At 34.4% G+C, this 121,896-nt stretch overlaps 2 protein-coding genes across 2 annotated transcripts; one reads left to right on the top strand and one right to left on the bottom strand.

Annotated features, from left to right (window-relative positions):
- Positions 1-391: 391 nt before the first annotated feature.
- On the bottom strand, positions 392-69,966 carry LOC145295896 (uncharacterized). The gene is made up of 2 exons (XM_080141658.1): positions 69,760-69,966; positions 392-3,246 (listed from the first exon to the last, which is right to left on the bottom strand). The coding sequence occupies exon 2, from the start codon at positions 3,117-3,119 to the stop codon at positions 588-590; it is 2,532 nt and encodes an 843-aa protein (XP_079997784.1). The 5' UTR covers positions 3,120-3,246; positions 69,760-69,966; the 3' UTR covers positions 392-587.
- Positions 49,386-49,775, top strand: LOC145296317 (protein CFDP2-like). Its single transcript, XM_080142518.1, has one exon. It carries the CDS (start codon positions 49,386-49,388, stop codon positions 49,773-49,775), a length of 390 nt encoding a protein of 129 aa, XP_079998644.1.
- Positions 69,967-121,896: the final 51,930 nt, after the last annotated feature.

The raw sequence follows: 121,896 nt of genomic DNA, 5'->3' as shown, positions 1-121,896 counted from the left end.
TCCTTCATAATTGTCTTTAGAAACGATATGAAAACATATTCAAGTAGAATGACAATAAATTTTAAACATTAAATAATAATAAATAGATTAGAATACCTTACTCGAAATGTTATACAAGGATTTATATATATAATACAGCCTTTTTATTTATTCTCATATTCAATTAAACTTCAAACCTAAAATAGTCTTAAAATTTGAAATTGTTCGACTGGATATGGAACCAATTGTAACGTAAAATAAAATACATTTTTTGTTGCCATCAACACACTTTTTGATGTCTTGATTTTGCTTTCACAGTATGCATATATATATATATATATATATATATATATATATATATATATATATATATATATATATATTGCGTTTTTTTATAACATTTTTCGCATGGTTTTTTTTGAAGTTGTAATAGAGATCCACCATTTTAATTTACAATTTATAAATTAGAATTAATGTCTGGTTTTAAAGTTTGAAAGCAACAGTCAAGTATGATGGTTCATTTATGCTGCTTAACCAAATAAAAATATTTGTTACTGGCCCCGATCTTATATGAGAAGAGAATACTATTATGACATAAAATCAATATATTATTCGATATTCAAAACTTTTACAATTCCTGAATCGATTTCACTAAGATATAGCGTAGTTCCGTCTGCATTCACAGCAAGGCCTCGAGGCTTGAGAATGCCATCTTCACTTGTAAATAGCAACTTTTCAAATTGTCCGTCGGCCTTCAATCGGTATATACAGTTATTGTGGTTGTCAGCCATGTAGAGGGAACCCTTTTTATCCATACTTAGGCCACTTGGTTTTGAAAGGTCTTGCCCATTGTATGCTGAATAACAATATCTCACATTTCCACTGATGTTGCAACAGATCAACGATGCCCTTTCCGCATCAGATATCCAAAAGTATTCTGTACCCGGCAAGACGAGGATATACCTGGGAGACAGAAGGGGTCCGTATTCGCCTGACAGAACTGTAAGTGTTTGCAGAACCGTGCCATCGAAAGAGATTAAATCGACGCTGTTGTTGTAAGAACAGAGCAGCGTCTGCGGCGACATCAGAGCAATGCCACAGTATTGTTTAGCCACTGTCACTGTGCTGGAGGCAGCCAAAAAGTTACCACGGACGTCTCTCATGATAAAGCAGAGTTTTTTGTTCCAGGTAAGTGTGCATATCAGCTGATGGTCAGAGATGACACACACGCCGGTCGGCGAGCCTTCGACAGCACAGCAGGCCAACAAATGGCCGCTTTCGTCGAACTCTTTGATATTTTGATTGTGAAAATCGGATATGACGATACGCTTTTGATCCAAAATAACCAAATCAAAGATCAGCACTTCTTTGTTGGAATCCCATAATTCATTAATGGAACCTAAAAAAGCGTGTTTCAGATCACCTTCCGGTTTTTGTAGTGACGATAATGGCTGACTCATTTCCGGTGAAATAAACTTGCCGGAAGCAAGAGAATTTAACATTTTATCACCTGACGTATTAGTAGGTTCTACATTAGTATCTAACTTAGATTCATTCGATTGCCCATTATTAGGGCTTCCTTTAAGCGCAGTTATTTTATTGGATTTAAAATCTATTTGATTTTTTTGTAAAGTAGTAGCAAGACAGCTTTCCATTAAAGAAGTCAATATGTCGCCGTAGTTGAAATACTCGATGCTGGTATCGTAATTTTGGTGCCCATTTCTTTGCGTGATGGCAAAAGCTTTGTTAACGGCTGGAACAAGAGTAAGGATATGCTGATCAAGGGCTTGGCTTAATGCAACCTCTAGATAAGTTGACAGATCTTTTAGTGAGTCGCTTTCGATTCTACACTCTTCGACCATTTTTTGAAACACCGCTTTCTTTGATTTCACCATGTTTTCAGAGTCTTCACAAAATGTTTGCAAGCTCAAAGTAATTGCTTCTTTCATCTGAGTTGTCATTGCGTTCATTTTCGTTTCGAAAGCTGTTTTCCTTTCCCCGGATTTCTCAATGAGGTCGTTAAGTTTATCGATTAAGTTCAGTTTCGGTTGCATATACTCAGAAAGTTTGGAGAGCAATATTTTACCATTTTGGCGTTCTATTTCTGCTGCCGCAATGATTGAGATTGGCGCCGGACAGGATTTATTGTTGCTTGTTTTATTGCTATAATGTGATCTCATACATTGTGAACAAAGTGTAATCCGACACTCTGTGCACATCATAATGAGTTCTTCTTGATGAGTGGGACATTCGTATTTAGTTTCGATTTGAATGACTGGCACTTGGACATCTGTGCTCGTTGGCTGCTGCAGCTGTTGACGCCGAAACGGGAGTGAAAACAAACCTTTACTCTCATCTGGAACGATGTCGAACATGGTGTGTGATTGAAAAGGTTTGAAGCCATCGTGAGCGACACGACATTGGCGACACATAAGTTGGTCACATTTGACGCACATCGAATCGGCAACAACGAGCTTCTCCTTTTTCTTTCCGTCTTTGATTAAATTCTGTCTCATTTTGCAGACTTCGCAGTCTTTTTTACCGATCGATCGCATGCGGATCGATAACAAGTGAGACAGAAATCGATTGTGCGGGAAACTTGCTTTTACTACACGGTGAACGGCGTCGCGTTGGTTTTCCGCGACGACGCTTCGATCTAACGGTGTTAATTTTACTCTTAGCTTACAAGTTGGACACGCAATAAAACAGGATATTTTGACATTTCTGAAAGAGTCTCCAGGCGCTACAGAAACATTTATTTTTTCATCGGCGATTTCTTTTTTATCTTCGATGTTATTAGAAACAGCAGACAACTTTATATTATCAGTCGTTTCCTTTGGTTTCGAGTCAACATCCAGTTTGTTAGTTTGAGTGTCTTTTTTATTTTCCTCATCAGTAATCACACTTTGTTTGACTTGAACAAAGAATGTTGCATTTGCCTTTTCCTCGTGAGGCTCCCCTTTAGTATTATCATCTAGTGGAACCGACGATCTTGACGCGAGATCATTTGCGTTTGTATCCAATTGTTGTACAAGACATTGTTCACAAAAGGAATGCAAACACGGCAACTGGCACGGGATATCTTGAAATCTATTACTGCAAAGTATACATTGAAGTAATTTTTCATGGGTGGCTTCCATTGTTTCACTCCAAAATGTTGAAAAGTAAAATAACTTTTTTTTTTTTTTAACTTTTTCAAAAAATCCGAAATTTGTATCGTTTTATGCCAATCACGCACAACAAAACTCTGTTTTGGTTCAAATTTATCTGAAATGATAAAAAGATATAATATATTAAATAACTCATTATTATGAAAGTTATTTTAATCAAAATTATATAAAATAGTAAATAAATCATAATTCTATAATGTAAAAGAACATTCGAAAGTATATAATGCATTACAAAAATTATTATGTAACGCGTTACAGAAATCATAATTATGAAATGTATGTAAAAACAACTATGCAATGCATTAAATAAATTACCATTACGTAATGTGTAAATTATATTGTTATTATGTCATTTATCAAGATCCTTTTTAGACTTATTCTCTTGAAAAATCTCATTATATACAATTTAATTCTTCATATTAATCATATATCATAACATATGTTCATAGTATTTTAACATATGAGTTAACAGTATTTTAACAGGTCCTGGATATGACCTTAAACTATATCCAGTGGTGAGGCCCCAGCTTGTGGGCTTTGGGGAGTGTGGAGCCACCCTTTAATTACAATTGCTCCCAGGTCCACTCTGACCCGGAGTGGTAGTACCTGTTAGGGTCCCAACTATGGGTTAAATAGAAACCAACATGAAAACAACAGATATATTCTATTAAAAATTTTTTTCTTCAAAATCTTTGGATTCTGCATTAAATAACCCGAAAAGGGTTGATATGCCGTAAAACAAAACCAACTAAAGTATTTTAACATATGAGTTAACAGTATTTTAATTATATATATATATATAGTTACACTTTTGTCACATGTGATGATCGCCCTCGTTATAACTACTTCCAGGACAAATAATAACACTAACTGTACTTTCCCAAATGTAACATCGATGCCCCCGTTTAGTCTTGAAAGACAGAGGATAAACCTGTAAGATCAACTGCGCGTGTAATTGTGAGGAAAAAGTTGCGCATTCACCAACCACACCTCTCCTCAATCGGCAATGTTCGAGTCCAGTAGCAAAGAGAAGCTCAGGACAACTGGAAACGATGTTGAGATAAGTGGAGAGAACATACAGAACATGAAAGTCCCAAATGGTTACCCATTTCATCTATCTATTAACAAGCAGTCCAGCCTGGATTTACTCGGGCTCTATGTACTGTTCCTAACTTTATGTGCATATATATATATATATATATATATATATATATATATATATATATATATATATATATATATATATATTAAGTAATGTGATTCATAATTTAAAATTTGAAAAATCAATTTTCAACTAAATTAAAAATCCGTTTCATAAGAAGGAACATCAACAAAATCAATTATCTGTACGATCGTTTCGGAAAACAATGCTTTTTATTGTGGTAAACATCCAGTTACGAACAATAATTACATATAGTTTTTTAATAAGTAAGGTCTCCTCGTCAGCAAATTTTGAAGGGTTTTTATTAAATTTAAAAGACACCATAAATAACCTAGCATTAAAAGTAAAGCAGATGTATCTGAAAAAAATTAAAATAAAAGGTCTGGATTTAAAGTTGATAAGAAGTTTAATATAGGTTATAGATAGAAAAGAAAAAGAGTAAATTTAGATTTGAATTTGTATTATAAATTTGCTTTGAGTACAATATTAAAAATATATATATGCATATATATGAAAAAATAGACACACATATACATAGATATACAGGTATATACATAAAAAATATAGGTATAAAAATTTACCTTTTAATTTTTCGCCTTTTGAAATCAGGAACTATGGTTAAAATATTCATATGTATGTTTGCTATAGTTTTTCACCTCTTTGAATGATGAATTTTAAAAGGGGGGACGTCCGTGTAGTAAGTTGTTTCCGTTAGCGTACTTTTGATTTAAAGACGCCACGGTTTATATCCGTTAAGGGCGCAAGGGGTATAATTAGTCTAACTTAATTTATTAATCTGGCCTAATAAAACATAGAATTTCAACGCACAAACATTCTTTTAAAAATAACTCTCTGTCAAATCAAACTACTCTATCCAACTATATTTGGCAACTAAAAAAATAGCAATATTTCTTTCAACTTAAAATGGCGAGTAATTGAGTCTTGCAAACCATATAAACCAGGAGATAAATTCTGTGCACTATGTACGAAAGAGACCCTAAAAAATTTAAAATACGAAGCTATAAAAAATGCAACCACACTTTTAAATTCAAGACAGGAGCTTCTGACATGTAGTCATAAACGTTGGTTTAAATTTAATAAATATAAACCACCTTAAATCATGATAAATTACTTATTAGTAAAAATAGATTACAATCTTTTTTTTTTTTAATAAATTAAGTTAGACTAATTATCCCCCTTGCGCCCTTAACAAAAGAAAATATGACTAATTATCCCCCCTTACATTATGAAATTATATAAACAACATTCGGATATAAACCGTGGCGTCTTTAAATCAAAAGTACGCTAACGGAAACAACTTACTACACGGACGTCCCCCCTTTTAAAATTCATCATTCAAAGAGGTGAAAAACTATAGCAAACATACATATGAGTATTTTAACCATAGTTCCTGATTTCAAAAGGCGAAAAATTAAAAGGTAAATTTTCATACCTATATTTTTTATGTATATACCTGTATATCTATGTATATGTGTGTCTATTTTTTCATATATATGCATATATATATTTTTAATACTTTACTCAAAGCAAATTTATAATTCAAATTCAAATCTAAATTTACTCTTTTTCTTTTCTATCTATAACCTATATTAAACTTCTTATCAACTTTAAATCCAGACCTTTTATTTTAATTTTTTTCAGATACATCTGCCTTACTTTTAATGCTAGGTTATTTATGGTGTCTTTTAAATTTAATAAAAACCCTTCAAAATTTGCTGACGAGGAGACCTTGCTTATTAAAAAACTATATGTAATTATTGTTCCTAACTGGATGTTTACCACAATAAAAAGCATTGTTTTCCGAAACGATCGTACAGATAATTGATTTTGTTGTTGTTCCTTCTTATGAAACGGATTTTTAATTTAGTTGAAAATTGATTTTTCAAATTTTAAATTATCAATCACATTACTTAATATTGAATCAGCTCTAGGGTATCTACCTATCGAGCTTATTATATATCTAAATTACAACGAACACTTTTTCTTTTTCTCTTTCCCGTATTTCAATTAAACTAGTAATTTCACTGTTACATTGAAATACACTCAGCTCTTTAGACTATTGCTCTAATCTCCTTTATATATATATATATATATATATATATATATATATATATATATATATATATATATATATATATATATATTGCCATTTCAAATGGAAGGAAAATTCTTATCTTTGAGTCGCCAAATATGTTGGATAGAGTGGTTTGGTTCAACAGGGAGTGGGTTTTAAAATAATGCTTATGGGTTGAAATCCTATGCTTAATAAGTCCAGATGTGGAACCAAAGTAGATTGCGTCTTGTTTAATGTATTTATTTTCAGGTAGATTAGGGGTGGCATTGGTATGTGAAGGGTTGTTTTGTATTTGATTGGTAGATTGGTTAAAGTTGGTGCAGTTATTTAATCGGGTGGTCGAGTTATGGTTGCTGTTAACCTCATTTAAATTTGGGGTTTGCGATACTGTGCAGCTACAAACTACATTTTTTATTTTGCATGAACCTTGTAGGGGGCATCTAATTTTTCCTTCTACAGTTACAGCCTGCTATATTTTCTGTGTTTGTATTTTGTATATTATTTTCTTATTGTTAGAACTAATTATTTTTTGATGAAGGTTTGGTATAGTTGAGTTAGACACTTTGATTGTGTTCTTATTAAAGATATTACTGCATCTATGAGGGGCTTTAACATTTTTTTCTAATATTTAAACTATATATATATATATATATATATATATATATATATATATATATATATATATATTAAAAAGGTTTACTCATGTCCAGGTAAACTACATCTAAAATTTCAAGTGTTTAGAACCAACATTGGCGGAGGGGTCTGCAAAGGTCATCTCTTTCAACTTCGACGTCTTGGCAGCCAAATTTTCGCCTAAAAACGGATTCAAAAGCTTGCTGCGTGTATGAATACTCTTTATGTAAAATATCAAATGTTTAGACCAAAAATTGACTGAGTAATTTGGTAGAGACCGCAGAGGTCAAATTCTTTTTAACTTCGATTCCAATTTTGACCCCTTAACATTTATTGTTTTCGGCTCAAATCAAATTAAAAATGTTTGATCCATGTCCAAGTAACCTACATCTAAAATTTCAAGTGTTTAGACCTAAAAATTGACGGAGGAGTTTTGTAGAGTTTTCAAAGGTCAAATCGTTGAACTTTGACCCCTTAACTGCCAAATTTCTGAATTATATGAATAGAGGTTACAGAAGTATAAAAGCTTCTTTAAGATTAGATCTATCAAGAGGTATAAAGCTCAACAGGTATGGTGGAGATTAAATACAATAATAGCAGTTATACATATAGTTATAGAGAGGGGCTATTGGGCTATGTTGCAAACTAGACCCTTTCTGATGAGAATCATTAGGCTTCGAAATACTTTGGTATAAGGAGCATATAATCAATTAATTACGGTGTCTCCGCATCGACAAATAAATCTATGTATACTAACAAATGATTTGATTTGATATACATGTATATATGTTGCTTGTATATATATTAGTGTTGGGACGCTTAATCGGAATGGAAATCGGGAATCGGAAAAATCGGTACTTTTTGGGGTACCGGAATCGGAAAAATTTGTGACTACTTTCCGAGGGCAAAAACGGTTCTTTTCATTACCATTTTTTTTCTATTTGATTTTGTGTAAAACAAAACCTTCAACTACCGATAATGATATTATACTGATAAACTAATACATATTTATTTATTTTAAACTACCAGTAAAACTAAAATATATAGATCATCCCCCAGAAGTCTGTTTTTATATTTGTAAAACATTTGTAAAACATATATGCACATTTAACACGTATTTACGGTAAAGATTAACAATTTTTTATAGTTAAAAATTTTAACTAACCGGAATCAGAATCGGTAATAGTATCGGAATCGGGGAAAATATTAGAATCACTGATATATATATATATATATATATATATATATATATATATATATATATATATATATATATAATATTATGGACTGTCCCGTCGATTTCGACGTATGAGCTTCCACCATAAAAAACTAAGTTGGTGGAAAATCCACACAAATGATTTGTTTTTATCGTCGTGAAGACCAACCACAATTTTTGATATTACTGCTAAGCTTTGTCGGTGCAGATGGCTGCCACAGGACAGAGTATACATTAGAGTGCAGATTTTTACATAAGACTTTCCTTCTCATAGATGCATATCTTAATGAAGACGGGGTGCATCTCTCCCAGTGAATTGATGCACCCACGGATACCAACCTGGAAATTTCTACGACTTGGCGTGGTACATACAGTGCCAAGCTCTCCTAAATAGTTAACTATCTGGTGCTGGCTAGGCTCAATATTGCTTAACTTCGGTGATATGGCGAGAACCGATGTGTCAACGTGATTGTGTTTTATAATATATATATATATATATATATATATATATATATATATATATAATTTTTATATATAAATGGTATATTTATCTGTACATGTAATTTGCATATACATATATATATATATGACTACTTTATTTAATCACATAAATTAATATAGGAGAGTATAATTTTATGCGCAAACTTTAAGTATTTACTTCAACAGTGCTCAATACATAGGAAGAACTAGGTAGTAAGTTATAAAATATGTATGGCAATTAAGCTACACAGAATATTCCGCGTTTCATCCGCGCTAGGATTCGTCAGGCTTATGCGAAGAGTTGTGGTTGTCTCGTGTTTTTATATACGCACATTCTATTGAGTTTTTAGTTAGCCAAACAGCTTTCTAGTTTCCACCGTTCCTAATAAGCCAATGGACAGGAACTTACAGGAGAAAGGTCCAGTTGACCTTTGGTTAAACCTCTCCTTTGTGCGTGCTTTTTTAGCGAGAAGCGTAGATATCTTATGATCTGACCTATTTTAAACATAGATGTAGTTAAATGTGTTTATTTATTTATTTTTTATTTTTTTATATTATGTTAGTTTATATATATATATATATATATATATATATATATATATATATATATATATATTTGTATCCTAGAGTATAATTTATCCTGTGTACACAGTTGTTCGCTATTTCTCTCCTACAGTTTAATAGATGTTGGGGTTCTTAAAGATATAAAATAGCAAATTTTTCATTAAAGCATAATCTACATAGATCGTATAGGTTACTACATGTGTTTGCTAGTCTTACTATTTTCCATTCGTCCGCTTTCTTTGAGTTCCCAGTATTTGTTTGCTTTTCAGTCGGTGTTTTTTTTTATTTTTGAACGTACTTTTGTCGTCATAATATCGGGTTTTGGAATCTAAGGAAGTTATAACTATGTATCATTTTTTGTTATTCGGGTTTCTTCCGCAAATATTGTGGCCTGGTAAACTATGCTTTTGGTTAGAAATTTATTTTGAAGTCGGCAAAGTGTGCGGGATCTACAGTTGCATTTATCTTGTTAATTATTAGTGTTTTTATTTTTATTTCTACTATGGTTATCGTTGCCCGAAGCTGATTTATTATTATTATTATTATTATTATTATTATTATTATTATTATTATTATTATTATTTCTACTAGTTACATATGTGTATTTTGTGTTAGTTTTATTTTTGTTATAAAGTCCACTTTTTTATTGTTTATTTTCTCCTTGTTTTCATTGCTTTTATTTAATATTATGTTATTATGTGCTTTAATTATCATCTTTAAATTTTCCAAGCAACTGTATGATAACTTTATGTTATTTTTATAAAAAATGTTGTGTAAGGGATTGGTTACGGGAAAATGCTTTTCAATGAGATCTAGAAATTTCTTGGCATGTTTTGTTTTTAACATTTGATTGTATGGCGCCGTATACCAGATTATATTTCTTTATCTTCTATTTTAAATTTTATTATAGTTATTGGTGTTTTGTTACTTATATTTGATTTCAATATTTTTGTATCCATTATTTTTAGAGCTGTTTCGTAGATATAGATGGATCTGTTAAATACATTTTCATAGCTTGAGTTATTGCTGAGTCTACTTAGGATCGAGTTAGGAATCTGTTTTATAATTCATAGTGTGTGATTGGACTTAGGGTTTACATATATTGGATTAGCGTTATCTTTTAAGCAGCGTTCATATGTGTTTTTATCTAAATTTAACGTGACGTCCAGGAAGTTCGTTATTTTTATGCTAGCTAGCAATTTTACTTTTAGGCCTAATGTTCTCATTTCCTTGTGTATGATTTTCTTAAAGTTATCCCCCTTGACTTTGTTGGAGTCTTTTATTATAGCTAGTCTAGTCCATCATCTCTATATAGGCCAATATCCGTAGTATCAAATATGTTTGTGAGGGTATATAGAATGAATGATTCCACAAGATATGATGCCTCTGCAGAATCCAGAGAGCCCATCGCCAAATCAAAAGAATTTGTCGTTTTAGTTTTTATCCATTGGTTATTGTTATTTACTATAACTGATTTTCTACATTTTTTAATACTGTGGATTTCTTCCGATGATAAATCAGTGTATACCTCGGCTAACTCCAGGGCGATGTTGAAAAGTTCTTCGGATATCGAGGGATAGAAGTCTACGATGTCTGTACAAACGGACATTTATTTTTGTTTCTATATTTTAAAACCAAGTGATTGATTCGGCAGTATTTGCCCACTGGTTTAATTCTAGGTTTAGTTTGATATGTTTGTTTACTCTAGAGAGTATTGCTTTACTAATTCTACCTATTTCTGGTTTAGTTGGGTTTAGCGAGTGCTGGGGTTATTATTGAAGTCACATTTGTGGTCTTTGAGCAAAATGTATGCTTCTCTGTGTTTCAATTTGCCAACTTTATCACTAATTTTTAATTTATCGGTGGTTTGTTTACTTTCAGTATTTATTATATCTATGTAGTCGCATTCATTTGTATCCAGTTTTTTGTTTTTTTCGTAATGCTTTCTGTGATTAGTTTGTTATATTCTTGTTTATCTATTTTATAAAAATTTCTACTTTTGTCTGCTTTTACTAAAGATTTTATTAGAGTTGTTTATATTTCTAACGAATTATTTCTTCGCATAAGCCTGACAAATCTTAGCGTGGATGAAACACGGAATATTCTGTGTAGCCTAATTGCCATATATATTTTTATAACTACCTATATATATATATAAATATATATATATATGTATATTGCGTGTATATATAATTTACATATATATGATATATACGTAGCTCTTTCTATCCAAAGAAAACCTCTTATATACATTCATATATATATATATATATATATATATATATATATATATATATATATATATATATATATATATATTATCTTTATAAATGATTTTGAACCTTCACCACCGGCTGCGTAATTAAGTATAATGATATTTGGAATAGGAAAGAAAATTAAAAGTAAGTCGATATTCGTGTTGTCCCTCACATCATTCAGCAAATCATCAACATATTTAAGAGACAAAAACTGAGACACAAACCAGTCTATAATGCCAATCATTCGAGAATTGATCCATCGAAATCGATTATTTAATTACACAAGAGCGTATTTGCTGATTCAGTTCACCATAACTGATACGCAAATTATTTCGAAACTCTTTACACAATCAAGAGAATTAATATTTATAACATGAATGTAGAAAAGTAAAAAAAAAAAAAAACGCATCTTTTTTCTCTTGCTTGGAATTACTGCCATTTATCGTTGCACTCCAAAGACAGTAATTTCACTCCTGAAACATCGATAAGAATTAATAATTTTAAAAAAGATTTATTTTTTAAATTGTCGTCATTATCTCTCGCCCTGGTCTAATCTTATATTTTGTAAGGCAAATATAAATTCGAGCAAGATTTTCTCTTCTTACTTAACTACGAGTACTCAACCGGAAGTAAAGACTCCTATTTTTTTTTTAACTCCAAAAGTTGTTGAGCTACGAAGACTATATTCATGCCACTAAATCGAGGGACATTTTATACTCCAGAATTTATCTTTCTACATAGTTACCATTATTCTCGATGCACTTTTGACAGCGATGAACGATGGATGTGCGTGGGCGTCCGGAGCGCTCTTTGTCATATGAAGGTTGTTACAAAAGTAAATCCTCATATTTTAAGAAATTGAAGAGCTACGAAGACGGGAGTAGTACAATTAAAAGGAGCGAATTGTTTTTGCTTCAGAAGTTATTTTTCTACATTATCACCACCATTGTCAATGGACTTTTGCCAGGAATTCAATGACGTATTTCATATTCTGACGCATTAATCTATAACAGGGGTTGCTCTCTTAGAGTTTCAAACCGTCAATCTCTGCATTCTGATCCATTAGGGTGAAATAAAAAGGAGGCATTATTATTGGAACATCTCTCGTATATTCAAATCTTACTTATAAACCAGTAATTATTTTAAAATCCATATTCTATAGATGTATATAATTACATATAAGGTGGAGAAGGTGTTCCATTTGTAAAAGCCAGTGTTGGCTAGCCATAATGAGATCTTACTTGGGCTGCGTATATTATGTGATGTTGAATGTTAGGTCAAGGCTTACTTGTAGGGAAAAGTATTCTCATGCCAGGTTGCCCTAGCAAACCCATGTATAGAGAAACCTTAGATACTCAAGGATAGTGTTTGGGAGGCATTCAAGTTCTTTCTCTGTCTCTGTCTCACACACACACACACACACACACACACACACACACACACACACACACACACACACACACACACACACACATATATGTCCACTTGCAATTCACAAACAGTTAACATTCTGCAATGAAAATACACAGAATGGAACAATAAAATTGTCGCCCTAGAAAAAACAGCATGATTCCATTATCGTTTGATGAAAAGCGGTTTCCTTTTTTTCCTTTCTTTTTTTTGTTGCAGGCCATCTACTAGTTGGTTAGTTCTGTACAAATCTCAAGAACGATGGGAGTTTTCTGACATATCTGAAAGTGACACAATGTTCAACGAGCGAGATCGGAGATATACAGCTATAAGACTCATACTCTCCATCGATCCAAGTTATGACAACAGGACCATTGCCAACACCATCAAAATGCAAATCCGAACGGTTCAACGCTTGAGGGCACAGCTCAACGAAGTTTCGAGCCACGGTCATGGTCTTTGATGTGGTTACAAGCTAGGGCCAAATTATGCCATCTCACATCTTTGAAGTCGGCTTGAAAGTCAACACCAAAATGTACCTGGGCATGCTGAAGAGTGTGGTGATCACCTGGCGCAATCAGGTTTCCACTGCAGACCCTGGGTGTGGTACCAAGACTCCGCGCCGGTTCACAAGTGCAAAGAGGCCCAAACTTGGCTTTAAAAAGAGTGCTACGACTTTGTACCTTTCTGCCTCCTACTCTACTGACCTGAACAACTGGACTACTTCGTTTGTGTCATACGCTAGGAACATCACTAACATGACCTCTCACAATACCAAAGTCAGCCTAATTGCAGCCATCCGCCGAATATTAATCAAGTTGCCACTGGTACTTGTGGAAAAGACATGCTCCCAGTTCCGGAAACGTATCGAGGCGGTGCTTGAGGCTGAAGGCGGCTACATTGAATATATGCCAGCTCTAGTATATAATCAAGTTACTTGAATTGATATTTTCAATAAAAGTTTTAAAATAAAGCTGTAGTGTTTTTTAGATCGACATATTAATCATTTCACGTGTATATAATAAAATAAGCCCATTAACACTTTTTGATTTTGTGCAGTTTTGTTTTTGAGAGCATCTTTTGTTTATTTTTGAAGACTTCCACTCGGAATAGAGGGAGATAACTCTGGAAGTTTTTGAAAATTTTTCTTGATAATAATAAATAAAAATAAGCAGTCTTCTCCTTTTCTAAGTGGAAATCTCCTAAAATGAAAACAATAAAATTGACTTCAAATACGAAAATGTTCAAGTGTCATATTTTTTAAAGTTATACTTTAGTTTATTAAAATAAAATAAATAATACATAATGATTTTGAATAGCCATAAACGTTTAAACTAATGAATAAACATAAATTCTTAAAATTAAGTTAGAATGTGTGTGAGGACGATTCTCAACCTATATACTCAACGAATTTTTTTATCTACAGACTTGAAATTTGGTATATAAGATATTTAGACACGTGGAAAATTGTTAATCGGTTTTCATTCCGAAAAAGGGCTGCTAAGATGCATAATCGAAAAATTGGTTCGTGTGGGTCATCGGATTTTTATGTGTCTGTTAACTGTTTCACGATTAAATCGTTCACATTACAGATTCCTTGTGTTAAGAATAAGTCGGTCTGAAAGCACTGTTTAAAGACGTGTCAAGCTGGCCTAATGGTTATTCTACTTGAATGACTGCCGTTAGGGTTTGGTTCCATTCTCAGCTGGAGTAATATTTTTTACTTACAAGAAGTGAACTTTTTAGAAAAAACATAATACTCGCGTACACATGTTTCAGTTTCTGTCTGAAGTAAGATATATTAATGCGTATTTTACGACCAGACAACGCCGGGCAATGCCGAGCGACCTGCTAGTATTAATAATGTCGAATACATATTTTAAAATCTATATTTTAGTTTAATAATAAAAAAAAGTCTCAAATTTAAAATGCCACGTATTATCGGCCAAGTTCCAACCTTTATCTCCTCGCTGCAATGTTGCATCAATTTACTTGTTTTACAAGTACTTTAATGGAATGTACTCTGATGAACTTGTTGCACTTGTACCCCCCACCCTCGAGGTACATACTTCTGACTAATCCATCAAACAGCAAAATTTCACCCCATCACTGTAGATGTACCTAAATACCTAATAGTTTAGGTCCTGATATGACCTTAAACTATATCCAGTGGTGAGGCCCCAGCTTGTGGGCTTTGGGGAGTGTGGAGCCACCCTTTAATTACAATTGCTCCCAGGTCCACTCTGACCCGGAGTGGTAGTACCTGTTAGGGTCCGAACTATGGGTTAAATAGAAACCGACTTGAAAACAACAAGTATATTCTATTAAAAAAATTTTCTTAAAAATCTTTGGATTCGGAATTAAATAACCCGAAAAGGGTTGATGTGCCGTAAAACAAAAAGAACCAAGCCAAACAACCCATCAAGCAGCAAAATCTCACCCCATCACTGTAGATGTACCTAAATACTGGAAAGTCTATTCTAATAGTTTATTACCTCGAATAGCTAGACTTTCGAATTCATTTTCTATTTCCATGACTGTGCTGACCAACAAAAGTTTAAATGTCATCTGAACAGACATCTCGTTGCTGAACTCATCACGGCCCTCTGTCAGACACGATCCAAAATAATACCATCTCATGCTCCAAATAGCAATATAACTTGTTTGGGCTGAAAATGAGTAATCTAATATATAAAAGGCTATATGTTTGCCTGTTTGTCTGTCTGTCTGTTTCTCTTTCGAAACTAAAAGTCGCAGTTCATACGGGTATCACGTTGGTACACTGGCAAAGCGACCAGCTTTAAATGCAGCCGCTTCGATTTCGATTCTAGCTGATGGCAGCCAAACAATTTCTTTTTTTTTTTTAAATCACGACTCTATAATAATATATTCGAAATCTGGACAAATTAAAAAAAAATATCATATTTAAACATATTTTACGGCCGGGCAAAGCCAGGCGTCCCACCCCTCGCTAGTCTAATATATAAAAGGCTATAAGTCGGTCTATCTGTCGTTTATCTGTCTGTCTGTCTCCATATTTTTAAAACTCTATCTCTTCCGAAACTAAAAGTCGAAGAGAGGCGCTAGGGTTCTCAAATCATTGGATTTTTGTAAAGGACCGTTCTTTTACGGGTCTTTAGTCGGTTAAAATAGTTTTTAAAGGGTCAAAAATGGGTCGAAATTGAAAAAAATCGTTATACATTTTGTACATTCATCTTAGTTTATTTTTAATTTTTAATTTTTAATCAGTCCGTATGCGTGTCACGTTCGTACAGTGGTAACGTCACCAACTTTGAACGCTAGTTTTATTTTTGCTTTCTATTCTAGCTGATAGTCCCCAAATACTTTATTTTTACTTTTGAAATCACGACTCTTATAATAATATATACGGAATCTGGACATATTAAAATGTCATATTTAAATGTATGTTACCACCATGCAAAGCCGGACGCCCACCACTAGTATATATATATATATATATATATATATATATATATATATATATATATATATATATATATATATATATATATTATTTGTACAGAAATTATTTTGCTGCATATGTACATATATGTTTCAGTTGCGTCTTTATTCAAATTTTAACATTTTCAGTCCATATTACTTATACAGAAAAAATAGATGAATTACATTCTCCCATATCGTTTTGGTTAGAGGAAAGATGGATGGATATATATACTTATTAAAACAAAGGTATACGCCTAATAACATATTTTTGAGTCCTGATAATTGGATGGTGAAGCAGTGCAGACCTATCCGGCAACTTCTGCAGCTGCGCTGGCTCCGATCGTATTAGCTTGTCCTTCCGTCGGACTTTGCCTACTACGCTGAGAGGAGGGTCCTGGTAACGGTAAACCTAGGTCTCCTTATCACCCGCTCAGGCCTGCATTCAAAGAGCCAACCCCAGCTTCAAAATGTGCAGCCACAACAGATGCTGCAGTGCACCAGACTAGATGCAGAATGCTGTTGTTTTGTTAGGCGGAAGGTTGCCATCAAAATACATCTGTAGAAACACAGTTACGTATCTATATATCGTCACACAACTTTATATTTACATATCTATACATATATTCGTATACACGTGTATATACTAGGGATGGGACAATTCCAGTATTTTTACCGATTCCGATACAATTACCGATTCCGTATTAAATTTATGATTCCGATACAATTACCGATTTTGATTCCGATTCTTTCTAAATCTCTACATATTTAACTATAAACTTGTTATTTTTCACGATTACCGTAAAAACACGTTAAATGTGCAGATATGTTCTTAAACGTAAGGATACACTTGTGAGGGATGATCTCTCGATTTTAGTTTTACTAATATGCTATTTTTGGATTACCGATTCCGATTCCGATTAATCGACCCAACACTAGATACATATACAGATACATATACATACACTCATACCAACACACACAGGTATAACTTTCCACGATAAAAAAATGTTCTCTTTACAGCCATTTTGCAAGTGTTTATTTTTAATCTGGCGGATTTATCATATAATCGTTGAGGTTCATACGTAATGGTCATAGTTTTTGTTAAACAGTCTTCACTTCGTCCATATGGTGGTATATCAACTTCTTTTGAAGGAGTAACAAAAGTACTTACACAACGTTGGGATTCTACATATTGTAAACCCTTTCATACATTCAATTAAGCAAGTGTATATATTTTCATCTCACAAAATGCACATTATAAATACGCGTGGTATTTTCACATCTAGTAATGCTCATTATAAATATGCGCGGGTGTGACGGACCTTTGTAGCTTTGCCCTTCGAGTTCACTTGCAGCTGCATTACTGTTCTTCTACCGATTCTCTCTCTATAAAGGGGTCTCTTCGTAACACGCAGTAAAGGTAACGTTAAGTCTGTGTTGTGTTTGTGCAGTTGAATTTATTGGACTTCACACGTAAGTTCGGAGACGCTCACCAAGTCTTCGCTAGCCCTTCATCTTAGTGAAGAGTCTTGAAATGTTATAGCTATATCTTAAATCACGTGTGAGGTTCGCCACAAAGAACAACTGAGTACTGAGAAGCCTGTTTCAAATCTCTCAAAACGTGATCTCTTCAAACTCTCGCCATTTCTAGTTCTCACGAAATCGGTAATGTGATGTAACAATCTGGTTATAAATCATGCCATGTATCAAATAAATACAAAGTACTCATTCGACCCACTTCTAATGTGACCCTTTGTCAAAACAATCTGCAGCTGTGACTGCGACAGATTTTGCACACAATAACTTTTCAACTAAAATGGAGCCCGTTTCTAAATCTATATACTAGCTAAAACTGCTACTCTGATAACGTAGGCCCCTATTATGTAACAGATTTTCAGAACATTTTGTTAATTTTAGTACTTTAGCCGCTTGGAAGAACATGCACAATACTTTGCATATGAATAGAAGTAGCATTACGCATCCATGTATAGATAAATACGCACACCAGTGTGTATATATATATATATATATATATATATATATATATATATATATATATATATATATATATATATATATATATTCTTTAATACATGTCATTTGGATTGTTGTTTACGTTTGATTCGGACGTTGATTTATTTGTGAAATAATGTGTGAATTTGTTATCATCATCATCATCATCATCATCATCATCATCATTATCAACTGCAGAAGTGTGAGTCTCAAACAAACTTTTTTATTAAGAAAAAAAAGAACAAGAAGGAAAAGGGGCAAAAACAGTCCATCCGCTTTAATCGTTGATCGTTTGGGTTTTATTTTCGTTTAATTGCGATGTCTATTCATTTGCAAAGTTGCAGTTGCACAAGCACTTCAACGTTTGTATTGGATTGTTTTTCTTTTCATGTCAAACTCATTTAATCGTGCCCATCACCATCATCGTCATGCTGATCATTGAATATTTATGACTTTTGGAATGTACCTTCATGTGTATTTTACATGCATATGTATGTGTACGTATGTATATGCAAGTGTATGTATATGCGTATATGTGTGCTTCTACGTGTGTATGTTTACATGTGTGTGCGCATGCATATGTATGTTGGCGTACATCTGTATGTATGCATGTGTTTTTTCCATGTGTATGTGGGATGGTGGTGAAGGCAACCCCTCTAGGAAAAGCAAATATCTGATTAAAAAAAAAACATAAAGCGGGAGACCAGTACTCGCATTAAGTTGGTCTGCAGTTTGACTTGTTGCTGGCTATCTTGCTCTTGCTTGTTGCTGGATGTCAACATTTTGAACCGAGAGAGAGATTTAGCTGTCGTACAAAACTAAAACTCTGTAACATCATCTTTGTATAGATACTCCCTCAGGCATTTGTCTATAAAAAATAGTCCTGTGGCGATGAAAAAGTTGTGATGTGTGTAAGCCTGGAATGCTGGAGGCGTGTGATAATTGATTTGCCATCATTATATATATCTATGCATATATGTATGTATATGTGTATGTATGTTTATATATGTACATGTGTATGAATATGTATGTATATATGTATGTGTGTATATATGTTTGTGTGTATGTATATACGTATATATATGAGTGTATGTATGTGTATATATGCATATATGTGCGTATGTGTATGCACGCATGTGTATATGTATGTGTATATATACATATATGTATGTGTATGTATGCATATATGTATATGTATGTGTATATGTGCATGTATATGTGTATGTGTAGATGTGCATGTATGTGTGTACGTGTATGTATACATATTTATGTATAGTTATGTATATGTAGGTAAGAGTACGTATATATATGTGCATATGTGTACGTATATGTATTATATATGTATGTATATATTTGTATGTGTGTGTATATGCGTATGTATATGTATGTATATGTGTATGTATGCATGTGTGTATGTATATGTATGTATGTGTATTATGCATTGTGTATGTATATAGGTATATATGTGCGTATGTTTATAGATATGCATGTGTGTATGTGTATATATGTATGTATGCGTGTATATATTTATATGTATGTATGTATGCCAAAGACCGTCTTGTGTATGTTTGCCGCGTGTATGTATATGTATGTGTATGTGTGTGTATTATGTATTGTGTATGTATGTATATATGTGTGTGATATGTATGTGTGTATGTGTATGTATGTGTACAAATGTATGTATGCGTACGTGTATATATATGTATGTATACCAATGGCTGTCTTCAGTACCATGTCTGCTTGAGCGTGTGAATTCGCCGGCAGAACTAAATAAGTCATTTTCGGGCTCATAGATCGTCAGTGTCTGAGGGAGTGGCACTCGTCTGACAAGAAATTGCAATCTTCATCATATATATATATATATATATATATATATATATATATATATATATATATATTATTGTTTTGTGCATCTACCTAAAATTTTATATATCTATTTCTAGTATTTACATAAAGAGTATTCAATACGTGAGAAGAGCTAAGTAGTAAATTTTGAAAATATGATATTAGCTTTTAATTGCCTGATGAAGATGAAACACGAAACATTCTGTATAGCTTAGTTGTCATGTATATTTTTAATACTTACTACGACACACACATACACACATACACACACATACACACATACACACACACACACACACGAGGGAAAATTCCTCTGCAGTTTGATCTACGTTTCGGCGACGTTAATCCTTTCATTTAATAATAGCTAAATGGCAAATATATTATTAAAGAAAGGTTAATGCAATAAAAAAATAATTTAAAAAAATAAAATGTAAAGATAAAAAACTTGAAATTCGGTAAACTGACACCAATTAAAACTTAGCATTTATTGTTTAAACAAGGTCACCAATTTTCCATTAATCTATTTATCAAGTGCACACATAGCACCTTTCCCCTTTCTTATTTCTATCGTGAATGATTCAAACTAGTAACAGGCAGTTACCAATTTAATAGGCGAAGGATAATAAGCGACTCCACCTGTTTTCCTTGTATTAATGAAAAATTAGCTATAATTACATTTCCATTTAAAGATAACTTATTTAATACTGGATAATTATAGTAATAACCTAATGAATTCATTATAATACTCGAGGTAAGAAGCTTTCTGTGGAATTAAATAACCTCAATTTAGTATATATTTTGTCAGTTTCTTCAATAGGGGTAATTAAATTAAGTTACACACCTCTTAATTGGAAGTTGAGATAAGAAACCTAGTAATTTATTAAGATTAAACTGTGTCAATTGCTTTATTGCAGATTAGTAAAATGTCAATATTTCCCTAAATATACGTCACCATGTATAGTTATGAGGGAAGGGCTTCACTCATAAAGGTAAGACAACAAGACACGGTAGTTAATCTCGATAAGCGACGTACGTGTATACCTTTATTGGGTCCGCCATTACAGTGCTTTTCTCTCTCCTTCCTGGAGAGCTCGAGTCAAGGATAGATAATTCAGTATTATGTTTACATGTTATTTTTTTAAATTTATTTTTATTTATTAATTTATTTATTATTTATTTTTATCCAAGCTGGAAGTCCTTAAATCTAGACGGTAATCGTCTGTTACGGATAGATCTTTCATTCTGTATTATATCTGTCATTTTCAGAGGTTCGTTCTTTATTTGAGTACCTGGTGTGGAAGGTGGGGTTGGTGTTATTTGTATTTGAGGGCGTTGTTAGCTGTCTGGGTGTATTGTGTTTGGTATTATAGGTGATTCTGAGGAATGCATCCTGATTCTGTTGTTTGGCAGGTCATCTGGTAGGGTGTCATCATGAGCCAGGTTGCGGCTATCTGTGCTTATTTTACGAAGATAAGGGCGGTTTCGGAGTGTGGTTCTCCTGCTACCATCAACTAATATGCGGTATTGTCTGTGGGGGAGATTTTCAACAATCGTGCCAGTGTTGTCCCAGCGCAGGAGTTTGTGTCCATATTGGTTTTAAATTGACACATGTTCCTCAATTCTTAGTGGGTTTAGTTGTTGCCTATTTTCAGAGTGTTTTGTGTTGTTGAGGAACCGCTGGTTAATGGCCCTCTCGCGCATGTCGGCGAGTTCCAACCATTCACAGCGAAATTTTGTAGCGTTTGGTAAGTGATCATTCAGGGGGCGAGCGAATAGAAGTTCTGATGGTGACACATCTATGTCAGGTGGTGGTATGTTACGATGTAGTAGCTGTGCTTTTGCCACTTCGTCCGTATCCAGTGAACCATTGGGCTAATATTTGTTGTTAATATCCTCTTCATGTGCTTGGCAGCTGTCTCGGCTCTACCATTGCTTTGTGGATAATATGCCAACGAGACTCGATGGGATACGCCCCATCTTTTGAAAAATGTCCTCCACTCATCAGAGTTGTATGGGGGTCCACCGTCACAAGCAATTTCCTCCCGCACACCATAATTCAGGAAATATCTGCTTAAGATGTTGCATACTGTGGAGATCCTGGCGTCTTGTTGCATTGAGGATACCTCTGTCCAACCTGAATATCTGTTAGCATATATCATATATTTCCATCCAGTCATGTTCAAAATATCTGTTACTGTCGACTGGAAAGTGTAGTCTGGGTGGACAGGCTCTATTGCGGGTTCTTTATGGTTTGATGGGGAAATTTCGTTACAGCGCTTGCACTGATTGCGCTTTTCCTGCAATTGTGCTCACATACCAGGCAAAAAAAAAAAACGTTGCTTGGCATTGCTTCTCATACTGTTGACCTCCTGGTGGCCAACATGGAGTTGGTCGATGAGTTCGCGACGTAGGCTTTTTGGAATTAATATGCGGCCTTCCTTGAATACTAGAGACTGAACCGTGTATAGGTCGCTTCCCATATACCAGAATTCTCTAACATTTGGCTGTAGAAGATCCTTGTGTTCAGGGAATCCCTTTTCTATTGTTTCTACAAGGTTCAGGTATTCGTGATCCATCGTGGCTTCCTGCTGTATGCGTGCCATCTTGATAGGAGATTTTCTTGGTTGTATCGGGATTCTATTCCAGCTTGCAATGCTTCGTCCATGCTCTCTGATTCAGCTGCTGCGACTTTGGTGGTAGGTGTAGCAATACGGGACATGGCATTTACTCCACCATTGGTGTTGCCTGGTATTGGTATGGCCCTGAACTGGTACATAAGGGTCTGCTCCCTGATATCTAAAATCCTGGGATTTTTTATTTCATCCAAGTTACGATCATTGAATATCGGCACAAAAGGTTTGTGGTCAATAGCAAGTACCAGGTGGAGGCAGCCTAAAACAAACATTTTGCAGCTTTCCAATCTAAGCTTCCCCTTCAATTGGTACATACCGGTTTTCAGCAGGTCTAGTGAATCGGGAGCCAGCATATACAACTTTCCAATATCCTGGCTCACAACGCTGGTCCATTGTGGACAGGCATGCACAATGTTTTTGGAGTAGGGTAAATCCTATTCCTTCTCGACTCCAGTCTGTAGTCAGACATGTTGGGCGATTTATTTCAAATGTTCGAACGCCATCCCGGATGCTTTCTAGGATTGTTTCTTTGGATTGCTGGAAGAGTTGTTCCAGTGTATCGTCCCAGTAAAACCTGCTGTTATGTTTCAGTAGTTCTCTGAAGGGCGACATGATGGGTGCTCGGACAAACGCATATGAAACTTTGTTAATCAGACCAAAGAAAGATCTAACTCCTGTAATGTTTGTCGGTGATGGGAAGTTTCTGATGCCCTCAAGTAATTTTTGAGATGGTTTGTACCCTGTTAGGCTGATGTCGAAGCCAGCAAACTCTACATTGTCTTTTGCAAATTGGAATTTTTCTGAGTTAAATACTAGACCATTTTCAGCACATAGTATGATGTATCTAATGGTGTGCCAAAAGGGCAGTGCCATATCATCATCCTACAAGATACAGTCGTCCACACAGCGAGCCAATAAATAATAGTGTCGAATCTCTTTGTGTAACCATCATTGGATGCCTGGAAACCTGGAGGGGGGGGGGGCTCGCAAATACCTGTATTTTCCCCATTCTGTTATGAAAGTGTGGCATCCCGCGCTTTCACAGACAGAGGAACAGTGATTTCCGTTCCAGGCATCCAGAATAGTTTTCTTTTTTCCTGGGGGCATCGTGTTGACAAGATTGAATGGAGAGGGTGTGTGGAGTGTTTCTCGTCTTGTCGCTGCATTTAAATTTTGGAGGTCGACCGTTCTACGTGGGCTGCCGTCTTTTTTGGGCACTGTGATCATTCTCGAACACTACGTTGTTGGTGTCCCGATGATGTTCAGTGCTACATCTGCATCAAGCTGGGATTTGACAGCCTTTTGTCCAGTGGTGGGGGACAGGGATTGGTTTGTGAACAGCTTTAGGTTAGTGGTTGTCGAGGAATGTGACAGTAAGCGGTTCTCCGGTCATGGTCTGCACTTTCTGGTGCGTACATGTATTAAACACTGCTGGCAAAGTGGCATTTGATCCAGCTTTCTATCTCTCCTCGATAATCAAGTGTGGCAGGAAATGGCAGCTTGTCTGGTAGTGGTGGGCATGGTGATCTGTATGGGCGTCCGCAAGGGGCTAAGATTTGGTCAGTTGGTTTGGGGTTGATCTTCGTTGTGGCTACCAGACTACTAAGCTGTGCTGGAAAGTCGTCGTTGATAATTTTTAGTTTTTTTCAGGGCCGTCTGTGATATATATATATATATATATATATATATATAGGCCCTTAACCTCTGGGCTGATGTATATCAGCTCTAAACATGCTGCCTTACCGAATGACATTGTGGCAATTAAGGCCCCCATGATGGGCAGGTTGTCATCATTAATGGCACGTAACTGGTGCCTAGTGTGCAGCAGATGTTCAGAAGTGCACCCAAGATTGTTTAAGAAATCTACACCAGCTGTACTTGTCTGAGCTCCCGTGTCAGCAATTGGACGGATTGGTGTTCCATATTTGTATGTCTGAATCGTCCGAGGTGTTGGTGGGCTTTTGTATCTAATGTGATGGTAATATTGAAAAATGGTAGTGGTTCTGGTTGGCCTGATGTGAACTTGTTTTTGGCCCATGCCCCATGCGGGATTCCCTCTTCTTCCTCTAGTCATTCAGGTTGCATGTCATTGTCGATATGAATGAAGAAACTTCATCCTGGTTGTCATTTGGGTAGTCTCCCATTATGGCATTTGACGATGCTGTGACGTGGCATGTAGTTGAGAAGTGGTTCTCTTTGCCACATTTGTGGCATGATTTGCCCCAAGCGAGGCATTGTCTTCGTTCTTTTGGGTGTGTCTTGTTTTCACAACCTTTGCATCTTTTAATTTTTTTTTAAATTACATTTTCACCCCAAACCAGGCACATTGCCACTTTGGTGTAGGGGGCTACTATCAGGGGCAACAACTACTGGGGTAATATGTAGGGATTTGAGCAGCAAGATGTTGGTTCACGTTGCACTTGAACTTCTGCATGTCAGTAAAGTTAGGGAAGCAGGGACCTGGAATGGAATTCGAAAGTCTAGTGGTTCTGGGGAAGAAACTACTGGAAGAGAAAGATCTTTTACATCCAGGGATCTCTACAGTGTGGGGGTAGGATTTTGCAGTCTGTCGGGTCTGCCGAGGGTATTCACGTCGTTTCCATCGTTATGTCTTGTCTTATTTGGTGATAGAAACCTTTTTGATGCCGCAGATTTAAATTGGGCCACTTGTGTGATCTCTGCTGGTCGGAAGTGATTTGATGCTCTGGCGGTAGATTCCAAAGTCAAGAGGCGTCTAGTTAAATCATTCAGAGTTGGCAGGGACGTAATCTCTGCGAAAATTTTACTCTGGTGGGAGGTGTCCCGTAATCCGGCAATGATTTGAGATTTGATCATGTCCTCAGAAAATGACATTGCACATTTCTGGTTGCCACAAGTGAAAGCGCAGAGCATCACTTGTGATTTCAACCGGGGAAATAAAGGGTGTGGTAGTCTCCCCATCACTTTGCTTCATTATAAAGAATTGCTGACGATATATCTCAGGATGGACAGTTTTCACTGCTACGGATTTAATATATTCTAGCAGTTGTTCCTCTGTGGTATTATTCAGGGTATCCGGCCCAACGAAGTTGAACAACATTTCGTTTACAGATGAACTGTATGCATCTCGTAGCTTATTTTGAATTTCTGTGAGGTTGGTAAGTTGCATCATCTCTTTATAACGAAGCCATGTATCCTTAAAAAATGACCCATTTGTTGTCTGACGAGTCAGGTTCTATCAAGGTCGCTCGGGTTTCACCCGTGAATGGCGCGACAATGGGGTGGGGCGTGTTGCTTGATGGGCAGAAGGCGTGCCATGAGGTTCGTCATCTGTTCTTGCATGGCAAGTTGTTGTTGTTGTTGTTGCATTTGTAACATGAAAGAAATTGGGTCGATTTCTGTGTGTTTTGATGAAGCTTCGTTTGGGTTAGATATATTTGTGTTTAACTAGAATGTTAACGTGTATAGAATATGTATAGTGACTGGATATTAAATAAGTGGATATTAATAAAAAAAACAAAAACAAAGAAAGAAACGAATAAAGTTTACCACGTGGTGAGGGTGCGTCCTTTATCGTTCGTACGTATTTTCAGTTTTCTTATTTAGGATGGGTCGTTGTATTTTTTCTTTGTTTTGTTATTTTTTGTTTTTATCCAACTTCTGACACCATGTATAGTTATGAGGGAAGTGCTTCACTCATAAGGGAAAGACAACAAGACACAGTAGTTAATCTTGATAAGCAACGTACGTGTGTACCTTTATTGGGTCCGCCATGACAGTGCTTTTCTCTCTCCTTCCTGGAAAGCTCGGGTCAAGGGTACATAATTCGGTATTATGTTTACACACACAAAAAAATGAAAATTTTACCATCAAAGGGTTGCTTTAAGTTTAGTTATTTCCCAAAATTTTATTCATGCCATATTCACTAAAATATGACATTTTATTTATTATCAAAGAAATTTTACTGTCCATCGCTTTACTGCAGATCTTACACTGCCAAAAAATCAGGCGAATAAAGGTTATCGCAAAGCAAAAGATAGTTGCTGGACTCGCAGAAGGATTGTCAATCAAAAATCGAAAAATCTAGCTACGGAGCTGGAATGGGATCTAAAAACCTTGACTGCATTCTTGAACAACCCGAACACCAAATCCAGAGAAATAAAGGCATCAGGAGAAATCTTTTAGATCGTGATATTCGGAAAATTTGTAGTAAAGTCAATCGAAACACAAACAGTACCAGTGCTTTCGTTTTTGCAAAAGCTGGAATCGCTCCAAGATCCAGGCATGCCCGATACAATGAGTTGAATGAGATTGCAAATAACATCAAACCTCTTCCAATGCCTCCATTGAGCAAATAACATAGGAAAAGCCAAGTACGTCCAAGGATGGAATACTGTTACCATATCTGGGCAGGAGCTGCTAAAAAAAGCCTATCCTGCCTTGACAGAGTACAAAATAGACTTCGTGGCTTAGTGGGGGATGCCCTTTTCTCTACCCTGCAACCTCTCTCCCACAGAAGAGACGTTGCGAGCCTATCCTTGTTTTATCATTATTTCCATGGCAGGTGCTCGTCTGAACTCCAATCTCTGGTCCCCCCTCGCAAATCTTTTACGAAAAACACCCGTCTAGCTGAATCCACTGTGAAAAATTTCCCCCACTCTATATCTGTGCCTAAATCAAAACGCAGATTCTATGAACACGCCTGTGGAACTCTATTCCGTCTGCCTGCTTCCCTCCGGACTACAACTTGGATGTCTTCAAGTCCAATGTTAACAAATTCCTAATGAACCGCCCCCTTAAGTAAACACTTCATCAAATCTCCACAGTAACGTAATGTACTTGCAATAACCCTTGTCCCTGAGTGGCTTCCGGGCCTCGATAAGTGATGATCACTTTGTAAAAAAAAAAAAAAACACGGAATTACATGAAAATGGATTTCCAACAGGTCTTATTTAGGGATGAGACTCATGCTAATCTTGACGATCCGGATAGATGGACAAAAGTTTGAAACCCGAACGGAACTCCGACCCGTTACAGAGTTCATCGCCAACAAGGAAGTGGCGGCATCATGTTTTGGCCGGGAATCATTGGGGACCATTCCAAACGTCAGAAGGTGTAAAACTTACCAGCAATGCGTACACGGGTTTTTTGAATAATCATTTATCGACATGGGTAGATGATCTACCATTGTCACGTCGCTTTCAGATAATTTTTGTACATGGCAATGTACCATCCTATTCTGCTTGGGGTGACTGCATCCTTCCTTGAATCTATGGAATTCGTTGGGGAAAACTTTCATGACCTAACCACCGTGTTCTCCAGACTTTAACCCCATTAACTACCTCTGGTAAATATTAAAAAGAGGAGTTTATAAGGGAGAAGAGCAATTTACTTCAAAGGATGCCTTGCGGATGAACATAGTTGATGTTGCTAGAGCCATAACTCCTTTTAAGATCAAACAATTGACTTCCTCGGGGGACAAAAGGTTGTTTTAAGTTATTTAAAAAAATTGGTGGATATTTCGATAAATAATTAATTTATATGAAACCCATACCTAGAATATGTTTGTGTTTATTATTCTTTGACGGAAGAATATAATAAAAAGTAAAGTTCGCAAGATAAGACATTGCATTTTTGCCCTAAAACAATATTTTAAGAATCTGCAATAAAGCGATTGACAGTGGAGATTAAAATATCATGACTTCGTGAATATCGCATGAATTTGAATAAATATTTTGGAAATAATTAACCTTAAAGGAGTCGCTTAGTGACATAATTTTCATTTTGTTGTGACGTATATTTAGTGAAATATTGATATTTTACTAATTTGCAATATTGCGATTCACGATATAGTAGGTATAAATGATTAATAATACATAATTTTGGGGTTATACTCTTAGTCTCTAACTAGTCATATATATATATATATATATATATATATGTATATATATATATATATATGTAGAAATAGCAACAAATTATGTCAAATCACACTTCATTTCCTTTTGACGGATCATTTGTTGCTATTTCTTCTGATGATTTAAGGGCATAATAGTTTCACTGGTTGATATAATAATTAAGTGTTGGATTTTGCGCTACGAAACAGATACTGTAAAGAATTGTATAAGTAAACTGAATTAAAGGAATAAATTATAAGATGGTCAACATCACGAATTTTGGAATATAACATTTTGTCATTTATTCTCTCTCTCTCTCTTTCTCTCTCTCCCTCCCTCTCTCTCTCTCTCTCTCTCTCTCTCTCTCTCTCTCTCTATATATATATATATATATATATATATATATATATATATATATATATATATAGACTTATATGCCTAAATATATGAACTGGACATGGAAACAATTGTAACGTAAATTGTAATACACTTTTTGTTGTCACCAACACCTTGTTTTGAAGTCTTGTTTTTGCTTACACAGTATATATATATATATATATATATATATATATATATATATATATATATATATATATATATATATATATATAAATATATATATATATATACGCCTTTGTAAGGTTAGTAAGAGAAAACTCGAGCAGCGTGCTCGATTGTCAAGATAATATCAAAATAAGGCCATAATATATATCAATATATGTAGCACAGCAGATGAGAACTGCATCGATACCGTCGGTTTCAAATCCAACAAAGGGGCCTTATATCTGGTCATCTATCTCGGATTGTCTTTAACCTCTGTTTATATATGTTTCAGCGGAAATGGCGTCTCGCACGCTGTATCTGGATACATAGGTTTTCTGAGCTTGTATAACATTATATATATATATATATATATATATATATATATATATATATATATATATATATATATATATATATATATATATATATCCGATTGATAGCGTTCAAATTGTTTTAGTAGTGAAAATATAGCTTTCTATGAGTTCAATGATCTGTTAGTTCATTAGGATTCAACCTAGCAACCCATTACATGAAATTGCTAAAAAAAAAAAAAAAATCTTTAAATTCTGCAAGTATTTTTCTCCAACCGTATCTATTTTACCTCAAACTGCAGAAAGCATGAGACAGCAGCTGTGATGTGGAATAAATTCACAATGATTATCTAGTAATAAAATTGCTCTTTGTCTGATCGATAGTGTTTTATCTTTAAATTGTTTAATGCAGAAAATAGTGCCCCCCACAACAACACCGTACACAAAATCATTAATAAAATTGCTTTAAATATAAACGATTATAGTAATAGTAAAGGTTTCGAAAAGAGTATACAGAACATCGAAATACTGATGATTGCCAAATTGTTTAAACAGATTTCAATGCCAAGGTTTAGACCCGCAAACAGTATCAAAGAAATAAAAAAAATACTCTCATTATTCTTTGATTAGAATCGGACTAATGGCGTTTAATCGATTTCATATCTAAAATGGAGTAAATGTTAATAAACTTGATCCAAACTGCAAACAAGACGAAAACTTAATCGATGTTTGAGGATCGTTATCTTCGCTTCCACGCCCGAAATTATCTAACCTGCAAAATTTGGTTACTCCATTTCTGACGTTCATACCTCACGTTTTGTAATGCTAAACTGCTTCAGTCACAGCTGGAAGTGTACATCGCCTCCAAACGTAACATAATGTCTGACAATAGTAAAAAAAAAATTAATCGATTTTTTTTTTGGTGATTGTAAACAAGTTAAGAAAATCGGAAATTATGATCGTGGTGGTGTTTTTAAAAAAAACATGTTGAGATAAGAAAGAAGAGGAACAGATGTTCAATGGGAAACAACGTTATGGGTTGGATGAGTCGACAAAACGAATAAAAATACGCAGTTTCTATTTCCAATATTTGTTTTATGGAATCAATGGGCAACACGTGGAATAATTAGTGACATACTCTTGATATATACCCCCTTTGTACGGAAGGCAGGGAGAATAAACTAGTGTCCAAAGTGGTACACTCTGGCATGCTAATATGCCTTAACAGTCCCACCGGCATAACGCCGAAAGCCCCTCGGGCAGTTTGATATAAATTAACTCCTTCTCAAAGCCAGAAGGCAATTCGTGGGAAATTATAGGGGGACAATAAAACGATCGCTTTGTAGAAGACAACATGATTCCATTTCTGTTTGATTAAATCGGCTTTCCATTTTTTTTTTTTTTACGGACCATCTACTAGTTTGCCAGTTGTGTACATGTCTGAAAGTGATACAATTTTCAACGAGGGAGATCGAACATGCACAGCTGTACAACTCATGCTTTCTACCGATCCAAGTTATAATAACAGGACCATTGCCAACATTCTCAAAAGGCATCGCTGGATTGCCACGAATAACAAGGACGTGCCCAGGGTAATGAAAACAAAGTTTGCGGTCACGGTTAAAGTCTTTGGTGTGATTTCATGTGAGGGCCACATCATACCAGCTCACACATTCGAATCAAGTGGCCCCTACCGGCTCTGGGTGTTGCAGAAGAACACGGCACCGACCCACAAGTCCAAAGAAATCCAGGCTTGAAGAAGTGCTACAACTTTGTACCCTTCTCTCACTGGACCCCCCTTCTTCCTCGACCTGAACCCGCTGGACTACTTCGTTTGATCATACGTCGAGAACATCACAAACATGACCTCCCACACACCACAGCCAACCTGATCGCCGCTATCCGCCGCGTATTCGCCGAGCTCCCGCCGGTGCATGTAGAAAAGACATGCTCCCAGTTTCGGACCCGTATCGAAGCGATGATTGAGTCTGAAGGCGGCTACATTGAATATATGTCAGCTCTACTACATAATCAAGTTACCTGAATTTATTTTTTTTTTCAAATAAAGCTGTACTATTCTTTTGTTATAACTCCATGCTGTAGACATTGCAAAGCTGAACGGAACGAATACCACCGATAATGAGAAAAAAAGACATTGTCATCACAATGGCATACTCCTTGTCAGACTAATTGCCGACTCGACTGGTATGCTTTGTGTAACAAATCCAGACAGCTTTATTTTCCTATATTTTTATCTTGTTATATTTGCAGTATATAATAATATATTTCGACCGATGAAATCTCCTTTTTTGGGTATTTTTTTGAACGTGGAAAATATATGAATGAAATATAAATGAATGAAAAATATAGATTTTTTTTAGTTTAAACATCATTCGTTCTCTTAACCCTCAATATTGAGTGTCATCCTCCCTTATTTTTTTTTATTTATACTCCAGCAGTACTCTACCAACATGTCAGGGTTCCATTCTCCTTTAAAACGTTTCTCCATCACTGACATAGCCCGTTGAAATCTCTCGCCATATTCGTCACTCACATCACTAAGATTCTCCGCAAAGTTCTCGAACGTGACAATTTTGCAAAACAAAAACAAAAGCAAAAACAAGAACAAAAGTAAAAAAATATACCTAATTCGACAAAAAAGGTCATAAAAGGATTTTCTATGCCATTGTGCATAAAACATGGCCTCAGATGTCCTGTACATTTTTAGTGTTTCACAGTGTTATTTCTCCATTTTTTCCCACTTAAGTGTAATAAAATCAATTTTTAATTCCTCTAGAGAGAGCCTAACCTATTTCACAAAAAATTCAAATTTGCTAGAATTTACAGCTGCATTTCTAGTTGACATTTTGTGTATTTTGAATTTTGATAAAAGTCATGAATCTTTCTATTTGTATTGCTTCGATTCTAGACTTATTTGATAGCCCGAGTAAACAAGCCTAACATGAAAAATGAAATAAACTCATGTTAATACGATGCATTTATGTTTTAAAATTTTATGGAAATGAATTAACAAGTCGTATTATTTGGATTATTCAGACTATTATTTTCATCTACGCATTTCCCTTCATCTCACCGTATGAAGATGTGACACGTCCAAAAAATTACAAATGCATAAAAGCTTGTGCACGCTGACCTCGTGAAAATTGCAGCACCAACCTCGTCGGCATTTCCCAGTAAATACACATAAGACAATAGCTGTAAACTAATTTCTTCACAAAGCGAGAAAACGAGGTCGAGTAAAGTAGATCAGCTAGACTAGAACAGAATAAATACCACAGATAGATAGATAGATAGATAGATAAATAGATAGATAGATAGAGAGAGTGAGAGAGAGAGAGTGAAAGTGAGAGAGTGAGAGAGAGAGAGGACGATATATATATATATATATATAAATATATATATATATATATATATATATATATATATAGAGAGAGAGAGAGAGAGAGAGACAGACAGACAGACAGACAGACAGACAGGCAGACAGTGAGAGAAAGAGAGAGAAGGAGATCCTCAATTGTTATAGGGCTATCAAGGTATTTTTTATCGTAACGCCATCATTAGATGGGGTGCCTACCACGGCTTAAGAAAGTCCCATCTACCCTCGAGAGAAGGAGAGACCACGCCAGTTTCTCAACTTGGTATTTTACCTCGCGGTACATGCAGCGCCTCACTTTTCCAAATGATCACCCATCTAGTACCGGCCAGTTTAACGTTGATTAACTCCGGTGATCTGACGAGAACCAAAGTGTCAACGTGATTATGCCGTATAAAACAGAAAACGCGGGTTTGTATTACTGTACACATAGATTCGAAAAAGTTGTCAAAAAACAAATATATAACAAATAAATGTTATCAAAAGCAAGATAAGTTACTTTTCTACCAAACTGGATATATTTTTCGTGTTTTTATTCAATGTAACATGTTTATTCAGCTCGAAAAACACACAGTGTTTACCGATGTATTGGAAAATTCAAGATAGCGTCTGATTCTCTCTTTAACGCGGTAAGTGTGGGAAAGGATGTTATAAATAAAAAACCGGATAAAATACTGTTAAAAACTCGTTCAATATATGTTACCGTGACATAGGTTGACATATATTCGGCGGGTTTTTAATAGTATTTTGTATAGTTTTTTATTTATAACACCTTTTTCCATACTTACGGTGTTAAAGAGGGTGTGAGACGCCATCTTGAATTTTCCAATACATCGGTAAACACTGTATGTTTTTCGAGCTGAATAAATATGTTACATTGAATAAAAACACAAAAAAATATCCAGTTTGGCAGAAAAGTAATTTATCTTACCTTTGATAACATTTATTTGTTATATATTTGTTTTTTGACAACTTTTTCGAATCTATGTGTACAGTAATACAAACCCGAAAACGCTAATAACAATTAAAGTGTGAGTACATTTTTTAACCTGTTTTGAGAAACTCTATAGTTTAGTTATTTGAAGAACCTGACTGATAATTGCCCCTAGTGATCCTAGATGCAACTGAAAGGAAATTTTCGATGGTGTCTTTGGATTCATTAAAACAAAAATAACACTTTATTGAAACGCATTTGAATTTTTTGTTAACGCATCAATTTACATAACATGCCTAAAACATTGTCTTCATTTGTAATGCAATCCGTTGTAAAAAAAAAGATATAATATACCAAAAACGTCATTTTTTTAAAATGTACTAACAAACTACTGTTACGTCAGTAAAGAAATTAGTAAATAATTACAAAGCATACTATATCATGCATAACGTTAATAGTAATAAAAGCTTGATAAACTGTATATCCCTTAGGGATGGATACAATGATGCTAATCGAAACAGGATATAATAAATAGGAATGCACAGAAAATGTACTAATAATGTGCTATAATGCAATATGATATAAGATAATGCAATATGGTATAAGATAATGCAATATGATATAAGATAATGCAATATGATATAAGATAATGCAATATGATATAAGATAATGCAACATGATATAAGATAATGCAATATGATATAAGATAATGCAATATGTAACATAGCGAATGAACGAAACTAACGATATAAATAACTATATTTGACAAAAAATGAAACAATTAATCACCAAACAAGCGACTACTTAACTACATTGATATGAAGAAAATAACATAGAATATAAATTACAGTGGATAAATAAAATCAGCATTATGTATAAAATCATTATGTATAAAATTATGTGTAAAATTTTTATGTATAAAATTATTATGTGTTAAATTTTTATGCATACAATTATAATGTATAAAATAATTATGTATAAAATTATTATCTGTAAAATGATTATGTATGAAATTATTATGCATAAAATTATTATGTATAAAATTATTGTGCATAAATTTGTTATGTGTAAAATTATTATGTATAAAATTATTATGTGTAAAATTATGATGCATGAAATTATTATGTGTAAAATTATTATGTATAAAATTATTATGTGTAAAATTTTTATGCATACAATTATAATGTATAAAATAATTATGTATAAAATTGTTATCTGTAAAATGATCATGTATGAAATTATTATGTATAAAATTATTATGTATAAAATTATTATGTATAAAATCAGTATGCATAAATTTGTTATGTATAAAATTATTATGCATAAAATTATTATGTGTTAAATTATTATGTACAAAAGTATTATGTATTAAATTATTATGTACAAAATTATTATGTGTTAAATTATTATGTATAAAATTATTATGTGCTAAATTATTACGTACAAAATTATTATGTGTTAAATTATTATGTATAAAATTATTATGTGCTAAATTATTATGTATAAAATTATTATGTGTTAAATTATTATGTATAAAATTATTATGTGTTAAATTATTATGTACAAAATTATTATGTGTAAAATTATTATGTACAAAATTATTATGTGTTAAATTATTATGTATAAAATTATTATGTGTAAAATTTTTATGTATAAAATTATTATGTGTTAAATTATTATGTACAAAATTATTATGTGTTAAATTATCATGTACAAAATTATTATGTGTTAAATTATCATGTATAAAATTATTATGTATAAAATTATTATGTACAAAATTATTATGTGTTAAATTATTATGTACAAAATTATTATGTGTTAAATTTTAGTGTTGCACAGTGTTAATTCTCCATTTTTTTCCACTTAAGTGTAATAAAATCAATTTTTAATTCCTCTAGAGAGAGCCTAACCTATTTCACAAAAAATTCAAATTTGCTAGAATTTACAGCTGCATTTCTAGTTGACATTTTGTGTATTTTGAATTTTGATAAAAGTCATGCTGATAATCTATTTGTATTGCTTCGATTCTAGACTTATTTGATAGCCCGAGTAAACAAGCCTAACATGAAAAATGAAATAAACTCATGTTAATACGATGCATTTATGTTTTAAAATTTTATGGAAATGAATTAACAAGTCGTATTATTTGGATTATTCAGACTATTATTTTCATCTACGCATTTCCCTTCATCTCACCGTATGAAGATGTGACACGTCCAAAAAATTATCATGTACAAAATTATTATCTGTAAAATTATTATGTATAAAATTATTATCTGTAAAATTATTATGTATAAAATTATTATGTGTTAAATTATTATGTACAAAATTATTATGTGTTAAATTATTATGTATAAAATTATTATGTGTTAAATTATCATGTATAAAATTATTATGTGTTAAATTATCATGTATAAAATTATTATGTGTGAAATTATTATGTATAAAATTATTATGTGTTAAATTATTATGTATAAAATTATTATGTGTTAAATTATTATGTACAAAAGTATTATGTGTTAAATTATTATGTACAAAATTATTATGTGTTAAATTATTATGTATAAAATTATTCTGTATTAAATTATTATGTATAAAATTATTATGTGTTAAATTATTATGTACAAAATTATTATGTGTTAAATTATTATGTACAAAATTATTATGTGTTAAATTATTATGTGTAAAATTATTATGTTATAAATTATTATGTACAAAATTATTATGTGTTAAATTATTATGTACAAAATTATTATGTGTTAAATTATTATGTATAAAATTATTATGTGTTAAATTATTATGTACAAAATTATTATGTGTTAAATTATTATGTACAAAATTATTGTGTTAAATTATCATGTACAAAATTATTATGTGTTAAATTATTATGTACAAAATTATTGTGTTAAATTATCATGTACAAAATTATTATGTGTTAAATTATTATGTACAAAATTATTGTGTTAAATTATTATGTACAAAATTATTATGTGTTAAATTATCATGTATAAAATTATTATGTATAAAATTATTATGTACAAAATTATTATGTGTTAAATTATCATGTACAAAATTATTATGTGTTAAATTATCATGTATAAAATTCTTATGTGCAAAAGCAAAGCTAGAAGCAAAAGGACATAATATAATTGTGGTTAAATCAATCATATGTTAAATTCGACACACTTCTATCAAAACTCAACTCCCAATCTCGAAACATTAATACTTTAATTCTTTTTCTCTCTCCCATTGCAAAACTCATTCATGTTCTGCAAGGGAAGAAAAACGATAACATCCACTATAAAGCAACAAAAGCAAAAAACCTTCTACAAAATAACTGGATACAACATGAATACTATTTCCAAAATAACTGGATTCGGAATCAAAATTACCTGAAAAAGGTTGATATGCCGTAAGACAAAACAACCAAACCAAACCAACTCTCGTCGTTCTACTGTCAAAAACTTAACTCCAAATCTCAACACTCTACTGTCAAAATTCAACTCTTTTATATCCAACTGGAAGCATCTCATATACATGTTAGGTGACAATATTTCAAGCAAATATTTTAATCGAATGTGTTCTTAAACTTATTGCACTTGTTGTGCATATCCCTGAAAAAGCCACTTAGCAACAAAATCTCACCTCTCCACTTTTGAGCTTCCCAGATTCCAGAAAGCGTTTTACTCAAATAGTTTCTTCCCTCGAGCAGCTAGAATTCGGAATTCCCTTTCTGCTACCTGCTTTCCTGACTGTACTGATACGCAGCAGTTTAAATGTAGCGTAAACCAACATTTTGCTAATTTTCCCTAGGCATGGTCCCAAATAGTAGCCCATTTGCGTCCATATGGTGATAAGCCTTGTTAGTGGTGAACGTGTCTAACAAAAAAGCATATACAAAGAAAAGACGGCCATTTTCTTTTTTAGTTTTTTGTCTACACAGAACTCTAAAGACTTCACGCAAACAGATTTTGTACGAATTTTTTAAGTGCTTAATTACAAATGAGCAACTTATTTTGCCTTTGGTAGCATTTTAGACCAGACTACAATACTGAAAACATGAGCAAAAAATATGCAAACGTTGGATAATAAGTGGGTTTTAAAGATATATATATATATATATATATATATATATATATATATATATATATATATATATATATATATATATATATATAGAGAGAGAGAGAGAGAGAGAGAGATCTTAAAAGATGTCAAAAAGTGTATAACTTTTAGTTTTGGTATTAAATAAAAACTGGATTACGATATTGTAAAATATATTAGGTTATAAAACAAATAAAAAAGTTGTTAATATCATGCTAGTTTCGAAATTGATCTCCGCTTAGATCAGTGACGGACGTTATAGCTTTTTGATCCGGTGTTACCATTAAATAAAATTAAGATGAAAAATAACGCAGTTTTCTACATTTAAAATATTTAGAATGAATGCTTAGCAATAATAATCGAAATAAAAATCAAAATACTTTTTTGAACATAGAAATATTACATATTCGAATTTACTTGAACGTAATTGATGATGGGTTCGGCACCAGAAAAAAAGTACGGCAGATATTAACAGGGGAGAAAATGTGGTAAGCAATAGTGTTTAATATACCTTAATAAGAACGAAGCATAAAAAGTGGATATGCATTAATTTTAATTGACGATTTAAAAATACACACGATTTTAATTTAATATAGACAAAATTTCTAAAGAATATGATAACTGTTGCCCGCTCTAGTGCTATTTATTAACTGCCGAATAGAAACAACAAAGCGGAAGTTTGTAATATTAATAATAGAGTTCGGTCGAATAATAAGACATGAAGCAAATAATGTTACGCATGTGCAAAAGAAAAATACACCGGAAATATGAACATTTAAGATTAGTACATTTATTTGAAATAATTGCACTTTACAGATTATAACTTATTTGTACCGAGGATACAGAATTATTAATTTTGGATGCGTCACCAAAATCCGCTTTTCAAGGTAACAAAAAGTAAAGAAAAAAAAAAGGAGAAAAAGCATTTATGGCAAATTTCTCGGAAAGAGTAACTAGTGGAAATGAGCAAAAGAAATACAGACCCGAATAAGTTTAAAATGATTCAAGTTTATTAAAACAAAAAGTTATCGATTGCCTTTATTTCCCAAGGCTGGTGTAAAAAAAAAACCCTTAAGAAACATTTAAAATACATATAAAAATACAAAAAAAAAAAAGACGGCAAATGCTTACTTGCAAGAAAGGCTGAAAGAAAAGAACATATAAAAAACGGAAAACAGTCCTTGTTTTGAATTCAGTCCTTTTAACAAAATGTTCAGTCTTTCTTTGACAAAATGTTCTTTTTTTTTCTTTTCCGAAAGGAATCACAAACAAAAAGTTTCTTTGACCTAAAATGGGAGAAAGAAGTAATTTCCTTTGTGAAGGCTTTTGTGTCTTTTAATTCAAAGAGGAGAAAACACCATAAAGCTGCTTTGGTAGGCGTTATGAAGGGTAAATTCTTGAATTATGGAAGATTTGAAGGTTGAAAATCTTTCAAAAGGGGGAATTTCCTTTCTAGGAGCGATATTCTGCTCGTCTCGTCGGCAAAATTAAATGTTGTTCTTCTTAGAAAAAAACTCCTCTTCTTTTGCTCAGGTAGTTTCCTTCGTTAGTCCTTTGAGAATAATAATTTACCAGTTGTAAGACTCGATTGTCTTTTAATAACCGGTATTAATCTTCCCGTAGTAAGACCATGTTGTCTTATAATGACTGAGAATAAAATAACGTCAATAGTTTAGTTCTAAACAAACGTCTTTCTCCAAAGGAGGAGAGAAAAAAACCGTGGAATTTAACGTCAAGAATCCTTTCTGATCTGACGGAGCCGAATAGCGTCCTTCTTCTAGGCCGGTTAGATTCGAACTGACGAAAAAGGGCAAAAGGCCCATTGTCGTCGTCCTCCTCCCCCTTCCAGAGGGTAGGAGAGGGGCTGGCTGCTAGAAAGCGAACTATACCTAATCTGTAACACTAAAGAGAGGCCACATCAGACCTGTAGGGTTGATGTGACGTTTCTTTTGGTTAAAAGTAATTTTTTGTTCCCGGACGATGATCGGGTGTTGAAGGAATAAAAATTATTATTAATTTTTTTTATCAATAAATTCTGAGCTAAGTCTGTTGTTGAGATGGCGGCGGCAAAAGTGCCTTTGTAGCGAGAGGTTAAATCACATTCTAGACTTCAAAAGCGAAAAAGAATGCATAAAATATTTTAGCCAAAATGCACAGGCGTTTGATCTGAAATGGCCGAAATCATAGCTGTGCAGGAGCCGGAGGGTTGGGGATTGCACACCCGCAATTGGCAAAACTATGAGCCAAGTTTGATCTGTGAGTTTGACAGTTGAAAAAAGTCGGGTTGTTTTTGATCTGAGAGAAACACACGCAGTGACTCGGCATTATGTTTTAGAACAAAGAATAGGAAAAAAATGAATTGTCCGAAATTTCAAAACAATAATATGACGTATCGAGAATTGTCATTTGGTGAATCAGGTCGAACGAAAATTGAAGTTATGAAATATTTTTGCTCGAATTGGAAAATGTGTTGTCCGATAAGTTCAAAGCGACAAATGCATTCTTGGTCTTTTGACGTAATCAAAATGTCTGATATAATGGAATGGCCGACAACCAGAACTTAATTCAAAGATAAACTAAAATTCCTTTGAATTATCAAAGCGAAAAATGAGATCAATAGATAATTTTAAAACAAATAAAATCGCGTGATTTACTTTAAGTCTAAGGAAAAATAATTTTCCTGGATATGGAAAAATTCCATTAGTAAGCCAGGGAGGAGTTAAATAATACAACGTGTAAGTTGGGCGTTAATTAAAGGAGGAGTCAATCCAATTTTGGAAATGGACCAATGAAAAAGGGTCCTGTCGAAGTATAATCAACCAATGAGAAAAGGCCCCGTCGAATTATAATCAAGCAATTTGATTGGTCGATGACGAACATGGGTGTCGTCATTATTCCATAATTGTATTATAAAAGAAATGAAAAATCAGAGATTAAGTCAGAGAGTCCGGGTCAGAGTCAAAGAGAGCTAAGTCAGGTTGTTCCGTCTCGGCAGAATCACCTCTCCTCTCTCTCCCCCTCGCTTATTGCCTGATAACTCAACGCTTATAACGTGTCGATCACTTAACGAGAATTACGCAAAGTCCGCGATACCGACCAGGTATTTCAACAACAGAAGCTCAGTTGTAGAACTAACTGCTTGCTTGAATTAATTGTCAACTATATGTATATGCTGTAAATACTTCTTTTATGAATTTCCGAAATATATATTATATTAACCAACCTCCGGAGTTTTGTTGCTGATGTGCGTTGATCCCTATATGTGTATATTTCTTTATTTGCCATTTGTGACACCGTATCCGTCAACGAACACCCAGAATAACTAGACTATCCACGGAGAACAGACCTTGAGGACCGAGCATCCGAGAAGAATCCCCAACGCCTTAACGAAGAACTCACTGGGTGACGCGACGTACTAACGGTTGGCAGACCTGGTTGCCCAGTCGACATATCGTAACTGTACCGACCAGGGTGCAGATCATAACTGGGCCGCGATCAGAGGTTCAAGGTCGTGTAAGGTCACGTTGCAAGGTCACAAGCTGCTGCTGATGATAATAGAAGTGACCTGCCGGTCAAGGAATGCGTTCCTTGACCAAAATGCGGAGATGTTGAATGGGTATAAATAAAAAAATAAATAAAAATTATTTCTCTCTTAAAAATTTCAACATTATGAAGCCGGTGCGTAGCATATGGTGCGATGCCACAAAAGACCCATAAAAAAAACTACCAAGTTATAAATGTACTTTTGTTGCTTGTTTTTTTTTATGCATATTCTTAGCGCTGATGAGCTGCCTGTACTAGGATAAAAATGAAAACATGTATCCAGAGAATTATATATAAAATACCAGTATGGACAAAAAGAGAGAGAAAAAATACTTATATTCTAAATAAACTGAACAATTTTTTGGACGAGCATAAATGGGTGTCTGTTCCCAGTGAAAGCGATATGATACTAAAAACTATTTATGGCTCTAGTATTGAACTATCGAGCTATATAAACAAACGTTGTGTTATTGATATTTATATGTGAATACAAAATTGTAAAATTTCATTATATATATATATTTAATGAGTAAAAAGTAAATGAAAAAGTACTCAATATTACTGTAGAACAAAATATATATTTTATTACCGTTTTTTAATCTGATTATATATATATATATATATATATATATATATATATATATATATATATATATATATATATATAAGAAAATTAAAACTGTAAGTTAAAATTTACAATAAAAATTTATTGTTCGACTGAATACTCAAAAAAAAAAAAAAGAACAAACAAATTTTTTTACATTGTAATCTGTTTTTTGGAGAATTCAGTCGAACAATAAATTTTGATTGTAAAGTTTAAATTACAGTTTTAATTTTCTTTCTCTTATAATAAGCTTTACTTTCTATTGCGTATTGAACTTTTTATTCGGTTGGGATTAAATTATCTATATATAAATACTGGTATGTATATTAGTTTGAAGTTTACCATTGCGCATATCAGGTAAACACTACATTCTTTTGATTTCATTTCTTTTATATATATATATATTTTATATATATATATATATATATATATATATATATATATATATATATATATATATCAATATATATATATATATACATCAATATATATATGTATATATATATGCGCAGATAGTCATATAATGATTAGAACACTCTGACTGACGTTGAAAACATTTAATAAGAATTAATGTTTAAATTTCAACTGTATCTCTCGCGGTTGACGGTAGCTCAGTGGTTCGGGTTCTTGCTAATGAAGCCTGACATGACTTCACTTGCCGGGGTTCGAATCTTTCGACTGGTGTTAATCGTGACACCCTGCACTGATGATTTCCGAAAGAATGAAACACTAGTGTCTGTAGGTATTTAATAATTCTTATAGTAAATAATAATGTCAACCCCTTTTAGAAACTTGTTTCTTATCGTTGAGCACTTTCAGGTGTAATAAAGTCGATCAACTTAACTTATGCGCAGATTGTCATACAATGATTAGATCACTCTGACTAACGTTAAAAACATTTAATAAGAATTAATGTTAAAATTTCAACTGTATATCTCTCATGGTTAACATGAGCCGAGTGGTTCGGTTCCTCGCTAATGAAGCCAGACATGACTTCTGTTGCCGGTGTTCGAATCTCTTGACTGGCGTTAATTGTAATACACTGCGTTAATGATTCCTGAAAGGATGAAACACTAGAGTCTGTAGGTATTTAATAATTATTATAGTAAGCAGCAACAACAACAACAACAACAACAATAATAATAATAATATATATATATATATATATATATATATTCTAAAGTCATGTTTACAAATTTATAATTGAGAGAAAGATTTGCAACATCAGATTAACTAATAAAAATTGTTAGCGCGGTGGTGTTTTTCTAAACAAACACCTACTTGTAGACGCTGTGTTTCTTACAGACAGCTGTTAACGAATTGATTTCTATAATACACAAGTCAATATTGACTTTTATATATAAGAGAATAGATTATCACACAAACGATCTTAATTACAAAGTTGTTGCCCATGGTCTAACCAATTGAGACCCGCGAGTATATATTACCTCTATTTACTTCAAATTGATGACATGGCATAGTATTTAAACTTATTTACATCAGAAATCTAAGTTACAAATAACAGTTTAATGATGCATAGTCGATATAATTATGATATAGAAAATCTCCATACTGTGCCATCAAGTACTTCTTTATATTCCATCGACTATCTCAAAAGTTATGCCAGAAAATGCTCAATATCTTACATGGAGCAGGTGCGTGTAATAATACAATATTAAAATTAGTGTTATATGCTGAATCTAAAGATGTGGCATCATGGCTATTATGCTTAGTAATAATGATAACGAGTCTCCTCGGAAGATGCCTCTCTGTATTCTTACGTCAGTCGGGTGTTGCCCACCAGCTGTCAGCTCCAGTTTCCAGGTTTCTATTGTTTTCTTAATAATATTAACAATCTTGTCGCTATCTTGTACATTTTTAGGCATTTAATTATCTTTGCTTAAGGGATAAGTCGTTTTATGTAATAAATCCATGCCATGGCTATGTTCTTTTTCCTGCTTTTTGACTTCTTTAATCTATCTAAAACAAGTTGCGTGCCTCTCTTTGTCCTTTTTCGGAATCATTTCAGTTCCACGATGGTTAAGAGGGGCGAGGTAAATCTGTTCACTCAGTTGTGCTCTTAAAATTTTCCAAATATTATTATTATTATTATTATTATTATTATTATTATTTTACTCATGAGGAGTAGTCACACGGGTCATCATCAAAGATTTCTCTTTGAGAATAACTTGTGGTGTTCTCTGGTGTCTGAGTGACAATAAGCCTCTTCAGATTTCCAGTACTCTCCACCTCTTTTGATAACCTTTGCAGATAAATATGCTTTATCGCAACAGCCACTTACCATTAATCGCTCGTTGTCAGCGACCATTGGTTTTCATTGGAATTTGGGTGACAATAAGCCTCCCCAAGGTCCCAGTCCTCTTTGCACTTATTCAGCCGAGGTCTGGCTAAAGCTTTCTCTTCTCGGTTTTTCCATCCTGCTTGACCCTCCTCGATTGTCTGGTGTAGTCCCGGTTTATTGTCACACACACACACACACACACACACACACACACACACACACACACACACACACAAGGAAAAAGAGGTAAGGGGAAGGTAGGGGCACAGCGGGGTTAACTTACAATTATTCAGTTTCAGATTTCATGATTCCATGTAATGTTCTTTTGTGTTTTAAATTTGTAGCAATTTCTTTATGTCCGGCTTGTGCCTGTAGGTCATGTGTGTTGACCTCCGCATTTAAGGGTTTTCCTTAATATTTTAACCATTTTCATTATTGTTATCCGTTATAGGTCCTCAGCCATCCCTTTCTAATTCTAATCTCTCCAATTCTTTTTTTTAAAGATTTTCGGTATTGTTCCTAGTGCTCCTACTATTAGTGATGTTATCCTTACTTTCTTCATCTTCCATATCCCTTTAAGCCCTCTAGTCATTTTCGTGAATTTGCTACGCTTCTCTATCTCCTTGCTCTTTCGTCTGTGGACTGATGGTATGACAAAGTCTACAATTTGATAGGACTTTTCTTCTTAACTATTATGATATCTGGTCTTCTTGCTTGAATGGGGGGTTCCGTTTGTATATTCATGTCCCATAGAATTTTGTGACTTTGATTTTCAAGTACCGCTGCTGGTTTGTGTTTGTACCATTTATTAGAGTGTTCAAGATGCAATTTTCTGCATAATTGCCAATGTATTGCCTTGCCCACTTCACCGTGTCTATTTTTATTCTTTTGAAGCTAGTTTGCTGCATTCACTTATTATGTGGTTTACCTTTCCTTTCTTTGTCCACAGTCTGCATTTTCTGTTTTCTTGTGCATTGTCGATCCTTGCTATGATGTGGTCCTAATTACGTCATCTTGTGTGGATCTGGATTAGAGATCCAGTTTTTCTGTTTAGATTTCCTTTTTTAGGGAATTTGGGTGGCAACAAGCCCCGAGATCACAGCCCTCTTTGCACCTAACTAGTGGACGTCTGCTTAGTTCTTTCTCTTCCTGGTCTTTCTATCCACCTTGACCCTTCTCGACTATTTGGTAGGGTACTAGTCGACACTATGCATTTTTTTAAAGGAGTACTAAAGTTAATATTTTTTGGTTTTAATTTTCTTGGCTCCAATTACAGGGTGAAACCATAAAACTTTTAATTGAAAAAAAATCAATTCAGGTAACTTGATTATGTAGTAGAGCTGATATCTATTCTATGTAGCCACCTTTAGCCTCAATCACCGCCTCGATACGGGTCTAAAATTGGGAGCATGCCTTTTCCACAAGCGCCAACGGGAGCTCGGTGAATACTCGGTGGATAGCGGCGATCAGGTTGACTTTGGTGTTGTGGAAGGTCCTATTGGTGATGTTCTCGGTGTATGACCAAACAAAGTAGTCCAGCGGGTTCAGGTCAGTAGAAGAGGGGCCAGTGAGAGAAGGGTACAAAGTCGTAGCACTCCTTCTGAAGCGAAGTCTGGGCCTATTTGGACTAGCAGGTCTTGCAGGACTAAAGAAATAGAAGGTTACTGGACTAGGCCGGCGTCTAGTGCTTCTGCCAAACACAGGGTCTGCCAGCGACCACCTAATTGTACCAGGGGATCATCACACTCTTCAGTACATTCAGGTACACTTTGGTGTTAACTTTCAAGCTGACTTCGAAGATGTGAGGTGGTATGATGGTGCCCTCACTTGAAATCACGCCAAAGATCATAACTATGGCCGGAAACTGTATTCATCACCATTGACACGTCCCTGTTATTCATGGTAATCCAGCGATGCATTTTGAGGGTGCTGGCAATAGTCTTGTTGCCATAACTAAAGATCGTTAAAGAGCATGTGTTGTGCAGCGGCACATCTCTGATCTCGCTCGTTGTACATTGTGCTACTTTCAGACATGATAGAAGGCGCCTATCGCTTTTGGGATTTGTACACAACTGGCCAACTAGTAGATGGTCTGCAATAACAACAGCATAGAAAGGAAAACCGGTTTCATCAAACGGAAATTGAATCATACCCCCATGATTCATGTAAGGTTCCATCCGGTATTATTATTATTATTATTATTATTATTATTATTATTATTATTATTATTGGCTCACATAGAGCTTTCACACAAGTCATCAAAGACCTGTGGTGTTCTCTGAAAAAGACGTCCAGCTCTCTCCACTTCCTTCAATAGCATTTGCAGATAAATTTGCGTCATCGCAACAGCCTCTTACCATTGATTTCTCGCTGGTAGTGGCCAATGATTTATACTGGAATTTGAGTTGCACTAAGCCTCCGCAAGGTTCAAGTTCTCTTTGTGCTTGTCCAGTAGAGGTCTGGTCAGCGCTCTCTTATCGATCTTTTCATCCTCTTTGACCCTTCTTGATACTTTGGTATCACTTCTTTTTTTTTGGCGGGTGGGGACGGTGATGATACAATGGGAGAGGATGCGTGATGGGGGTGTAGAACTTGTAGATATGCATCTTCAGTATTCTTCATTCCCTGTCACCCTTCTTCATTATATTGCATACTTGTATTATTCTCCGCATTCAAAGGTTTTCCTTAATATTTCAGCCGTTTTCATTATCAGAACTGTTCCTAGTGCTCCTACTATTATCGGTACTATTTTGATTTTCTTCATCAATCCCTTTTTACTCCCTGGCTAGCTCTGTGTATTTGCTCCGTTTCTCCTTTTCTTTCATACTCACTCTGTGGTCAGCTGGGACAGCAAAGTCTACGATTTGACAGGATTTTTCTTTCTTGTTAATTATTACGACATCTGATCTTCTTACTTGGACGGGATTGTCTGTCTGTATGTCCATGTCCCATAGGATTTTGTGGTTCTCGTTTTCGAGTACTGTTGCGAGTTTATGCTTGTACGATTTGTCTGTACGTTCAAATTGTTATTATTATTATTATTATTATTATTATTGTTATTGTTACTATTATTATTGTTGTTATTGTTGCTATTATTATTGTTATTATTGTTATTGTTATTATTATTTTTATTATTGTTATTATTATTATTGTTATTATTATTGTTGTTATTATCATTATTATTGTTATTGTTATTATTATTGTTATTGTTATTATCATTATTGTTATCATTATTATTGTTATTATTATTGTTGTTATTATTATCATTATTATTATTAATGTTATTGTTATTATTATTGTTATTGTTATTATTATTATTATAATTGTTATTATTATTAATGTTATTGTTATTATTATTGATATTATTATTCTTATTGTTATTGTTATTATTGGTATTATATTTTTATTATTATTGTTATTATTATTATTGTTATTATTATTATTATTAGTGTTATTAAATATACATGTATATATTTATATAGGAAAATAATAAGAATGGAAAATGAAGTCACAAAAACTATATATTGGTAAATATAGAATGGTTCATTTATTCAATAAAGGTATACACATTTAGTTGGCGGATAGAGGGGTTCTTTATGCCAAGTCATTTCAAAGCCTAATGCTTCTCATCAGAAGAGTAGAGAAGATGCTATGTTACATAATGGGGATGCGACATCTACCGTGGTATTCATCAGGAACGAAATAAATCAATAAAATTATGAATGAATGATGTTGGGGAGTTATATCGTTTTGTGACATCATTTTCCATTCTTATTGTTTATCTATATAAGCTCCAATGAAACTTGTTGAGCTTTATATTATCCCGATAAGTCTCCTCTTATAGAATTGAACTTGCTTTCTTCTTCTCAATAAGCAATATTATTATTTTCCTATACTTAGGACTAAATGGTAGAAACCCTTTCTTTGTATAATAGTATTAGTGTTTAATATCAGTGCTGACTCTAAAAGTCCTCTTATTTATATATATATATAAAAGATCTATTGGGTTTTTATTTATTTTATTATCGATTCTATTGTATTTAATTGGTTCGCTAACCTAAGCGGTGATGGAGCAACCTGCCCTTTGTTTATTTGCGTTACACCTTTTGTGGAGGCGTAATTTGTTGTCGTTATTATTATTATTATTATTATTATTATTATTATTATTATTATTATTATTATTAATTTTATAAATTTTGTTTATTAAATATTTAAATATTTTACATGCACAAAATCTATATAAATAAAAATATAAATGTATGTTTGTTCGTAACCAATAATCTAAACAACCACTGGACCGATTGCTTTGGCATTTTGGTATAGTATTTTCATCGTACCCATACATGTTTTTATATCTCTTTTTAATTATAACATTATACTTACTATTTCTTTAATAAATTAGGTGGTTTTCTTTGTAACAATGTTGCCATTTTTTTATTTGGGAAATATCACTGCCTGCCGGTTGTTCACCAGTCACGTGACATTGCTTAAATTAGCTTTCGGTGAACATCATATCTCGCTTAATGTAAACAAAATTTTAAATAGGTAAACTTTAATTATGTGATTAAAATTTAATTTAAATTAACCATGTGTGATCGCTTTGGAACAAGAACAGCATCTCTCTTCGGTCCTACCAGGGTGACTGAGCAGTCCTATTTAGGAGCCACACTGCTCACCTCAACACTTTCTGTCCAACATTTCGTGGGTGGATAACCGCATCGACCAGGACATCACACTTGAGATCAAAATATAAAGAATAACAAACCTCTAAAAGTCGCTTTCTGGGATGTTAGAACCTTTCTAGACTCCGTTACAGAAAATCGCCCCGGGAATTGCACTGCCCTAGTTGCCATGGAGCTAGCCCACTACAGCATTGATATCGTTGCTCTTAATGAGATGAGGTTCGCTGGTGAAGGGTCACTTGAGGAGGTTGGCAAAGGCTACACTTTTTTCTGGAAAGGTCTCCCGGAGGATGCCCGTCGCATTCACGGTATTGGCTTTGCCATCCGGTCATCTCTACTTTGCCATCTACCCGACATACCAACTGCCATCGATGAACGTCTCATGACCAGGAGTCGTTATGCCAACTTGATCAGTGCCTATGCTCCCACGATTGACCCGGAGAAGGACGTGAAATACCGTTTCTATGACAACCTCACAGTTACCATCAGGAGCACCCCAGGCAGTGATAAGATCATTCTGCTGGGTGATTTTAATGCCAGAGTTGGCAAAAAACATTAGATATTGCAAGGAGTCATTGGACGACATGGAGTTGGAAACGGAAACAGAAATGGCTTCCAATTTCTCTCTGTGTGGAGCTAGGTCTTACCATTACCAACACCAGCTTTCAGCTATGTGACATGTAGAAGTCATGGATGCAGTCAAGGTCCGAACACTGGCACCTTATCGATTTCGTCATCGTCAGACACTGTGATCTGCGTGACCTGCTCTTGACCAGTGCCATGCATGGTGCTGAATGCTCCATTGACCACCGCTTGATTCGCTCATCGACTAAACGTATGCCCACTTGCCCGTTGGCAGAAGCCAAAATGGTGAATTGACCTGTCTTCTCTACAGAATCCGACAATCTCAGCCAAATTGTGTGATGCCATCATCGAGTCCCTGCCCCGCTGCTGTCAGAATAGCAAGAAATCTCAACCACTCTTCATAGTGCCTCAGAATCCATCCTTGGCTACTCTGAGAGGCGACACAAGGACTGCTTCGACGATTGTGCAGGGGACATCGAAACCCTCATACGGCAGAAAAATGCCCCTCATGATGCCCTTCTTAGACATCCAGCATCTTCCACATTCTATGAGTGTTTCTCCTCCCTCCGTGCCATGGTGCAGCAAGAATTGTGTCGGATGGAGAATGAATGGTGGCCGAAGAAGGCTAGGGAGATCCAAAGCCATGCGGACCTTGACATCCATGGTTTCTATGAGGCAGTAAAGATGATCCATAGCCTAAGGCAACAATCCATGCACCGTTGCATAGTAAGGATGGTGTTTTCATCAAAGAGAACAGCAGTATCATGTGGGAGCTAATTAATAAGATCAATGCCATCGATCCATCTATTATCGATGATCTCCCAACTCTGCCATCTATTCCCATGCAGGACAACCCACCATCTCCCAACAAAGTGAAGGAGGCCATTAACAGCCTAAAAAAACAACAAGGCAGCTGGTCCTTTAACTGTGGCGGAACTGACCTCCTCCTGCGTCACCAATGGTTCATCATGGGTTTACTGGTTAGCAAAGTATATCCCACAACAGTGGAAGGATGCTAATATCACCCTCGTCTACAAATGTAAGGCGACTGCACTGACTGACAGCAGACGAAGCATCTCTCTCCTCTCTGTGGCCGGCAAAGTATTGGCTAAGATCATGCTCACTTCTGGAGACTGTTGTCGATCTTGTCGTCCCAAAATCACAAAGTGGCTTCGCTGAGAGCATAGTACCACTAGTATGAGTTTCATAGCTCGTCTCTTCCAGGAGAAATGTCGTAAACAGCATCGTGAGCTCTATTTGACATTGGTAGATCTAACCAAGGCCTTTCTACACCGTGAACTGTGAGCTGTTATGTTTGGTTACCCTCCTTCTTTCTTGTCGGTCCTCCAGCAGTTTCACACTGGCATTCATGCTCGTGTTACCATGTCAAGTGTAGAATCGAACAGTTTCGCCGTGAATGTCAGTGCAAAGAAGGGATACTTCTTGAATTCGATGATTTTCAACCCGATCTTTGTAGCCGTCACTTCAACCTTCAACCTTCTGATGCAGTTGCTGTCTAGTACCGTCTTAATGACGGCTTCTTCAACCTGAAACGTCTTTAGGCCAAAACTAAAACCTTTGAAGAGCTCATCTTCGACTTACATTATGCCATACCTCCAGCGGACTTTAATGAAGTCTTGACGTAGTCTCCAACACCTACCACCGAATTGGCCTTCTTATCAATACCAAGAAGACGAAAATCCTGCCAAACATATCTCCAACTGATGCTCCCATCTTCATCGAGACGTCAGCTGCCTGAGGAAACGCTACATAGACTGCATCAAGCTCACCCTCAAGCGCTGCAATATCCCCTTCAATTCCTTTGGAGACTTTGGCAGCGGATAGAGACACTTGGAGCTCCGCATGTGGGATGGCCTTCTTCAACAACGAGCATGAGATACTGACAAGCGGCGGCCACTCACCATCAAAACCCAAATCCTAACCTCCATGTATTCTATCTGTGCAAAGCAGTGTAGATCAAGCATCTGGCTTCACAATCATCAACGGACTCACAGAGTCAATTGAAAAAAAAAGATGAAGTCGTCGTCATTCACATGGATGGACTATCATAACTAATTATTAAATAAACAAATGATGAAGGGTAATTAATTCATTATGGTAATTAACCTAATAGCAATTAGACCGGATTTGTACATCGTACTGTTATTTTCAATCAAATATTTTACCCTATTTCATTTTTTTTTATAAACTTTTAAAATGTCTATTGCGAATTGTATTTACTATATTTAGTTTCTTCAAAGCCCGACTTGAATTGTACCAACTTATATTTTGTGGGACACCAGCTTTATGATAGAATTTACAATTATTTTAATGAATAAATTCATTTTTCTGGAAGCATTACAAAGTTGTTGTGGAAGACCAAAAGACGATGTGAAGGTACCAATCGACCATAAAACTAATAAAGTAGACACAAGGCAAGAAAAGTGATGGTAGCAAAGATGGTCGATTAAAGACGATGTGTATCGTGTTTTATTTTTACCGAGAAAAAAGGTAAAATGTACGACAATGAATATAGAATCAGCTGGAGCGAGAACGAGCGTCTCGCGAGGTGTAGGTTCTTGGGTCTCTGAGGTAGGAACAGGTTGCTGGATGATCAGTTAGCACTAGTACGCGTAGCTGAACGTCGATGGGCACTGGTACGAATAGCCAGACGTCAGTAGGCACTGAAACAGGTAGCTATATGTCAGTGGACACTGGAACGGATAGCTGGGCGTCATTGGACACTGGAGCAGATAATCGAACGTCTGGGCATGGAATGAGTAGCTGGACGTCAGTGGCCGCTGGAGGAGGTAACCGGATGCATAGGGCCGTATGAACAGCAGGAGAGAGCTGGAGGTGCTGGGGTCCCTGCAAGAGTAAGCTGTAGAGTCGCTGGAGACGTAAGCTGGGGTCGCTGGAAGCTGCAAGAGTGAGCTGGAAGCCCCAGGAGTAAGCTGGAGTCGCTGGAAGTGAGCCAGAGTTGATGCCGGTTGAGGTATTCAAGAATTGGAGTGGCATGTTGTTAGTGGAAGACACATGAGGCATACAGTTGTAGAGAGTGGGGCATGCATCGCGTTCTGCCGCCTCTGGTCCTCATGGCGACAATGAGAGTCAAGTCAATATGGGAGTGCTGAACTGGCGATTTACTGTGAAAGTGATGGCGTCGCTAAACAACGAATGATTATAATTTATTTCATGCCGTATTACTTACAGTTAAAAGTATCTTCGATGTTTATTAACTGTATTTATTTTAGTCTGTGTTAGAAACAATAGTCCTTTGTTTTTTTTTTAGTTTATGAAAGATGAAATTTTGTGCTTTCGTTTTGTTATTTTTAGCACATGTGACGTAGCGTATTTCTGGGAATTTCAAGTTTCAGGCGACGACGTGTTTGCGTTTGCTTCGTCCTTATTGTAGATAAAATAGTGGTAACATGAGACTGCGACAACGTTTTGGAGAAAAATATTTCGTGTGGTAATTCTTTATGAAAATTTGCAACTTTTATTTATGAAAATATACATAAAAAAAGATATAATAAACACATGGGCACGTTTACACACACACACACACACACACACACACACACACACACACACACACACACACACACACACACACACCTGGATCTAACTTTAAATTCTGCTCGGTTGATATTAGTTTGCAAATTAAATATGCACAGAAATACACGTAATGCAGTGGATGTGATATCAGCAGCTCCAGTAACTCTCGCTTCTCCTTTTTTTGTCCCTCAGCCCTCATTTCTAATGGGCGATGTTTCTGACAAAGGGCGAAGAAAAAGCTGCTTCCCAGGTCGGTAGTACTTCGTGAACAGTAGCCTGAGATATCGGAAATATTCTGTCTCTATGTCTATCTTTGCGGCCATGTCACTAGTAAGGGTCCTGGAGGTAAACGTTTTCATCTGGGCTGACGTTAATCGCCTGATAGTCAGGGACCCGAACCTTGGAATAACCACTAAGGAGGCTGTTCTATCAGCAGGTGCAAAGAACTGGGGCTGCTGTATTGCCATTTGGTGAATGGATTCTGGACTGTGCAGTAGTCTCTGGTGGGGCCTCTCGATGCCATACTAGTGGGTAATTGTTACGAATTTACCTTATCATGTGCTACAAAAAAAAAAAAAAATTCCCGTCTTTCCTCTCTTACTTTCCCTCTCTGTTCTGCTCTAACCAAGTATGCTGACCTGTTCCACAAATCCCAAAATCCTCAACATGAAATATCTCAAAAACGAAAATACGAATAAACCTAGAACCCCATCCTCCAACGTAGCCCCCTACTACCATGTCTCCTTCTCCAACATCAGGGGTCTACGTTCCAACCTTCCAGAGGTTGAAACCCAATTACAGGAGACGAAACCTGACATATTCTTTCTAAACGAAACTAGAATAGGGCCGATCACCTCCCTAGATGAGTTCATAATTAAAGGATACTCTAACTTAACATCGAAATCTGACCCCCAAAATCGCCACAGGCATGGAATATGTGCCTACATTAAAGATGGCTTCCCTTGTGACAGGGATATCTCCAGAGAAGACCTTAATCTACCTTATATGTGCTCCCGGGTTTCACTTGCTTACACCACTGCATTTACATTTGGCCTCTATCGCCCCCACAACAGCGGAGTTACTGTCTTTAAGAGTATATCAGAGAAAATTGACCACATCCTGTCTGCTCATCCCTCGGCTAACATTCACATTTGCGGTGACTTCAATGTCCATAATGTGGAATGGCTGACCACTCCAATAAGACTGATGATGAGGGGAGGTTCTGTCATGATTTTGCCATTGCCTATGACCTCACCCAGATTGTTCGCGAGCCCACCCATGTGCCTGATACTACCGGTCAGTGCGCAAGCCTTCTAGACCTTTTTCTATCCACTTCCCCTGAGCTATGCTCATGTTCCGTTCTATCTCCTCTGGGATCCTTCAACCACTGTGTTGTATCAGTTAAGATAAAAATGAAATATAATAAATCTACAAACGTACCTCTCCACCATACTGTATACCGATACTCTATGGTGGACTGGGATAGCTTCCATACATTCATATCTGATCTACCTCTCGATTCCATGTTTAAAAAGGATGTGTCCTCTATAGTATCAGATCTGACCGAATGGTTAATTGTAGGCATAGACCAATTCATACCATCCAAAAAATTCCAACAAAAACCTAACAGCCAGCCATGGTTCTCCCCTGAATGTGCTGCTGCCATCGCACACAGAAATCACTTTTTCCGTAGCTACCAACGTAATAGATGCACTGAAACTAAAGCTAATTTCAGGACTGTCAGCAACCACTGTAAAAGAGTAATAAAAATGCGAGAGAACTATATGCTCAATCCGTTAAATCCAAAGTAGCTGAGCAGTGGCTTGGTTCCCACCAGTTCTGGCAAATAGGATCCTGAACAGAAACGTGCGTTCTATCACAACCATTATCAATGGACCAGAGGTCATCTCGACAGCATCAGACAAGGCCAAACTATTTGCCAAGAACTTTGCGGCAAATTCTACCCTGTGCGACGAAGGCCATCAACTCCCCGTATTCCCTCCTATAACAGACAACACGCTATGCAACATACAAATATCTGTGCGTGAGGTCGCCAAGCTAATCAAGAACCTTGACTCCAGTAAAGTAACTGGTCCTGACGGTATTCCAATTATAGTGTTAAAAAAATTACAACCAGAACTTGCCCCCATACTTACAAAACTGTTTAAGCGTTGCCTCAAGGAGAAGTGCTTTCCAACACCCTGGAAAACCTCATCAGTATGCCCTGTATTTAAGAATTCAGGTGAAAAGTCATCTCCCTCTCAGTACGGACCAATAAGTCTCCTGTGTGTCATGAGTAAGTTGCTGGAATCCACAATAAATAGAGAAGTAGTCAACCACCTCAGCAGAAATAACCTTCTTAGCGACACACAATATGGTTTCCGTTCTGCTAGATCTACAGCAGATGTGCTAACGGTTATATCTCATAGGATTAGCGAATCTCTCGACAAAGGCTTCCTTTCTAGGGCAATTATTCTTGACATACCAAAGATCTTCGATAAGGTTTGGCATAAAGGCCTACTACACAAGATTTCCAGCTATGGTATAACTAGAAATGTTTTCTTGATCATTAAATCATTTCTTTCTGATAGGCTCATAAGAGTAGTGGTTGATGGGCAGAAATCAGAAGCCCACAGTATTAATGCTGGAGTCCCTCAGGGGTCCATACTAGGCCCAACTCTCTTCCTGATCTACATCAATGATCTCCCAAAACACATACTAAAATCTTTCGTTGACATCTATGTTGATGGCACGACCATCTATGGCAACACATCAAAGGCCATAAATGACAAAGTTCTCTCTGATTCTCTCTCCTCTGATCTTGAGCGCGTGGTTCAGTGGGGGAAGAAGTAGCTGGTTACCTTTTATGCATCTAAGACGAAGCTCCTATCTCTGCATCATAAACGCTCTGATCCCCATCTGGCATCAATTGAAATGGATGGCTCTCGTCTTGGGGAGGCCCCATGTTTTGATAAGCTTCTGGGTTTGACCTTTACTCCTGATCTGAAATGGACCACGTACATCAAGTCTGTGGCCAAGGGCGCTGGGAAAATGGCAGGATCCTTCTATCGCTCCAGAAGATATCTCACTAATGATGTAATTCTCTATCTATATAAAAGCCAAGTACGTCCAAAGATGGAGTACTGCTGCCACATCTGGGCGGGAGCTGCTAAAAACAGCCTATCGTGCCTTGACAGAGTACAAAATAGACTTTGTGGCTTAGTGGGGGATGCTCTTTTCTCTACCCTGCAACCTCTCTCCCACAGAAGAGATGTTGCGTGCCTATCTTTGCTTTATCGTTATTTCCATGGCAAGTGCTCGTCTGAGCTCCATTCTCTGGTCCCCCCTCGCCAATCTTTTTCAAAAAACACCCGACTAGCTGAAACCACCGTCAATAATTTTCCCCACTCCTTATCTGTGCCTAAATTAAAACGTAGATTCCATGAACAAAGCTTCTTTCTTAGAACTACTGTACACTCATTAACCATTATCCTCAAGGGGCCTCCGGGCCTTGATAAGTGATGACTTCTTTGTAAAAAAAAAAAAGAAGATTATCTAAGATTAAAATTATATAGGTCAAGTATTGTTTATGTGAGATATTAGAGGTATTGTGATTATTAAATGTAATCAGCCGCTCTATTAAAATATTGTATAAATTAGTAAAAAAAAAAAAAGATGTTTCTTTATGGTACAAACCTATACCATACAAGATTTCATAAAAATTACATAAATACTACGTTTCAGTTATTATTGTTTTTTTTTCATGAAATAGATCCATTTTAAAATGTAGATATGTAATGTAATTGATTATGTAATCTTATACTGGACAAAGTTGACATTTTCAATGCTTAAATGAGGAGTATATTTCCGATTTTTTAAAATTTAATAGGTTAGAATCGAATCTGAGAATGTTTCGGATTTGCAGAATAGGTAAATTCTTAAGCCAAGTTTATATAATGAAACATTTTTTTTCTGAATCGAACATTCAATCAATTCCATTTTTTCTCTTTTCGAAAATATTTTGCATTTTTAATCCTTTGAACAATATTCACGATCGTAACTATATCGTCTTTACAAGTGGAAAAAATAAACATTGACTATTTTTCCCCGTGTGTTGGATCTTAACACATTTATTTTAGATTAAAAAATGTGTCTTTAAAAAATCCTGGAAAAGGTGATTTGTCTTTTATAGTAAACTGCCTGGATAACCATTGTTAACTGTTTAGATCTCATGGAAACATAAATCAGTTGAGTTGCTTTGGCTATGAATTATTCGAAATTTTTAAAATAAATAATACATTAATAAGCTCTATTTAATTGCTAAATATTGAGCTTATTATTTCTAATTGAAAATGAATTAACACAAGAATCGATATGAACTATATAGATAAATCGTATATTATAACAATCTCTTACACACACACAAACACACACACACACATATACACACACACAAACACACACACACACACACACACACACACACACACACACACACACACACACACACACATATATATATATATATATATATATATATATATATTTAAACGGAGGTGAAAAGACCAAAACATCCGACGACGTTTCGCCCGTTTACTGCAGGCTTTTTCAAGAGTAAAAATGTAAAATACTAATTAACAAAATGATTAATTAAGAGTATATAATAGAGGGAGGCGGGGGGACAATATATTATACATATTTACATGTGTATATACAAAAAAATTAATCAGTGCCTAAATTATTTTCATGGATAATTATTTTACATAAGTGCAGAGAAATATTAAAAAAAATCCTTTTCTTGATTTTCCTGCATAAGTCATCCAAAATAGAAAACATTAAATAAAATCGAGCCATCTATAAATTACACGTATGAAAAAGAAGAAAATGGATCCATATCGTTTCTTGATATCCATTTAATAAATAATAATGATGAATTGAAATATAAAGTCGATCGCAAACAGATCAATAAGGGTGATTATATACACTTTTACTCTCATCACAACGATAGAATGGAAAGAGGCACCATAGTCGGTTTCTACCTCAGAGCTTTGAGAATATGCAGTAACGAACATTTAGAGGAAGAATTCAAGCACATAGAACGCACTTTTAAAGAATTGCAATATCCGCCATACTTCTTAGTAAACGCCAAAAGAAAAGCCCTAGAAACCTCTAAGTGCAATCAAGACAGCCCCATGATTAAAAAACACTTAAAAGAAATAGTAATTTATTTTTATTTCGGACTATTATTCTCATCTTTATTAGTTGTTGTTTTTCATCTTTATTGTTTGTTGTTTTTTCATGACGTTTCGGCAAACTATTCCTCTGGCCTTCGTCAGGTGGTAACCGCAACGGATAGGAACCTCGAATCTCCTAACTGCATTTTCAGCCATCACTGCCATCTGTAGTTGTTGTCGTTCTTACCACGTTTTGGCCAAGTAAACCTCTGGCTGGCCAAAACGTGGTAAGACGACAACAACTACAGATGGCAGTGATGGCTGAAAATGCAGTTAGGAGATTCGAGGTTCCTATCCGTTGCGGTTACCACCTGACGAAGGCCAGAGGAATAGTTTGCCGAAACGTTGTGAAAAAACAACAACCAATAAAAGATCAAAAACAACAACCAATAAAAGATCAAAAACAACAACCAATAAAAGATCAAAAACAACAACCAATAAAAGATCAAAAACAAAAACCAATAAAAGATCAAAAACAACAACTAATAAAGATGAGAATAATAGTCCGAAATAAAAATAAATGAATATATATAATGCTGATCTAAAAAATGAATTCCAATTAAGGAATAATATATATACTTAATAGAAATATTATCCTACCTACAAATAATAAAAACAATGCCATATATAAAAAAACTAAATAGGCATTGGAATATCTTAAATAACCTCCTCAACAATCAATGTGTATGTGTAATTGTGAGACAAGGGTTGCGCAATCTTCAACCCCACCTCTCCTGAATCGGCACTATTTGAATCCGGTGGCAAAAAGACGTCCAGGACGACTGGAAACAATGCCACAAACAGAGACAATCGCTATACATCACCTTCATCAAATCAACGAAGACTTTTGATCTTGTCAGCAGAAAAGGAGTTTTTAATCTGCTGTAGAAGATTAGATGTCCCTTCAGGCTCTTGAAAATGATCACCTCTTTTCATGAAGGCATGCAGGGAAGAGTACAGTACAGTGGATATTCTACAGATCCTTTACCAGTTCTCAACAACTGCAACAGAGCCTTCCGACCCAGGATAGGCTTGCACATTCACATTAATTCCGCAATGTGGCAATAGACTAACCAAAGGCACAGAAAGCCATCGTTTCTTGAGACAGACGGATGCCAATAACAATACATTTATGAATTTTTATATTAGGTTGTTGCATAAGTTCCCGCCATTTTTTTAAAAAAGAAAATCAAAGAATTTTAACAGCAAAAGTAAGTTCGTGTGTGATCCAAGCTCCAAATTTTTGTGTGAATCCCATCGACTGAAGGTCGCGTGGAATTGTCGCAAAATCACACTTGATCTTTTCACCCAATTCTCCACATGTCTGACGCCATCTTACTTCAAAAGAACCCTGAGTTAGTCTTCATCTATCCTGGTCTTCCGGAACGAGGAGTGTTATTGAGGTTAAAATTACCATTTTCAATCTGGTAAACCAATCTCGAGCAGTTCTCTCAGCTATCGCGTTTTCTTCATATACGGCACAAATATCCTTGGTCAGTTCACTCGCTTTTTGACCTCGATTAAAGGCGAAAAGAAGGAGGTGTTGAAAATGTGATTTTTTTTAATCTACTTGACAATCCATTTGACGGTTTTGAAAAATGAGAAAAATTTATATGAGCAAAAAACGATGGCCATTACCTTGTAGAACAAATACATGATTTCTAATGATATATAACACTTTACAAAATACCAAAACATGTTTTAGAACAAAATGTTTTTTATAAAACGGCGGGAATTTATGCAACGACCTGATATATGGGAATTTTGATTTTTAAGAATTAAAATGACTTGATTGATATAATAAACTTCTTGTGATCGATAAAATAACATGCTTCCAGCAATTTAGGATTTTACAAAATATAGCATAACATTTAAAAACACTATGGGATGTTGATGATAGAATGGATAACGACGTGAACTGAGGATCTGGGTGTTGAAATACAGTGGATATCATAGCACAACTTTCGCTTATAGATGTTGGCAACCTTCATGTGGCTCCTTCTATAAATACCTGAAAAAATCAGAGTAACCAATGTCAACAAGCTGGTCGAAAATCTCATCTAATGCTGTTTGATATGAATTTACTGTTTGTAAACTTTTAAGAATTTTACTTATTGATAAAAATCTGTGGTAGAATAGAAACTGCTATATATTCAGTGAACTCAACCAACAGAAAGGTAAACAAACACACATGCATACACACACCATAACTTTGAAATGAACTTTCTAACACTTTTGTCTTCTTTTAATTCAAGAACTTTAAAACTTCTCCAAAAATTTTGATCTAAAAGTATATTTTACATTTCTGTAAAATTGTTTACCTAATTTATAAAACTATGTCCGTCTGTCTGTCTGTCTGTCTCCATATTTTCAAACTCTATCTTTTCCGAAACTAAAAGTCGCAAAGTGGCGCTAGGGGCCTTTAAATGATTGGATTTTTTATGGACCGTTCTTTTACGGATTTTTAGCCGGTTAAAATAGTAAATGCATGACCGAATTCTGAAAAAAATAAAAAAAATAAATAATAAATAAATAAAATCACACAACATGGCGTATACCAATGCAACAGAACTCTACACCATCATCAAAGGGTTCTGTTATTTAATTAAAACAACATTTCAGACTATTATCAATTAAGTACTAAATTTTTAATTTATATTCCTATTGCGGCATAGATCAAATATAAAATTCTCAAATTCTTAAAATTGTAGATGCCCTTCCCTTAAAAAAAAAGATTACAAATTCAATTTTCTGAATGGTGTTCAGTTTTTTAAATCCACGTTTAATCTAATAAGCCAGAAGAATATCTGCTTAAAAGTCAGCAGCAAACGGTGTGCGGTCAGATTAGTTCCTGATAACAAACTTCATTCATAATATAACTTCCAGCTAGAGTTTCAGTTTTGTAAATTTAGTTAATAAATTGTTAGGTGAAAGTACGAAAGCCCCCCCCCCATCCGACGCCTGTATTAAGAGTGACTCTCTAAATCATAACGTTATTATTTTACCACGGTCCATAAACTGCGGAATATTTAAGAAGCTATTCTTAACACGAGGAGAGAGTTTTTATTGACTATTCTGTTCCTTACAGTTTAATAAATCGTTTAATTAAAAAATAAGTACAAAACTTGGAAATCCAGAAGATTAAGTGACTCAAAATAACTTTAATAACAAGAACTAACCGAACACCGTTTGCTCTTGACTTTGAGTCAGATATTTGTCTGGTTTTCTTTTACAAAAAGTGTTTATAAACAGACTAGCAGGGAGACCTGACGTAGCCCGAGATTGAGTGAGAATCAACGAATGTTTCACACTCCCATATTTTTATTCATTGAAATCGGTGAAATCGCTCATTTTCCAGTCAATCGATTGATTGTCTGCTCTAATTGGTGCACTGAGAGGAAGCTTCACATATTCCCTGCAGTGACTTAGTCCACAATACATTGTAGTCTACATTGCACTGTAGAGATCTTACTATTTATTTTGTAAAATTATTTTTTATATATAAAGGCTTGAATTAAAGTTTAAAGTGCAAAAGTCAAGTATCATGGTTCAATTGTGTTCTAAACAGAAACCTTTATTTCGAATGTGCTCCTATCATATCAAAGAATCTACTGTTGATTGTATATACCGGGCCTTCAGTTTGTGTGGTAATAAAACTTCTCGAATGCACTCGTTATGTTAGGCTGTATAAGGTGTTAACTTTGGTCAAAATCGTCTGTTCATTCTTTCATTTGATTTTTTCAATTATCGATTATTGGTACTTATCGAAAACATTCAGATACATTTAATTTAAGAACACTGCCAAGTACATATCGTATATATGCGTGAAATTAAAAAAAAGTCGACCCAGCTGTTTAGGGGTACATAGGGAACGAATTCACACATAGGTACACACACAGACACAAACACACACAAACGCACACAAGGTAGAGTAGCAAAAGGCAGATAAAGTAAACTAAAAAATAAATATAAAAAAATTAAAAACAATAAAAAGGCGAGGGATGGGCCACAAAAACACGGCAAAAATAGCAAAAAGCAACAACAAAATAGCAAAAAGCAACAACAAAAATAAAAAACAAAAATAAAAATAAAATAAATAGAAGGATGATTTCACCCTTAACGTTACATAAAATTGAGAATCAGTTTGCCTCTGTCCCTCTTAAATTTATATCATTCAATATTTTGGTGATTAAAGTTTGAAAAAAAACCCCAATTAAACAACAACAACAACAACAACAACAACAACAACAACAACAACAACAACAACATTGTTTATTTTCCACAATCACCAACAAAACAAAAAAGGTCTGAATACACACACACACACACACACACACACACACACACACACACACACACACACACACACACACATATATATATATATATATATATATATATATATATATATATATAAATTCCTTTTTTTTTATTACATTTTTGCCCCAAACAAGGCACATTGCCACCTTGATGTAGGGGGTTACTATTAGGGACACAGGCTACAGGGGTACTAGGTGGAGAGTTGGGCAGCAAGATGCCGGTTCACGTTACACTTGAACTTCTGCATGTCAGTACAGTTGGGGAAGCAGGAACCTGGAAGGGAATTCCAAAGTCTAGCGATTCTGGGGAAGAAACTACTGGAGTAGAAGGTTCTCTTACATTTAGGGATCACTACTGTGAAGGGGTGGGATTTTACTGCTTGTCGGGTTTGTCGGGGGGTATTTATGTAGAGGGGGTACAAGTGCTAGCAGTTCGTCGGAACATTCACCGTTAAAGTACTTGTAGAACAGGCAGAGAGATGCTACATTACGTCGATGGGATAGAGGCTGAAGCTTGGATAACAGTTCAGGACCTATTAGGTTGGCGACTCTCTTTTGAACCTTATCTAGGAGTGAGAGACTAATAGCAAATGCACCTGCCCAAATATGACAACAATACTCCATACATGGGCGAATGGTGGCCTTATAGAGGTACAGGATACTTTCGGGCGTTAGTAGTTTTCTAGTACGGTAGAGAGAACCTACCTTTTTTGCAGCGGTCCTGGCATTGCTCTCAATGTAATTGTTCCAACTCATGTTTCTTGTGAACGTTAGGCCGAGGAGTTTAAAAGATGTGCTTTCATATGAAGAGTCTTTGGCCATTGCTATTGGTGGTAGAGAAGGTTTCTTGTAGTTAATGTAAGGAAACAAGTTTAGTCTTGGCAGCATTGAATGTGACCATCCATTTTTGTCCCCATTCCACTACAGATTGGAAGTCATCCTCTAGTGTTTCTGCCATTTCTTTAGATATGTGTTCATTTGTTTTCCTGTCGTGTCTGTTATAGAGCGTGGTGTTATCAGCATATATACCCATCTCACAGACAATTTTGTCAGGGAGGTAATTTATGAATATTAGGAATAATAGAGGTCCAAGGATAGACCCCTGAGGCACTCCCGCATTTATTGTTGACGAAAATATTAACCAGACACGTCGATACCCAATAAGGGAGCGAAAAAGGCCAGACTTCTTACAAATTGAAAAAATACAAGATTATGCAATGGATTACTGTTACTCGTTGAACAGCGCACCGGAAAGTTATAATGAGGCGATTAATTCAGAAAGTCACTAAGAATGGGAACAAGCTATGATATCCGAATTGAAAGCTTTATCTGAAAATAACACACACAAAATAGTGGCAAAACCAACAGATAAAAATCTAATTTCTTCCCGCTGGTTTTTTTCCAAAAAAATCACAGCTTCTGGCAGTGAAACTTTTAAAACAAGATTTGTTGCAAAAGGTTTTTCACAAATTTCTGGAGTGGAATATTTTGCAACATTTTCACCAACGACAAATTTAACGACAATTAGAATTTTATTACAACTTGCCGCTCGATATAATTTAAAAATACATCAAATGGATGGGTGTAAAAAAATGCTTATTTAAATGCTCTGATTGACTGTGAAATCTATATTTACCCTCCAGAGGGATTTAAAATGAGAAATAAAATTTGTGTATAGAAATTGCATAAATCGTTATAAAGTGCACATAATTGGAACTTAACACTCTATAATTATTTAATATAACAGGAATTCAAGAATTTAAGATTTAGTTAAAATGTGGTTGCCCAAGCTCTGGGTATTTTAGATGGCATGAGGGTTAAGTGCTGTATCTATGCTGTCAGATACAAGTAACGTCATTTTTTATATGAAGTACAATACAGTACGGGTATAATTGGAAGTAAAATTATAAGCTATGATATGTTCAGTATGTATAATAAAATAAATAGATATATGGGCAGATTTCCAGCAGATGCGAATATATGGAGGTTGTAGGTATTAAGTATGTTTCCACTTCTAATGAAGATATCTTCAGCTTTCGTTTAAAAATCATGAAGTTGTATTTTGAATTACAGAGTATCGGTTAGTTTTTGTATTTACCATTGCAAAACAAAGGAAGCGGCAACTATTGCTATGTAATGTAGATAGCTGTAAATCTAAGTTCAGGCCATAGTTAGTAAGTATCTACCTGGGTAAGAATAAAATAATGTATGCCTTGGCGGTAGAAATGTAGATGTTTAGTGATAGTGACCTCCAATTGGTCAGCGTGCGAAGGTTAAGGGCTGAAAGCTCAGGACCCCCTTCCAGGACGTGTGTAATGTATGAGTGTTAGTAGCAGCTTGGGAGTAGGGTAGACTTAGTTATTAAGATTAACTTACAGAATACAACAGAATTATTTTTTTAGAATTTTAGTCAAGTAAAATTTAGTTAACGAAAAAAAAAAATGCAAAAATTTTTTCCTTTTTTTTTTCCTTTTTTATTTATTGATCTGTGTTAGTTATTTATTTGACATGCCAATCAGACAATGGCGGTCCTCTTGGAGGAAATGAATATATTGGCTATACGTAGCACGCAATAGAGGGGTGTTTCTACCGTAATGAAAGTACATGTCGCGTCGGAATTCGTAGTTAAAGACAGTCAATTAGGTCAGGCTCAAAGCATTGTGTATCTATTCAGAAATAGTCTTAGTGGGTATTTATTTGCTCCCCCACCGAGCAAATTAGGCACAAGGCCAATTTTTAATGTCAGGAGTGAAGGGAGGGGGAAGGGAAAAGGGGGACCAGCTCCCGAGAGGTGGGAAATGGGAGCTGGTTAAAGGTCTGGTATGTGGGGTTGCCCCCACATCTGGTCTTTGCTTGCAGTATCTGTCGGAACAGATGGTATTTATTTGCTCCCCCACCGAGCAAATTAGGCACAAGGCCAATTTTTAATGTGAGGAGTGAAGGGAGGGGGAAGGGAAAAAGGGGACCAGCTCCCGAGAGGTGGGAAATGGGAGCTGGTTAAAGGTCAGGCATGTGGGGTTGCCCCCACATCTGGTCTTTGCTAGTCATAGCTAGTCATAGCTTGCAGTATCTGTCGGAACAGATGGTATTTATTTGCTTCCCCACCGAGCAAATTAGGCACAAGGCCGATTTTTAATGTGAGGAGTGAAGGGAGGGGGAAGGGAAAAAGGGGACCAGCTCCCGAGAGGTGGGAAATGGGAGCTGGTTAAAGGTCAGGCATGTGGGGTTGATATTTATTTGCTGCCCACATCAGCAAAATGTGGCACAAGGCCGGAAAGTGGGAACCCCGCAGGCTCCCCTAAAGGAGGGGCACTCCTGCAATTTTAAAAATTGCCTGAGTAACCCCGTCGGCATTCCCCGGTCGGGGCGCCTCAGGCAGCAAGCAATAAACTTGCCCCACCGGAAAGCCCGGTGGCAAGGCCTGGGAGGGTGGACCTCCTAGGTATTACCCAGGCAGTGTACCTCAGTCCCACAGGTGCTGGGCCGGTTCCCGGCCCCTCACCTGTTGGGCTGAGTGTCAAGTGACGAATCCTTGACTTGACTGGTCAGATATGTGGGGTTGCCCCCACATCTGGTCTTTGCTAGTCATAGCTTGCAGCATCTGTCGGAACAGATACTACACTTTGATCTTGTCGCCTGGGCCCCGGAGGGCCTTCGGCAAATAATATAAAAATAGTCTTAGTGACGTATCTAAGATCACTATATATTTCAGGTACAAATATAATTAAAAGTAAGGAAATTATATTCCGTGTTTTTTTATAAATAGCAAGGAAGCTACATTTTTAGTACAAGCCAGTTTATAGTAATTGTACCTATTTACAATGCCTCCCCACGGGCCAGAGTTAGACACCAGGGTCGATTTTAAAGTGGAGAAAAGGTACAAAAATAAAAAAAATTGTCTCAGTCGTGAAGGACTGCTCCTCCACCGAAAGAGAACAAGAAATGGAAGTGCAGTATCTGAAGAACAGATACTACACTTTGATCTTGTGTAGATATTAAGTATATTACTTAAATAAAGTCGGATCTTCTTCTAATGAAGGAAAAAATAAGCTAAGATTTCTGAAACTTCTGGGATTTGCTTTGCAAGGGCTTTTTTTTCCGCTAGTTTACTTGGAGTATAAGCATGAAACAGTATTTGGCCTCTAACAAGGGTTGGGTATAACGAGTTTCAGCTTTAGTCAAGATAAGGTTTGCAAAAAAAAAAAAAAAAAAGAAAAAAGAAAAATAAAGACGATAAATACAAATAAAACAAAACCAAAGAAAAACAGAAATAAACAAGCATGGATACATTTCCTAGAAGTAAGATGAATTTTAAAAAATAGTACTTAACATTTCTTTAGGCACCCTGGACGCCAGCCCGTTTGGCATGGCTGAAGGAGAATTTGGCCATATTTTTTTAGAAGTGGAAGGGTGCTTTCTGTTACCCGGATATTGTATGCACGTGTATCATATATATATATATATATATATATATATATATATATATATATATATATATATATATATATATATATATATATATATATAGGTGTTATTTGTTTTCGTTTTTGTGATATGCTTTGAATGAATTCAATTATTTACGAAAGTGCTTTTTTACCTAAATGCGAGAGTTGGGAAGAATTTTCCCTTTAACCAATTTGGTACCCCCATATAGCTAGATTCAGCAACTCTGATGAGTCGTAGACGACGAAACACGTGTCAGTGGATAATTATATTTTAAAAATAATATATATATATATATATATATATTATATATATATATATATATATATATATATATATATATATATATATATAGCGTCTCCCGTGTGGGGGTACCAAATTGATTAAAGGGAAAATTATTCCCAACTCGCATTTAGGTAAAAATGTAATTTCGTAAATAATAATTGAATTCATTCAAAACGCATCGCAAAAGCAAAAGCAAAAACACACACACACACACACACACACACACACACACACACACACACACACACACACACACACACACACACACACACATATATATATATTCTAAATATAATTATCCACTGACACGTGTTTCGTTGTCTACGATATCAGAGTGGTTGAATCTAGGTAGATTCAGCCGCTCTGATGAGTTGTAGACGACAAAACACGTGTTAGTGGATAATTATATTTTAAACACACACACACACACACACACACACACACACACATATATATATATATATATATATATATATATATATATATATATATATATATATATATATATATATATATGTAATCAAAGGCAAGCTAAGTTACTATTTCACTCACATGGATAAGATTTTTTGTGTTTTGACTTATTTTAAAGAGTTTCTTAGTTTTAAAATAAAAATACACTTTATAATAAGAACGCTTATTAAGATAGAGTTGGCAGATCGGTTTTTTAAATATGTGGTTTTAAGCAAAAACAACAATACATACTTAATTGTCATATCGAAAATAGTAAATATAACCCCCCCCCAAAAAAAATACAAAAATTCGTCGAGTAGAACAATTGCTATTGTGTTTTTATTAAAAAAATCCATCGCTATAGTCTAAAACTATACGTCACCCATTAAAGTGACGAACAGGGAGATAAGTATGTCCTTTGTATTCGCAATCTTCCATGTGTTCACATCTGTGAAAAGTCCCATTTTTCCAATTTTCTGTAAAAATTACTCTTTACTATAAATGATTTTCTACTCTATGAATTTTCCTAATTTTTGGATGTATTACTATTTTCGACATGACGATATTGTTTTTGCTTTAATCAACATATTAAAAAATCGATCTGTCGACTCTATCTTAACAAGCACCAAATTAAGTTAAAGCACATACAAAAGAAAACTATCCAGGAAGGTAGAAGGTAGACACATCTTGCCTTTGGTAACATTTATTTGTTGTGTATTTAGTTTTTACCCATATTTTGGTCCCCCGAGAAAAGGAGACTGGACCTGTAAATTCACCCTTGTCCGTTCGTCTATTCGTCTGTTCGTCTGTCTGCACTTTTCTTAATAACTACGCTTTGGAATTAAAAAATTTTTTTTGCACAAACATTAAACATGACATGAGTAAAAAAAGTAACAAAACGGACTTTCCAGGAAAACTCCGGTTGCCCCCCCCCCCCGAGGTGCCTTCCGGATTAAAATGGCTAAAATTGACACTTTTGTGATTATTAAAAAAAAAAAATTGATGTCTTGGATTTACATAAAACTTTCTTAAAAGTTCTAACTAACTGATTTCTATACAATTTTGTTTATCGATACTTCGTGATAACTCTTAGGGTGCCCCAGAATCGCTTTTAGGGCTAATAAAAACACTCCAATTTTGTAACTATTTTACCATATTTGTCCAAACTTTTCTGTGTATGTCTATTTAGCAGTTTTGCATGGTGCTGAACTCAAATTTAAATATGTTAAGGCCTTGGGGACTTTTGGGGCTAAATGGGGAAGGAGGAGGCAAATGATGAACTCAGTCATTTCATTTTTTGCATTGTGCATTACACAAATTTACATATGTTAAGACCTAAAACTGCACTGTTTGTTCATTTTCACTAGGATTTGACGTCCCCTAGGGACTTTGGGGGCTAAATGGGGGCGGAGGCAAATACTGAACTTAGTCATTTTTTATGCCTCCTTCAGTGTGCACTTACAGGAGGTCATGCATGCTTCACTTGTTTTTTGTTTTTTTGTTGGCTATTCTAAAATTTCAATGTTTTTTTTTATGTTTAGTTATTTTTTTTTAAATTTAAGCACCAAAACATTGAATTAGCATGTAAGTAGGAGGGAGTAACGTCTCGTTTGCAAGACAGATGCACTTTTGAATGTCGACAAACGGAAAAAGCGGTTGATATCCTTACCTCGTGTACCGTCGTGTATATTTCTCCAAAACTCATAAAATGGAATGTCGACATAAATATGTTAAAAAGTAATTTTAGACAATGTAAGTAACAGATAAAACCTTTAGCTGCAATAGGAAACAAGATAAAAACTGCTTTCAAGTTTAAAAACAAACTGTAACACCTGTAAGTCATGACAATGTGTGTGTGTGTACGTGTGCTTGTGTGCGTGCGTGTGTGTGTGTGTGTGTGTGTGATTGTGCGCGCGCGTTTGTACGTACGTTTATATATATCCGCCCATTAATATTTATTTAAAGTTTTTCTCATAAACATAACGGTCTGAACAGTATTATATTTTTGTATTATTGGTTTTTGCCTCCCTTATAAGAGAGAAACAATCTATTTATTAACATCTGTTTCCGTGAAACATAACGAGACTAGGTCAGCGTTTCGACCACCTGCTAGTGGATATTTCATAGCAGCTATGATACGTTAATCAGATAGGTTGAATGTTTCATAAAGATGTTAGCAGATAGCAGCGATCAATACTAGGCGGTTATCACTTGGCCAACCGAAACACCCAATCCATAAAATTTGCATTTGTCGACTAACAACACAAATCACGCAATTTGATAAAGTATTTTTATTTTTTATAAAGAAAATCATTTTAAAGCGAATTTGAGTTTTTCCAATATCCCCATGTTAAGAATGGCTTTATAAAATCTCGTAAGTTTTAATTATTTGGAGTTCTCTCCCTTGTTATTTCAGCTTGTTTTCAAAATATTGTTGCGGGACAATTACTCCTCAGTAAGCCATAGAATTTGATTTTCTTATTGATAAATCAAACCACATGATCAATTTATAAGATTTTTGGAATATGATATTTTCTTTCTATCATGGATACATACATATAGAGGGAATACTGGACAAACGCCAACATTCTGTGTGTGTGTGTGTATCTCTGTCTTTATATATATGCTCGATGCCTCCGTTCAGTCTCAAGAAACAATGGACACCCCTGTAAGAGTAGCTGTGCGTGTAATCGTGAGGCAAGGGTTGTACAATCCTCAACAACACTTCTCCTGAATTGGAACTGCCTTCCAGTGGCAAGGAGAAGTTCAAGACGACTAAAAAAAAAATGCCGAGAGAAGTGAGGAGCAAATACAGCATTTGATGTTCCCAATTGACCAGGCTTAATGTTGCTTCCATATTTACGGCCATTATTGTATATTGTTTAATATATACAACATACGAAGCACAAACCGTTTACAAAAAAATAATCTATTTATACCTTGTAGTAGGCACAGTAATTTCTAATATATGCAAGTACAGTAATTTCTAATATATATATAAGTACAGTAATTTCTAATATATAAGTACAGTAATTTCTAATATATGAAAGTACAGTAATTTCTAATATATATGAGTACGGTAATTTCTAATATATATGAGTACGGTAATTTCTAATATATATATAAGTACAGTAATTTCTAATATATGTAAGCTCAGTAATTTCTATTATAAAAAATTACAGTAATTTTATAATACATATAAGTACAATAATTTCTAATATATATAATTTAACAATTTCTAATATTTGTATGTACTGTACTTTCTAATATATACAAGGACAAAATTTTCTAATATATGTAAGTACAGAACCTTCTAATATATATAGTTTCAACAATTTCTAATATTTGTACGTACCGTACTTTCTAATATATATAAGGACAATAATTTCTAAAATATGTGGGTACAATAATTTCTAATATATGTAAGTACTGTAATTGCTAATATATATATAAAAGTACAGTAATTTCTAATATATATAAGTACAGTAATTTCTTATACGTGCACGTAAATACCTTCTTATATATGTCAATACAGTAATTTCTAAGATACATAAGTACAGCAATTTCTAAGATACATAAGCACAGAAATTTTTTATATATAAGTACAATAGTACAATAATTTATGATATATATATATATAATAAATGAAAGTACAGTAATTTCTAGTATATGTAAGTACAATCAATTTCTAATAAATGAAAGGACAGTAATTTGTAATATATGTAAGTACAATAATTTCTAACATATATAAGTACAGTTATTTTTAATATATGTACGTACAGTACCTTCTAATATATATAAAGATAGTAATGTCTACTATATGTAGGTTCAGTAATTTTTAATATATAAGTACAGTAATTTCTAATATAAGTACAGTAATATCTTATATATATGTAGGTTCAGTAATTTTTAATATATAAGTACAGTAATTTCTAATATAAGTACAATATATATATGCAAGTACAGTAATTTCCAAGTGCAGTCATTTCTAATTAGTATAAGTACATTAATTTCTAATTCTTTATTTTCCATTTTCTAATCCTTTCCTTTGAGTAAATATTTTAACACTGTTTCCATGGCTCGATAATGATAATAGAGTAAATGCAAGGGAAATAACTCACGAGCACTAATGTCATTGGTAACGTTAAGAATAACTATTTTATACGCGAATACATTCGTAATAAAATTTAAAATAAAATCGTTTTTATTCATTAGATGTCAACATTTTCTACTTAAGTGCATAAATAGTACATGAAATAAATTTCAGATATTTTTATGAATAATGCTTTAAAATTTATACAATGACTTTAAATTATTATATTCTATTTTAGTAAATTTTGTTTTTTAATGAGTTTTTGCTGTCATTAAAATCCTTATTTACTTGCCCCTTCCCCCAGGGTTGAGTTTTTCTTTCGGTTTATTTTTGCTAAGTAGTAGCAAGCTATGTTACTTAAACACAGAGGTCAATCTGAGAAGAGGAGGGGGGATGTTCACATAGTCATTAACAGACAGACTGTCTCGCTGCATCACAACTCTTCCGTCTTTGGTAAACTATGTAAAGAGGTTGTCCTAAAATGAACAGACAAATTGGTTGGTAATAAATAAATAAATAAGTAAATAAAAATAAAACATAAAATAAAATAAAAATAAATAAATAAATTTAATAACAATTAAATAAAGAAAATATATTTTTATTTTTTAAATTAAGATTGGAACCTGGATCAGCATATGTCTGTGACTCCTGATGCCAAGTGAATTGCGTAAAGCAGTACATCAATGTTTAGATATAACTATATTTGTGTTTTCTGGGCGTTATCCATTATTACTGAAATGGGTTGATCTGCTTACTCCATAATAATTTTCATCGAAGGCTACATCATGCCTCCTCACATCTTCAAAAAGAGATTCAGACTTATTTCAGATGGTTATATTGAGTTGATGTCCATTGGTGTCAAGTGTTTGATAAAGAGGGAGGCTACGAGGACATTTTTTATTTTGCACTTTTTATTTTGTACCTTTTATTTTCCACTTTTTATTTTGTACCTATTATTTTCCACTTTTTATTTTGCAGTTTCATTTTGTACCTTTTATTTTCCACTTTTTATTTTGAATCTTTTATTTTGCACCTTTTATTTGGCACTTTCTATTTTGTACCCTTTATTTTGCTGTTATTATTTGCACCTATTATTTTGTACTTTTTATTTTGTACCTTTTAGTTTGCACTTTTTATTTTGTACCTTTTATTTTGCACTTTTTATTTTGTACCTTTTATTTTCCACTTTTTATTTTGTACCTTTTACTGTCCACTTTTTATTTTGTACCTTTTAGTTTCCACTTTTTATTTTGTACCTTTTATTTTCCACTTTTTATTTTGTACCTTTTATTTTCCACTTTTTATTTTGTACCTTTTATTTTCCACTTTTTATTTTGTACCTTTTAGTTTCCACTTTTTATTTTGTACCTTTTATTTTCCACTTTTTATTTTGTACCTTTTATTTTCCACTTTTTATTTTACACCTTTTATTTTCCACTTTTTATTTTACACCTTTTATTTTCCACTTTTTATTTTGTACCTTTTATTTTCCACTTTTTATTTTGCACTTTTTATTTTGTACCTTTTACTGTCCACTTTTTATTTTGTACCTTTTAGTTTCAACTTTATTTTGTACCTTTTCTTTTCCACTTTTTATTTTGTACCTTTTCTTTTCCACTTTTTATTTTGCACTTTTTATTTTGTACCTTTTACTGTCCACTTTTTATTTTGTACCTTTTAGTTTCTACTTTTTATTTTGTACCTTTTCTTTTCCACTTTTTATTTTGTACCTTTTCTTTTCCACTTTTTATTATGTACATTTTCCTTTCCACTTTTTATTTTGCACCTTATATTTTGCACTTTTTATTTTGTACCTTTTAGTTTCCACTTTTTATTTTGCACTTTTTATTTTGTACCTTTTACTGTCCACTTTTTATTTTGTACCTTTTAGTTTCCACTTTTTATTTTGTACCTTTTCTTTTCCACTTTTTATTTTGTACCTTTTATTTTCCACTTTTTATTTTGTACCTTTTATTTTCCACTTTTTATTATGTACATTTTCCTTTCCACTTTTTATTTTACACCTTTTATTTTCCACTTTTTATTTTGTACATTTTGTTTTCCACTTTTTATTTTGCACTTTTTATTTTGTACCTTTTACTGTCCACTTTTTATTTTGTACCTTTTAGTTTCCACTTTTTTTTTACCTTTTCTTTTCCACTTTTTATTTTGTACCTTTTATTTTCCACTTTTTATTTTGCACTTTTTATTTTGCACCTTTTGTTTTCCACTTTTTCTTTTCCACTTTTTATTTTGTACCTTTTACTGTCCACTTTTTATTTTGTACCTTTTAGTTTCCACTCTTTTTTTTGTACCTTTTCTTTTCCACTTTTTATTTTGTACCTTTTATTTTCCACTTTTATTTTGTACCTTTTATTTTCCACTTTTTATTATGTACATTTTCCTTTCCACTTTTTATTTTGCACCTTTTATTTTGCACTTTTTATTTTGTACCTTTTATTTTCCACTTTTTATTTTGCACTTTTTATTTTGTACCTTTTACTGTCCACTTTTTATTTTGTACCTTTTAGTTTCCACTTTTTATTTTGTACATTTTCTTTTCCACTTTTTATTTTGTACCTTTTATTTTCCACTTTTTATTATGTACATTTTCCTTTCTACTTTTTATTTTGCACCTTTTTTTTCCACTTTTTATTTTGTATATTTTTTTTCCACTTTTAATTTTGTAACTTTTATTTTGCACCTTTTATTTTGCACCTTTTATTTTGTACTTTTTATATTCCATTTGTTATTTTGCACCTTTTATTTTGCACTTTTTATTTTGCACCTTTTATTTTCCACTTTTTATTTTGTACCTTTTATTTTGCACTTTTTATTTTGCACTTTTTGTTTTATAACTTTTATTTGGCACCTTTTAGTTTCCACTTTTTATTTTGTACCTTTTCTTTTCCACTTTTTATTTTGTACCTTTTCTTTTCCACTTTTTATTTTGGACGATTTATTTTCCACTGTTTATTTTGTACCTTTTATGTTGCGCTTTTTATTTTCCACATTTTATTTTGTACCTTTTATTTTACATTTTTCATTTTGTACCTTTTATTTTCCACTTTTTATTTTGTACATTTTGTTTTCCACTTTTTATTTTGTATGTTTTAGTTTCCACTTTATATTTTGCACTTTTTATTTTGTACCACTTATTTTGCACTTTTTTGCACTTTTTACTTTGTACCTTTTATTTTCAATCTTTTATTATGTCTCTTTTCCTTTCCACTTTTTATTTTGTACCTTGTATTGTCCTCTTTTTATTTTTTACTTTTTATATTCCCCTTTTTATTTTGCATTTTTCATTTTGTACCATTTATTTTACAGTTTTTAATTGCACCTTCTATTTTGCTCTTTTTATTTTGTTCTTTTTATTTTGTAGTTTTTATTTTGTACCTTTTATTTTACTCTTTTTATCTTGCACTTTTTATTTTGAACCTTTTACTTTCCACTTTTTATTTTGTACTTTTCATTTTTCACTTTTTCTTTTGTACCTTTATTTTTGACTTTTATTTTGTACCTTTTATTTTAAACTTTTTATATTGCACTTTTTATTTTGTACCTTTTATTTTGTACTTTTTTTTTGCACCTTTTATTTTGCACTTCTATGTTGCACCTTTTATTGTCCACTTTTGTTTGTATCTTTTATTTTGCAATCCTGTATTTTGTACCTTTTATTTTACACTTTTTATTTTGTACCTTATATTTTGCACTTTTATTTTGTACCTTTTATTTTGCGCTTTTTTATTTTGTACCTTTTATTTTTCACGTTTTATGTTGAACCTTTTATTTTTCCCTTTTTATTTTTCCCTTTTATTTTGCACTTTTTATTTTGCACCTTTTATTTTGCACTTTTTATTTTGTACTTTTTATTTAACTCTTTTTATTGTGAGCCTTTTATTTTCCACTTTTTATTTTGTACCTTTTATTTTCGACTTTTTTGTACCTTTTGATTTTCCGCTTTTCATTTTGTACCTTTTATTTTGCACTTTTTATTTTGTACCTTTTATTTTGCACTTTTTATGTTACAAGAACAGAAGCCTGTTCTTGTAACTGAGTAAATATGAAATAGGATAGTCAAGGATTCGAACTTGCGAAGCTATATTTTGAATTGAGAATCCCAATCATAAGTTAAAATAAACACAAAATGTTATCATAAATGGAATGTCCAGTAAATTGTTGATTCAGTTAAAATATTTAATAAATACAAATTTGACTGGAAACTATTCATATTCTTAGGAAGAATGCATAATAAAATATGGGTTACAGAATTAGAGAAGTAGGTTGAATTCCTTTGTAAAACAACAGAGAGAATGGGAAATTTCCTGGTCGTCAGAAATGGTTTCAAAAACGTGCAAATCGCGTATGTTGATAACACGTGAGTTATGGTCACGTTGACCAGACATACATGTGATTTCTCAATATAGGAAAGAGTTCCAAGTTAGTTAGGGGGAGTTAGATCAGTCAGATCAGAGAAGGAGAGGAGATCAGACCGATTCTCTGTTAGTGTCAGCGCACCCTCTGGAAGTGAGAGGGTTTTAGAGATAACCATGTAACACCTTTGAATCTCTGAAATACAAAATCATGTCCGACCGGTCGAAGAAGAAATAAACGTATCATCATGTGTTTTTATAACTGCCGTCTTCTGTGTTCATCATTACAACGAGAAAGGTAACGTGTTTATATTATATGTACAACTGTCAAACGTAAATGTCAAACGCACTCTCAGTCTATCTATCAAGATATTCATAAATCTCCTTCTAGTTGAATTACAGGCTAGGCTCTCATGTAGTAACATGTGCACTGTCTATTATATATATATGTATATATATATATATATAATTATTTTTTTACTATAATAATTAAATACCTACAGACACTAGTGTTTCATCCTTTCGGGATTCTTCAGTGCAGGGTGTCACGATTACTACCAGTCGAACGATTCGAACCCCGCGACACGAGACATCTCTGGCTCGATTAGCGGAGGCCGTATCCATTCGGCTACCATTAATCATGTGAAATAGCGTTGAATTTTTAAACATTTAAATTTAAATGTTCATTACGTCAGACAGACAGTGATCAAATCGTTATACGATGATCTACGCATAAGAGCTAAATTGACCGACTTTTTTAATTCAACAGAAAGTGCTCAACGATAAGAAACGTATTTCTTAAAGGGGCTGTCATAATTATTTTTTTACTATAATAATTAAATACCTACAGACACTAGTGTTTCATCCTTTCGGGATTCTTCAGTGCAGGGTGTCACGATTACTACCAGTCGAACGATTCGAACCCCGCGACACGAGACATCTCTGGCTCGATTAGCGGAGGCCGTATCCATTCGGCTACCATTAATCATGTGAAATAGCATTGAATTTTTAAACATTTAAATTTAATATATATATATATACAGAACTGTCTCTCTCCTTATATATACCCTGTTTATGTCTCCAATATGCTATACAAACATGAACATCTTAAGACATATGAACACTCAACAACATGAACACTCCTAAGACTGTCTCTATCACTAAGACTCTTACAAACATGAAAAACAACAAATATATAAGTCATCATCTAAATAAGAACAACGAAACATACTCTTAAAAATGGTACTTAAAAAATAACACCCCTATTTAACATTTATTTTGCACCTTTTATTTTGCACCTTTTATGTTGTACCTTTTATTTGGCACTTTTTATTTTGCACCTTTTATTTTGAACTTTTTATTTTGTACCTTTTTTTTTTCACAGTGATCACCACTTATCAAGGCCCGGAAGCCATTCAGGGATAAGGGTTATTGCAAGTACATTATGTTAGTGTGGAGATTTGCTGAAGTGTTTAATTAAGGGGGCGGTTCATTAGGAATTTGTTAACATTGGACTTGAAGACATCCAAGTTGTAGTCCGGAGGGAAGCAGGCAGACGGAACAGAGTTCCACAGGCGTGCAGTTCTAAGAAAGAAGCTTTGTTCATGGAATCCGCGTTTTGATTTAGGCACAGATATAGAGTGGGGGAAATTTTTCACAGTGGTTTCAGCTAGACGGGTGTTTTTCGTGAAAGATTGGCGAGGGGGGACCAGAGATCTTTTTATTTTGCACTTTTTATTTTACACCTTTTATTTTGGACTTTTTGTTTTGCACCTTTTATTTTGCACTTTTTATTTTGTACCTTTTATTTTGCACTTTTTATTTTGCACTTTTTATTTTGCACCTTTTATTTTGTACTTTTTATTTGTACTTTTTATTTTGCACTTTTTATTTTGTACCTTTTATTTTCTACTTTTTATTTTGTACCTTTTATTTTGCCCTTTTTATTTTGCGCCTTTTATTTGGCACTTTCTATTTTGTACCTTTTATTTTGCACTTTTTATTTTGCACCTTTTATTTTGCACTTTTTATTTTGCACCTTTTATTTTTCACCTTCTCAAGGAATTTTGTTGGCCGGACACAATCAGAACGTCTACTTTTCTCCAGTTCACATCTCATGGATTTCAAAGAGAATAAAACTCCGTCTAAGATTTCCGATTTTTGAAATCGTACATGAATCACCATGAGATAGATCAACCTCTTCAAATATCAAAATGCCTTCCAGTCGTTTATAGTGTTCAGCTTCCAAACTAAATGAGAATCAGAAAAATCAGAACTTTTAGGAGCATAAGAATTGGTATCAATTAAAGTTTGTAACTTTATTACCATTCCAAAAATTAAGCAGAAGGGTAAATTATCTATCTATCTATCTATCTATCTATCTATCTATCTATCTATCTATCTATCCAACTAACTGGCGTAGTAAACAAGAGATGTGAAGCTATGTTTTAATGGGTTATCAAAGCATGTCAACCTCGGTGACTAGTCAAATTTGCACAAGAAGGTATCTGAACAGCTGACTGGTAGGATGTGTCGTCTTTCACGTGTTTCGGTTGGCTGGAGATAGTGTTGAGTTGGATTGAAGACGCCAAAGGAAGAAGATGATCTGAAAGGGGTCTCTTATCGAGAGAGGGGGGTTGAAGGTGTCAGACGGGAGATGTAGAAGAACTAAGCTCAAGTCAAGATCGTCGATTACTCCTATGCTACCTGGGAAAAATAAAGAAATATATAAAAATATACAGTGTCTTGGTTTGTCTTGAAACGTCTTGGTTTACACAGAATCCCTCTCTGAAAGATGGCTGAAGATTTTCCAGAGAAACAATAGCAGAACAGGTATGTCGTATGTATATATGTTTATGTAATTATGCTGACATGCACACTTAGAGAGACTAATCATGGGCCGTAAAATAGATTGTTACGTATATAGATAAGACAACATATGGTCCAAATAGTGTAGAACCCATTTCAAGACATATATACATTCAAACACCACTATTCAAACAAGTTCACTAGCAATCACACACCCAAATAGGTCACAAAGACAAGTATATACACATGTACGTTTTAATTAGCAAAATATATACTCTTATGGGGTTATACACACATCCCGACTTTTTGATACTCTGCTATACAACATCACTACTTATCAAGACCCAAATGCCACTTGAGGATAAGGGTTAATGAGTGTACATTAGTCATCAGGACAACAGCATGGTAATCGTTAGTACTGGGAAGTTAGTATAATTTGATTATTTAAGTGAACAGCTCAGCAAGAACTTTACAATAAAAAAAATAAACATACACAAGGTATTTATCTATGTATATACAGAAGTGACCTTGTTTGTGTGTGCGCGCGTGTGCGTGTATGTGTATGTGTGGAACGGTCTCTACCAAACTATTCTGACAATTTTTTATCTACAGAATTGAAATTATTATATGTGAACTATTCAAAAGTACAAAATAGACTTTGTGGCTTAGTGGGAGATGCCCTTTTCTCTTCCTTGCAATCTCTCTTCCACAGAAGAGACGTTGCGAGACTGAGCTCCAATCTCTGGTCCCCTCTCGCCAATCTTTCACGAAAAACACCCGTCTGGCTGAGACCACTGTCAATAATTTTCCCCACTCTTTATCTGTGCCTAAATCAAAATGTAGATTCCATGAACAAAGCTTCTTTCTTAGAAGTGCACGCCTGTGGAACTCTGTTCCATTTGCCTGTTTCCCACCTGACTACAACTTGGATGTCTTCAAGTCCAATGTAAACAAATTCCTGATGAACCGCCCCCTTAAGTAAGACACTTTATCAAAACTCCAATACTAACGATTACTACGATACTATCCCATTGATTACTGTACACGCAATAACCCTTATCTCCGAGTGGCTTCCGGGCCTTGATAAGTGGTGACCTCCATGTAAAAAAAAAAAAAACCTGTTGGGAAAATTCGATTTGGTTTTTAATCAAAAATAAATAAATAAAAAAAAGATGTTGAGGGATCAAAATTTTAAAAATTGAAACTTGGCAGGGATAATTACTATAGATTGGGTACAATATAATAATCGATAGAGAATTGGCTCTATAATAATAAATGCAGAACCTACATGAATTAAAATATCATATTTAAGTGTATTTAAGACCGGCAACGCCGGGTGGTCTGCTAGTTTATTATAAGTCGTGTCGAGACGATCAGAATCGGAAAAAATTTGTACCTGTTTTCCGATGCCAAAAACGATTCTTTTAATTATCTTTTTATTTGATTTTGTTTAAAACAAAATCTTTCACTGCTGGCAGTCATGATAAAATAATAAATATTTATTGATTTTCAAACTAAAATCTATAGATCATCCTCACAAGTGGATTTTTACGCTTGAGAAAATATCTGTATACTTTAAATGTGTTTTTATGGTAATTGGGAATAAATAACAACGCTACTGTTAAACATTTAGAGATTTATAAAGAATCAGAATCGGTACTTGTGTTGGAAGCAGTACTCGTATCGAAATCAGGAATTTAGAATGGAATTGGGGATTGTATCGGGATCGGGAAAAAATATCAGAATCGTCCCATCACTAATTATAAGATTGTATATTTACAACATAAGACCAAGGAGCCAGGAATAGGAATCCTCTTCCTAGTTTTAGCATTGACTTAGAAGTTGAATTTAATTTTTTTCCTTGTAAATTATAAATTATTGTAAACAAAGTAAACATTCTAAAATTTACTTCTGCCTTTTCAAACCTTTTGAAATAATCAAATTTCTTTTCACACCGATTTGCCAAACATCAATTCATAGGAATCTAGTATTTACAAAACGCCAGAAAAATTTAAATACAATGAAATAAAAATATTTTTGTCAAAAAATAAAAATCTTGACAAAGGGGGTGGAATGATTTACTGAGGATGTTAATCAATTTTTCATAATTTACGTACATGTATCTGCAAACACACTAAACATGTAAATTAATAATAATCTATAAGTATGCCTACATCTTTTCTCTTCCGAGTGACTGTCGTTTAATTGTTATGACCTTCCATTTCTTGTAATAAATAATTTTATCAAGAATTCTTCATAAGTTTTGGTTTCGGTTTCGATTATAGCTGAAGGAACTGAAATTATATATATGGTCTTGGAAGTTTTTTAACCTTTAAAACTATACAAAAAAAAACTTAATTTTTATATTTTTTATCATTCGTTAGAAAACTATTTAGTCAGTAAGTAATTTAATAACCTGCAATCACTGCATCAACTTGCTCTCTCGAATTCACTATAGTACAAATGGTAATTTAAGGGATCATCAGTTGTTTACCATGAAACACTGTTTCGGGGATTATACTTTTTTCTTCATAAGTTTTGATTTCGGTTTCGATTCAAGCTGATGCACCCAATTCATATGAATACATTTTTTATTTTTGAAATCATAACTTTATAATATATAAGAATCGATAGAAAATTGACTCTATAATAATATATATGAAATTTGCATAAATTAAAATATCATATTTAAGTGTAGTCATCAGGACAACAGCATGGTAATCGTTAGTAATGGGAAGTTAGTATAATTTGATTATTTAAGTGAACAGCTCAGCAAGAACTTTACAATAAAAAAATAAACATACACAAGGTATTTATCTATGTATATATAGAAGTGACCTTGTTTGTGTGTATGTGTGTGTGTGTGTGTGTGCGCGCGCGCTCGCGCGCGTGTGTGGAACGGTCTCTACCAAACTATTCTGTCAATTTTTAATCTACAGAATTGAAATTATTATATGTGAACTATTCAAAAGTACAAAATAGACTTTGTGGCTTAGTGAGAGATGCCTTTTTCTCTTCCTTGCGATCTCTCTCTCCAACAGCTAGCTTAGATAAATACTTTTGCAGTTTTAACAAAAGAGATACAATAATATTGGGGTATCTTCGTTTATGCTGAGCATCTACAGAATACCTACATCAATACATTACATATAAAAGAGTCCAGTGTGGAATTTCCACAGGTCTCGCTAGTAGTATATACAACGTATTTAAAGTTAAATTCGTATTTAAAAATTCCTGTTTAAAATCTCTACTTATATATAAAAGGTCAGTCCGATTTTGACCGAAGTTAACAACCTTATACAGCCTAATATTACAGGTGAGAGTTTTCTCACCACACAAGCAAATGGGCCCGGCATATAAAATAAATAGTGATTTCTCTACAGTGCAATGTAGACTACAATGTATTGTGGCTTAAGCTACTGCAGAGAAACATGTGAAACTTCCTCCCAGTGAGGCTAAAAAAAGAAAGTCACTCTTTCTCTAAATGCACATAGAAACAATATTAGAGAGTGGTCAAAGGTCGAAGGGCTAAGAGATGGGTGAATTGTTCAGTTAATTATAAATTATGAATAGAACAATCCAAACAGTTTTCTTTTTTTTTTTGTTTCAAACATAGCTCAATGCCAGAACACAAGTAATTTTTAGCATGCATTTTGCATTATCAAAGTATATATAAAAAAAAGCCTGGGGGAAATAACCGTTGATTAATTTATACTGAGCATGATGATGATGATGATGATGATGATGATGATTACAACAACAACAGCAACAGCAACAGCAACAACAACAACAACAACAACAACAACAACAATAATAATAATAATAATAATAACTAGCGAAACCCGTGGAAATTCCACAGCGAACTGTTTCATATGTAATATAATATATATGTTGGCATTCTGTGAATGTTCAGTGTAAATGGAAACGTCCTGATATTATTGTAGCTCTTTTGTTAAAACTGAAAAAGTATTTATCTAAGCTTGCATGGATGCCCGGTCGTAAAATACGCTATTATATGATATTTTAATTTATGCAGATTTCGTAAATATTATTATACAGTCAATTTTCTATCTCTTTTTATATATTAAAAGTTGTGAATTCTAAAAATTTACAAATATATTCATATAACTTTGGTGCATCAGCTTGCACCGAAACCAAAATCAGAACTTATAAATCGCGCACACACACACACACACACACACACACACACACACACACACACACACACAGACACATATATATATATATAACTTGATGTCCTTCAGCTATAATCGAAACCGAAAACAAAACTTATGAAGAATTCTTGGTAAAATTATTTATTGCAAGAAATGGAGGGTCATAACAATTAAACGACAGTTACTCACAAGAAATGAGATGTAAGCGTGACACAGAAAAGAACACATCGTATTAATACATAGATAATAATAATAATCGTATTAATACATAGATAATAATAATAATAATAATAATAATAATAATAATAATAATAATAAGTCAAGGAGACAGAAAAGCGGAACAAATACACGGAACTGCCAGCGAACTACAAGGGATATGGAAGATGAAGAAAAGATAACACCACTAATAGCACTAGGAACAATCCTGAAAAAAAAAAAGAAAGAATGGGAGAGATTGGAATCAGAGGGATGACTGAGAAGGTACAATGGATAATAAAAACGTCTGAAATATTAAGAAAAAGCCTTGAATACAGAGACTAATACACATGATCCACAGGCGCTAGCTGGACATATAGAAACTGCTCCAGAGGTAAAGCACAAAGAAACGCTACATGGAATCATGAAAATTGAAACTGTAGAATTGTAAATTACCCCCGCTTCAAAGAAAAAAAAAATGTAGAGTCAGCATAAACTGGTGCCACACCAAATAATTAAAGAGGGTCAAGGAGGATGGAAAGAGTAAGGAGAGAAAGCACTAACCAAACCTCCACTGGATGAGTGCAAAGAGGACTAGGACCTTGGGGAGGCTTATTGCCACCCAAATCCCAGTAATGAATAATGGTTGCTACCAATGATAAATCAATAGTAAACAGCTAAGTATTTGAAAATGTTATTGAAAGAGATGATGATTACTGGAAATATGGGGAGGCTTGTTGTCACTCAGACTCCAGAAACATCACAGGTTGTTTTCTCAGAGAATTCTTTGATGAAGGCCTGTGCGAAAACTTCTAGTCAGTAATAATAATAATAATAATAATACTACGGAGGAAGATCACTAACCACGGGACTACGGGAAAGCTTATTGCTACCCAAATGTCAGAGAAGAACAGTCGTCGTTGTCAGTGATAAATCAATGGTAAGCAACTGTTGTGATAACAAAAGACAATTTGCCATGATTATCAAAAAATATGGAGAGTAGTGCAACTATGAGGAGACTTGTTGACACTCAGATTCCAGGGAACATTACTTATTATCAGTGAGCAATCACTGATGAAGATCTGTGTGATAACTCTTAATGATTACATAATAATAATAATAATAATAATAACTAGCAGGACCTGTGGAAATTCCACAGCGGTATTTTTCATATGTAATATATTGTTGCTGAGCATTCAGTGGGCGTTCTGTTCAGCATGAAGGAAGGCACAATCATATTATACTAACCCTTTTATGAAAACTGTATCACGCCCCTTACTAAAATAATAACTTTGATATATTTCCTTTGCTTTCATTGCAAACACACCGGTCAATTAACTCACATTTCATTATTTTTCATAATTATTGAATATTTTACTATGTTCAACCATAATTTATCATAATTTTAACCCACATTATCGCCTTTCCCCTTACTAAAATAAAAAAATTTAATATATTGCATGGGTTGATTCTTTAATAAAATAAAAAAAACACAACTATCAATCAATTCACATTTCATCATTTTTCATAATTGTTGGATATAGTATTAATTTCGACAATATTTTTTCATCATTTAAACTTACCATATCGCACACCTTATTAAAATAATAACTTTGATATATTGTCTAGGCAGATTATTTCATTACAAACACACCAATTAATTAACTCACATTTCATCACTTTTCATAATTCTTGGATATGTTACTAATTCCAAAAATAATTTTTTATAAGTTAAACACACATTATAGCTCCAACCCTTACTAAAATAATAATTTTGATATATTATCTTGGCTGATTTTTTCATTACAACACACGAACCAATTAACTCACATTTCATCATTTTCATAATTCTTGGGGGGGGGGGTGCCTACTTAAGCCCAATTTTAAAACATTTTTTATTTATATCAAAAAATACAAAAAAGATAACAATCTTAATAAAATTTCATTTGTGTCGAGGGACTTGGGGGAAAAAAAAAACCCCCAGTTAGTAAGGCCCTCCCAACACTATCTGAAATGCTAGACCATTCGTTTCACTCTGGTTTGTAAAGGGACCAGGGTTTCGCGAGCAGCCTCTAAATGGAGGGGAGAGGGGTTGTGTCCTAAATAGAGGAGAAAAAAAAAATTGGCGGTGAGGGCGGGGGGGTGTTAGTGTTTGATTTAATTTCCTCCAAGCTGGGTTGAATTTCGAGAGGAAGGGCGGGCAAAAGAAAAAATTGTTGTTTTTGGAGGCTGGGGATCTTGGAGGCTTTCTAATAAGGGAAACAAGGTTTATTCGGCTGGTTGAGAGGCTGAAGGAAGTAGAATTGGAAAGGAGTGGGGGTCCGACAGAAACCCTAGAACTGAGCGCTCCACACCTAGGCGGGAAACACGTATTCACATTTGGCCCCTCTTCATACACACAGACTTGCTAATTGTATCCATCTTCTTTCAAAAGCCATGCAATGCAGCCTTCTTCTGTCGCATCTGATCTTTACCCGTAGTTGGTGTTTAAAGAAAGCGATCAGATCCTGATCAGAAAAAGGCAGAACCCCCCGGCCATCTTGCAGTCTCGACGTCCAAATCACCATTCTTGCCACGGCCAGGATTGTGATATAGACCATTTGTCTCTCCCGGTCCCACAGCGGCCTCACGTTGTCCACTACGTTTGATGCAGTAATCGGCCAAGGATGCTCGGGGTCGATGTGAGCTGTCACCTCGCAAACATACGGCCAGTACTGGTGGAGTTCGCGGCAATCGAAAGATGCGTGATCAGTTGTTTCTGCGACCGTCGTCCTGCAACGGGGACAGGCAGGCGACTCCAAAAAACCAGAAGTGCATTGTATATTGTTGAGGGGAAGCGCATTTCGGGCCAATCGCCAGGTCAGAGAGAACTCTGAATTGTTCAGATGACTCGAACCTGACGCCCAGCTCAACGCGGAGCGGATCTCACTCTGCTGCCAACCCAAACGCACACATAACGAATCGTCGGCGCCCCCCCCTCACTAGATCCCTGTGGAGTTCCTTACGGGTGGCAGTCACAAGGTCACTGGACCTTGGTAGTCATTTTAGTGCAGCTCGGCACTCTTTCAGGAAGGCTGAATCTTCCTGCGACCTGCGACGACTCTTGATAGCGGGGTCGAGAATGAGGTTGGGAAAGGTGGCAGAGATCGCAGGGTGCCACAGTTGATCGTCTTGAAGGTAATGGCTAAGAAAGGCCAGCCTCTCGGCGTCTCAATGACACCTCGTCCAGTATTCCCAAACCTCCCTCACACGGACGTTGAATACAGACCTGTCTGCTTACCCAGTGTTTCCTCTGTTCCAAAGGAGCGAGGACAAGAGTTTGACAATAGCTTTTAGGTGTTATGCAGGCAGAGGAAGTACGGCCAGTCGGTAAAGGATAAGAGGGAAGACGTATGTGGCGCACGCCTCAGCTCTACCCTTTAAGGAAAGTTTCCTAGGAAGCCACGCGTCGACCGCAGCTGCCACCTTTGATCATACCTCCGACCAATTCTTATCAAGCTGGAGACCCGGTCCGGACCACACGCCGAGGATCTGAACCGGGCCAGCCGTCCAGCTGAATGGTGCCGGGAGGTTTGCGTTGCCACTCCAGACGCCCAACCGCAGTCCAACCGACTTGCTGCAGTTTATCTTGGCCCCCGTGATTCTTTCGTACTGTGCAAGCGTCTCCGAAACGATCTCAATGTCTCTGAAGCCCGACACAAAGACCGTGACATCATCGGCAAACGCGGATACCTGGCAGCTGAGCCACCAGGCAGAGCCATTCTGCGCAGGGCCGAATTTGCCTCTCCACGTCTCAGCTTGCGGAGCAGAGGTTCCAAGGCCAGGACGTAAAGCAGGGGCGACAGCGGACAACCCTGACGAACTGACCGACAGATAACAAAGGGATTCGAGTGCTTTCCGTTGACTTGCACGATAACCGTGGGCTGTCGATACATCACGGAGATCCACTTGCAGTCGTCCGGTTTAAAACCGGCGGCCTCTAAGACAGATGCCAGGAAATGATGGACTGATCTAAGTTGATCAGCGCAGCTTCCATATCGTCATCTATTCCCCCCTCTAGGATCGTGCGGTTCAGGTGCAAGTTGTTCTGAATCGATCTCCCCTTCCCAGCGTAGTTCTGTTCCAGTTCAACCAACTCTTCGATAACCTGCAGCCGATTCGACAGGACCTTGGCCAAAATCTTCAACTCTGTGTTAAGCAGAGTTATGGGCCTGTAGTCGTCTAACTCTTCCCCACCATACCTATCACCTTTCCTCAGCAATGTGATCACTCCCTTGGTTACCTGCCCTGGGATGGATCCCTGAGCAAACCAATGGTTGAACACATCCGTGAGAAGAGGCAGAAACATGGGCGACAGCCTCAAATACAGTTCGTATGGCAGACCATTGAGTCCCGGCAATCTGTCACAGCTGACCTGCTTCAGCACAGTAAAGACCTCCCGCTCCGTCACCCGGCCCGTGCAACCAGCCTCTCTAGCCGCGTCAAGACGGAGAGAGTCGGCCAAATAGTCGCTAAACTCAAGCCCGGAAGATTGAAATGTTCTCGAAACCCCTCACAGATCTTCCGAGTCGATTCAAAGGTGCGTCCATCTGGATATCTAACTTTTTCAATGTATTTGTCTGAGCCACGCCTAGAAAACTCATGACGTGCAACAGCGTCAGAGTTGACTGCTTCGTTGCCTATCTTTCTAAGCCTAGCTCTGACTACTTGACCTTCATAACGCTCGCTAGTCTCGCGCAGAAGATCTTGCCTAGCTAGTTCCTGACTAACCCTATCACCCTCCCCCATAGCCCGGGCTAGTTTCTGCTCTAGCTGTTTCTTCGTCTTGGCTTTATCTAGTGCAAGGCGCTGGGCATACTTGACGGAGAAGCTTCTAATGTTGACTTTTTGACCTAACCACCACTTACTCCCGGTAACCGCCCACACTAGAGCCTTTTTAATTAATTCTCCTAACTGGTCTCGGAAGTCTTGTATCTCCAGAAGGGAGATGTTTAACTTCCAGTACCCCACTAACTTAGGCCTATTTCCTAGCTTCAGCCGGACCATAATTAGTTTATGGTCTGACTGACCTAACTAAGTGAATGTGGGGCAAGATAGGAAATCTATTTCGCCTCTTCTAACTAGTATCCTGTCCAAATAGGTATTCGGATAGGAAGGAACGCTATTGGTTCACGTTCACATCTCCCGCCCTGAATGCTTGACCCGAAACCTGTCGACCAGATCGCATCTAGCCATCAGGTCAGCCAGGCTGGGCTCACATCTTTCCAACCCTCTAGCTTCGTCTCCTACTTTATCTAAATCTGACACCAATTTTAAAAATTTTTTTATTTTTAACGGAATTTCATAACAATTAAACGACCTGGATGTAAGCGTGACACACAAAAGAACACACACGCTATCGTATTAATATATAGATGATAATAACAATAATAATAACAACAATAATAACAACAAAAACAACAATAATAATAATAATAATAATAATAATAATAATGATAATAATAATAATAAATGAGGAGGGTCAAGGAGGATGGAAAGACCAAGGAGAGAAAGCACTAGCCAGACCTCCGCTGGATGAGTGCAAAGAGGACTGGGACCTTGAGGAGGTTTTTTGCCATCAAAGTTCAAGTGAACATCAATATTCGCAGCCAATCGTAAGCGGCTGTTGCGATAATACAAATCCATCTGCAATGGTTATCGAAAGAGGCAGAGAGTACTGGAAATCTGGGGAGACTTGTTGTCACTCAGATTTCAGAAAACGCCACAAAGATGTTCTCAAAGAGAAATCTTTGATGATAGCCTGTGTAACTACTCTTAGTGACTAAATAATAATAATAATAATAATAATAATAATAATAATAATAATAATAATAATAATAATAATAATCAATGATAAACGGCTATTGCGATAATGCAAACTAATTTGCAAAGGTTATTGAAAGAGGTGGTGAGTACTTGAAATATGGGAAGACTTGTTGTCACTCAGACTCTATGGAACGCCACAGGTTGTTATCAAAGAGAATTCTTGGATGATGGCAAGGCCAGTGTGAAAACTTCTAGTGAGTGCTAAGTAAAACAGCACTTGTTTCCTAATGAGCATTTGTGGAAAGAATGACTTCAACTTTATGTGCCATCTAATTTACATAGCATGTCCGTATTCACCGTAAACACTTACGTGCATTAGATATTAAAATATTACGTCACTTCTATGGGTGCAATAGAAAACATCGTTTACAAACGATTTATTTAGATGAAATATTGGTACTTGTAAAGATATAGAAAACAAATCTAATTTTTAAATATATCGTTTTAAGCAAAAACAATATCACGCGTTTAATGGTCATGTCGGAAATAGTAATATATCCAAAAATTATGAAAATTCATCGAGTAGAACAACTGCTATTATGTTTGTAGTAATAAAAAATAAAAAAAATCTATATCGCTATAGACAACAAATTTTGCAACCATGATAGCAGTAATCTAAAATATTTCTTCCGGAGTTATTTCCCCTGTATTTAGATCCTTACAGTATACTTTATAACGTCTAAAAAAAAAAAAAAAAAAAAAAAAAAAAATGCGATTTTACTCAATTTTCCGTAAAATTACTTTTAATTATAAACAACTTTCTACTCAATGATTTTTCGTAATTTTTGGATATGTTACTATTTTCGGCATGACAATTAAATAGGTAATATTGTTTTTGCTTAAAACGACATTAAAAAATCGATCTGTCGACTTAAATGAATTTACAAACCAATCGCATACAAAAACATATGCAATGTACAACAAATGACCAAGTAATTATTGATACGCCGTAAAACCATCCAACTAACATTTCAAATTCTAAAAATACAATTCATCTGTAAAAGAAAAGGCGACTTTAGCAGAAATATCTGAATAATAATCTGAACGTCAAGGGAGACAACTTTTCATAAAGAGTTTAATTATATTCGCCCTTGTTTAAAAACGATTTAAAAAAACAACAAAAAACATGAGAAGCATGAGGTTTGTATTACAATCCAGAGGGGTAAGTAAAAAGTGGTAAAAAAAAAAAAAAAAATATATAATAAATAAATGTTATTAAAGGCAAGATAAATCGCGCTGTTTTACGTTTTGTGGTTGTTCAGAGGGAGACAACTCTCGTTTACTAAGAGATTCATTCATTTTTCATCTCATAATTTAGGACGCTCGATGGAGCCATATTTTTTATTTTATTAAATCAAAACATAAAAAAAAAAAGCTGTGACAATTTTTTTAAATGTAACAAAATTGATAACATTAAGCATACAAAATGTAGTTTTACATGATTATTAAGAGAAAACCAATGAACCAACGATACTTTCATTAGATGATAAGTTGACAACATAAAAAAAATGCCTTTACTCTAATAGTTTCTTCCGCAGAACTGCTAGACTTTTCAATTCCCTTCCTGGTTCCTGCTTCCTCAACTGTACTGACATGCAGAAGTTCAAGTGTAATGTGAACAGACATCTTGCTGCTCAACTCCCCTTATAGTATCCCTGCAACTTATGTCCCTGATAGTAGCCCTCTACATCAAAGTGGCACTGTGCCTTGTTTGGGGTGAAAATGTAAGACCCCCCCCCTAAAAAAGACCCCAAAAAACTAGAGTTAAGTATCTATGAACGCTGCTTTTAATTGCCTTTCCTTCAATTCTAAAATTGTGTTGCATTTGGTTCTGGTAAAATACAGATTGGGATGATAAATTTATGTTATGACAGCCAGCATCATCAAAATGCATCGCAGGATTGCCATGAATAACAGGGATGTCCCAAGATGATGAAAACAAAATTTCTGACCACGATTATGGTCTTTGGTGTGGTTTCAAGTGAGGGCTACATCTTGCTACCTCACATCTTTGAAGTCGGCTTGAAAGTCAATACCAAAATGTACCTGGATGTGCTGAAGAGTGCGATGATCGTGGCATTAGTACTCGGCGCTGGCCCAGAAGTCCAAAGAGATCCAGGCTTGGCTTCAGAAGGAGTGCTACGACTTTGCACCCTTCTGTCACTGCCCCTCCTCCTTCCCCAACCTAAACTTGCTGGACTACTACGTTTGGTCATATGTTGAGAACATCTCCAGAATGTGATGCGGCCATTGTGCACAGAAATCACTTTTTCCATTGCTTCCAACGTAATAGATGTACTGAGACTAAAGCCGCTTTCAGGACTGCCAGCAACCTCTGTAAAAGAGTAATAAAGAATGCGAGAGAGTTGTATGCTCAGTCTGTCAAGTCCAAAGTAGTTGAGCAGCAGCTTGGTTTCCACCAGTTTTGGCAAATAGCAAACAGAATCCTGAACAGAAGTGTGTGCTCTATCCCAACCATTGTCAATGAACCTGAGATAATCTCATCAGTATCAGACAAATCCAAACTCTTTGCCAAGAACTTTGCAGCAAATTCTTCCCTATGCGACCAAGGCCGGCAACCCCCTGTATTTTCTCCTGTATCAGAAAACACTCTATGTAACATACAAATATTTGTGCATGATGTTGTCAAGCTCATCAAAAACCTTGATTCCAGTAAAGCAACTGGCCCTGACAGCATTCCAATTATAGTGCTAAAAAGCTTCAACCAGAACTAGCTCCCATACTTACAAAGCTGTTTAAGCATCGTCTTAAAGAAAATTGCTTCCCAACACCCTGGAAAATCTCTTCAGTATGCTCTGTATTTTAGAATTTAGGTGATCGGTCATCTCCCTCCCAGTACAGACCAAGAAGTCTCCTGTGCGTCATGAGTAAGTTGCTCGAATCTGTGTTGAATAGAGAAGTATCAACCACCTAAGCAAAAATAAACTTCTTAGTAACATACAATATGGTTTCTGCTCTGCTAGATCTACAGCAGATGTGCTTACAGTTATATCGCATAGGATTAGCGAATCTCTTGATGGAGGTTTCCTTTCTAGGGCAGTTGCTCCTGACATATCAAAGGCCTTTGATAGAGTATGGCATAAAGGTCTACTTCACAAGATCTCCAATTACAGTATTGCTGGAAATATCTTCTCAATTATTAAATCATTTCTCTCTGATAGGTTCATAAGAGTAGTGGTTGATGGGCAAAAATCAGAAGCTCACAGTATTAATGCTGGAGTCACTCAGGGGTCGATCCTGGGCTCAACTCTTCCTAATCTACATCAATGATCTTCCAAATCACATCCTTACATCATTCGTAGACATTTATGCCTATGACACTACCTTCTATGGCAGTACATCAAAGACTGTAAACGACCAAGTTCTCTCTGATTCTCTCTCCTCTGATCTTGAGCGAGTGGTACAATGGGGAAGAGGTGGCTGGTTACTTTTAATGCATCTAAAACTAAACTGCTGTCTTTACATCATCAATGCTGTGATTCCCATCTGGCATCAATTGAAATTAATGGCTCTCGTCTTGGGGAGGCTCCATGTTTTGACAAGCTCCTTGACTTGACCATTACTCCTGATCTGAAATGGAACACGTACATCAAATCTGTTGCCAAGGTCACTGGGAAAATGGTGGGATCCTTCTATCAATCCAGTAGATATCTCACTGCTGATGCAATTCTCTATCTATATAAAAACCAGGCACATCCAAGGATGGAGTACTATTTCCACAACTGATCAGGAGCTGCTAGTTCAAAATAGACTTCATAACCTAGTGGAGGATGCTCTTTTCTCTTCCCTGCAATCTTTTTCTCACAGAAAAGACGTTGCAAGCTTGTCTCTGATTATTCGTTATTTTCATGGCAAGTGCTCGTCTGAGCTTTAATCTATGGTCCTCCCTGGCCTGACTTTCATGAAAAACACTCGTCTAGCTGAAACCACTTTCAATAATTTTGCAGTCTTTATCAGTGCCCAAACCTAAATGTAGATTCCATAAACAAAGCTTCTATCTTAGAGCTGCATGCCTGTGAAACTCTCTTCCATTTGCCTGCTTTCCAGCTAACTATAATATAAAATTCAAGTTCAATGTAAACAAATTCTTGATGAGCCAACCCCTTAAGTAATCCAATTTACCAAATTTCCACTACTAACAATTACTATGATATTGTCCCATTGACCACTATACACTTATTAACCTTTATCCTCGAGTGGCCTCTGGCTTTGATAAGTGGTGACTTCTTTCTAAAAAAATCACCAACAAGACCTCCCACAATACCAAAGTCAGCCTGATCGCTGACATCTGCCAAGTATTCACGGAGCTCCCGCCAGCGCTTGCGGAAAAGGTATGTTCACAGTTCCAGACCGGTATTGAAACAATGATTGAGGCTGAAGGTGGCTACATTGAATAGATGTCAGCTCTACTACATAATCAAGTTACCTGAATTGATTCTTTTCAGTAAAAGTTTTAAAATAAAGCTGTAATATTGTTTGCTTTAGGGCAAAAATTTTATCGTTCTACCCTGTATATTAATAAAATTTGCATTATGGTGGAATTATTATTAATATCTTTAATTTCGATTTAAAAAAGATTACACCAAAATACTATACAAAAAATCGAAGAGAAATTTAAAAAAACTAATAAAGAATATATTTTTAACAGAGCAAACTTTATTGACGTACTAAACGAATGTAGTAAAACACACTTAATAAGATAGAAAAAGCTCAATACGGTTAAGGGGAGCAATTATTTAATATTTTATATATATATATATATATATATATATATATATATATATATATATATATATATATATATATATATATATATATATATATATATATCTTTATTCGATTGGCAAAATTTTAGAATAATTGTAAAGAAGTGAACCATACCGGAAGTTCAGTCGACTAAAATAAGATGGAAAACGGGGTGAGGAAAAGGAAAAAAAATGGGGGAAGCTACATGTAACAAATGTACAATTCAGTAAAATAAATAAGTTCTCAATAAAATAAATAAGTTTTTTTTTTTAACCTCCTCTCCGCTCTTACTCCATTCCACTACCAAATATTCTAAAAAAAAAAAAAAAAAAAAATATATAATTTTCAGACTTATACCCTTGAAAAGTTAGTCTGAACGAAAAGCGCTTCAGGTGTATTTTTACGATCTTGTTTTTTGATCGACTTATTTATTTTACTGAACTGTACATTCGTTACATGTAACTTCCCCCATTTTCTTTTCCTTTTCCTCACCCCATTTTCCATCTTACTTTAGTCGACTGAATTTCCGCTATGGTTCACTTCTTTCTTCTTTATATATATATATATATATATATATATATATGTATATATATATATATATATATATATATATATATATATATATATATATCGCTATCTCTATAGCTACTATTATATAGAAGTTACTTTGTGTGTGTGTGTGTGTGTGTGTGTGTGTGTGTGTGTGTGTGAGTTCCTTCGTTATACGTACTGAAACAGCTGAGCTTATACTTTGCAAATTTCATACAAAGGTAATTTATATGTCTGGAAGTATTATTAGATATTTTTTGTACAGAAATTCATCTGATAAGTATTGAAAATCCAAAATCCATCCCTAAAAACAGTTTTTTTTTTCTTATAGATAAAAAAGAATTTTTACAAGGGAATTTTTATACGTTACACTGGCAAGGGAGATAATAATATCTTAGCAAATTATCATGTGAAAGGCATGATTTTGACTGTTCTCTTTTTAAATGTCCGAAACAGTTTCATAGTAAAAAGCTGCCGACTCTCTTTACTCTTTCCCCATTGAGAGTTAAGTCCCCTGCTTATGTTTCACGAATGATATAGTGAGGTCACCATATGTGTTTTGTTATATTTTCAAGTCCTGTCTTTAGTAGGTTGGTTGTTTTTGTTTTACGGCATATCAACCTTTTTCAGATTATTTAATGCTGAATCCAAAGATTTTGAAGAAAAATTTTTTAGTAGAATATATTTGTTGTTTTCAAGTCGGATTCCATTTAACCCATAGTTGGGACCCTAACAGGTACTACCACTCCGGGTCAGAGTGGACCTGGGAACAACAGCAATTAAAGGGTGGCTCCACACTCCCCAAAGCCCGCAAGCTGGGGCCTTGCCACTGGATATATTTTAAGGTCATATCCAGGACCAGTCTTTAGTAGGAGAATTTAGTTAGTGCTCACTACACTGCTGTGATCGTCCTACACGTAATACTGAGTTGTCCCTTGGTTCATCTGGTCAGCATTGCAAAGAAGATTTCTCACACCAAGCAACATCATGAGTCTAGTTTATAAACAAAAAATAATGTTTGTTATTTTTTTAAGGTTTACAAAAAGGTCCCCGTCTGCGTAGTTTAATGGAAGATCTGAACCATCAGATACTTGTTTGGCCAGACCATAACACACAAGACCTATTAACGTGACCGTTTACTTAGAGCCCTAAAGGTAACAACCATCCCGGAGAAGCACACTGGCTCAACTGCTTGGTAGCTCTCTTGAAAACCCACTCCACCTGCAAACGTTCAACTCATCCTCTTTCGTGGGTGTACAGGATGGACGGATAAAGTTGTCGCCCTAAAGAAAACAACACTACAGATTTATTTAAAAGTTTTTATTGAAAATATCAATTCAAGTAAGTTGATTATGTCGTAGAGCTGACATCTATTCAATGTAGCTGCCTTCAGCCTCAATCACTGCCTTAATATGGGTCCAGAAATGTGAGCATGTCTTTTCCACAAAGAGCTCGGCGAATACTCAGCAGATGGTAGTGATCAGGCTGTTTTTTTTTGTTGTTGGTTGGTTGGTTGTTTTTGTTTTACGGCATATCAACCCTTTTCGGATTATTTAATGCCGAATCCAAAGATTTTGAAGAAAATTTTTTTAATAGAATATATTTGTTGTTTTTACGTCGGTTTCTATTTAACCCATAGTTGGGACCCTAACAGGTACTACTACTCCAGGTCAGAGTGGACCTGGGAGCAATGGTAATTAAAGAGTGGCTCCACACTCCCCAAAGCCCACAAGCTGGGGCCTCACCACTGGATATAGTTTAAGGTCATATCCAGGACCGTTTTTTTGTTGTGGGAGGTCATGTCGGTGATGTTCTCGACATATGACCAAACGAAGTTGTTCAGCAGGTTCAGGTCGAGGGAGGAGGAGGGCCAGTGAGAGTAGGGTACAAAGTCATAGCACTCCTTCTGAAGCCAAGCCTGGGTCTTTTTGGGCTTGTTGACCAGCGCCAAGTACTAATGCCACACTCAGGGTTTGCCAGTGACCACCTGATTGCACCAGGTGATCATCACACTCTTCAGCACACCCAGGTACATTTTGGTGTTGACTTTCAAGCCGACTTCAAAGATATGAGGGAGCATGATGGGACCCTCACTTAAAACCACACCAAATACCAGAACCGTGGCCGGAAACTTTGTGTTCATCACCATTGGCATGTCCCTGTTATTCGTGGCAATCCAGTGATGCATTTTGAGAGTGCTGGCAATGGTCCTGTTGTCATAACTTGGATCAGGAGAGAGCACATCTCTGATCTCGCTCGTTGAACATTGTGTCACTTTCAGACATCCTAGAAGGCTCCTATCGCTCTAGGTATTTGTATACAACTGACCAACTTGTAGATGTTCTACAAAAAAAAAAAAAGAAAATCAGTTTCCATTTAACGGAAATGGAATCATGGCGTCTTTTCTGGGGCGACAATATCATCGTTCCACCCTATATGTGTGTGTGTTTGTGCGTGTTTGTGGGTATGTGTGTGTGACTGTCTCTCCTTCCATTCTCCTGGGATCTCTTAATTGTTTCTGATCCTTTGTTAGTTGTTACTTTTGTGTGCTCGAAGTTAGTTGCTCCAGACTTCTGTTGAAGATTGTCTAGGATTATCATTATTCATATCTGAAGCCCATCTAGGAAATTTTTTTTTCCACAAAGGCCAATTCTAGTGTGACATTCCCGTCAAATGAGGCACATACTTTTTCAAACAAAGAGAATATCGCTTAAGTGGCCTGACTCTGACCAAAGACATTTTCAACTCTCTGCATCTCCCCTCTTCCACTCACATGCACCAGCAAAAAATGGTGCAAAGCACATGTTTACAGAAATATCATTAGTATTTTGCCATGAATAACAGGGACGTGCCCAGGATGATGAATATCTTTCCAGTTTGGTCTTTGGTGTGGTTTCAACATCATGCCACCTCACATCTTTGAAGTCGGCCTGAAAGCAGTATCATTAGTATTTAAACTACTTCGAGGCCATAAATTTTTGTCAGGAAATATTTGTAGATGAGGGGAATGTTTCTGTGCTGTTAGAAGTTGGCGTTGTTTTTGTGGATGACGTTTCTTGCTGATGGATTATATAAATTGATGCTTTATTTCGCCATTATTGTCACCAAACTATTTTTATGTATTTTTACGATCAGTAATTGATATATTTATACATTCTGAAATACTTCTTAATAAAGGCAGGTAAGGAAACAAACTTAAATGATATTAACCAACAACTAATTAATGTTTTCTGCACGCTGTCAAAAAACAAAAGTGGCAGCATTTCTTTAGTCAACCATTGAAAGTTTTATTTTATCTGAAATGACTGCGTAAGTCAATCGAGAACACGAGTTTACAGACAAGATGTTGTAATTCCTCTCCCCCGACAACAAAAATTGAATTTTCAACGGTAAACATTTAATTAAATTTTAATTTATGAAATCTCATATCAACGAGAGTGACGTCCAGTTTATATGTTATTTTAAGCTACGTATGCACTTTGGAGAATAAACCATGACTGAAAGAAAGTTTGTAGCTTCTGATTAGTCTGCCACTCATTTCTATTTTTTTTAACGACACTTCTTTTTTGTCCGTTTCTTTTTGAAAAAGAGGTTATATTCACGAAATATCAAAACTTCTAATATATTGGTTATCTCAAACAGGAAGTCTATTTTACTGCTTTGTGTCTATAATTGATCTGGAAAATAAATGGATATATGAAGATATAAAAACCCAGCTCTATAAGATCCTCTTTCGCTTGTCCATTTTTGTCCATATATCACATCATTTTAACACCTGGTTCCCTGCATTGCTATAGTTTTCTTATACTCTTCCACCTATCATTCAAACCGTGTTTGAATATATGGTTAAGTGTCAGTTTTAGTCATTTAGAACTGCTTTAAAACTTCACTGCTCACTCATTTTTCGACCAAATTTAAAACAATTATTACAGTTTATAGATTACTTTCTCAGCTATGTTGTGCAAAAAACATGTCAATTTTCATTCAGTTATTCAAAATCGTAAAAATTCGTAAGGAGGTGAGCGACGTTTTTTATGACTGGTTTCCATAGTAACCATGTCGCTTCAGTGACTACTGTTGCTACCAATTCACCGCTCTCGTGAAAAGAGAAGTAACAAGTGAAACAGAGAGAATGAAAGAATGAAAGGGAGATAATTGGGGGGATTTTATTGAAAGCAGACGAGTGCCGTACATTGTTATGACATATGTGTATGTTTATGGGGGCAAAAAAAAATAAGACTGAAATTAAACAAAGAACAAGTGAATTTACTGGAAGCCTGGAAAAATCATGGATTACAATAGAAAAATGCGAGCATGTAAAGTAATAAAACATTAAACATGGAAAAGTAAAGGACTAGTTGTTAAAAATGGAAAAGAAAAGGAAAAGATATTCTAATAAAAACATAATAAATTTATAACTTAAAATATTGCAGCATTAAGAATTTTTTTAAAATTCAATTTATAACATTATATAATCAATTCTTAATGCTGCAATATTTTAAGTTATAAATTTATTATATGTTTTACTAGAATATCTTGTCCTTTTCTTTTCGAGTTTTAACAACTAGTCCTTTACTTTTCCATGTTTAAGCTTAACCATATTACTTTTCATACTCGAATTTTTCTATTGTAAATTTTCATTTTTATTATTTCATTCATCCGCATGAATGTTTATGATGAGATATGTATCGATTTTCAGTATTTACTTCAACAATTCTCAATACGCGCAAGTAGAGTTACGAAGTATGATATAAAATATATTTCTCAGTTTGTATCTTTGTCTATTCTTCCGTTCCACTTTTTCTGAGAAACTACTGTCCGATATGACTGAAATTTTGTGTGGACCTTTGTGATAAAAAGGTGCAGTGAACTAAGTCTTATGGTAGCCATCGATGCAGAATTAGCGATTAATAGAGATTAGTCACCACAATACCACATTTACTCTCACGTTTTCTCGAAAACTGGTGGGCATATCTGGCTAAAATTTTGTATGGATCTTTGTTAGGAAATAGTGTAATTAATTAAGTATTGTAGTATCCATTAGATATAGAAATAGAAATTAATCGGGATAAATATTTCATTAAAAATGAGTACAGATTAAACCACATTCAACCACCAAGTTGGCATAAAGCACTAATTTTAAGTCAACGAGCTATAACTTTTTCCATTTTTACTGAAAAGCTAAAACGTTTAGCACACACACACACACACACACACACACACACACACACACACACATATATAAAAGTAATGAAATTAAAAGGATGTAGTGTTTACCTGATATACGCAATAGTAAATTCAATCAAATATAAATACCAGTGTTTATGTATAGATAATTCAATCCCAACTTAATAAAAAAACTCAATACTTAATAGACAGTAGAGCTTATTATAAGAGAAAGAAAATTAAAACTGTAAGTTGAAATTTACAATCCAAATTTATTGTTCGACTGAATATACCAAAAACAATTTACAAATTCTTTATTCCACGGATTCAAAGAATCTTATTCTTGCTATTCTTCTCATCAGAGGACAGAAAGAAATCAGCAAAATATATTTGTAGCAATGCTAGAATTTGCTAGTTATGGCATTAAGTGAAACCACAATTGATTGTAGTTATAAATTGCCAAGAAAAAACATGTGAAAAAATGTTGGATATGTAAAAAAAATATAAAAACAAACCGCACATAATATTTCAGCTTGCATGAAAATTCTCTCAAGGTAATCCGAAAGGCGAAAATAATTCTTTAGAGAGAATGGAGTTCGAAATTAAGTCCAGTGTAATGATGCACATAGTCCGGTCAAAAAGTTTTCAAAGCAGCTGAAATAATGGAAATTTTTTTTTCAGACAGTGCAGTAGCTCAAAGAGAAATTGATCTCTAGTCAAATGGGATCGAAAAATAAAAAAAAATTCTTGTTCTTCAGTCTTATTACATTCGAGAACTCTCGGAAACTTTTACCCTTGAGGCTAAGTATTTAACGATTTTATAAGAATTGAAATCGGAATTGGTAATTGTATGAGAATCAAGAAGATAGAACAGAATCGGTTACTGCAGTGAAATATAATATGAAAATGAACGTTGTGGGAGTATTTATATATATATATATATATATATATATATATATATATATAATTATAAAACTCAAATGACTTTGTAACGAGTGATGTAACCCACTTTCCGGTTTACAGCATGCACGCATAAATATTAACCCATAAAAACGTAAACAAATAAACACAAATCGCTTTCGTTGCAGATTTTGACCTGCGCACTGAAATATTAATGTTATTATTTCGAAATTATTATTTAACATGGGAAGAGTGGGGGTGTTTTGCAACTATTCTTTATTACAACTATACTGTCGCTATTTTCTTACAACTAAACAACTTTAACCCGTTGACAAACATAAGAACAATTGTAGTAAAGCCAAGACTACTACTACTACTACTACTACTACTACTACTACTACTACTACTCTCTATCCGTCCCTTTTCCTTCCTTCCTTCTTTTTTTATTTTTTGTTTACATTTCTAGATACAAAATAGTTGTGTGAGAACAGTGAATTTGTTGACACATTTACTAATTTGTTTCAATATTAGTTTTATTTTATTTTATTTATTTAGATTTTATTTTTTTGCTTCGAGTTTTATTAATCATTTTTTTTTCTTTTTAGATTTTAAGTTTCTATTACTTGGTTGAAGAATTCCAATATGGATTTTTCATTCTTATATTTCTCATCGGTAGGTTCATGTGCGTTTTTGCTGCTAAATGACTTTCGTTGGCGTTCGATTCGTAGGAAAATCATGTTTAATTCTCGATTTTTAAGCGATTATTCGGAAAAATAGGTAACTTTACACGAATACGGAGGATTTTTTTTCATGTTTGAGTGATCCGTCCGTGATTTTTCATTTTAATATACTTTCATAGAAATGTTTCTGTTATGTCAAAAGTGTCATGCTAATACATGAATTCCATTCCTAATATAACATACTGACCCAACGGGTCACAGGTAGTCTAGTATACTCGTGATAAAAAAAAAAAAAAATGGGCCAAACAAATTTTATACATTTTATTGCACTAAAAGCTATATTGAACAAAGAACAATTGAACAAAGAAACTTAAACAAGACTAATACAACAGAAAAGACATTTACTTTAATAAATGCTTAAGATAGAATCACATTCCCTTTTGATTTCTTTATGAGATTAATCCTTTTAGACATGCTCTTAACCAAAGTGGAACACTGTGAAGAGGAGATGCTATTCCATTCGCTTTGCACACCTTCTCACAGTTTGTCATTGTTCGAAAAGGTTCTTCCATCCAATGCACGAGATATTATGGACCAAATATTCTCGATTGGGTTTAAATCGGGGCTTTGACCTGGCCAATTAATTGAATTATCAGAAAACCATTTTTTGTGACTTTAGCAGTGTGTGCAGGGAGATTATCATGTTGAAAAATAATGTTCTGAGATATTCCCAGCTTCTGGATATTTAGTAACAGTTCTGCTTCTAATATTCGAATGTATTTCTTTGCATTGATTGACTTCTCACATCTAATAATTTCCCCAACTCCTGCTGCAGTAAAAGTGCTCCATACCATTATCTCTCCATTCCTGTGTTTAACTGTCGTTTTTATGAAACTTGGTGAAAATCTTTCTCCAGCTCTTCGATTGCACAATTCGGGAGCATTGGGAGCATCAATGACAAAATCTTGATTCATCTGAACGAGTCTGTATGTTTCTTGCCATAATACGAGAAAAATCTCTTTCTATCATTGACGTTCTTCTTAGATAAAAATGGCTTCTTTGCACACCTTTTAGAAGAAAATCACATTTCTTTCATTCGTCTAGATATTGTATATCTAGAAAGAGAATTTCCAGCTCCTGTTCTGAATTCTTTGCTATGGTCAACATAAGTTTTCTTTCGATCCTTGAAAACAGTTAATTTAAGCCTGTGGTCGTCTTTCAAAGTGAATGCTCTAGGGCGACCAGATTCAGATTTCCCTTTCACCAAGCATTCGACTTTGAACCTTTGACCAATTCGCTTCACTACAGAAAGAGGTTTTCACTCTTTCTTTTCTTAAAATATCAAAAATCTGCTTGTAAGTCATTTTGGACCGCCTTAATCCTGCAATTCGGTTTTTTATATCCTCGCTATGATGCGGTCCTACCACTCCTAGGATTAATTTTTCCGCTTGTTATTATATGCTATAATAATAATGATCTGCAAAATAGAAATTTTCAGTAAAAATTAACACACATTCATGGAAAAATATTGAAAAATCGATTTCTTCCTTTGTTCACTCTTGACCAATTTTTTTTTTTTTTTTTTTTTTTTTACAAAGGCATCACCACATTATCAAGGCCCAGAGGCCACTCAAGGATAAGGGTTAAAGAGTGTACAGTAGAAATTGGTCAATATAGTAATCATTAGTAATGAAAATTTGGTAAATTTAATAACTTATATGGAACGGCTCATCAAGAACTTATTTACTTTAGACTTGAACACAACTATATTGTAGTCAGCCGGAAAGCAGGAAAACGGAAGACAATTCCACAGGCGTGCAGTTCTAAGAAAGAAGCTTTGTTCATGGAATCTACGTTTAGGTTTAGGCACAGATAAAGAGTGGGGGAAATTATTGATAGTGTTTACAGCTAGACGAGTGTTTCTTGTGAAAGTTTGGCGAGGGGGGACCATAGATTGAAACTCAATTGAACACTTTCCATGAAAATAACGATACATCAGAGACAAACTCGCAACATCTCTTCTGTGAGATAGAGGTTGCAAGGAGGAGAAAAGGACATCTCCTACGAGGCTACGAAGTCTATTTTGAACTCTATCAAGGCAGGACAAGTCCTTTCTAGCAGCTCCTGCCCAGATGTGGCAACAGTATTCCATCCTTGGACGTACCTGGCTCTTATATAGGTAGAGAATAGCATCAGCAGTGAGATATCTACTGGATCGATAGAAAGATCCCACCATTTTTCCAGCGGCCTTGGCAACAGATTTGATATACGTGTTCCATTTAAGATCAGGAGTAATGGTCAAGCCCAGAAGCTTGTCAAAACTTGAGGCCTCCTGAAGACGAGAGCCATTCATTTCAATTGATGACAAATGTGAATTAGAATGTTGATGATGTAAAGAGAGAAGCTTGGTTTTAGATGCATTAAAAGTAACCAGCCACTCCTTTCCCCATTGTACTACGTGCTCAAGATCAGAGGAGAGAGAATTGGAGAGAACTTGGTCGTTTACTGTCTTAGATGTGGGACCATAAATGGTAGTGTCGTCAGCATAAATGTCTACAAATGATGTAAGGATGTGATTTGGAAGATCATTAATGTAGATCAGGAAAAGAGTTGGGCCCAGGATGGATCCCTGAGGGACACCGGCATTAATACTGTGAGCTTCTGATTTTTGCCCCTCAACTACTACTCTTATGAACCTATCAGAAAGAAATGATTTAATAATTGAGAAGACTTTTCCAGCTATACCATAGCTAGCGATCTTATGAAGTAAACCTTTATGCCATACCCTATCAAAGGCTTTAGATATGTCAAGAGCAATTGCCCTAGAAAGATTGCCACCGTCGAGAGATTTGCTAATCCTATGAGATATAACTGTAAGGACATCTGCTGTAGATCTAGCAGAACGGAAACCATATTGAGTGTCACTAAGAAGGTTATTTTTGTTGAGATGTTTGATTACTTCTGTATTTAACACAGATTCTAGCAACTTACTCATGACGCACAGGAGACTTATTGGCCTGTACTGAGAGGGGGATGAGCGATCACCTGAATTCTTAAATACAGGGCATACTGATGAGATTTTCCAGGGAGATGGGAAACTATTCTCCTTAAGACAACGTTTAAACAGTTTTGTAAGTATGGCCGCTAATTCAGGTTGAAGTTTTTTGAGTACTATAATTGGAATACCATCAGGGCCAGTTGCTTTACTGGAATCAAGGTTTTTGATTAGCTTGGCAACATCACGTACAGATATTCGTATATCACATAGCGTGTTTTCTGATACAGGAGGAAATATTGGAGGTTGGCGGTCTTGGTCGCAAAGGGTAGAATTAGCTGCAAAGTTCTTGACAAAGAGTTTGGCTTTGTCTGATGCTGACGAGATTACCTCAGGTCCATTGATAATAGTTGGGATGGAGCACACGCTTCTATTCAGGATTCTGTTTGCTATTTGCCAAAACTGGTGGGAACCAAGCCTCTGCTCAGCTACTTTGGACTTAACAGATTGAGCATACAACACTCTTGCGTTCCTTATTACTTTCTTACAATGGTTGCTGGCAGTCCTGAAAACGGCTTTAGTTTCCATACATCTATTACGTTTGAAGCAGTGGAAAAAGTGATTTCTGTGCGCAATGGCAGCAGCACATTCTGGAGAGAACCATGGCTGGCTGTTAGGTTTTTGCTGAAACTTTTTCGAGGGTATGAAATGGTCAATACCTACAATTAACCATTCAGTTAGGTCTAATACTATAGAGGACACATCCTTTTTAAACATGGAATGCAGAGGTAGATCAGATATAAATGTACGGAAGCTATCCCAGTCAGCCTTAGTGTATCGATATACTGTACAATGAAGAGGTACGTCTGGGGACTTATTACATTTCATTTTTATCTTAATTGATACAACAGAGTGGTCGGAAGATCCAAGAGGCGACAGAACAGAAACTGAACATAGTTCAGGGCAAGTTGTGAGAAAAAGGTCTAGTAGGCTCGCATACTGGCCGTCATTATCGGGCACACGGGTAGGTTCCTGAACAATCTGAGTGAGGTCATAGGCAATGGAGAAATCATGACAGAACCTCCCCTCATCATCGGTCTTGTTTGAGTGGGTCAACCATTCGACGTTGTGAACATTGAAGTCTCCACATACGTGAATGTTAGCTGAAGGATAAGTAGAAAGGACTTGGTCAATTTTCTCAGATATGCTTTGAAAGATAGTAACTCCGCTGTTGTGGGGGCGATAGAGAGTAAATATAAATGCAGTAGTGTGAGCTAAAGCAACCCGGAAGCACATATAGGGTAAGTTAGGATCTTCCCTGGAGATGTCCCTCCCACATGGAAAGCTATCTTTAATATAGGCACATATTCCATGCCCATGGCGATCTTGGGGGTCAGATTTAGAAGTTAAGTTAGAGTATCCTGAAATTGCAAACTCATCTAGGGAAATAGCCTGTCCAATGCCAGTTTCACTTAAAAATAAAAGGTCTGGTTTAGTCTCCTGTAATTGGGTTTCAACCTCTGGAAGGTTAGAACGAAGGCCCCTGATGTTGGAGAAGGAGACATGGTAGTAGGGGTCTACGTTGGAAGTTGGAGAACCGGGTTTAATCGTGTATTTTTTCTTGAAACTTGTCATGATGGAATTTTGGAATTTGTGGACACGGTCGACAGATTTACTTAGAGCAGGACAGAGAGGGGAAATTAAGACAGAAAAAGAAACGAAGAATTTTTTTTTTTTATTTGTAGCTAATGATAAGGTAAAGCCGTAACAATTACCCACTAGTATGGCATCGAGAGGCCCCACCAGAAGCTACTGCCTGGTCCAGAATCCATTCACCAAATGGCAATACAGCAGCCCCAGTACTTTGCACCTGCTGATAGGACAGCCTCCTTAGTGGTTAATCCAAGGTTCGGGTCCCTGACTATCAGGCGGATAACGTCAGCCCAGACAAAACGTTTACCTCCAGCACCCTTACTAGTGACATGGCTACAAGGATAGACATAGAAACAGAAAATTTCCGCCATCTCAGCCAACTGTTCGCAAAAATACTGCCAACCTAGAAAACAGCTCATGAGTGTATATATATATATATATGGCCAAGTTGTGCGCTTGTATATCACATAGGACATTCTGTACTTTTACAAGATCTAGTTTTAGTGACAATCCGAGGCAAGATAACTGAGAAACGATGTTCTCGTTTTCTAGACGATTATCTCACAAGATCTCGTCACGTTAGGTAATCCCGAGTTTTTTTTTTTTTTTTTTAATATACTAGGTATTACTACACCACTGCAAAGTGCTCTCCTACAAAGTTTAGTTTGAGTAACCAACCGAGGCAGTAAAAGCAAGTTTTGTATCAGTTTGCGTCTCTTAGATGAATGATAAAGCAAAATCAACAGGCTCGCCAAGTCAAGTGGAGTAATTATATCAGGTATTTCTAAAGAACAGACATACAAAAATATTAAGTGTGTACTTCAAATACGTTTTCTCGTCTTTTTCATAAATTCTATTATCTACCCTCTCTCTTTCTCTCTCTGTCTCTCTGTCTCTATCTCTGTCTCTGTCTGTCTGCTTCTCTCTCTCTCTCTCTCTCTCTCTCTCTATATATATATATATATATATATATATATATATATATATATATAAATACAAAAGAATTTTACAGAACTTTTAATTGTATAACATTTCTAAATAAACATTACGATCTTATAGAATACTCGAGCACTATATTGGATTTTTCAACCCAACAGAATCAACGACATTCATACGCGCGTGCGTGTATATATATATATATGTGTGTGTGTGTGTGTGTGTGTGTGTGTGTGTGTGTGTGTGTGTGTGCGTGTGTGTGTGTGTGTGTTTGTGTGTGTGTGTGATTCACAGACAGTTGTTTTTCGTTCATAGGTGCAGGCAGACGTAACGTATGTTTTATTTCACGCTTAGTTTCGAAGCCTGATTACTTGATCAGCAAACTGTCTTGCGCTATTACGAAATATGAAATCATATTACTTATGGATTTTTATATTCGCATTACCAACTGACGAAAATACTCCAGTCTTCAAGTAGAATAAATTACGTATTGCAATCATTTACTTGTTTCTGCTTTCATAATCATTATGAAATTTTGTAAACTTTCACAAACTTTTTTATTCAAATATCAGTCAATTCATCTTTGTAGTTTCTTTTGATGCACTAATCTGCAAAATGTATTGCATATTTTGCAAACCTCTTTCATCTGATGAGAAGAATTGCACTTTTCGAAACTCTGCTGAATAAAGTCTTTCAAGTTTATCTATACTCCTTCTCGGATAATGAAAAATTCTGTATACGTTCTTTACAGGTTTTTAATGTTCTTTTGAAAATTTGAATTAATTTTCAATACGATTTTGATATCATATATATATATATATATATATATATATATATATATATATATTTAAATAAGGGAGTAGTCACCAACAATGTGTATTTTTTAACATTATTTTATTATTCCGTGTCTTGGTTTTTCATTGAGAATTATGTTTGAATCATTGTAATAATGTTTTTAAGTTATTGAAATCGTTTTTACGCGCGTTTCAGACGGTCTGTGATGCGTCCTCGTCAGAAATTATTTTCAAATGTGTAAAAATGGCGATTTTTACACATTTGAAAATAATTTCTGACGAGGACGCATCACAGACCGTCTGAAACGCGCGTAAAAACGATTTCAATAACTTAAAAACATTATTACAATGATTCAAACATAATTCTCAATGAAAAACCAAGACACGGAATAATAAAATAATGTTAAAAAATACACATTGTTGGTGACTACTCCCTTATTTAAATATACATCTTTCTTTCGTTGGAATTTATTAACCCATTTTATATAAATATATATATATATATATATATATATATATATATATATATATATATATATATATATATATATACTATAATATAATATAATATAATATAATATATAATATGATATATATAATATGATATATATAATATAATATATAATATGATATATATATAATATAATATATATAAGATACTATATAATATAATGTATACTCCCTATCTTGGGTTAAGTATATTGGGATGTAATAAACAAACTGCCACTAGCGTATTAAGCGATGTTCTTCGTGTAAACAAATGGAGCTTAGGCGTTTGGATAATGTTTGAAGATTGTTAATTCACATGCCCATCTTAGCAGCAGCCGAATAGCGTAACGGTTAGGAGTGCCGATTCTGGCCTTGGTTGTCGAGTTTCAAGCCTGGTTTCAGGTAGTTGCTAGTGTAGCCGCACTGATGAGCTTTGATACAGCGAAACAGTACTGTATGTGGAGGACTAATTCATATATGTAGGTTATTGAACAGATACGCGTTTGCATATACTTTCTATACGTTATCGATACCAATTTTTTTAAAATCAGAAGCTCGATGTTTATTAAGATATAATAACAGAGCATCTATAAATAAATAACAATCTTAAATAGTACAGTCCGGAAAGCAGGAAACGGGGAGAGAATACCAAAGTACAACAGTTCGAAAGAAACTATTTCTAGCATTTCGGGATCTTAACAGTGAAAAGGTGAGATTTTGCTGATAGTCGGGTTAGTTGGGAATATGTACGTCGAGGGGACACAAGTGCTATAAGTTCATCAGTATCAACCTCGTGCCAAACCGAATGCATGGAGTGCTGTTGTCATATTTGGGCTCATGAATCTCTACCCCATTTTAGGGTTCTTCATAAAACGTATCTGTAATTTGATTGGCCTACCCTTTCTTCTCCTCCGCAACACCTGTCTCTGTTGCTAGTCTCGGTCTTTTTCATAAATACGATTATGGCATATATTCTTATACTCATCTGATCTATTTCCTGCTTCTTTTCTTCGAGCTCGTTTGACTCGTTGGTCTTCATCAATTGGCTGTTTCGATACTTGATTGTGATATAGTTTCCTATTCCAGTAGATTCTTGAAAAAAACTGCAAACTTATGGACCTCTTTTCCTCCTACTTATATACGTGCTCTTGTCTTTTGAAAACTAGATAATCATTTTTTTTAGCTTCCTGTATTAAATGGCTTCATGCCTTGTCTGGAGTGATTTCTACAATTTTTTTTTTGAAAAGTCGGCTAAACTGTAACCGCTTTATTTCATCATTTACTTACATATTCCTAAATATTTTCATAAAACACGAATTCCTTATTTTTACTTCTTAATTTCATTTCCGGTGATTTTTCAGAATAATCAACAAAACAAAACAAAAGTGAAAAAAAAAAGAAATACACAACAAATAATTGTTACCAAAGGCAAGCTAAGTTACCAGGATATGCCTATTTGTTTATTTTTTTAAATTACATTTAAAAGTATTCTTTTACTTAAAAATAAAGCTAGTGTAAAGCCTGTCGAGTTGAAAAGAAAACCTAAATGATAGTATTATTAATGCCATATTCGAGCCTTGATAATTGTACGAAAATCGAAAATTAAACAGAATACTTATAGAAAAACATGAAATAAAAATCACCAATTGTGCCAAAGTGAAACGTTTTTCCAGTATTTTGTTTAATTTTCGATTTTTAAGCGATTGTAGAGGCTCGACTATAGCACTAATGAGACTACCATTTTTTTTTTCGTTTTCACTCGACAGGCTTAACATTAACTTCAAATAAGTTAAAAGACAAAAAACTTATCCAGGTAGGTGGAAGAATAAGTTAGCTTGCCTTTGGTAACAATTATTTGATATATATTTGGTTTGTTTTATTATTTTTTGCTTTGTTTGTTATTCTGTAAAATCATCTAATTTTCCTACAAGTTCTTCTTTCTTCTTCTCTTTTGTATATTATTTCTAAATCTACACTCAAATTACATGAACAAACGTTCTTTCCTGGAACTGCCCATCTGTGGAATTCTGTACCGCAGGCCTGCTTTCCATCCGACTACAACGTGGTTGTCTTCAAGTCTAATGTAAATAAGTTCTTGTTGAGTCGCCCTCTTAAATAATCAAATTCTACCCAATTCCCACCACTACCAATCATCACCGTGTTGTCTCACCGGCCAAGTGACACTCATTAAACCTTATCCTCGAGCTGTCTTCAGGCCTTGATAATGGTGACTCCCATGTAAAAACAAAGCGCCTTTATCTCTTTTATCCACCTTTGCCGCGCGTTTTAGAACCCCGCAAGAATTGCGATATTGCATTTTTAATCAAATTTTTTTCCCCAATTATGGCGAGTATCCTGGGAATACTGATACCGTAACCTGGCGTCGACTACCGAACGAGATTATTGATTATTATTTCGAACAGAGAGAGAGAGAGAGAGAGAGAGAGAGAGAGAGAGAGAGAGAGAGAGAGAGAGAGAGAGAGTTCTGCTGGAAATAGGAACTAAAATATTTAAAGTGGTGTTCAGAAAGACGAAATCATTCTCATCAACTCTCCTTCTCGACCCCCCCCCCCTTTTTATTTATCAAGTACACCCGATTTGAAACGGTAAGGATTGCCGAACAGATTTTAAGAGACAAACTACAGACTTATTAACTATAACCCGTTCGTAATCGGTAATTATCGATACATTTTAGAAATTGTAATCGCACAGGCAAACACAAACAAACTTCCCCTGCAAGCAAACGCAGACACATATTCCAGATATGTCAAGTAATTCAATGCATCTTATGTATACATATAGTATGAAAATATATCTAATACAATCAACCTACACAAAAGTGTCATATTTCATCCCTGCAGTTACACACACACACACACACACACACACACACACATATATATATATATATATATATATATATATATATATATATATATTGATATTGAAAGCCCACTTTTTTATTTAAAATGTATTAAAACGTACTTTTTAATATACTCAGTGATGTATATGAGAACGGCTACAGGGAGATTAACTAATTTGCATATTCATTTAAAAACGAGCGTTAATTAATTAATTATTTATTTTTATGGTTTCTTATTAGATGATTTGTTTCGTTTCACTATTACGTTGAATTCTGTTTATGCATAGTTTCTACATTCTGCATAATTGTGTATAATTTATTTGAAATGTAACCATTCTAACATATATATATATATATATATATATATATATATATATATATATATATATATATATATATATATATATATATGTATATGCAATTGACTATGTCGGTGTGTGCGAAAAGTCTCCATCAAACTCCTCTCTGAATATTTAATCTACAGCGTTGAAATTTTATATATACGGCATTTGGACGTAGCACACTTTCAATTTGGTTTTTAGCCGGCAAAATTATTTCGGTGGAGGTAAAAATTGAAAAACAAAAAACAAAAAAACAAAAACATTGACCTTGCCCTGACGTAATTTGACTATACCTGTTTTTTTCTGCGCATGCGCTAATTAAATATTATAGGTGAAACAACGTTATTTTTTGCATACGAATGGAATAAGGCAGGGGAGCTTTATGTTTTGGTTACAGTTCTATCTGACTGCACACATGTCATTTTTTAAAAAAATATTTGAAATCATTACTATATATTATGTTCAATATAATAGTCGATAGAGAATCGGCTCTATAATAAAAAATACGAAATCTGCATGAATTAAAATATTTTACGACTCAGCAACGTCGGGCGGCTTGCTAGTATATATAGCATAACACGAAGCACTTTGTAAATAAACAAACAAATCGAGCACTGTAAAAAGCGGCAGTCAAATGTTTATATAAAAGAACATGTGATGATTTCGTTTGCAGGTACCGATGCCATGAGCCAGAGGGTAGAACAACCGATTGGATGGTTGCACGTTCGATCTCTGAAGCATTGGCCATCTTCATGTAGCGTAACAATACGTCTTTTAAGATCCTCAGAGAGTTCTTTGCCATGTGGTGCCATGTTGGAATTTTCAGTGATTAGTATGAGAGTGTGAGAGTGTGAGAGTGTGAGAGTATGAGAGTGTGAGAGTATGAGAGTGTGAGAGTGTGAGAGTATGAGAGTGTGAGAGTGTGAGAGTGTGAGAGCTGCACTACAAATATGAACACACCTGCTCCCTATGCACACATGGGCCTAGTAACATTAATAAGTTACATACTATTTTGAAGGAGAATTGACAGGAAGTACACAATTTGGATATCGAGTAGCGTAGTTTTATAGCGGTGTGCTCACTTTTGTTGGCAGGGGTTTAGACATTAATGGTTATATTTTGATTTATTTTGAGGGCAAAACAAATTAACGTTCTATTGTGTCAACGTGTCATTTTTTTCAGTGTTGTCCCATGAAAAGATATACTTCAACATCTGCAGAAATGTGAGAGGTGTATGCGCTATTGTGATACACTGTATATATATATATATATATATATATATATATATATATATATATATATATATAGAATAAATATAATAAATAAATAAACATACATATACATAAACTATCACACACACACACACAAATATATATAAACTAGCATATAAAAACATTTTATCTAGATTTAAAATAGGTCAGGATACTAGATATCTATGCTCCCCGCTAAAATAGCACACACAAAGGAACGGGTCAACCGGAGATCAACTGGTCCTTTGTCCTGTAAGTGCCTGGTCATTGGCTGATTAGGAAGGGTGCGCTGGAAACTAGACAGCTGATTGGCTACCTAAAAACTCAATAGAAGATGCGTATATAAAAACGCGAGACAACCACAAAATTCTCGCATAAGCCTGATGAATCCTAGCGTGGATGAAACGCGGAATATTTTGTGTAGCTTAATCGCCATATATATTTTATAACTACTATATATATATATATATATATATATATATATCATGTATCCATCTGAAATTTCATATGGAGATATATTATGTATATATTTTCAGTATTTACTTCAAAAGTGCTCAATACAAGAAATACATACAATAATTGCAAAAACAATATTGTTAAACCTATAAGTGTATATTTGCGCACGCATAGAAGACCACTTGAAGTCCACATTCGCCTGCCATGTTCCAATTTTATTTTAATTTTGTCCCCTTAACAGATATTTTTATCAGCTAAGACCAAATGCAATTTTTTTCACAGGTCCAAATCATATTATGCTTCAAGTCTAAAAATTCACAGAAAGTTTCTGAATTTTTGAAATGAGGATTTATTATTCATATTATTTGGATTCATCGGACTATTGTTCTCAAATTGAGTCTGATTTTTACAACATTTCGTTCGATGTAACCTCCGACCTTTTTACGTTGTATCTTGCCGAGCTCAAGAATGTTTTTAATGCAGGAATTTGGACGGAATTTCGAACGGTCTAAGTAATTCGCACCTTCTTTGAACATTAATCCTGCAGGAGAATATCATTTTTACAATTGATTTTTCCAAGTACTCTTACCACTGCACCACGGATCATTATAGTACGAATTTTAGGAGGCTAAAACCTATTTTATTTGTAGTGGTAAATATCACTATTTATTACTAATTATTATTACTATATATTATAATATATATTACTGTATATATATATATATATATATATATATATATATATATATATATAATGGCAGTAGAGCTTAGTTTCCTAGAAGTACATACAATGAAACAACAGGTGTCTACTAAAAGTGCTCATTAAGTAAACAGAACAGGTACATTAATTTATTTATACAAACATTGATGGCTACATATGTGCATACATGTTTCTGTAATCGCCCGTTAATGGGGAGATTACGTCTTCAAGCCAAGAATTACCCTTGAAAACTGAAATTTAAAGATACAAAACACATTTTCTTATATCGTTTACAAAAATTGTAAATTTGTAATCTCCCCATTAACGGGTGATTACAGAAACATGTATGCACATATGTAGACATCAATGTTTGTAAAAATAAATTTAATATATATATATATATATATATATATATATATATATATATATATATATATATATATATATATGTGTGTGTGTGTGTGTGTGTGTGTGTGTGTGTGTGTGTGTTCGTCCGTCGAAACGAAGAGGACCATCTGATCATCCTGTAGGGTAGGATGGAGAGAGTCATCATCGGTGAGTACGGATATGGCTGATAAGCCCAATCTTTCCGCTTATCTTATCTGTCTATATCTGTTTATCATTCTCCATGTGTATGTATACGTACGTCTATAAACGTGTGTGTGCGTATTGTGTAGAAGCATGTAATGTATGGGTGTACATGCACACATGTTTATATATGCGAGTGTGTACGTAGGAGAGTATGGATGCCCACTTCAACATTTTATGAAACATTTTATGAAACACTTGTTTTTGAATAAAGGCCACAGAAATTCCTGACCATTTCAAGTAAAAACTGGTCGTATTCAGATAGATCTTAACCTCATTGGTTAAAGCCGTTGCTCTTCTGCTGTTAGCTCTGCCCGCCCTGCACTCGTGTTTTTATCATTCACACTGAAGAAGATCGAAGGACCGGTCGAAAATTTTGTGTTTTTGAAGAAAACGCTTTCATTTTTTTCGAAAGACTTTTTGTATCCTACACGTCAATAAATAGAAATACAGAAAAGATATAAATATTTATATATTTTTCGTATTAATTTTCTCTCTGCCGCTGTCTCTGTCTCTGTCTCTGTCTGTCTGTCTGTCTGTCTCTCTCTCTCTCTCTCTCTCTCTCTCTCTCTCTCTATATATATATATATATATATATATATATGTGTGTGTGTGTGTGTGTGTGTGTGTGTGTGTCTTATCGTATACTTATTACTGAATATACCGTTAATTTAAGGTTGAAAGTTCAATTCTCAGCGTGGTTGCTCGAAAAATCCAATTGCAAATTACTTAGGACCACCATCCAATCATAGCTGACAGAACAAGAACATTCTACCACAGTGAAATAATGAACGGCTCCATTCAAACTTCAGTCTAAATTCCCGAGTAAAAACATTTCCCAGTTCGACAAGAATACACATACGTGAATCGTTCACATGACAGATTACTTATGTTAAGAATAAGTAGGTTTGGAAACCCTTTTTAAAGACCGTGTCAAGCTGGCCTAATAATTATCGTACTGGACTCATTGCCTTTAGGCTTTGGTTTCGGTCTCAGCTCGAGTATTTTTTTTACTTACAATAAGTGAACTGTTTAGAAAAACACATAATACTTGCGTGCACATGTCTCAGTTTTTTTCCGTTTTTTTTTAAATTCATTTTTTAAAGGAATTTAACGTTACGTTTAATAGCTACGGTATTTCTGTTTATAATAAATAAGAATCTTGAATTAATTAAAATATAATGACAACGCCGGGGGGGGGGGGGGGCTGCTAGTATATACATATAAAAAGACCTGGTAATACGATTTCCATGCATTTTAGCCCATTGAATCATTACGGAAATGAAACGCGGAAAATTTTGTGTAGCTTAATTGTCATATATGTTTTAAAAATAAGTACTATCTATCTATTTATCTATCTGTCTATCTATCTGTCTATATATATATATATATATATATATATATATATATATATATATATATATATATATATATACTAGCAAAAGTACCCGTCGTTGACTGGGTTCAAAAACAGCCTACAGAAAATGGATTCTGATTTATGATTTCATAGGTTATGAAAAGGAAGGGTTGTAAAGAGATAGCTTCGAATTTGGGGGTATCAAAACCAAAGCAAAATATGATGAAAGTAAAAATAAAATAGATAAACACCATAATTTATTATATCATACATGTTCACACTGAAACACTTATCACAATATTCTGTGGATCTATATTAAAAAACCTTGTTAAACTTTGTGTCCATTCTATGGAGGTCAGGCGCGAATAACCCATAATTTTATTATACCATACTTCTTCAAACTGAAACATAATTATCAAAGTATACTTACGCAGATAGATATGAAAAGTCTTTATTAAAGTTTGTGCCTATTTCCATTCTATGGAGGCCAGGCGCGAACGAAGACCCCACAATTTTATTATAACACTCTACTTAAGTTAAAACATACTTATCAGATTATTATTATGTACATCTATATCAAAAACTCTTGTAAACGTTATTTTTTAATTTTTAAATTTTTTATTTCCATACTTTGTGGACAAGGCGCGTACGCAGAGCCCACAATTTTAATGAATCATCATTATGCCAGATCAAACAAACCATTCCTGTGTCTCGATACATCTTCTATCATTATATGTGATCAGTTTTCTATAATAGTCAACCATATAAGAGCCTATTCGTGACCAGGCACACACACAGACGTTCAGCTTTATATATATATATATATATATATATATATATATATATATATATATATATATATATATATATATATATATATAATTTACATAAAATAATAACTACTTTACATAAATTAATATACGAAAGTGTAAATTTATGCGTAAACTTTAAGTATTTATTCCAAAAGTGCTCAATACGTAGGTAGAGCTAGTTAGTAAGTTATAAAATATATATGGCGATTAAGCTACCATGAATATTTCGCGTTTCATCCACCCTAGGACTCTTCAGGCTAAGGCGCATAAGCCTGAAGAGTCCTAGAGTGGATGAAACGCGGAATATTCAGTGTAGCTTAATCGCCATATATATTTTATAACTTACTATATATATATATATATATATATATATATATATATATATATATATATATATATATATATATATATTTAGTGGAGATGGTAATTAATAAAAACTGAAGAAAGTGCTCAATACTGTTGTAGAGCAAATATGCGTTTTATTTTTTATTACCGTATCTTTCTGTTAAGTTACATTATTGTTTCGGCTACACGGCCGTTTTTTTGTCCGTCTGTAGCGTCCTCAGACTTTTACATGACATTTCTGTAAAAGTCTGAGGACGCTACAGACGGCCAAAAAAAACAAACAAAAAAACGGCCGTGTAGCCGAAACAATAATGTAACTTAACAGAAAGATACGGTAACAAAAAATAAAACGTATATATATATATATATATATATATATATATATATATATATATATATATATATATATATATATATATATAAAATCTGAGGTTATTGTTTTAAAGAGAGTAAGTAACCAATGAAGTTTAAGAAGGTTAATACAAGAGTGTTCAATATCGAAGTAGAGCAGCGTATACACTTTATTTGTTTTTATAAAAGAATTAATATGTTGCTACACAGTCATGAGCATGTTTCATTCAGCTAGTTACTAGTTACTAGAGACCTCTTCAGGCGATACAGCTCATACGAAAGCAAAATTTGCAAAAAAAATAAAAATATCCTTGGGTATTTTCATTGCTTTCGTATAAGGTGTATCGCCTGAAGAAGCCTCTAGTGACTGGTAACTAGCCGATCGCAACATGCTCATGACTGCGTAGCAACATATTACTGCTTATGTATAAACAAATAAAGTATATATATATATATATATATATATATATATAAAACAAAAGAAATATAAAACTACACATTTATATCGACCTCTTATATATATATATATATATATATATATATATTTATATATATATATATATATATATATATATATATATATATATATATATATAAGAGGTCGATATAAATGTGTAGTTTTATATTTCTTTTGTTTGCCTTTCAATATTCTGTGAAGCTTTCTGAAGTTTTGGTGCTGTGTTTTGTATCTTTCCTAACAGCTGCAGTTGTAGACGTCGACACGCACCTGCCACAATTGTTTTTAGCGGGGAAACATAAGCACTCCATCACAGAGGTAGTTCCACTAGTTTCACTTATTATGCAAAAACGAATCAGTTGCGTGAAAAATATGCGCACAACTATGAATTATGTCATTCGTTATGAACCAAATGGTTCCCTTTTCTCTGGATTTCATTTCAAATTTGTTTGGATGAGACTTTCAAGTCTATCAGCCGATTTCTTCCTAATTATGTAGATTGAATATTGTCGCACCTGCACAAGAAAGCCAAATAACCAAACTGGTAAATTGATACGTAGACTAATTTATACCACGGTGACCTTATTATGTTATCGGCAATAAGTCAAACTTATTCCTTCAGGTCTTTTGATCAACGGTATAATATTTTATTATTACAACAGGCTGCAAGATTATGTTTGACAAAATAATCATTTCTATTTTCTTCCGAATCTGCTACTATAAAACCCCTTTCAACTAATTGAACTGCTAATAGTATTATTCGCTAATTACCATTTCACAGTAATTCTTGAAAGTATACATGACACCAACTCCATAAGAATTCATTATTGTTTTTTGTAGTGAACATATATATATATAATATATATATATATATATATATATATATATATATATATATATATATATATATATATATATAACTACTTCGTTTAATCACATAAATTAATATACGAAAGTATAATTGTATGCTTAATCTTTAAGTATTTACTTCAACAGTGCTCAATACATAGGTAGAGCTAGGTAGTAATTCATAAAAATATATATGGCAATTAAGCTGACGAATTCTCACGAGAATGAAACGCGGAATATTCTGTGTAGCTTAATTGCCATATATATTTTTTATAAATTACCGTATATATATATATATATATATATATATATATATATATATATATATATATATGGGTTTTAAAAAATAAAAATCCACTGACACATGGATAATTATATTTTAAGAACAATATATATGCTGCTCTCCATACGGGGGTAGTAAATTGGTAAAAGGGAAAATTATTCCTAATTCGCATTTAGGTAAAAATGTGCTTTCGTATAAATAATTGAATTTATTCCAAAAGTATCGCAAAACAAAAGAAATAAATAACATCTCTCTCTCTCTCTCTCTCTCTCTCTCTCTTTCTCTCTATCTCTCTCTCTATATATATATATATATGAGCAAACAGTTAATAAAATATGTTAAAAAACACTTTGAAATGAGTTAAAAACATATTTAATCTGAAAAGGAAACACTAGATAAATGGATAGTCGTTAATCCGCGGAGTTTCGAAGAAATACTCTCCTTCTCATCAGAGGGTAGGAATTAGGAAAATGCGGAATCGGATTTTGCATGCAGAAGTATTTGATGAAACAACAAGTAAGTCAAAGATCTTATTTGAAAACAAAATGAGTTAAGCAGAGGGAATATGGTAAAGAAAAAGGTGATTACACATGAATGGATAGTCTGGTGGAAGATAAAAAATCCAGTGACGGTAAAATCCAAATGTAAAACTTCAAGAAAGTTAAAATAATTTCCATTTGTACAAGTAAAATCCAAAGAGATCCCGTAATTGGAAGAAGATGGTCCATAATAATCCAAAGGCAGAAATCCATGGAATAATTCACACAAAAATGTGTACAAGGAAAAAAAATAATATTAATAAAAGAAAAATAAGATGTGCTTTTCACTCTACTTCCGAGACATCACTATATATATATATATATATATATATATATATACATATATATATATATATATGTATATATATATATAATATATATATATATAATATATATATATATATAATATATATATATATATATATATATATATATATATATATATATATATAAGATGTGCTTTTCACTCTACTTCCGAGACATCACTATATATATATATATATATATATATATATATATATATATATATATATACATATATATATATATATATGTATATATATATATATATATATATATATATATATATATATATAGTGATGTCTCGGAAGTAGAGTGAAAAGCACACGAGGCTGAAATGCAAAGTAATTTGTGTAACTTAATTGCCACATATTTTCATAGCTCATTACTTAGTTCTATTCACGTACTTCGAACTGTTGAAGTAAATACATAACATATCCTCTTATAATATCATTGAATATATATATATATATATATATATATATATATATATATATATATATATATATATATACTAGCTGTACCCGGCCACGCGGCTCAGTTTGTTAAAATGGAACACATTCCCCAAGAAAAATTGCATTTTGTTCGTTTATTTACTTTTATTATTTTTTGCAATTTTTTTAATCAATAAAATTTGTTATTTTTTCCCCCCAAAAAAAGATTAATTTTTTGCCATAAATTGTTAGGTGAAAGTTTTTTTGTTCAGGACAACTTGCACTTTTTTTTTAAAAAGAAATTTGGCAGTAAACGTTTCTCTTTGAAAACGGAATTTTTATTATATAAAGAACAGATGAATGCTTTACATGAACACTGTAAATAGTTATGTGAATGTAGAGAAAAGTTTGATTCTTTTTTTCATAGACAAATTATTTCATGTACAAATTATTTTTTTTAACAGATGTTCAGAAAATAAATAGAAAAATACTTCCATCATTAATTATGCAGAAAAATAAATAAAATGTATATTTAGTGTTTCAACATCATGCTTATAAATTATGATAAAATTTGCTGAGTATGCGCTGTTTTACGGTTGTTGTAAAAATGGAACGGAAACTTAAATTTCGCTCCGTTTTAATCTTTCTTAGTTTTTTAATTGTGCCCCCCAAACGAATATAATCAAAACAGTAACATTCAACAATTGTATTTTATGTATATAAAACACAAAATATTAAAAAAAAAAGAAGTTAATAACGAAAGGGAAATAATTCTATTTTTAAACGAAAAAGTCAGTTTGGTATATCTTTTTGTTATTTTTTACATAAGTCCAGCTTTCACATTGGAAATGTCGACATTTATAGGTTGTCGGGTACGTTTACAACGAATAAACACTCCAATCTAGTAGATGTATCAGAATTTTTGTAGGAATTTTTGACACCCCTATCACGAAACTGCGAATAAAATATAAAAAAACTCGTAATTTCTCTTTTAAAAGTGTTTTTTTTTATTTTCTTTATGGATTATACTTCCAAAATAAATTATCAAAGTTGTTTTAAACGTAATAGAAATATATTTTTTTATTTTTAAAAAACAGTAATAAATTTTACGAACTCAATATTTTTCAATTTTTAAACTTTAAAAATCTATCCAAATTTTTCTATTGATTCTATTTTTACGATATTTTCAGGATCAATGTGAAATTTTTACTCTTTCCAATAAATCGAATATAATATTTTAGACAAACGTTTTTTTTTAAATTCACGCCCCCCCATTTTCAAGTGTCTATTAAAAAGTAAATAATTAATTTACACACCAAAGTTTTATATATCACAAATTGAAGAGAAAAGGTCAATAAATAATATATTCAAATTTAAAACAAAAAAACAGTAGTGTTTTTTTAGAAATTTACCTGTAAAGTTCGAAGTTTTTTTTAAACC

Source organism: Euprymna scolopes, chromosome 16 (genome assembly GCF_053919585.1).
Source record: "Euprymna scolopes isolate OS-2025 chromosome 16, ASM5391958v1, whole genome shotgun sequence".
NCBI lineage: Eukaryota > Metazoa > Mollusca > Cephalopoda > Sepiida > Sepiolidae > Euprymna > Euprymna scolopes.
The sequence above is the reverse complement of the archived record's forward strand: the minus strand, read 5'-3'. Positions and strand labels throughout refer to the sequence as shown.

What these genes read in the sequence shown, in the direction of transcription:
- LOC145295896 (XM_080141658.1), bottom strand. Translation starts at nt 3,119, where the DNA reads ATGGAAGCCACCCATGAAAAATTACTTCAATGTATACTTTGCAGTAAT.
- LOC145296317 (XM_080142518.1), top strand. Translation starts at nt 49,386, where the DNA reads ATGGAGCTAGCCCACTACAGCATTGATATCGTTGCTCTTAATGAGATG.